Source organism: Melampsora larici-populina, assembly GCF_000204055.1.
Source record: "Melampsora larici-populina 98AG31 unplaced genomic scaffold MELLAscaffold_19, whole genome shotgun sequence".
In the NCBI taxonomy this organism is placed as follows: Eukaryota; Fungi; Basidiomycota; class Pucciniomycetes; order Pucciniales; family Melampsoraceae; genus Melampsora; species Melampsora laricis-populina.
Window position 1 is genome coordinate 1 of NW_006768783.1, and position 140,661 is coordinate 140,661.

General features: G+C 39.5%; 23 protein-coding genes across 23 annotated transcripts; 9 read left to right on the plus strand and 14 right to left on the minus strand.

Moving 5' to 3' along the window:
• Window positions 1-311: 311 nt before the first annotated feature.
• On the plus strand, window positions 312-2,812 carry MELLADRAFT_86522 (uncharacterized protein; the record flags this gene model as incomplete). The annotated part of the gene is made up of 4 exons (XM_007410131.1): window positions 312-372; window positions 447-641; window positions 718-2,294; window positions 2,399-2,812. The coding sequence occupies 4 exons, from the start codon at window positions 312-314 to the stop codon at window positions 2,810-2,812; spliced, it is 2,247 nt and encodes a 748-aa protein (XP_007410193.1).
• An 11,948-nt stretch (window positions 2,813-14,760) lies between these two features.
• Window positions 14,761-15,206, minus strand: MELLADRAFT_124076 (uncharacterized protein; the record flags this gene model as incomplete). Its single annotated transcript, XM_007410310.1, has 2 exons — window positions 14,761-15,099; window positions 15,180-15,206. The coding sequence occupies 2 exons, from the start codon at window positions 15,204-15,206 to the stop codon at window positions 14,761-14,763; spliced, it is 366 nt and encodes a 121-aa protein (XP_007410372.1).
• Window positions 15,207-22,065: 6,859 nt separating this feature from the next.
• On the minus strand, window positions 22,066-24,235 carry MELLADRAFT_86523 (uncharacterized protein; the record flags this gene model as incomplete). Its single annotated transcript, XM_007410309.1, has 5 exons — window positions 22,066-22,607; window positions 22,724-22,979; window positions 23,050-23,432; window positions 23,494-23,573; window positions 23,643-24,235. 5 exons carry the CDS (start codon window positions 24,233-24,235, stop codon window positions 22,066-22,068), a joined length of 1,854 nt encoding a protein of 617 aa, XP_007410371.1.
• Window positions 24,236-26,801: 2,566 nt separating this feature from the next.
• MELLADRAFT_63288 (Hypothetical protein) lies at window positions 26,802-27,362 on the plus strand (the record flags this gene model as incomplete). Its single annotated transcript, XM_007410132.1, has 1 exon — window positions 26,802-27,362. One exon carries the CDS (start codon window positions 26,802-26,804, stop codon window positions 27,360-27,362), a length of 561 nt encoding a protein of 186 aa, XP_007410194.1.
• Window positions 27,363-36,814: 9,452 nt separating this feature from the next.
• Window positions 36,815-39,478, minus strand: MELLADRAFT_48392 (uncharacterized protein; the record flags this gene model as incomplete). The annotated part of the gene is made up of 5 exons (XM_007410308.1): window positions 36,815-37,859; window positions 37,970-38,447; window positions 38,532-38,857; window positions 38,969-39,046; window positions 39,133-39,478. 5 exons carry the CDS (start codon window positions 39,157-39,159, stop codon window positions 37,431-37,433), a joined length of 1,338 nt encoding a protein of 445 aa, XP_007410370.1.
• A 416-nt stretch (window positions 39,479-39,894) lies between these two features.
• MELLADRAFT_56122 (uncharacterized protein) lies at window positions 39,895-40,473 on the minus strand (the record flags this gene model as incomplete). Its single annotated transcript, XM_007410307.1, has 1 exon — window positions 39,895-40,473. One exon carries the CDS (start codon window positions 40,442-40,444, stop codon window positions 39,983-39,985), a length of 462 nt encoding a protein of 153 aa, XP_007410369.1.
• A 1,968-nt stretch (window positions 40,474-42,441) lies between these two features.
• On the minus strand, window positions 42,442-45,268 carry MELLADRAFT_86525 (uncharacterized protein; the record flags this gene model as incomplete). The annotated part of the gene is made up of 5 exons (XM_007410306.1): window positions 42,442-42,914; window positions 43,018-44,092; window positions 44,199-44,360; window positions 44,449-44,935; window positions 45,030-45,268. The coding sequence occupies 5 exons, from the start codon at window positions 45,266-45,268 to the stop codon at window positions 42,442-42,444; spliced, it is 2,436 nt and encodes an 811-aa protein (XP_007410368.1).
• Window positions 45,269-46,933: 1,665 nt separating this feature from the next.
• Window positions 46,934-48,294, minus strand: MELLADRAFT_36193 (uncharacterized protein; the record flags this gene model as incomplete). The annotated part of the gene is made up of 6 exons (XM_007410305.1): window positions 46,934-46,982; window positions 47,080-47,302; window positions 47,378-47,726; window positions 47,822-47,881; window positions 47,978-48,136; window positions 48,241-48,294. Coding segments are annotated over 6 exons (894 nt in total), but the record flags the coding sequence as incomplete, so codon positions are not given.
• An 848-nt stretch (window positions 48,295-49,142) lies between these two features.
• Window positions 49,143-49,301, plus strand: MELLADRAFT_86527 (uncharacterized protein; the record flags this gene model as incomplete). Its single annotated transcript, XM_007410133.1, has 1 exon — window positions 49,143-49,301. One exon carries the CDS (start codon window positions 49,143-49,145, stop codon window positions 49,299-49,301), a length of 159 nt encoding a protein of 52 aa, XP_007410195.1.
• Window positions 49,302-55,040: 5,739 nt separating this feature from the next.
• MELLADRAFT_106629 (uncharacterized protein) lies at window positions 55,041-57,810 on the plus strand (the record flags this gene model as incomplete). Its single annotated transcript, XM_007410134.1, has 5 exons — window positions 55,041-55,229; window positions 55,427-55,459; window positions 55,611-55,670; window positions 55,751-55,922; window positions 56,039-57,810. The coding sequence occupies 5 exons, from the start codon at window positions 55,041-55,043 to the stop codon at window positions 57,808-57,810; spliced, it is 2,226 nt and encodes a 741-aa protein (XP_007410196.1).
• A 663-nt stretch (window positions 57,811-58,473) lies between these two features.
• On the minus strand, window positions 58,474-62,842 carry MELLADRAFT_43471 (LON domain serine protease; the record flags this gene model as incomplete). Its single annotated transcript, XM_007410304.1, has 8 exons — window positions 58,474-58,784; window positions 58,859-58,973; window positions 59,074-59,210; window positions 59,301-59,811; window positions 59,890-60,676; window positions 60,750-60,856; window positions 60,939-61,660; window positions 61,763-62,842. 8 exons carry the CDS (start codon window positions 62,709-62,711, stop codon window positions 58,702-58,704), a joined length of 3,411 nt encoding a protein of 1,136 aa, XP_007410366.1.
• A 1,758-nt stretch (window positions 62,843-64,600) lies between these two features.
• On the plus strand, window positions 64,601-70,396 carry MELLADRAFT_52583 (uncharacterized protein; the record flags this gene model as incomplete). The annotated part of the gene is made up of 15 exons (XM_007410135.1): window positions 64,601-64,614; window positions 64,703-64,746; window positions 64,831-64,909; window positions 64,982-65,282; window positions 65,356-65,418; window positions 65,496-65,769; window position 65,887; window positions 65,908-66,094; window positions 66,165-66,247; window positions 66,313-66,470; window positions 66,533-66,836; window positions 66,872-66,873; window positions 66,898-66,993; window positions 68,072-68,087; window positions 70,357-70,396. The coding sequence occupies 15 exons, from the start codon at window positions 64,601-64,603 to the stop codon at window positions 70,394-70,396; spliced, it is 1,662 nt and encodes a 553-aa protein (XP_007410197.1).
• Window positions 70,397-82,989: 12,593 nt separating this feature from the next.
• MELLADRAFT_106633 (uncharacterized protein) lies at window positions 82,990-85,117 on the plus strand (the record flags this gene model as incomplete). Its single annotated transcript, XM_007410136.1, has 6 exons — window positions 82,990-83,070; window positions 83,547-83,718; window positions 83,801-83,821; window positions 83,944-84,549; window positions 84,652-84,800; window positions 85,043-85,117. 6 exons carry the CDS (start codon window positions 82,990-82,992, stop codon window positions 85,115-85,117), a joined length of 1,104 nt encoding a protein of 367 aa, XP_007410198.1.
• A 2,002-nt stretch (window positions 85,118-87,119) lies between these two features.
• Window positions 87,120-89,485, plus strand: MELLADRAFT_86531 (uncharacterized protein; the record flags this gene model as incomplete). The annotated part of the gene is made up of 10 exons (XM_007410137.1): window positions 87,120-87,170; window positions 87,265-87,396; window positions 87,517-87,523; window positions 87,575-87,668; window positions 87,743-88,039; window positions 88,125-88,200; window positions 88,283-88,619; window positions 88,686-88,804; window positions 88,888-89,148; window positions 89,228-89,485. 10 exons carry the CDS (start codon window positions 87,120-87,122, stop codon window positions 89,483-89,485), a joined length of 1,632 nt encoding a protein of 543 aa, XP_007410199.1.
• A 4,404-nt stretch (window positions 89,486-93,889) lies between these two features.
• Window positions 93,890-97,484, minus strand: MELLADRAFT_116499 (uncharacterized protein; the record flags this gene model as incomplete). The annotated part of the gene is made up of 4 exons (XM_007410303.1): window positions 93,890-95,164; window positions 95,236-95,573; window positions 95,656-96,903; window positions 96,974-97,484. 3 exons carry the CDS (start codon window positions 96,817-96,819, stop codon window positions 94,312-94,314), a joined length of 2,355 nt encoding a protein of 784 aa, XP_007410365.1.
• Window positions 97,485-99,856: 2,372 nt separating this feature from the next.
• Window positions 99,857-101,308, plus strand: MELLADRAFT_71900 (uncharacterized protein; the record flags this gene model as incomplete). The annotated part of the gene is made up of 2 exons (XM_007410138.1): window positions 99,857-100,619; window positions 100,714-101,308. 2 exons carry the CDS (start codon window positions 99,997-99,999, stop codon window positions 101,156-101,158), a joined length of 1,068 nt encoding a protein of 355 aa, XP_007410200.1.
• Window positions 101,309-101,442: 134 nt separating this feature from the next.
• Window positions 101,443-101,987, minus strand: MELLADRAFT_106637 (uncharacterized protein; the record flags this gene model as incomplete). The annotated part of the gene is made up of 3 exons (XM_007410302.1): window positions 101,443-101,562; window positions 101,653-101,705; window positions 101,846-101,987. The coding sequence occupies 3 exons, from the start codon at window positions 101,985-101,987 to the stop codon at window positions 101,443-101,445; spliced, it is 315 nt and encodes a 104-aa protein (XP_007410364.1).
• A 2,126-nt stretch (window positions 101,988-104,113) lies between these two features.
• On the minus strand, window positions 104,114-104,834 carry MELLADRAFT_124163 (uncharacterized protein; the record flags this gene model as incomplete). The annotated part of the gene is made up of 5 exons (XM_007410301.1): window positions 104,114-104,142; window positions 104,204-104,266; window positions 104,350-104,463; window positions 104,556-104,624; window positions 104,720-104,834. 5 exons carry the CDS (start codon window positions 104,832-104,834, stop codon window positions 104,114-104,116), a joined length of 390 nt encoding a protein of 129 aa, XP_007410363.1.
• Window positions 104,835-106,034: 1,200 nt separating this feature from the next.
• Window positions 106,035-109,456, minus strand: MELLADRAFT_106638 (uncharacterized protein; the record flags this gene model as incomplete). The annotated part of the gene is made up of 13 exons (XM_007410300.1): window positions 106,035-106,540; window positions 106,622-106,735; window positions 106,757-107,146; window positions 107,232-107,522; window positions 107,590-107,611; window positions 107,694-107,984; window positions 108,058-108,110; window positions 108,193-108,211; window positions 108,290-108,368; window positions 108,462-108,555; window positions 108,640-108,715; window positions 108,792-108,885; window positions 108,954-109,456. 13 exons carry the CDS (start codon window positions 109,454-109,456, stop codon window positions 106,035-106,037), a joined length of 2,532 nt encoding a protein of 843 aa, XP_007410362.1.
• A 2,674-nt stretch (window positions 109,457-112,130) lies between these two features.
• Window positions 112,131-114,219, minus strand: MELLADRAFT_86535 (uncharacterized protein; the record flags this gene model as incomplete). Its single annotated transcript, XM_007410299.1, has 7 exons — window positions 112,131-112,285; window positions 112,377-112,497; window positions 112,593-112,650; window positions 112,751-112,831; window positions 112,909-113,284; window positions 113,368-113,544; window positions 113,637-114,219. The coding sequence occupies 7 exons, from the start codon at window positions 114,217-114,219 to the stop codon at window positions 112,131-112,133; spliced, it is 1,551 nt and encodes a 516-aa protein (XP_007410361.1).
• A 5,749-nt stretch (window positions 114,220-119,968) lies between these two features.
• On the plus strand, window positions 119,969-121,516 carry MELLADRAFT_71901 (uncharacterized protein; the record flags this gene model as incomplete). Its single annotated transcript, XM_007410139.1, has 3 exons — window positions 119,969-120,338; window positions 120,408-121,077; window positions 121,174-121,516. The coding sequence occupies 3 exons, from the start codon at window positions 119,980-119,982 to the stop codon at window positions 121,213-121,215; spliced, it is 1,071 nt and encodes a 356-aa protein (XP_007410201.1).
• A 48-nt stretch (window positions 121,517-121,564) lies between these two features.
• On the minus strand, window positions 121,565-123,183 carry MELLADRAFT_106641 (uncharacterized protein; the record flags this gene model as incomplete). Its single annotated transcript, XM_007410298.1, has 3 exons — window positions 121,565-121,778; window positions 122,843-122,908; window positions 123,038-123,183. 3 exons carry the CDS (start codon window positions 123,181-123,183, stop codon window positions 121,565-121,567), a joined length of 426 nt encoding a protein of 141 aa, XP_007410360.1.
• Window positions 123,184-129,318: 6,135 nt separating this feature from the next.
• Window positions 129,319-130,892, minus strand: MELLADRAFT_106643 (uncharacterized protein; the record flags this gene model as incomplete). The annotated part of the gene is made up of 2 exons (XM_007410297.1): window positions 129,319-129,679; window positions 130,843-130,892. The coding sequence occupies 2 exons, from the start codon at window positions 130,890-130,892 to the stop codon at window positions 129,319-129,321; spliced, it is 411 nt and encodes a 136-aa protein (XP_007410359.1).
• Window positions 130,893-140,661: the final 9,769 nt, after the last annotated feature.

A 140,661-nucleotide genomic window follows, 5' to 3' on the forward strand; every position in this document is an offset into this window, starting at 1 on the left:
AGAAGATAACTTTGGTAGATTTCGCACCTTTTCTAGTCAAGAAAGATCACAAAAAGTCCATCGATGCTTATGCTGATATGGATATACTGTGGTGTTTTATCACAGCTTCTAACTCGGCGAATTCCAAGTCCGATAGCTTACGCCACCGCAGTGTCTTACACAGCACCCCACACAGAAACATCAACCAACTGAATACCCCGTCAGAGGTCTATCTGCATCCGCCAAAGGGTAGGCCTTGTGTCTTCCTTACATCGAGTTGTTTTTAACAGTGTCAATGTTTTGTTGTCGGTGTTCTATCAATCTTAGAAAATATGCTCGAACGAGAGGGCCAGGAGCTTGTATCAGACCAATCTCAAATGCTGGAGTCTCTAGGTACCCCATTTTGATTCTAATCTACTATAACCAACGTGTTGAACGTTCCTGCACTGATATATCATGATCACCAGGCAAACGAGTCGATCTGAATGTCCAAGTCACATCACCCCAAAATCAAAGTCCTCCAAATACCGAGTGGTCAAATGCGAATAAAACAACGCCACATGACGGCCCAATTGCATTCAAATTTGCAGATGCAGAAGCGGTAGTGAAACTGCTGGTCCCAGTCGCTGAAAAAAGTGGACTTCGAAAGCAAAGTAACTCACGTAGGTATTCACATCATTTTTTTACAAACCATGATGCTGATGTAGGTCTGAAGTTTGGCAAAAAAGAAATCCAAAGTAAAACCTCCTATCATGCACCCTCCTCGTAAACCAAATCATCATGATGATACGTCCTCTGGTAAACAACTCAAGCAACCAGATAAAAGATATGAAACCCTTCCGGCCAAACATCAATCCCAGCAATCACGTACTCTGGCGCCTGCTTTTGGACCTAGCACAATCTCCCAGGCCCGTAGCCTTCGTTTGGAAGCTAAAGTCCCAACATCCAACCAATCTCAATCATCTGCGCTCCCGTCCTACAACAACACACAAGGTCAAAACCCTCTTGCGGCAATTCTCGTTGATCCCCCAGTACCATCCGCTCTTGTTGCTGAGCCATCTTGTATCTCATTAGAAAAAAATCCGGTTTCAAATTACACACCACTCGCTGGACCATCTCATGTTGCCTTGGGAAAACGCCCAGCTTTGAATACTCTGGCCACTATTGATGTTTCAGGACCACATTCGCCCATCGCTGGACCATCCCGCATCCCAGCTTCTCATCTTTCAACCTCCCTATCACCACCTGCGCGTCCCGTCGATCATCAAATCCGAGCCTCCGTTGATTCCACAGGACCACACCCACATACCCATTTGAGATCAAAAACCCCGTCTGGTAGGAGATCATCCAAAGCCTCACGGAATCGTCACTTGAACAGCCCCAGCTCACAATTGAGCCGTTACAAATCACCCATCAGCAACTCTTCATCTTCTGCGTCAGAAGATGAAGATTTGAACTCGGATGATTCGTTCATTGATTTAGAAGAGAACCTGAAGTACAAGCGCAAACGCATAGACCGACGAGACAAGGAAACACGCGACAGGCATGTTCAATCCCGCCTCGAAAAGTTAGCACAGACCCCAGTTAGGCCTTCTCCATACGATGCTTTGTCCAAATCTATTCAATACTACGTAAAATTGTTGCTTGGTATTCAGCGCAAGGTCAAACGTGACCCTTCTATCATATCGAATAGTATTCTTCCGGACCCTCCCTCACTTACTGAATGTGAAGCCTGGGAACAACGCAAACTCGATAAACGAATATGGATCGAAAATTGTGTTGATCAAGCCACTTACCGCTATCGACGAAAGTATCCAAATGCCAAGCCAAGTCAGATACTCGCTGTTCAGGCTGACGCAGCGGAAGAAGCGGTATCAAATATTCAGCCATCTGTTTTTGTCTTGCAGATACCATCAATAAATCCAGGCCTGAAGTATTCTATTCGAGAGCTACGTACGTGTGAAGGCGCGTTGGCTCTGGCTGGGTTCTCAAGATTTACATTTGATTGGAGAAGTTCAATGAAGTCTGCTTGGAACGAAGCTGTTGCGGCAATCGTCCTTCAAGAATGGGCAAAATGTTACGCAAGGGGTGGGGCCGACGCTTATTTGATTAACAGTCGTCAGGCCACAGCAGAAAATCAGTTTCTTGTTCTTGAACGGTGGTACGAATACAAAAAAAGGGATTATTCAAGTGGCTTAACAGAAGACAGCGCAACTACGGATGCAGATGGGCAGCGAGGGGAGGATATCAACCCTTCTATAATCAAAGAGGACTTGAGACGAGAAAAAGTTGCACGGAAAAACTCAAAAAAAAGAGTGGGTCCTCAACTTAGTAACATACATTGGCGAGGTGACTTCACTAATACATGTGTTCATTTTCATGCTAGGTTTTAGCTTTTTGATTGGCAGCGATGCAAAAGTACTTTGCCACAAACTTAAAAATGTACAACATTCTATCAGATACAGCAGTTCATTCAGAAGACGAAGTTGATGACTCTGGCACGCGTCATCGAGTATATATACCCTGGAGATCACGGGCATTAACCCATTTCTTGGGTGAACTTGATAAGCTGTACAAGTTGAGTCAAGCTGGTGCCAGTGCACGCGCTTATGGTCTCGCAATCAAAGTTTTAGACCGTGGCAAATATGTGCAAATGGAAGATGATGTGAAAGATGTTTGTTATCCTCCAAAGGGATTTCCGCGATCATTGACAAGCTCTACATTTTTGAATTCATTATCAAGGGCGGAGATTGCTGCACTTCAGCTCTCTTCCACGGATTATGACATCCAAGGTATGGTTGTCAAAGCACAGGACTGGCGCAGACGCGTCTGAGATCATTGTCTTTCATTACTTATTTTTCTGTTTGTAATTTATCGTCATTGCTTCGTGAAGGGATTTGTCATGCTTTGTTTATGTACCATTAAATACTATTTTTGATAAGATTCAAGTTTTAAGCTTGTCAAATTGGGCAAAGAGGATACGCGCTTTTTGAGAGATAGACTGAGAATTTCTCTTGCAAAAGCTATCAATATTCAGATCTATGATGTCAAGTTTGCATTCTTCTTTGTATGTGTCATCATTATGAGAGTGGCTCATCACACCATGATTGGATAACCGAATGTTTTCATACAGGACGGAACAGCAAGAAATTGATCAAGACAATCGATTTAAATCTAGTTCTAATTTAATTATTACCATCATTCTATCCTTCCTTTTGTTTCAATTTTTTGTTATCTTTCAGTTATGTATTCAATTCTATCATCAAATGGAATTTGTCATTCTTAAAGAGCAATCGTTTGGAGGAGATCTTTCCTGTCATCGAGCTAAAAATGCAAGATCCCTTCATTTGTGTGTGTGCCTTTGTCCGTCTTAGAAGCTAAAACGAGTTCGAGTATCAAAGGACTTTTTGAAAGTAGTTCCAGTAACAAAGGACTTTTTATCCCAAATTCCTTTCAACACTCGACTCTCAACATTGGAGTTCTGGAGTTCTGACCTTTAAATACCATCAGTTTCAAGTCTCCTCCGAATCCCGACAGGTTTGATCAACATCAATTCATCAATCATCCAGGTGCCTTTTGCGCCATCGCCCTTCTTCAAATTCTAGTCGAGCAAGAAATCATGAGTCATCAAGGTCAGCCCATGATATGTCTATCTATCTTTATTTGCTTCTGTTGAAGCAAATTTTATTTCATTTTAAGGCGGTGAGACAATGTTCTGGAAGGATGATGGACCAGCAACCTCAGTGAAAGCTACAAATCGAACAGTAGCTGATTGGCTACCAGATCGCAATTCAGCGTACTATGTGGCAACGACAGATTTTATAAAATTTCTGCTTGGTCGTATTGCATTAGACTCCCCTTATCCAACCGAACCGACCTCCTCAGAAATCACACAGCTTCCAGATCTTACATTTGAACAAATAGTCACCGACCGCTCAATCTTTTCAATACCATTGGAACCTGCCACTTTTAATTTGGAATCACCATGAATCTCTCGTCGACAGGAGGAGTGCTGGGAAACACACAAGCAGCAGTTCCTACTCGACTTGGAACAGGCAGGGATCCCTAGGGCCACGTTTGCTTGGAATCTCTCCGACAAATCAAAGTGGAATCAAGTCATGCTGGCGTTTGTTGTTAAGCACTTCCAGCGAGCTCATGATACAGGCGCATTCGCTAAGTACCCCATCAACGAACAGCATGGGGGTACTAATGTCTGTCTTGGAGTTCTAGAGCGATGGCTTCGCGGACACTGCCAGATTTTCAAGAACAACCGCATAAATCCGAGATTTAGGAAGACAGAGAAGCAGAAGAAGGACAGAGCAAAAGTAGGTGGATTGAATTGCTCTTCATATGGTGATTAGCCAATTTCTTTGACTGATCAAATTCTGACAGCTCAAAAGATATTGTCAGGCAACTATTGAGGAATGTTTACATTCAGATGGAGAACTTCTAGCTCTTCTTGATGTATTAGTTCCTGACTCTACTTGTTGCTCTGACACTGAAGAAGATGAACACCACAACCTTCGAGCGGTTACCTTACACTGGAGGAGCAGCAAGTATAATGAGTTTTTTCGTGTCCTTGATAAGCTGTCTTACAAGTATCAGAAAGACAGCAAAGGTTCTCGTTGGGCAGCCAACAGATTTGATTCAAGAAGAGCGCCTGCAATCGGGATCGATTACTCTCGAAGGGTAAAGAAAAACTTGCCAGAAAATTTCTACTGCCCTACCTTTCTATCCAAGCTTTCAACCACTGAGAGGGCTCTTCTCACTAGCACACCGGCATCTGCTATACTCAGTTTTTTAACTTCTGTAATCAAATCATTGTTACTCTAGAGCCATATGTGCAGCAAGCTAAGTCAATAGTTGTCTATCATGTACATACAGGTCTGCTCAGTTTTTTGCCCATCAGAATAAATAAATCACATGTTATACCACATGTAACTTTTTCAACTTTGAAATTTTTTTCCCAAAAATTCACTACATATAATTCTGTAGCTGCTCAGGCAATATTGTTGAAGCTATGTCTTAGTAACAGAAAGTGTGTTACATGCAGTTGAGTTGATGAGATCACACCAAAACATTGAGTCAGTGTATGTAGTCAATCTTTTGGAAGCTTTTTTCAATCTGAAAGAAGTTACAGCATGTATTACATATGAATAACTTGTCCTGACTGGAGGAGCAGCAAGTATAATGAGTTTTTTCGTGTCCTTGATAAGCTGTCTTACAAGTATCAGAAAGACAGCAAAGGTTCTCGTTGGGCAGCCAACAGATTTGATTCAAGAAGAGCGCCTGCAATCGGGATCGATTACTCTCGAAGGGTAAAGAAAAACTTGCCAGAAAATTTCTACTGCCCTACCTTTCTATCCAAGCTTTCAACCACTGAGAGGGCTCTTCTCACTAGCACACCGGCATCTGCTATACTCAGTTTTTTAACTTCTGTAATCAAATCATTGTTACTCTAGAGCCAAATTTATCATCAATACATCAAATCTCACTAAAAACAACCTATCACCCTTAATACTTTCAAACAAAGTAAAAACGAAGCGGGAGTGAAACTTTGAATGTTTGATTCATTTGAGAGAAAACAAAGATGAAAAACAAAAAACGGATCCTTTTTTTTCAAGAAATCTATATCTGAAGAAGATTATGCTTTCTCGAGTATTATTTATACAAGTATCATAGCTTTCAAAAGAACATGAAATATCAGATATTTTCTTCGAAGTGATGCTACCAATCGCTTTGTATCCATTACCTTTCTGTGCTCCCCCACATCCACGAAAAAAAACCAAACCAAATCAACCCCAAACTTCATTTACAAGTGAAGAAACTAAGAAACTTACCTTAAACCCCACCAACATACTCTCGGGCCCAGTTTGCTAATTTCTCTCAATAATTTCTCAAGAAGAATGTAAATGCTTTAAAGTAGGAAATCTTTGTATGATGAATTTGGCAGCTGTTTCTCCGACTCTTATTAAACATGATGACATTTCATGATATGTATCTTCTAAATCTTTTCCTTTGTTTCCTTTGATTTCTAAATTCAAGTCTCATTTTGATTTTGGTTTTTAGCCCTATCGGGAAAATAACAAAGATCAATCAAAAATCAGCACATGATATATGCAAATTGTAAAGAGGAAAGAGAAGAATACTTGACTTGTGAGGTTTAGTTGCAATTGCATAAGTTGATTCCCGTTACCAATTAAATAATGAATTTGGTGAGTATCGTAAGATCTAGAAACAAAGACTCAAAGAGCAAAAATGCGCACCTCCTCTGCTAATAATCTGAATCGAGAAAAAAAATCAAAATCGTGTGACTTCGATGTTTTGAAAATGAGTGAAAGGGTACGAAACAGGAACTGCATAAGGTCGAGTGAACTGTTTGGCTGGAATTGAGTCGTTGAGTTAATGTCGTTGAGCGGAGCTTGAGGAGCGACCATGAGTTGATGACGGACGACATGAAAGATACCAGCCGTGTCCCTTCGGTGACCGGTCTTTGTCACGCTCACACCCGGTGCTTTTTTCAGGGCCCAGGGCCATGGCGGAGGCCATGGCCTGCACCCGGTATGGCATGCCCTGCTCTAGCCCTTGATAGACAGAGCCTCCACGTGGCGCCATGGTAAAGGCCCTCCTCAGCCGGGGCTATACCATGGCGCCACGTGGAGGCTGGGTTGGATGAAACTCCACACACTGCAACACGTGAAGTTTGAAACACACTGCAGCCTGAAACATACTTCATTTTCATTATGTCACAATTATCTAGAAGCTCTGATCTCCAACTTTCAAGGAGAAACAACCTCAGTTCTCCTTCAATAGCTCAGCACAGAATCTCAAACACTTCACACTCAAATCCCTACAACAAATCTGGCTCACCCAACAGCCTGGCAGCACTCCAAAAACGTTTGGAAGATTTCCAAAAAACAAAGAACAAACGGACTTCCTGGGTGTGGCCATACTTTGAACCTTCTATCATAGATAGGAAGATCAAATTTGTCTGCCAGCTTCCTTCTCAGCATTCAGCCGGTGATTTATGTTTGAGTGAAATAACTGAAGATACAAAAGGTTCAACTAAATCACTCAGTCGTCATCTCGAACAAATTCATAGAATGTCATCAAACAAAAAATTCCGCCAGCAGACTGAGGGAGCATCCAAAGTGGTTTGTTTATAGTTATATTTTGGTGTGGCATTTCATTTTTGGGTGCCACAAGCTGATATCTTGAGTCATTCTTGTTTTAGGAACCTTTGACACCTGATTCTTTCAAGAAAATGCTGGTCAAGATGTGCGTAGAAGATGAGATGCCCTTTCAATTTGTCAGCTCAGATGCATTTCAGAAGCTCTTGTTACTTGTGAATCCAAATATCAAGTCTTTTTTTATATCCCCTACTGCATTGAAAGACGAGATATTTCAAACCTTCAACCTTTATCAAGCACGTCTGGTAAACTACTTCCGTTCATTCAATCATATCAACCTCACTTGCGACTCCTGGACCTCCCCAAATCACAAATCTGTCTTCGGAGTCACTGCACATTGGATTGATGAAAAATTCAAATTGAAGAATGTGGTACTTTCACTTATTGAAATCAATGGGCCACACACAGGTCAAAATTTGTCTAATCATCTACTCCGTGTCCTTGATGAATTTTCGATACGCTCTAAACTTTACTGTATCACCGCCGATAACGCATCCAACAACGGTACCCTAGCTTCCGCTCTTGAAGAAGTCATTCCACAGTTTTCTCGATCTCAAAATCTGAACGGATGTCTAGCTCACGTGATCAATCTTGGAGTTCGTGAATGTCTCAAGTACTTTACCAAAAGTTTAAAGCCAAACTCCATGACTGGACCCGAAGAATTTGAAGAGGTAGCCGATGTAGTCTGTTCTAGAAAGATTGCTTGTCTCCTCCAGAAACTCAATGAGCTCTCAAACAAGTACAAGAACAGCCCTCAGTTTGCAAATCACATCCAAGAATTGGCATCTACAACCCCCGGAATTGGCAAACCGTTAGGTCTTCGTACTGAATGTCTGACTCGCTGGAATTCGCTCTCTCATGTCTGTGCCCGAGCTGTCCGGTTGAAGAATGTGATCAACTTCAAGCTTGATAATGATCCACAATACATCAACATCCGCATCAACGAGTCAGAATGGATATTACTTGAGAATCTTGTTCGGTTCCTCCAGCCTTTTGAAAGGATCACATCCGAACTCTCAGCATTGAACTACCCTACATTCTGTCTGGCAGCTCTAGCATACGGAAAAATGATGAAACGTCTCGAGACGGTAAGGACATATCACCTTGTGAATCTAATGCAAGTTTTGTGCTGATATCACTAACTCACATGACAGGCTATGGAAGCTTCATCCACGATACCTGGCCTCCGAGCTGCTATGAACCCAATGTATGATAAGCTTTGTGATTACAGGAACCAAGCAATCACAAAGCACACATACCTCATCGCTGCTGTACTTGATCCCAGGAACAAACTCGAAGGGATCTGTCCCAACATCTTATCGCGCGAGACTCTAGAAGATCACATACACACGGCGTGTACTCATCTAGGAATCTCTGAAGCACTTGAAGATTTCGAAACTCAAGAATTACATCCAAGCTCCGATTCGGACTTGATTGACAAAACTGTTGAGTCTGACCCTCAGACTGTTCATCACCTTCGAGATGAGATTTCATCGTATCTCAGTCGTCCTGTTGAGCCCCGATCAATGACACCCTTAGGGTATTGGGAGCTCAATTGTTCAGAATATCCTCACCTGACAAAGCTTGCACAAGCCATACTTGCCATTCCGGCAACAAGTGTCCCTTCGGAAAGCTCGTTTTCTTCCGCGGGTCGTGTCATGGACGACTCCAGATGCGCAATGAAAACTTACACCCTCATGGAACAAGTGTGCTTGAAGAGCTGGATGAAAGTGTTTCCATGAATCTTTACGAAATTCATCTTGTCTCAAACTTCTGATTCAAACCTCTGATCGATCTCAAACTTCTGATCGATCGCAAATTCTGATCAATCACAAATTCTGATCGATTGCAAAGTTCTGATCGACTTTCTTTTTTTTGTGTTAACCAAGATCTCTCGATCTGACTCGGTTTCCAAAATCTCTTTCTGTTTGATCAAACTTCTAATGTACATACACCTACTCGAAGTTTTTGTTTCAGTCTCCTTTTGAAATTGAGAGCGTAAGTCTTCACCAAGATTGTTCACTTTCAAGATCAATCCAGATACCTCATATTGTGACTCACTTGCTCAAGAAGATAGAAGATGCTGGTATGAGCAAACAAGAACTTTCAGCAATCTAACTTGATTGCTCAACTTCCTGCTTGATAACTATTGACTGTGGTGTGCTTTTTCTAAGTTTCTTACAGATTTTGATGCTGATAAGCAGCTTTCTAATCCTTTTCTGATTGGTGGACTGATGATTATGATCGAGCAATCGACAGACGCGAATCATGATCATGAGAGCCGATTGCTTTCTCCCAATCGGCGCAAAGTTTACAGGCCCTGAAGTGGCCATGCGGCGCCTTCAGGACATGGCGAGGGCATGGCCTGCGCCCTGGCCCTCGCCCTGCCCGAGAGCATGGCGCCACGTGGCTTCGTGGCTTCGGGTGTGAGCGTGAGGTCTTTGAGACCAAGCTTACTTGACATATACGTACACATATGTATGTACGTATGTATGCAAGTGTAACTTTGGGTTGTATCAGTCTTCGTTTTCAAAGTCTTCCGGAGAGATCTGGAGAGGGTCAGGGGAGAAGACTACCTCAAGCCGCTGTGCTTTGTCTCTGTACAGCTGCTTGAAGCAGGCGGATTTGACTACCTGCGGTGTTGAATGTTGGCAAGTTCTCAGCCTGAACAAATGGCTAAGTCTGCTAAGCCTTTGTCCTCAGTCAACCCTGCTGAACATGGGGATTTTCTCGGACACCATTCAATTATGAGAGAAATTTCAGACAAAGTTGTGACCTTGACGTCGAGGTCGCATCCAACGGGCACTGTGTGAGTAGTTCACCAATGCTGTTACACTCATGATCCCAACCGAAGTGGAGGAACACCATTTCAGTCGTGTTGTAAACTGTCTTATCACTGTCAGTGTCAAGTGGTGTAAAGGAAAGGATACAAGCCATCAAATGATTGCATTCAATTGTATTTGCCAGAGGTTCATGTTTTCACCTTTTGTTACAGCACATTGTTGGAAATTTTACCTGGGACTAGAAGCGTGCTTCTAGAGACGAGAATAGGTCACATGCGCTGAAAACGTGACGTAGCCCCTACGAACGATATGTAAGCAATCACGTCACGTATGATCTGCACCGCTGTGCCCTCCTTCATCCCCGACGTCCTACCAGTGAGCCTAGGAGGACTGATGAGGCATACAAGAGATTAATTTAAAAGGGGTGAGATTCCAATTAAACGATTCGAAACTCATAGCAGATACATAGCTGACGCACTCAATAAACTTGAGAAAGGGCAGGTGGCTGTCATTTTCCAGCTTTGGTGTGGACACTTCCCTTTACAAGCATTTTTATTTAGGATGGGAGCCGAAGATGACGACAAATGTGAAAACTGCAAAGTGAAAGAAACACCGACCCACTTCTTGATATTTTGCAGGAAATTTGATATACAATAACAGGCTATTAGAAAGAAGATCAAGAAAGAAAAGATCAAAGTGGATATCAATTCAGCAATCAAATTACTAGACACACCATGAGTCTTTCCGTACTTAGCAAATTTTATTGAAGACACAGGCAGATTCAGTCATCTTAAGACATACTTAGATAAATGAACTCTCAAAATGGATAAATGACCTTTTATGCCTTATGTTATTCTGATTTTATTTCTATTTTTTGTTTCTCTATTTCACTGTTTCTATGTTTGATAAATAGGGTGCGAAAATTTGTACAAGCAGGATGTTAGGGAGGCTTGTTAGTCCGACTTCAACTGGAAAACACAAAAGCTTTGTACTGTAGTTACACATATCAAAACAATTAGTGCGGAATGTGAAATCGAAAGCACTCAAAAAAAAATCACTCGATTCCTGCTTGATTTTGCTTGCTCGACCCGGCTAGGAAGTTTCATTGCCCTCTATATGTTCTCTGTTTTGTCAACAGTCTTTAGGGGTACACTAGCTCCATAGATCAATAGAAAACAGAGTTCTCAATATTTTCATATGTTAATATTCCATCTGATGGTAGCACCTAGCCAAGCGATATTGAATTGAAAGCTTTCAAGGTGATGTGATGAATGCCCTAGAACCAATCCACGGAAGGAGACTTTTCAAGGGTAAGACATTGACATAGTAGTAGAGCCTACATATAAAAGCTGGTATGGAAGATTTCAATCAGTTAGTTGTCAGCTTCCATTGATTTTGAAAGAATTTGATGTTTACTTAACCAATGCTATGGTTTGGACAAATTCTTGACCGGCAATTTGATCAGAATCATCACACACTTGGTCTCAAGGCAGGTCTCATCATATGCTCACTTTGATTTTTTATTGTGAGTATGGTATTTGATAAGCTATTTGAGAAGCCAGACTCCACTGACGCGACTAGCTAATTGACTCGTTTTCTAACAGGATGAAAAAACATCGGTGTTTAAATCCTGAGTGACTAGGATCAATCTGCTTCACCTATTTCCAGCAGGAATATGAATACGATCCTATTTGATTTATGTCAGTTAAATGCCTAGAGTGGTCAAGGATTGGTTCAGCGCCTGAATATATGAGTGCTGTGAAGTATTAAAGCCAGTTCAGCTTGTAAGTCTTGCTTTTATCTCCCAAATATCGAACCAGATCATCGACTTGTCTCTTGAAATTGATACCGATTGATGGAGCACCTTTTGATCCGAGTGAAGCTGACGTCTTGTTACTCCGGATATCCATCTCTGCTACTCCTTCTGATGACAAGCAAGCCGGAGCCTGTGAACAGGCCTTCCTCGGGCGTATGCTTACTTGTGGTTAGTGGTGAACCACATTCTTTTCTGATCTGCGGAAGCTCAGAGACCTACAAGACTGTGATGATTGTCGTTGGCATCAGGTGCACCTCTTATTAAGAAAGTGAATTAATATCAGGTAAATACAATTTCACAATGTTTGAATCTCTTCATGTGTCCCATGAAAGCTCTCAAGTGTAGACACTGGTTAAGTTGTGCAATCAGAGTGGAGCAACTAAACTGATTCTTACCCCAAGTTCCTTCATCTGTGACAATAAGGGAAGACTCAGGAGATGAGTCTTTTGATTTCACTTACCCAGATCAATTATTACCCTTGGTTTGATAACAGCCGCCATACTCATTCATGGCTTGCAAATAGCTTAGATAGGGTTTTGTGTAAAATCAAAATTTTCTCATGAACCTGCTGACCTCCCGCCTAGAAAGTTCATTTCCCTCTAATTTCTCATTCCTGATGTCAATTTCGTGGTCTCTTCAACATACCCAAAGTCCCGAACCTTGCACTTTCATGCACTAGGCACTTTCTTGTAGCCTGGATCCATGAGAATAGAATACGCACCGGTCAAGCAGCTAAAAAAACTGGCTTTTAAGCACTTCTCTAATAAAGCTTCGGAATGATTTGCAAATTAAGAGAGGTTAATCAATATAACTGCATGATCAAAAACAAACTAAAAGGTTTTTTAACAAAAAGCAGAATTGTTAAACAGTGTCTGACTCTGTGGGAACTTGATCTTGAGTTTATTGTTCTGCTGAGATGACCTTCAAAGATTAGAAAGAAAGTGAATTGTGTGAAATGTATAGCAATAGTTGATCAACAAAGAATTTCTAAGGTGTTCTTTCCCAAAACCTACGCGGACGCTAGCTCAGCGGGCAAGATGATGGCGATGAAATCGTATTTGATTGTGCTTATATAATCTAGTCTAAAGCTATAATATATGCATGAGATAACAAAGCCTTTGAGAAAACTCAAGGTGATACAAAATGTTTTGCTCGTTTGATCACTTTGAAAAAGGTGATACATATATAAATAAAAACCAATGATTTGAGAAAATGAAGATAATTGAAGTAAGGATCCCACTATTTAGCGCCCCCTCGGCTGATATCCGGAGCCCCCCGGGTTTTCACCAAAACCCGTGTGACCCGCTGACACCCGACTATTTTCAGCCTATATTTCGCACAGTCGGACCTTGGGGGCTCCTCAAGGGCTCTCTAAGAGGGCGCAAACTCGCAAATAGAGCCCCTGATTAATTCTTAATTGACCTGTTTGGTGCCCTTCCATCCTTGATGGGGCAACAAAACTTTATTAAAACAAATAAAAGGGCGCCCAAGTTCTTTCGCGCCCGGACCGGCCCCATTACTGCACAGACATTGGCTCCTCAAGTAAGGGACACATACCCATAATAGCAACTTCCGTCTCTGAAGCTCAAAATATCACCCAATTGCTCAATCACCCATATTTCACCTCATTCTTCATTTAATCATCAAATCCCCTTCTCTATGCCTCATTAACAACCGTCGGATACCGGTGAACGCAATCCGAACTCCCCCTCCAAAAAATTGGACCATCCTACGTTGAATGAAACAGATTCTATGATGAGCGAACTAAGGTCCCTATCATTAGGAAGCTCAATCAAATGGTCTAACTCAAATCATGACCAAGATGATGAATGGATTCAACAACAAAATCAAAGAGCTCTACAACCCAATCAAAGAGCTACGGGAAGAAGCATACTTCAATCGGAACGTACGGCTAGTTGGAACCTTTCGGAAAAAGTCACAAGCTTCCAAGTACTGAAATACAATGTGACATTGGACCACCTTCCAGTGGCTGCTCTTCGGGATCTAACCCTCACATCCCATATCCTCCCATGTATCGCTGAAGCTGACAGATATCTTCATCTTTACTTCCTGTGCGTATGTAGTATACCATGAAGGACTATTCAATGAACATCACTCATCAATTGCCTTTTGTCATGCTCATATGGTAGCGTTATCAGCCCCTTTATTGCTTGTGAGACTGGGTCTTGCTCTGTACAAAAAAACTGCTCAAATCATCCGCATTTCATTCCACTTGAATTGAGAGGCTTTAAAACTGATTTGCTGTTTTTTACGCATTTCTAAACCTTCAAGGTGCAATGAGCGAGATCATAGACGAAGAGCTAACAAGCAACGGGGCACAAAGAGTAGGTTAGATAGGAATGGGAGACGATGTCAAGTGCAAGTATCGAGCACAATTGAATTTGTGGCCTCACAGTCACTAGTCTGTCTCTTATGTTGTACACTCTACTCTATACTTGTGTTGCCTTTTGTGTTTGTTTTTGTAGCTCTCCTGTCCTACTCGTTCGTTTCGACTTTCTAGCTCTTTTAGCTTTCTAGTTCTGATTCCTATATCTGATGTTGTATCTCTCCCTCAATTCTTCCTTATGTTGTATGAACCCCCTAAATCTATGTATACCTTCCTTGAGTTTAGGATACATATATGCCATGGTCTTGTGTACTCAAGTGCAATAGTGGCTCGTCGGACGCTATAGTGAACTGAGAAACTCTGCTCTCCCCTCGACATAGTTTCTTAGCTTCTATCCTTATACTTGGACTGTACATATACGTAGCGTGTACAAAACAAAACGGCGAGGTCAATGGACATTGGAGGATGAGTAGGGGGCAATTTTATTTGAGGAGGAAGCCCGATTTTTTCAAACAAGGAGCCCTGTTTGAAAAAAGGGGCAGCTAAATTGTTTGTAGCCTGGTGTCCGACCCGAGAGGGGGCGCCGGATACTGCTCCGAGGGCTCTAAATAGTGGGATCCTTGAAGTAAATCTAAAAACCAAACTTTATTCTTCTTTAGGATGAAATTCAGCTGGATTTAATTCTGATCCAACCGAAAATGAACCTTTAGGAAGTTGTATAGTTTCTAAAGCGCCAGGTGCCAAAGGGATCTTTAAAACACTTTGCTCAGGTTCACTTCCTTTCAACCAGAAATGAACGATTTGCTGAGTCTTTTCTGTATTTCTGACAATCATCGAATGAGTATCCGGTAGAACTTGTTTGATATAAACTCCTGATGATAACTTCAAGTTGGGTGAAGCTGTATACCACCATTTGGCGGCTTGTTGTGGAAGACTAGGACAACCGATTCTTGTGATCAAAACAGTCAAAATGAAAAATGAAATCTTCTAGATGGATTGAAAGATCTCATTAGTGTTCCTGTTCAAAAAGAGCCTTATGGTTTTTTTTGTGAAATTTGACAAACGGGGAAATCAATAGCCTGGAATTGCATCGTAGAGGGTTGGAAAAAACTGAGTCTTGATTCACGTTTTTTTATCGTGAAGGTCTACGCCAATTAAAATTCGATCGCTCGCTCCTGGTCACAATGATGACGAATGCAGATTGGCGTATTGTACGAGAAAACCGAAGAGGTTTGGAATTTTTGGATGACTAAGATTATCTGTGTATGTACTCACAAAATCGAATGAAGTCTACAAGGATAAAGACGCGGCTTATTTTTTTTGGCAAGTTGGAGATTCAGACCAAGAGTTCATTCCTCAGCAACTCTCATATATATGTACATTTAGGTCTCGGAAATTGAGTACAGTGAAACTTGGTCCGCTTGAGTCCTATCTGTTAATTGAAGGCTCCGGAAAAGTGTGCAATTGCTTACCAGACTTGAGACATGATTGACTGAGCAACTGTAGTAGATAACAAAAGAAATATTCCATTTCGAACATCTTACGCGTCTTTTCAAGTCCATAACAAGAATCCTTGAAACCTTTTATCCAATCAGACCAACCTACTACAGCGAACCAGACACGTTACTGGATGATGGCGATTATCGATGTATTTGCTTTCAGTCGGAATTCGTACGAGATATGTTGCAAGAACATGTTTTGATGGTCGAGTTATTAGTCAATGAACGGCTCAAGTTTGTTTCTCATCTCTCTCTTCCCTCTCTTTTGTGTAACTCGCACTGACAGGGATACATACGAAACTCTGATTCGATTCCCGATTTAGATCAGTTTCTAGGGCTGCAACTGGTTTGAATCTGAAATTCAATTAGACCTGATAAGACCTCTTGTAGCCTCTTGTTCTTTTGATTCGACGGTTTCAAATTGGTTTGTACGTACACAATTTTTAGACTTATCGAGAGTAAGGTGGTTCAACCGGAGCGGCGAGCTCGAGGTTCCGCTTGGGTGATGATATGTATAACAGACCATTGAATGATCATGTTCATCGATTTGTCTTTCCCGGTAAAGATGTCACGGTGAAAAACTTGCTTAATCGATCTCTCTGATCCGTTTTCTACTCTTGCTTCGGGCGTTTTCGATTCGATTAACCCGATTGCAGGCTGGTGGGCGTAGCCTCACAGTTGGTCATCATTTTTTTTCGCCAAAAGCGCATAATCGATTTATATTGCATAAAACATTAACGAAACCAAGTGCAGACAAGAGAAGATGATTCAGAAAACAGCCATTTAGAGCGCGTTCACTTCTGATTTTCCACGCTGTCTTGAATGTCAAGAAATCACATTCTGTGAAATGTGTTTGATTTCTTAAATACAAGCATTTTGAAAATGCAGAATGCTTATAAAAAGTGACTTTTTGGGACATTGCAAGAATTCGCCATTAGCACATTCTTGTCTACAAACATTACATTCCTGTGATTTCTTCTTATAACCTTCCTTTTCCCAAATCTCGACAAGTCCCTGTCTACCATACGGACAGTCAATCTACAATACAGAACCTCATCTTTGCTCACCTTCACTCACCTTGACTCCACTTTGCTCAACTCAACCACCCAATATGCCAGATTCAGATGACAGCGGCAACAGAGTCAATGTGAGGGTTGGGTATTCAAAAGGATACTCAATGCCCACCAAAGGTGTTCAAGATAGTTTGCAATCTTAAATAATTATATGTATATTTCAATATAATGTAATTACAATAAGATTATAAGGAAAAAAAAGGGGGAGGGAGAAGGGGACTGGCCTGTTTGGGTAAATCCAGACAGGCTACAGTTAAATGACTCCTGAAGAGGAGATTATAATGATAGAGATTATGAAAGCTGGATCCAGGGCTTTCCTTCAATCTTCAAAGTGACTGATTGAAGGGTGAGGTATAGAGTCACTAGTCTGGTTGTTACAAAGTCTGTGAATATGTTTGGAGTCTTGAACCACGGTCTGATAAAAGTGCAATGTGCACGAGTGAGCTACGGTCCTACAAGTTGTCTATACTAAAAGCTCTGACCTAAGACATTAAACAACAGAAAAGATTAGTCAAACAGAAATAGAGATGAAATCTAATAATATCTAATCTACCTGAAAGGAAGGTACAGATTTCAAGATAGACGTGATTAGTTTTATCTATCGAATGCGATAGGATCTCTGGGTGGCTAAAAGAGCAAAAGTCTAACAGGAATATAACAGTTCAACAACGTGATAACATAGCAAAACAAAAAATGAAAAATGACTTACTTCTCTTTCCAAAGATGGGAAAGAGAAGTAAGATTGGGAAAACAGGAATCATATAAGTATCTCTTGATTCGTCTTCATAATTTTGATTGGGGTAATTGAACTGCACATCTTCTACCAAAAACTAAAACGAGCACTCTTCCTCAAAGCACAACATCACTTTCTCACAACCTTAACAAAACACATTTCCATACTGTATACTGACCCTTTTCATGTTTCGTCGATTGGGAATTTCAACAAAGTCACCAACTTATGGTTATTCAAAAGGTGCACCAACCTGAGAGTTGATATAGGTCACTAACCTACGGTTGTTCAGAAGGTACACCAACCTGTGAGTTGATATAGGTCACTAACCTGCGGTTGTTCAAGAGGTAACTAACCTTGAAGTTAATTGGAAGGTCACTAACCTAGAATTGATCTACTTAGGGAAAGTAGAGGATCCAGAAGAGGAAGAAAGAGATTACTTTATCTTTTAGTCAGGAAGCTGCTTTAAAGATATGAAGTGAATCACTAGTCTTATTATTATAAGACTTTTGATTATGTACTTCAATTGAACTTTAAAGGGTTCTTTAAAAGATGTGTGTAATAAATTGCTTGGGGCTCTCCCTGAAGGCTGAGAGAGGAGGGGTTTATATACTCTCCTCTCCAAACCTAACTGTAGTGATATTTGTTTGTATCACTACTGTGGTTTAGGGTTTAGTGATCACTATTAGTTATCATTATTATTAGTCTTACATAGCTACATATATGTGTTATGTAATTTATGTAGTATAAGCATTTTAACTCTTGACACTGAGTTATGAGGTGTAATTGGTGTTTTATTACATATTACACATGTTTTTAAATGTATATGTATATGCAATTGATGTTTGTATATGTTTTATTATATGTTACACATGTTTTATAAGCTGTATGTACATGTAATTAGGTTTATAAGTGAGAATTATATATTATAAGTTAGTTTTGGGTACATGTATATGTACCCGGGGCTGACAGTCAAAGTAGTCCCATTGAATTCAAAAATGGAATTAAAATCAAACTCAAAATCAAGATTTACATCAAAAGACAAATCAAAAGACAAATCAAAAGTCAAATCACAAGATGAATCACAAGATGAATCAAAAGATGCAGAACCAACCAAGAGGAGTGGAACATGGGAATACAGACATACCTTGTATCTTATTGATGTTATCAAGCAGGAAATGGACCTTGGAAAGGGCGACAATGGCGGCCTCAAGTCCGACACCTGGGGTCAAGTTTGTACCAATTCCAACACAAAATACAAAGTCCAAGCAAGTTTGACCAAATTAAAAAACCACTTTCAAAAGGTCAGTATTGATTATCTTCTTTCATTTTCCCTTTCAGTACAATTGAACAATTTACTGACTTGATGCTTCTATACACAGTTCAAGATCACTCACAAGGCCTTTTATAAGATAATCAACTCATCTGGTGCACCTGGAACTGATAGAGCAACTGGCAAAGTTAAGGCTGACAAGGAGTGGTGGGAACGTTGGATCAAGGTAAGATATTTACCAAATTGAATTCATATATCTTTATCCATTGCATTTCTTTGATTATAGAATGGAAATCCCAATGCAAAGCCAATTCAACATAGGGGTTTTCCAGCATATCAAGCAGTATCAACAGTTACGTGCAAGAAGCACTTACAAGCCATTGGTAAAAAAGTGTTTGGAACTCAGACCAAAAAGAAGAAAATACCCTCACTGAGTGAATCAGACAAGCACAATGAAGGTATGCCTTGTTCATTTCATCTGTGCATACTTGATTACAAAACTAATTACTTTTAATCAATGATCAGCTGATGTAGCATCTAGACACAAGTCCAATGAAGGTGGCTCTCATGTGTCCGACTCTGACAAGGACTCAGAAGGACCCTGGAATGCACCTACAGAGGGTAGTGACAAAGCCCAATTTTCAATTTGTGGGCTCTACACTGCACAACACTCATTCTCCCACAATCCCAAGCACCACAAAAGATGCACAAGGAATGGGGCTATCAGATGATCTTGTTCTGACCCCTGTATCTTGGCCCACTGCGACGTAAATCACAAAGGCACAAAAAGATTTTGGACCCCAAGGCCCAATTCCGACCTTTGATTTTGGCTATTTTTGGGCTTTACACTTGAATATCTCGGGGATTATTGGCGCTATAGGGTTGAAATTTAGTGCATACAACAGCTCTGGTTCTTGCGCTTCTTTTGCGCCCCTGTAGCAAAAGAGAAGTGTGATTTTGTACCCAAGAAACCTGTTACAAAAAGGTTGGAATCTACGTCACTAACCTCCGTAGGTGCATTCCAGGGTGCTGACTCAGCTATTGAGGAAATTGAAAGTAGGAGACCAGCTTCTTCACAAAAGAAGATACACCAGGGGGTAAACTTCCTCGGCCTCCGATGGTTCTGGATAGGTGTCCAGGAATCTTGTTGCCAGAACGAAGACACAGCCGTTCCGGTGACGAAATGAGGATAACCGTGTGAGAATCAGTTGCTTTCACCGGTTTTTGTGGGTTCAAAACGACCAAAAATTGCAGTCAAAGATGGTATGAAGGTTGGTCAAGACTCGCATGAGACAATACCTTGAGCCAAGTGCAACCATCTGGTTGTGATGCGATGTGTTTGACCTCGTCAGTCTTTGCTCGGCTGAGCTGTCAATCAATGGGTCCAGCACTCTTGAATACAGCTTGCTTTTCGGTGACTTCTACGTGATCGCAGCGTTTTTGCTTCGTAAAACCTGGACACCTTCTGGACACGTTCCAAAACAATTGAAATGTCATAACGTGTCTGCAACGCTATTGATTCTGGTTTTGGAACGTGCCACTTACCCCCTGGTGTAACTGCTGAATGTCTCAAAGTTCATTTTCCTCAATCTATATCTTTCAACTCTAATCAATTGACTCAATTCTAATCATTCAAATTAGCATCATCAATCATTGATCCCAATCAATCAATTCAATTATCAATCAACTCAAAATCATCTATTCAATTTCATTATTGTTCAATTTGATCATCATCAAGTCATTTACCAATCAATTTGATTATCATCAGCAATCAATTAAATTATCATTATCAAATCAATAATTATTCTATCCATCAGCATTGACTGCAACTGCCGAATGATCATGTGTCACTGGATCAAAGCTAGTTGGCCATTAAATCAATTCAGCTGTTGATTGAGTAGCAGGAATAGAGGAGCAACACAACAGTGATAAGTTCACCATTGCCAAAATTAAATTAGAACAACATTCAAGGCGACAAGAAGACATGGCACCTGTGGCACTTCTTTCCATCGAGTAAAAACCCGACCACATACTGTGCAATACCGTCGACCGTAGAGCCGATGCTCTCTGCCAGATCACTTAAGATCGCTCAGATCGATTTCCGATGTACTGCAAATCATGAACAAGTCATTTTCCAAGTATATCAAACTTTCAAAAGGGCTTCAAACAATCCCAATCTATGTTCAAAGTCCCAAAAAAGCGACAAAAAAAAAGTCATTTGGGGACTTTCAAAATTTGTAAGTCCCCAGATCAGTCTGAGCGCCTCAGATCAATCTGACCGCTCCTCAGATCAATCTTACAAGACCACAGATCAATCTGAAGCGCTCAGATCAATCTGAAGCGCTCAGATCAATCTGAAGCGCTCAGATCAATATGAAGCGCTCAGATCAATATGAAGCGCTTAGATCAATATGAAGCGCTCAGACTGATCTGATGAGATCTCACTCTGGCAGAACGCTCTAAAGACAGATTGATCTGGATGATTCATCCAGATCAATCTTGCTGAGTCGAGGTACTTGGCCTCACACAGCCTCGATCTGCCTCGATTGTGATTGCAAAGCAAACAAGATCTCACATTGCGTCAGTGTGAGTTGTCAACTCTCGGTTTATAAGATAACCCAAAGAGCACTCTGTAGAACACTCAAGGTATCAACAGGTATCAACTAAGATGTATGTTATGAAAGAAGATGATCAAATTTCCCAAACAACTCTGATCTTGTTAGAATGAGTGATTTCGATGCAGTCAACCAAACTCACCTTGAGATCGTTTTAGCCCCCACACTCATACTTGCCCCTTGAGCTATTCCACAAAACATTCTCATTCCAGTAATATTGAGTTTGTGTCACATCATCTTATTCATCTATGATGTTTGCTCATCAAAATTCGCCTCACCTCAACCTTTGTAGACTATATTGAGTTTGTATCGCATCATCTTATTCGTCTATGATGTTTGCTCATCAAAATGCGCCTCACTTCAACCTTTGTTTTAGACTCTGATGTCACTCACTCTCATTTGCTGATTAAACTCACTGAAAAAAAAACTCATCCATGTACATAGACTATATTGTGTTTGTATTTGTGACTTATTAATTCATATAGAGTAAATTGGTTGCACCGTAAAATATAAAGGAATAAAGGAAGAGACGATTCAATTTCAAAATCACAATTCAATTTAACATCATCAAAGTGAAGGCTCTCCACGGCTTTGAAATACAGGGCAGGCACAAAACTGAGTTGAAAACAATTAAAAAAAACATGGGTTGAATAAAATAAAAGTTTCACCTGATACCTGTTGAGCAAGGAATAACTCAGTTTGAACAAGTTGACCAAAAACCTATAAAGAGCAACAGACTTACATGGGGTTGTTGGTAGTCCTACTCTTCAGCACTGCTATCTTCATCACTACTTGTTCCAGATGTTGACTCGGATGAATCACCTTCTTCCTTGCCTTCTTCATCGGTCTCAGTCTCAGTCTCCATTTCTTCTTCGTCATCAATGTTGTGTTTCCTTTTATTTTTCTTCTGCTGATGTTTCTTCTTCTTGTTGTCTGCTGTTCCAAGGGAAGAAGTAGTATCTTTGTTTAAATTTAAATCAGTGGCAGTTGAATTGAGTGTAGACGAGGTGGATTGTTGTTTGTTGTTTGATTTCTTTGGACGCTTCTTAGATGGCTTCTTAGATTTTGTTGACCGGGGTAACATCTCACTTTCCGGTATCTTTTGAAGTTTGAAATAACCATTATCAATATCGCTTAGCCAACTTTGCTTCATTCGATCATCACATCCTCTAAAACCACGAAGTAGCTGAAATCCCTGGAGGGTTGATTTTGCCTCATCGCGAACAATTTGGACAGGCCAACCTTTTTCCAAAAATTTGCTCGCTGGATCCGGTACTTTTGGAAATTTTTGCCCAGGCATAACTTCATCTATTATATTTTCAGAAACCATAGAATCAAAGCAGTTCGTCAGCTGACATGATACATACAGAAATGAGATTTTTTAGCAAAAGGTCACAAAATTGAAATTGTGTCCATACTCATTAAATTGTTCAGCTTTTGAGTGAGCAGACCCCGTCTTGCATCTGTGGGTTGTGGTTTTTTATTTTCTCTTTCCATGGCGGCTGCTAGACCATGGACGTAGACCTTGAACTTCTCAGGTACCTTCAAGACATCGAGTGCCCAGTCTGCAAACTTTGCATTCGTACATGCCACCTCAGACCATCCATCTTGACTATCGCAACTAGCCGCTGTCAAATAATAGTTGATATGAAACCTTTGACATTCAACTGCAAACTAGAACGATACAAGAAAAACATGTGAAAAAGTACTTGTAGGAAGAATATCAAAAGCATAGCCAACTTACTGAGTGATGCGCTTTACGAAATGCTGCTAATGATTTCAGCTGTAATGTAGAAACTGAGTCGGATGATGTTGGCTCTCCATGAGTCGTGTGAACTTTTTGGACATCAACAAGTTTATCGAAAAGGGGCTGGTATTTCTGTCTCTCGTCTTCTGAAAGTTGGTGAACCTGAGGAGCCAAGACTTGAGCGGCTTGATCTTCTTCGATCTCCTCCTCGCCGTAGCTGTTGGTATCGGCTGGCTGCTTGGACAAATCAGGAAGCTTTTCTAGCGCAAAGAAGTACGGGTCTTCAAATATATTTTTTTCATCTTTGCTCATATCGTCCCATAAATCACTAAGTTTCTGATTACGAGTCTTCCAGCCAGTACGGTCACTGCGTGGTGGGACTGAAATTGAAGAAGACTGTTAAGGTATAATATCCACAATTAAAAAGAATCAATCACTCACGTTTCTCTTTGAGCGCTTCTTTTCCAAATGCTAGAAATCTACTATATCGGTTGGGTCCAACAGTCTTGGGAGCCACATTTCTGTAGGCAAACATCGGGCATCAATTGACATGGATGAGAAGATAAGTTGACAAGTCTGAAAATACATACACTAAGTCCCATATGACAGCCTCTGAAACCCCACCCATTAGCGCAGCCATCAATATCCTCTTTTCATAACCTATTCGGATGATTTTGATGAGGTTCTGAATATCTTGATGAGCTCGAGTTCGATTATGAGATTTGTTCTTTTTTTGATCAGCTATAGCTTGACGGAGGTCAGCAATCGTCCAGTTTTCTAATTGTTGCTCGTATGTGAGAGGGGTGAGGGATGGGAAGCATGAGGTGAAAGCTGATTGGGTTGAGCGGGCTTGGTTTGAAGAAGGATTAGGGCGAGCTTCGGTTCGAGGTTGATTATCTTCGGTTCGAGGTTGATTATCTTCGGTTCGAAGTCGATTCTGTTCATCTTGAATATGATTCAGATCTCTGGTATGATTATTGGCACCTTGTTCGTTCGTGAGGATGGGTGATTCTTCTTCATCTCCCAGTGGGCTAGCTTGATTATCTTGGTTTGATTTAGATTGTTTTGAAGCTGACTGAGTGGTTTTTTTTGATTTGCGGGCTTTTTTAGAAGCACTCTTGACAGTTGTATCAGTGGTTGGTTCGGTGGTTGGGTCGGCAGTGCGTTTCTTACCTGAGCGCATGATGGGATTATAAATGGTTGATGTTGGATGTTTCGAAAGGCCGACAACCTGGATGGGGAGACAAACATCTTCTGAAGAGTACCCGAGCTACTGATGTTCAGGGCCGGTCAGTCTGGCAACAGCATGTATCAATCTGTTCTTACACGCCCTCAATTACGTATCCTGGACGTAAACTGAAACGATTGAACATCGCGAATCTCATTACTTGTACTCGACATATATCTAGAAAAGGGATCTGTATGTTTTGCAATTGTGTTATCAATCATAAGTTCAATCAATTGTAACCTTCAGAATTCCGCAGAATATCATCTCAAATGCCAACATCTCAGTGTGGCATCCTTTGGCATAGGTATGTTCAATTTGGTATCAATTATTTTGAAGTTTTGCAAGCTCACTAGATACAAATTGCATGAAATGTACACCGTGATTGAAATCTATTGAAACAGAGTCCAAATTGAGAAGCTTATGTGGACCTCAATTGATGGCATACTTTCAACTCACTCGGATCAGAATGCTGTTAAATATTTCCGGTGAACAGGTGACGGAGTTATAAGATTGGTCAATCAAATATTTGAAGGGTGTTCAAGTACACACAATCAAGCTTCACAATTGATGTTTCTTTGTTTTGAAGATTGGAATTACCTTCATTTATGATGAGTTGATTGACAAGAACATATCATTGAGAACATAATAAACCCCCTGATTATTTTTGTTAGGTGAAAAATGAGAATTTTCAACATGAATATTGATAAGTTGATGATAGAAATCATGTAATCAATGATACTGATATGAAAATGATGTCAAAGTTGTATAATGCCGTCTTGACATCATTATCCCTGGTTTGAGGATTGTTCATTACATTCAAGAATATATGTTGACCTATGGGCACAACATATCTGACCATAACCTTGCCTACAAAGGTTTTGTGGAGGGTATATTGGTGTTCACGGAATTTTGTTTGCAACATCACAGTCATTACGCACAAGTGAGTTGTTGGTGGTGATTTAAACACAACTTGTTTGACCTTCCTCCGCAAGTAGATTGGGCGGCATATTTCAATTCACAGATTTGTTTTGGGAAACCTTAATTTTGAACATCTTGTTGTTGATGCACAGCAAGTTGATAAAAACTCTTACTTTTAGCCATCATTACGCACATGTGAGTATTTTTCTACAACAACTTTTTCTACACTCCTCCAAGGTTGTTTTGGGTTGTATTTTTGTAATCACAGGACTTTGTTTGGCCTATGACAACCTTATCTTAACATACCTTGTTGTTGATGCACAGCAAGTTGATAAAAACTCTTACTTTTAGCCATCATTACGCACATGTGAGTATTTTTCCACAACAACTTTTTCTACACTCCTCCAAGGTTGTTTTGGGTTGTATTTTTGGAATCACAGGACTTTGTTTGGCCTATGACAACCTTATCTTAACATACCTTGTTGTTGATGCACAGGAAGTTGATAAAAACTCTTACTTTTAGCCATCATTACGCACATGTGAGTATTTTTCCACAACAACTTTTTCTACACTTCTCCAAGGTTGTTTTGGGTTGTATTTTTGAAATCACAGGGCTTTGTTTGGCCCATCACAACCTTACCTTAACATACCTTGTTGTTGATGCACAGCAAGTTGATAAAAACTCTTACTTTTAGCCATCATTACACACATGTGAGTTTTGGGTATTTTTCCACAGCAACTTTTTCTACACTCCTCCAAAAGTGAAATGGTTTGTAGAAGTATGTTTGGGAGATTGTTTTTCCTATGGCAACTTTGCTTTACATCAACTCATTATTGATGTGAAGAAAATGACTTGTGTTCCACTTAACCAATCACCTGAACAAGTATACAACCATTTAAGCAACACGTGTTGTGAAGAATTCCATCTGCAAACAACCCGTCAGAGTCACACGAGTGTGACTGTCTTTCAACTCAACTGTCTCCAATAAACTTGTTCACTATGAGTTCATCAAACAACACTAAACAGATTTCTCAAATTCAAAACAACATTTTTAAATACTGATCTAAGGCCAGATCCATTATTTCAAGAGGGCAATTGTGTCATAACTACACAATTACATCGATGATGATGACTTTCAATGATACACATGATGGTCACAATGCGTGCTTCTTCAATTCCACAAATAGTGAGCTGGTAGGCTTGGAGGTATTGTCCCTTTCAACATCGGTTGCTTGATGTTTTAATCACTGCGGCAAGTTTTATGAACGTGCAGTTGAGTTTATGTATAGTACTATAGTTCTTTGACAGTTTATCATAGTATCTTGACAGGACCCGACCTGCTCTCTGAAAATTCCAAACCACAGTAGAGTAGCTTGACTAGCGTGAAATCACACACCTCCAATACATTCAACGGCGATTTCATCATCGATAGCCAGGGCTGTCATGGTTGTGCTGATCGTCTGAAAGTGTTTGACCTTTGACCAAAGGGGAAGACTTACCCAAAAAGGAAATTGAATTTTAATCACTGAATTTGATCTCACAAAATAGGTGTTCCCCAAAGCGTGTCAAATCAGATACAAGAATTTCATCTCACCTTTCAAGATGGTTATGCCTGCCACAACCATTTGTATGCCATGGAAACGGAAAATCAAGAGAAACCGAAGACCAAACAACGACATAGCTCGCCAACTAGCTGAACTCCAAGCTCGTGAAGCTGCGGCCTCCAGTTCAATCATCAACAATGTCTTAATGCATATGGCGGAACCGGATGATGACGACAAAGATCGCCAAGGTGCCCCTCACGGTCTAGATCCACAAGTCAAATACAACAATCTCAATCGTACAAACTCAGGAAGAAATCCTTTCTCTGATGATGATGAAAGTGACTATGACGGAAACGGAAATCTAAATCAACTTCAGCGCGAGTCGTACCAGGACAGAATCCTTTGGGAAGAAGAACAATGGCGAGAGGTGTTGCCTGCTATGTACATACAATTCATTAAGTGCTCTCGGAAAACTTTCCAGTGGGGGCATCCTCAGTTATGGAATCAAGACTGGAAGGAACCTTGTTGGTGCTCCGGTACGAGGCTAAGACCACCCAAAAAGATTGTCGTATTCGATATTATGTGTACGTTTGTCTTTCGTTACCTGATGAATCGATAAGTGGTGTTGATGATTGGTACAGATCGAAAGGAAATATCTGTAGACTTCTGTTCGTGCCATTCGGATTCGGAGAGACTTGTCATGATGGGCTTAATTGGTGGCACTGCCAAAAATCCATGTACCGCTTTCAGTATTCGGCTCATTCGTCTATACCAAATACTCTGGAAACTCTGCAGTGTAAGGATCAAACCTTTTTGTGAGTCATTGGACGAGTTTCTCGATGCTCATAATGCAATGATACTGGTACCAAATGGAAACAAAGTAAGTTCCGGTTTGAAAGTGCATGATTCTCATCACTAACCGACTTGTTTTTTTGGTATGTAGCCTCGAGAATGGCGGAAGCCTTTCTCTTCGGCTGTGGATGCTTATCGCGATTTCCTACGCCGGGATATGGAGTATGAGAATCTTGCTCTCAAACTTACAGAGGTCGAAAAGCTTGCACTCAACTGCCCGCGCTGCTTTGGACCTACAGTCAAAGGAAAAAGGCCGGCGGAGCCCGATGTAATCGTTTCCTTGGATGGAAACTTTCAACATCGTCGTCATTTGGCAGCAAGTGCCCAATGGCGCAAGGAAAGTGCAGTGAAGCCATCTCTATTTGTACCTGACGATCACATCAAAGAATGGGAAGAACGAATTGGGCAAAAACAGCAGTGTCGAAAAAAAAAGGGAAAAAAGGGTGTGATAAAGGATGACTTGGTGGTATGATCAATTTGTGAATTTCAATTTTCATACATTCTACTTATACTGTTTGACAGGACCCTTGCAGTGCGAGTCATACCACGGCAAACGATGTGAGAGGAAAACAAACCTGGAGTGGATGTGACGAGACCGGCATTTTCGGAATGGCATGCCGGCACGACCACATTTTGAAGTTTATCAACATTGTGCAAAGTGGGGAGCGGTTAGTCAAATCCAACTTACATATGTGTAATCTTGAATAAGCTTGGTGAATTGATTTTTTGGTTTGCTGGGTGATATGCAGAGGGCACTTCCCAGTTGCGATGATCGACTGGATGTTCAAACAACTTGAAGATGCTGATGGAGATCGTAAGAAGCTTGCAGTTCTGTATGACATTGGATGCAATTTAACAAAAGCAATCAAAAAGGTATTGTCATTTTATTACCAAAGGTCTTGTTTATTCATGATCTCAATCTTTCTTTGTTTTGCCTGGTAGAGGAAGCTGTTCCCGGACCAAATGGCTGCTGGTGAACTGAAAATTGGTACAGGGGCGTGGCATTCATATGCTCACATAAGGTCGTGCCAGTTAGAGTATAATCCTCGGTTGAATGATGATTGGGGTATGTCGGATGGCGAAGGTCTAGAGAGAATATGGTCTGCCTTCTCAGATCTAGTGGCTGCTCTACGCTATACTACAAAAGATCATCGGCTTTGTAGCTTAAACCTCAAAGGCCTTTATCATAACGAGTCCTTACGGTTCAACGCTGGTGCGTACTCCAATAACTCAATGTAATTGCACTGCAAGATCTCACAACAGTTTTCCGTACAGTTGATTCCATGATTCGGCGTCTAAATGAAATGGAAAAACTATATGATGACAGCGGGGACAAGCTCACCAGTTTGAGCGTAGATGCTCAATATACCACTGAATATTTCAAATCCCAATGGCGTCGTCAGCGACAGTGTCAGCTGAATGTTATCGTAACAGAAGGAATGGAACACTTGATGAATAAGCTTTCTCACTTGGTTGGGCTAGAGGAAGCTCTCAGTGAAGCCGAGTTAATGATTTTCTGACATTTTCCAATAGTTTTTGTTTCTACTGACTCTATTTCTACTCTAATCAACAGACGCGAGCTAAAAGGGCTTCGAAGGAAGAATAAAAAAAAACGAAACCAAGCTGACGAAGAGCACATTTTAGCACTGCCCGATACACTGGCCACCTTGAACGCAGAAATCTTGGCAGTGGTTGACGAACTGGGAGGAGATGAATTCCGCAACGTACCTGAAGCATCCAGTGAGTAATCCAATTTCTCAGTAAGCAACAAAGTCATTGTCTTACTTGATGATTTCTGCCACGCAAATTTCTTTTGCAGCTGCTGAGGGGAAGAGTTTAGTCTGCTTGCGTGTGGCAAAAGGGAGGCTATACGAGGCGAAGGTTGGAGTGGTGGAGGCAGAAAAACAAGCTAATGAGAGGCATGGTACGTCTTTATTGTACGTACTGTTTTGAAAAAAAGTAATAAATGTCAATTCATCAGGTACACGTGAGCTACAGAGGCACAATAAACTGTTACGAGCTAAAGAGGTCGATCTTGGGAAGAAGTTCAGAACACTTGACAGGCTGGTATTAGCTTTCAATCAGAATTTCCCCCAAAAGGCAATTGATTGGTATACACTTGATGAAGTGAAAAGTATGCCAATCACGCACAATTTTTGGGATGTTGGTCGACTTACCCATCCCGATGAACCATGGGCTTGTGATTTGAAAACTCAACACGGCATCACAGCATTCCTCGAAAGAAGTCATTCTGGGGATGAGCTGCGTAGGATTGCTCGAGAGTGCCGTCAGATGATCAAATGGGCTGTTGTGACAGATCAGAAGGTCACACAACTAGAGATCACAGCTTTTAGTGAAGGTGTGTTCATGCAATACAAACATCACATCAAAACATTTACCTAACTGAACAGCGATTGAGTTGAATAGATGATTCAGTCGACACAGTTGAAAACAAATGGGTGATGTCGATTGTAGGTTCTAAGAAGACACAACTGTCAGAAAACTTGGCCGAGAGCAAAGAAGTCCTGCAATCTCTGGTCTCTAATCTCATTCGAAATTATACACGCTTATGGATGCGGTGGAATTGTCGACTAGAAGAGATTCGTTTTGCCTCAATGCAGTATTCGGACCTACCAATTCTGGAAGAAGCTACACTTCAGACAGCATGGAATGAACTAATTGAAAGGAACAAAGGAAGGTGGGTAAAGATTGTTCAGGCAGATGTCATCCGTGCAGAGGATGACGAGCCTATTGGTGATGATTTCATTCATCATTAGACAGTTTCATCTTTATTCTACCACTGGTCCACCAATCTGATGTGCGCTTCACCAGAAATGCATCCATTCACTTTGATTGATCATGTGGTCAATAACTTTCAATCCCTCGTAATTCATCTCAGATTATTTGAATACTTTGTATCTAATTGTTTCGATGAGTCCTGAAACAAACTTTATAAATTATAATGAAACGCGAGGATTGAGAAAGGGGTGTTCTTTGAAAGACGCGAGATGCTTTGAGATGGTGAAGAAGGACATTGATTGAGCATCAATCAAAGAGAATATTGATCAAACTCTCCACCTCCAGCGTGAGATCTCCACGTATTGATCTTGATCCGAAATCTTGCAAAATTGATCTGTGGTCTTGTAAGATTGATCTGAGGCGCTCAGACTGATCTGGGGACTTACAAATTTTGAAAGTCCCCAAATGACTTTTTTTTGTCGCTTTTTTGGGACTTTGAACATGGATTGGGATTGTTTGAAGCCCTTTTGAAAGCTTGATATACTTGGAAAATGACTTGTTCATGATTTGCAGTACGTCGGAAATCGATCTGAGCGATCTTAAGTGATCTGGCAGAGAGCATCGGCTCTACGGTCGACGGTATTGCACAGTATGTGGTCGGGTTTTTACTCGATGGAAAGAAGTGCCACAGGTGAGACATGGTTATCTTCAATAAAGAATGTGCAAAATAATTAAAACCTCAACATATTATCAAAATAGCTAATGAATTAAAAAAGATGATACTGCTTCATTTTCTATCATATGGATAAAAAATATGGATGGGGCTGGTTGAAGAGTGAAGCTGGCATATTACAAGAGTATCAGGAGGTAGATGAATGATTATTCACTGGTTATGTATCTCATTTTCTATCATCTCCTAATTTGTTTCTCAAAACTCAAACAAAACATTAAACATCCAGATAAATGAAAAAAAATCATTTGCTTGATTTCCTGATTTGTGCCTCAGACTCAGAACTCAAACAAAAAAATAAAACATGTATATTACAGTAATCAAACAGTGCTGTTTTCTCTTTAAAAATGATAAAACTTTGCTTCTAATGATGATACAAATAAGGTAAAGCTTGTGAAGGAGACAGTATTAATGAATACAATGAGATGGTAATTTGTAGTTTAATGATGAATAAAAATGTACAATAACATCTTGAGACTTTCCTACACACCACAGGTGCATGGATATGATCATAAAAAATCCTTTCTGCCAGATGATGTCTTTGTTCAGTTGCTTGAGTATGTGCAGTAGTAGTGGGCTCAACCTGGTCAGGAATTAAATTATCACCTCCCAATCTTGTTTTGAACCGTTGTAGAACTTATAGCCAAACAAGGGTTATAGAGAGCTGGAAGAGGATAATCTACTAGTAAGATAAACTAATAGAAGTTGTCTAAGGACCGCTCTTCTAAAACAAGACAATCAGAAAGGAGAACTTCTGTTGAATTGAGTACTGATAAGGAACAAGACATATCTAACTGATTTTTGATGAAGAAAAAAGCACCTGATCTGATTAATCTCAACACAATTTTTGTGTTATTCCATTCGAGTCAAAATGTAGAAAAAATAAACTCAATATATTTTTGATATCAATCCAGAATGACAATGTCATATAAAGCACATAAAACAAATTTCTCCTCTGACAAAGGGCTGGTTTGAGTGACCTAGTACTGTTATAATAAGTTTATAATGATAAAAATGAACAAATCTCTGTAAGAGATGAAGAAGAAAAGGAAAACAATTTTGCCAAAAGCACACAAATTCATATATATACACATCAATACAAATTGTTAAAGTGGTAAACATCAGGTTGTGGGCGCACTCATATTTTTGTAGGTGCACCAAGGCGTTTTTTTTTGGTTTTTTTGCGCCTAGGTGCCACTTGGTGCGCCGGGCGCATTTTCCTACAAATGAAAATCACCAAAAGCCAAAATATCATTCTTGTATTATTATTTATTCTATGTTTGTATTGTCAGAGCTGTCTACTATGGCAGAATTGACTTTTTAAGGTGAGAAAAGCTAAGAAAAGCTGACATCAAAGCTCACAGCAAGTATCCAAGTCTCCAATATTGGTGACAGGACATAGAATTCCTAAAATTTGGTGTGATTCTTGTGAAGCTTTGCCAACCCTCATCCAACGTGTAGGCGCACCCACAACCTGAGGTAAACAGCACTTAAAAACCCTCTTTACCATATCAAAAATAATAAAATGAAACAAAATAATGATCCTATTAATATTACTAATTCAGTAAGCAATTTGCATATTAACACTCTTCAATTTTGTCTACAACTTGTTTCTAACATATTACTAATGATAATCGATCTTCTTATGATCAATCTTCATATAGATTGGCTTATAAACACCCATTCTGATATTAAATGCGATTTCTTGATTAATAATTGATTTAAAATTGATGTTGCTGTGTAAAATTGATTTTAAACTGTGTAGTTGATCTTCACTGGTTGATCGATTCATCTTATGATTTGATTTCATTACTAGATTTGATTGGTATCATTGGTTTGTAATCTTATTGATTTATAATCCCGTTGACCAAATCCAAAAATCAAAAATCGACTTTTTAAACCTCTCATAAACCATAAATCAAACTGATACAGCTGCTACATACATAACCCATAAGTTTACTCTTCAAAGTTCAAATCCTCTTTGCCCTTTGCACTCAATCATTCTCAATCAATTTTCATTAAATTTTAATAACAGTAAACTTTGATTTGTTATAAATTTTTTCTTTCTCTTTCTCTCTCTCTCTCTGAAATATAAACAACTAAACTTAAACCTATGTGGACTATAACTGTTGTAATAAAAAGTCGGTTTTTGGTTTTTGAAATTGAAATAATAAAAATTGATAACCATAAAATTGGACAATTAATAAGCTTGATTTGATATATGATAGAGTGTGAAAACTATAATGAATTGAATATATAATATAAACCCCTGTTCAAATAATTATTATCAATGATATCAGAATTTTGAATTTTTTTGATTGGTCTGATGAATTGATTACCACACCATTCTTTCAGCAAAGATTCCTCATAGAACCCATCTTTGCCAGATTTGATTTGGATGAGATTGTGTAGTACACAACATGCCATTACAATCATGATTTGTATCTTGTATGGATATGAATTTGAGCCAATATAGGAAACCTCATCTTTGACACACCAAATATCCACTTGATTAGAATTCAAAGAGATGAAAGACAATGATGATATAGCTCCTTTGCTGTTTGTGGTGTTAGACCCAAATTTCTCCACTCCTTGAGGTGGTATTGAATCAACCGATAAGGTGCAAGGAAACCTGGTATGTTGGCCTGCAAGATAGAAATGGTCTACATTGAAATCAATACACTGGAAAATCAATTATCAATACAAAAGGAATCTTGAGGGAAGAAACTTTTGACTTACCCTCAGGTACCTCAAATCTACCTTCCTCAAGAGCTTGGCAAAGGACATGCACGTCTGTGTGTGATCCCTCTAAGCCAGCGTAGACAAATGTAAACAACATATTATAAGAGCAGCCTGCAAGGACATTTTGGGAGAGATCTCCCTTTTCATTGCCATGGACTGGCTGACGGTCAGGAGGAACAAGACAAGGGATGTGGGTGCCATCTATAGCACCCACACACTTCTTGAAATACAGGTAAAAATGAGTGTCCTTTCTTCTTTCTTTCGGACACAGTTCTTGCCCAGTAGGTTGTACTATGTATGGTTGGTAGTGCCAAGAAGCGTCAAAGGTTGGACCAGCAGGTATTACTCTGCCAACTTGAGGCTGAGCAAGAAAAATCACTGAATTTGTGAGCCAAAGATACTGTTGGACTCCTGGCATTGATGGCAATCCAGATATTTTGCTGTGATGAGACATAAGAATGATTTCCAGCTTATTGACCATCTGGAAATCCAAACTACCATCCCCATCATGTCATCCTCTTCAGAGTTGGACTCTGAGGTGTCCTCTGAATCCTCTCAATGATCAAGCTTCTTAAATTTGTCCTACACAAAGTTGTTCTGGAACTTTTCCACAAAGGTTCCAGAACGGTTTTCCACGAAGCCAGAAAAGAAAATTTTGGCTGTGTTCTGGCTTTGTGGCCTCGTGGAAAAAAAACAAATTTGAATGCCCCTTGCCCCTAGGGTCCAAAGGACAGCGCGATCTAACCTGATTCAACCCTGTAGCTACTGATCGAGACCTCTTCATCTTCCCCCTCAACCAATTCTCTTTCTTCACCTCGCTTCCACACCTCTGTCCTCATACACCACACTGTAGCCTGAAAAGGACAAATGAGGTCCATGAATAACATTCTTTTGTGTACGAGAAGATTGATAGAAACACATTGATAGGAAGAGGTTTTGGAAGAGCATCATTGATTTTGAACAAGATCAATGTCTGATCCTTCAACAGACAATAATCTAAATTAGATTGGCTTTTGTTGAAGATTGACAGGAACAAGGTTTATTTGATGATACCAGAACAATTAAAATAAGCTCTTGGATCTTAAACGAGATCGATATCTATTTGAATCAATTTCTGATGTTAATTGCAAACTAAGTCGTAAAACCAAATCAATTAAATTTGCAAGATTGATAGGAACAAGTTCTAATCGATGATACAAAAAAAAGCTCTTGGATCTTGAACAAGAGCAATATCTATCTGAATCAATTTCTGATTTTATTGGTGGACCAAGTTTATGCATTAAATTGATTACATTCAAATTATCATTGGTCAGAATTTGAATGATTTGATGAATAGTGATTTGGTTTTCTCAGATGAATCTTGGGGTTGAATGAAGTAAGTTGAGAAAGGTTGTTGGGTCAATTTGTTGTTGAGAAATTTGATTGAAGCGGTACTTGAAGGGGAATCTCGTCAGGCATGTTGTGATGGGGGATGTCGGACTAGATTGAGGATGTGGTGTTTTGATCGAAGTCCAGAAAGCCATAACGTATTCTGCCTTTCTGGCTTTGTGGAAAATGTGTTCTGGAACCTTTGTGGAAAAGTTCCAGAACAACTTTGTGTAGTATAATTGATCAACAAAGCTGGGAAAGACTACCTAGATTCAATAATTGCCTCAAAGACCAAGATCCCATGTAGAACTTCTAAACTACATGGAAATCAATACCCTCATGAAGAGATTTTGAACACTAGCAATGGTTGATTTCAAGAGCTCTGTTGTACGGACAAGCTTGCTTTCAAAGGGCTTAATCAAAGCCCTTGAAGGTACAGCTGTTTCAACAAAGATTTTTTTTTTGAAAATCTTGTCAATGTGCAAAACCCGGGTTTTGTACCTCAATTGATTTTGTCCCTGCGCTAATTGGAAGAATACAGAAAATAATAAACCTGTATCTAGTTTTTTTCTCTGGTTTTACCTGCTGCAGAGACAACTTTCTCCAAGAATAAGTTGTCAATCTTTTGTGAAACAGCTGTAAAATTATTATTCATCACAAGAGAAGCGTCACTCTACATGGAGCAGGTCATGATATTTTTATACATCATTGGGAATTATGGGTCAAATTGAGTGGCTGGCAATTCAGTGTTCCGGACATACCAATAACAAGTATTTCAACCGGGTTTGCAAGGCTATTGCTTCCCTTGAATCCATCTATGGTTGCTAGTGCCGAGAAGCATCAAATCTCGGACCGGATATTTCTCAAAAACTACACTTCAAGACAAGATTTAGTTATGTTGTAGAAACCAACTAAAACAAGAAGTTCAGATATTAGGGGTTGGGCGATAGTTCGACCAACCGGTTTTGCGCCTCTGAGAAGCCTCCCGAAAGGAGTCGAAGATGGAGGAGGACAAGTATTCTGGGTTTCATAGATCTGTTACGGATCTGAGCCCAGAGTCAAGAGTGTTTAGGCAATACCCAGGCAAGCTTTTGCCAGAAGAGATGGGTTAGGGGATATGTGAAAGGTGCAAAAGGGGTGTTTGCATGGCTTGTACTACGAGCCCAGCGGCACAAATTGCTTTGCCCTGTAAGCCTTTTGAACGGGTGAAGCTTTGGAGTTCTCAAGAAACGCTTTGTACTGGTGTGTATTTTTGCAAAGCAAAAAGATCAATAAAAGTTTTGGTCGGTTAAGGGTGGCTTCGATATTGCTTTCTAGCCATCTCAAAAGCATTCTTAAATCATTGAACTACGACTGAATGGGTTTTGCAAACCGGTTGGTCAAAATTTCGCCCAACCCCTATTGAATTTCCAATGGCTACTTTATACTCTCTCTTTTCACTCTTTTTTCACAAAACATGATTTTCAACATCTTTTCAAAAAAATGATTTTTCAACATGTAAAAAAGTCCTGTCCCATAACACAATTTCTAGAAATCACGATTCACAGCTAAGTGAACACACTCCTTCTGTACATACTGATCTTGTTTTCATCAGAATATGAGCATAAAGTTTTTTTTTCTTTTCATAATTCCATTTTCTTCATATAAATTTTCAAACTTTCCCTTTTTCTTTTTGGAAAAAAAAAACAAAAGAACAATGCATCAAAAAAAAAGAAAAAGGAGAAAAAAAAGATTAAATAGAAAAAAAAGAAAAAGGAAAAAGAAAAAGTAAGAATTCCAAGAAAAAAAAATCAACTTAATCTTAACCAAACAAAACCAAACAAAAAAAAACAAGTCCAAATGAAAAACACTTATTTACACAATCAATGAAACATATATATAAATATATATTCATACACACCATAAAAATTGAAGAAAAATTGAAAAAAAAAGTTCAGGTAAGAAAACAAAAAATGAAAGTGAAGAAAAATTCCAAAATATTTGAATTAATCTTAAAACCGTTTGATTTTTCTTGTAAAGTAAGAAAAAATAAAAAGATCACAAAAACCCCATAACATCCACACACCCACACACACAAACTTACACAAAATCACACAGAATCAAAAAAAAAGTGAGAGACAAAAACAAATCCAAAATAGATTCAACAACTCATCATACCAAAAGAAAAAGAAAAGAAAAAAAAGAGTGAAAGAATAATTAAAGATTTGGTAACCCAACACACACACACACACATCACAAGAACAGTTCAACAAGTTTTCAATTTGAAGAGATCATAGGTTCCGAAAGATTAGGTTGAAGTGAATCCGATTCAATCGGTGCTTGATGATGATGTTGAAGTCTCCAAGCTTCAACCCTAGGAGTATTACATCTCGAAAGACCCTCAACACTCAAATCCACCGTCTTCACTTCTGCCAAAGGTTGTTCTGCCATCAAGATCTTCCCTTCAGGTGTTCCAATCAAATTAGGATTAGGTGAAGGTTTAGCCGATTGATATGGATCTACAAACCATGATTTTCTTGACATCTTACTATGATCATAAACCAAAAAGTTTTCTTCCATCACTCTAAAATCAGCTGCTAGATTATCAATATTCAAATTCGGATTTCGTTTTTTCGCTTTCAATGGATTATCTTCTAATAAAAGTTCTTCAAGTTCATGTGTTGCATCAAAGTTTGCTTTTTTAGGCTATCATCAAAGAGAGAAAAAAAGATTCAATTCGATTTCCTCAAGTTTTGAGTTCAATCACATCATCTTTCGAAAAAAGAAAAAAGAGAAAAATCACTTGAAAAACTCACATCAGGTTCAAAAGGTGGAGTCACTTGAAGTGAATTGATCGCATCCCAATCTAATCCTCTAAACCAATCATGTGATTTAAACTTTTCCATACCTCCATTACTCTTACATCCTAATCGTTTATAAATATCTCGAACCAAGATCTTTTCCAAGAAATTCAAAGCTTCAGGTCCAATCACTTGAGGCAAACTTTCTGGAAATCTAGGTTCTTCTCTTGAAATCGCCGTCGTCAGAGTCGAATTGGTTTTACCTCTGAAAGGTCGTTTACCAAACAAAAGTTCAAAGGTCACCACTCCAAGTGACCACCAATCTATGGTAGAGGTATAACCACGTTTAGCTAAGATTTCAGGTGCCATGTATGCCATTGAACCGGCTACTGAGGTCAGTGGACGTCGTTCAGAGAAATGGACAGCGATATTGAAATCAGTTAGATGTGCATGACCCCGTTCGTCAAGAAGAATGTTATCGGGTTTAAGATCACTAGAATGGAAAAGACCAATAAGGTAAGATTGCTGAACTCGGTCAAGAAAAGCTTCATAGAGATCTGTGTGATAGAAGACTTACCGATGTACGATCCCCTTTGAATGTAAATAATCAAGAGCCAAAGCCATTTCACAAACATAAAACTTCACCACCTCTTCTTTCAAAAAACCAGCACGATCCAAATGAAATCTTAAATCACCACCTAACATAAGATCCAGGACCATAAACAGATTCTCATCATCTTGAAATGCATAACGTAGATTACAAACAAACGGTGAATCGATCTCTTCTAACAATCTACGTTCTTGAATGATATTAGAAACCGCTCGTTGTGAAACGATTCGTTGTTTGTTTATATATTTTAAGGCGTATAATGCTTTGGTTTGTTTATGTTGAACGACTCGAACCTATAAAAAGATGAAAAGATCAAGATCATTAGATAACTTCAACATAATCGATGGTCGATCAAATCCAATCCAATCCAATCCAATCGAAAAACTGATTCAAAGCACACTAACTTTTCCAAATGCACCTTTTCCAACCGACCTTAGAAGGTAAAAATGCCAAAGATCTACCGGACCATCAAAATCGATTTCCTAATAAACCAAAGCAAACCAAAGCAAACCAAAACAAAGGTTAATAAAGTGGGAAAGTTTGAATGATAGTGAATGAATATAATTACCTCCGGTTTACAACAAAATGCACCCATTTCATCTGTTGATTGAATTTGAATGTGAATTTGAAATGATATAAAAAAATGAAAGAAATGATTAATGAGATCTAAAAGAAAGAGAGGATTAAGATATGATGATGATGATGATAAAGAAAAAGAGAAGATGGAATTGATTATGATTGTAGTTGATAAATGATGATTAGCTTTGATGTTAAGAGAAAGAGTTGAGCTTGAGTATAAGTTTGATTAGCAAGTTAAATTAAATTTTCATTAACCAATCAAGTATGTATAATTTGACTGATGATGGATTGAAATTGATTTGTTGTTGTTGTTGTTTCTTGAAATTGAAATTGACTTTGATCTTGTTCTTGTTCTGATTCTGTACTTGAACTTGCTTACTTAAGAACATCGCCACCAAACTCAGACTCAGACTCAGACTCAGACTCAGACTCAGACTGTGTACAACATTCCAAAATACAGCTTGAATTCATCTCGCGTGGGAAAAGATCAGAGACAAAAATACTCTAACTTTCAATTTCACTTTCAATGAGAGAACATCCAATATTCTGATTGCTTGTTCTGTGCTAGCTCACTAGACTTTCCATGAGAATCATTTCACATTTAACTATCGGTAAAGGTCCAACTTAATACATCATCTTACATAACCCAACCTACAAACAATTCTTTTTAAATGTTTTCTTTACATCTTTTCCCTTAAAATCCAATCATGTAGAATAAACAAAAAACAAAGAATTCAATCACAATCACAATTTACAAAAAAAATCAACTTAATTTAAGTGGTTTCCAAAATCAAATCTATCAAATCAAATCTAATTATATCATTTTCTTTATTTGATTTTCAAAAATCAGTAATCCAAAACCCATCACAAATACAAACTTTATGAAACTCAATCAAACTCAAAAGAAAATCAAGTCCAAAATCACAAACCAATCGTTGATCAAATGTTTTATAAACCCTATCAAGTCGATTAAACCGACTTAACCTTTGTTTTTGATCTGGATCTTCATCTTCTTGATCATCTATCAATGATTTTTTAAAAAACCTTAAATTCTCAATCGATCGACGTCCACATTTACTACACTTCCTTATCCTATTCTCTTCTTCATGGTAAGATTTAATCTTAATCAATCTAATCACGTCGGTTTCGGTTTTTTCTTTTAATCGATCATTAACATCTTCATCAATTTGATATTTTATTCTTTCGTATTTGATTAGGTTTGGATACATTTCTTTTAAAGTGCTAATTTTTTTAATCGACTTTTGGATTTGAGATTCATTAATTCCATCTAATGGTACCATGTATCCTTTTGTAAATTTCTTAGTTCCACCTAAAAAAAAAACAAAAACAAAAACAAACCAAAATTAGATCATTCAATAAACCAATCACTATCAAATCTGTCAGTCAAGAATTCATGGATTTCACATACCTTTCCTATCCTCATTTAATGAATCATCTTCCAATTCACTCAATCCGATCTTCCTCATCTCTTTGAATCCTAAAACCAATCTATCAAGATCAATCCTCAATTGATTTTGAAGAAATTCTTGAAAAATCTTTTGTCCTAAATCGATTTCTTCTTGTGAATTCATTTCATAAATCCCTTTAAATCTCGGTAATGATCTATTCACTAAATTGTTCATACAATTCGGATTCTCAATGGTTTTGATGATCGATAAGATCATCATCGAAAGTTGAATTAAATTCTTAAGACTCGATTCTCTTGTAATCAAAATTGATAAATGTCGATTCTTGGAATCTAAAAAAAATCAAATCAATCTTCATCAATCTCTTTGCTTCTTTAACTTCGCCAGAGAATCATAAAAAAAACCCAATACATACCAGGTGAATCTGAATCCAGAATCCTTTCACATAAATTCATAAACCATTTAGTAATACTCAAGAACTGCCAAACCGAACCTACAAAACAAAAACACAACAACCCAAACCCCAATTCAAATCTCAATCTTTCTCAAATTCTCTAATATGTATCTATCACAAAGCAAAAATCTTAAACGAACGTCCAAAGATTTCATCCCTCAAAGTGATTCCAATCTTTAACATCACTTGAATTTGTTTAAGCAGAAATGCAATCTCAGCAACATTTTCATACCCATCAATCGCACTAAAAAAACAGTCAATCCCCCGAGAAAAAAATCAAATATCAATGATCAATTCTTCTTAGGATCTTATAAGAAGATCAAAGTAAAGAAAGCAAAAAATCCGAAACCGAACCTCCAAAGATCTAATCCTAAATTCAACCAATTCGAAAACCTATCATTCCAATCGAAATTCGAATTCTTACTCAACACTTCATCATCATCATCATTCTCAAGCACACCAAGACGAATTTCTTCATCTTCTTCATTCCCTAAACTTTCAAAATTCAAATAATCTTCAATCGATTTAAACATTTCATTTAAACTTCTTTGAAACTTTGGATGATCAGATAAGATCTTGATGATCTCATCAATCCTTTCTTTATTATAAATCGAATTTAAAATCAATTTAATCAAATTCAAACTTTCTTCTTCTCTTACTATTATGTTGTTTTTTTTTTGGCCAAAACAAACAAACAAATCAATCAATCAATTTCATTCATCGTTTCTTTTTTTTTTCAATTCAAAAAAGTCTAAAAGAATCGTTTGAAAATCTTAACGTACTTAATGGTAATGCTCTAACTTTTCCATTTCGATCAATTGAAAATGTTAAAGTACCATGATAAGAAACAATAAGTTGTTTAGCTTCACTTTCCGTCATCCTTAACGATTTCCTTTTCATAACCTCTGAAAGATCTCTCCTACAAAACGTCCCCAAGAAAAACCCTCAATACAATAAAAGTCTTACATGATGAATTAAATTGGAAGAGAAAGAGAAAGAAAAAAAAAACTGACTTATTTAAAATTAAACATTCAAATCGATGATGATCTTCATCAAGCTCACCAACATTAAACCCATCTTGATCATTAAAGTTTCCAATGTTTTCTTCGATTTCAATCACTTCTTGATCTTCTTCTTCTTGATCTTCTTCTGATCCTTCTCCTTTAGAAATTATACATAAAAAACTTTCATTCTCTCCTTTCCAATTCGAAATGATTTGTTTAATCTTTTCTCCAATTTTTAACTCTTTTTTAAAACATCTAATAAAACACTACATATTAATTTTTTTTTGTTTGGTGTATGTGTGCGTGTGTGTATATATATATATATGTGTGTTTTCCTTTAAAATCATCAGTATGTATTGAACAAAATTTCGATTCAAAAAAATCTTTTTCAAATGAAAAAAAAAAAACATAGATCAAAAAAAAATCGAAACACTAACCCATTCCTCTGGTCCACGTAAAGTCGTTTCATGATCGATTTCAATCTTTGGATTTCCATGATTCCCATTCCCATTCCCTCCATTTCCTCCATTCCCATTACTTCCATTTCCAAAACATTCTAAACCTAAAAACCCATTCGAAAGTTCAGATCTACAAAACTTAATCTTCCAAGTTTCCAATCGATCTACCAAACTTGTATCTTCTCTAGAATAACCTACAATCATCACCAATTCAGGTTTCAAATTCATCAATTCTTGTGCTCCTCCTCCTCCTCCTCCTCCTGGTTCCGGTGATGATGATGATGGTGATGATGGGATTCTGGGTGTTGATAAATGATGATGATGATTTAATTCCAAAAATTCCAGAGATTTTAATTTGATTTTGATTTCTTCATTAGATTCTGTTGGATCTAAAATAGGTATACTAGGTAAAGGTTGGATTGAAATGGCTATCCAAAAACGAAAAAAACCAAAACCAAAATCAGTGATTCCTCTTCTTAGAATCTTAATCATCAAGAATTTTAATATAAGAAAACAAACTAAAAACTCAACTTGGTATAATTCCATTTTCAAAATCAATAAACACTTCTACAAATTCAATTAATCCAAATCTCATTTGATTTCCTGCACCAGCTAAATCTTCACTTTCATCAATCCCATACAAGGGTTCAAATCGTTTACGTTTCTTGGTGTTTTGTTTAAAGGTTTTCATCACTTCTAATTTCGATTTTCTTCTTCTTTCTTGATTTTCAATTTCTTCTTCGGTTTCAATTTCCATCCCTAATCCAATTCCCATCCCAAGTCCCATTCCAAGTCCCATTCCAAGTCCTATTCCTAATCCTAATCCTTCATTGGGTGAAGGTCTAGGTTTCAGTTTCTTTTCATCTTCTATAAACGCTTCATCAAGTTCACCTAAACCTGTAATATAATCACCCATCTCATCATCCACTTCAACTTCATGATTAGAAGGATCGGTAGAATGATTCAAATCTTTTCCATGATCGATAGGTAAGATGATTTGTTTCACAGGTGTAGGGATGATCGGTTTCGTCCGACTTTGAAATCCAATCAACATCACCGAATCGATTTGATCTGTGAGACCTTCTTCAGATGATCCCATCGAGCTCGAATTAGGTTGACCTGGAAATCCAATCGAGGCGATCGTGAGTTCTTTTCGATTTGATCTAAAATCATGAATCATCGAATCAAATTGATTAAACCCATTCGGATTGAATTGAACGGTTTTCTCTCCATTCACTTTTTCCGTCATCAATAATGGGATCTCATTAAAAGTTGAAGCATTAAATCTTGATTGAAGAGGTGGTTCTAATGAAGGAAAACTTGATAAATTCAATTGAGAGTTTTGATGGGTTGGAAATGGTGATGAATCAATCATGATACCTAATCCTACATGTTTGGTGACTTTAGGATCAGTTAAAATTATCGGTTCTTCTGATGATCTTAATTCTGGATCATCCGTAATGGTTCGTTTTCGATCTTGTCGGTTCGATCCTGGTGTCGGAATTAAATGTAATGCACCTGAAGTCATTGTTGAACTTCCTAATGGTGCTAAAAGTACATGTGGTGGTAAATTACTTTGTCGGAATGGTAAATGAATCACAAATAACTAGAATTCAAAAAGAAGATCATCCTTCATTTCATTTCGATTCACATTCTTTTGGAGTTTAGAAACCAAAGTTGAAATCAAAACACACACACACACACACACTTACCTCATTTGTATTTAAAACCATCATCACTGTCGTTGCTTTGCCTTGACTAGCATTATCAATTAAACTTCCTGAATTCTTGATTGGTTTACTTAATTTTACATTCTTGGTACCTACTGAAATTCCATCTTGTTCCAAACTTTCATCTAATTTTTCAATTGACCACTAATCCAAATCAAAATCAAAATTCAAATCCAAATTCAAAATTCAAATTCAAATTCAAAAGTTAGAAGAAGAAGAAAAAAGAACCCACTTTTCTAGGCTCACCCAAGAATCTAGCCTTTAAAACTCTTTTGACCATGGGTTCAAGTGCTTGATGATCCAAAACGGAACGAACACTCCAATCACAAACGACTTCATCAAATGATAAAGTCCATTGATCAACCTGAGAATGAGATTGAGACAAGATAGAGATTCGAAGATGAGCCAAATCTTGAAAAGTCGAAGAAGTATGACTACAAATCAAAAGATACATTCCATCATTCGAAAATAACAGGTGATCGACTTCAGATCGGTTTAAAGGTTGTGATGATTTTCGATAAGACGGTCGATTCTTATAGGGTGGAATCGATGGTGATGGTAAGCTGAAATACCATGATGGTGTCTTTCGTTCATTGCTCGGTAAGATTGTAAATCCGATTCGTATGATATTTAAACTTGCTTGAGTTGATAATTCGGGATCTGGTTTGATGGCTCTTGCTAAGATTTGTTGTGAAGAATAAGCTATGGCTGTTGGTGATCTATTCAATTCAAATCAAACATTTCCATTCCCAAAAAGTTTTAGTTTTTAGATTATCTTGTTGGGGGGGTTGCGGTTTTAGATGATCAATTTACCTTGGTGGTAATTCATCATTTAATAAACCTCTTTCGATTCTAGCTGATTGAACATAAGTTTCGGTCACCGTTCTCGTTCTCGTTCGCGTTCTTGTCCGTGTCCTCGTTCTTGAATGGTTTTGATTTTCTTCTGTTTGAATTTGATGTTCTTCTGTTTCTGATTGATTGATGAGATGTTCTTCTAGTTGAAGTTCTATTTGATGATCTTGACTTGATCCGATTTGATGTTGTTCATTCATGATTTCCTAGTTCTGATTCTCGTGGTGAGTGGCCTGCTCATGAATTCTCACTCTCTGCACTTGATACATAATCCTTTAAATCACTTTCGGATCGGATATCAACCTCCAAACCATTTCTCAATAAAAACTCAACAAACATTCTTACTATCAAAATTCTCAAGAAACATCTTATTTTTTTGATCATTATTTTTCATTCATAAACCAGCAAGGTATGTATTCAACACACACAAGAAATAAACCAACACATCTTCTCAATAAAAAAAATTCAATGTAAATCTTTTAAATACTACATTGTACATACTACAAAAAAAAATAATAAACCTCATCATCTCTTTCATCTTCTTCTTCTTCTTTATCTAAAATGAATTTTTTTTTTGTTTTCGTTTTCTTAATAAAAATTCCATACAGAAAACAAAAAAAATAATATATATATGTAAATCATAATAAATGAAATTTAATCCTAGCAAGAAGAAAAGAAAAAGAAAGGAAAGATAAGAAACCATTCATTGATTTGATGTCATCAAGTTTAGATTTCTTTTTTTTCCTCTATAATAAATCCAAAAAAAAAAAGAAAAACCAAGATAAAAAAAACCCCCCAAACCCACCATGATCAATTCATCATCAAGCCAACACATCCGTCACTCCCAATGAACTTCTTCTTCTCCTAACACTTCTTCCACTCCCTCCTCCTGTTGTTCCTGTCGTTCCATTCGTTCCAGAAGTTCGATGATTCTGATGACCACTTCCATTCACACTTAATCCATTCCTACATTCATTTTGATTAGAATTCAAAATCATCGGTAACCGTTTCTTTTGATTTCCCATCACTCTAGTCGGTAATTTACTAGGTGATCCATTCATCCCTCCACCACCACCACCTCCTCTTAAATTGTACCGGGTCACCTTTTCTTTTTCTTTTTCTTTAGCTAATCCTTCAAATAAGGTACCTAAATCTTTCACAGCTTTAGATCTTCTAAAACCTTCGATCCCATTCCCATGAGTTTCTTCACCATTCGCTTTATTGCTATGATGGCTTCCTGTAGGATTCGTTCTAGAATGACATGATAAGGCTGATGCAGGTCTAGGTTTCGGTCGAGTCCTCATGCCTTCATGATTAGGTAATTTCATCCCTTTGAGATTCGGATGAGCTGTATTGGAATTCGTATTATTCGTTGAGGTTTTCACAGGTGAGCTGATCGTAGTGGTATTAGTAACAGGTATCGAATCTGAATTGGAATCAGCTTTAGATATTTGTGATCTTGGAATCAGTTTAGGTTGTGGTGGTGGTGGTGCTGGTATCGAACTCATTTCACAATCTTCATCTTCATTTTCCTGTGATGATGATTCGGTTTCAATCAGATTTTTACCTGCTTCATGACTCGAACTTCCTTTAGGTGATTGAACGGATTGATCGATTTCATGATTCATTCCAATCGAATTTCGGCTTTCAGGTGCAGCGACCATATGTCGACCTTTGGCTCCTGGTGTTTTTCTAGGTTGACCCGGTACAGTAAGTGGTCTAGTGGGTGATGTTTGATCTGTAGGTGTAGGTGTTTGAGCAGGTAAGATCAATGGGTTATGTTCAGGTGGTGGGGTGATCGGTCTCTCGGTTTTACTTGGACTGATTTGAGTTTCTTGTTCTGATAATAATTCATCCCTTGCTGCCCATTTGATCCATGTCATTTGATTTTCATACAAGAAATGTTGTTGAGGTCTAAATTCGAAAACCAAAATCAAATATCAAACGAATGAAACACATCAAACACAATCCATCCAAAGAAGTTCAAATCGATCTTGGTTTAGAAACTTACCCTACACATGTTCCAGGTCTCATGATTCTCATAAATCCAATCACTTCTTCAGCCGTAAAGGAATACTTATAAATTAGATAAGCTCCAATCAAAGTACCTGTTCTACCTAATCCTGCTTTACAATGCACTGCAACTACACCACCCTCTTCAATGATTCGATCACACATTGTAATAAACTCTCTAACCATTTCCATTGTAGGATTTGTACCATCATCAAAATACACTGTAGAAAGAAAAAATCGATCGATTAGCGATTTGAATCGAAAATCTTTTTAAAAAAAACACATTGGATCCTTACTTTCTTTATGAGCCATTCCTCTTTCTAAAAACCGATTTTCATCATACAATTTTTTATTTAATCTGACCACTAATCTAACTCCAACTTTTTCAAATTGATCTAAAATCATTTTAAATGATTTACCAATCCTACCACCTTGTGGTTCAACCGGTGAAGCAAATGCAATGAAATGAGGTGATAACCAATTATAATCTCCATTCTCTACCTTTTCAAAACATTCATATTCTTTTAAATCAAATTCATCTAATTTCAATAATCTTAAATCGATCGCTCGTTTCACTCCATATAATACATTTTGAATTGATAATTGAAAATCGGCTCTTGAGTATCCTGCGTCTCTAAATGGTTGCTAGAAAGTTTTTTCAGGAAAAATCATCATCAAAGATTAGGATTGAAGTTGATAAGGTTCAAGACAAAGAGGTGAAAAAGTCAAATTTGACAAACGATTTGTAATTGAGAGATCGGATGAAGTGAATCAGCAGGACTCCACCTCAGAACGATCATCTAAAGCAAAAAGGAAAACATATATCCAAATCCATCAGTCAAGATCGCAAGACGCGATTTAAATTAGAATTTGTGTTTTGCCCCCGAAAGACTTACACAATACAAAGAGATCAATAAAGCCGAATTAGCACGTTTATCAGGATCTTGAGAAGAATACATAATGATTCGTCTGCCTTCTAATACATGATCTTCTAATAAACCATGTAAATGTAAACAAAATCGATAAAGACAAGCACAATTTAATGGACCGGTATCCTAGAAAAGAAATCAAACATGAAGAAAGGATGAGTGTGTGAGTGTGAGTGAGTGGGTTTTGTGAGGAAACCTTTTGGCCGAAAATCAAATCACACAGAACCTACTTGAAAAAAAGATAAATAAACCAATAGATTATCAATCGTAAACCAATAGGTATCAGAATTAGGTAATGAATTTAATTTGTTGGGATCTGGAATCGGATTTGAAAAATAAGTGAAGGCTAGACGTGGTCCGAAATTACAGATTGGACCGATTGGATTAGGTAATAGATTCGATTTTGAAGTGGATTGGATTGGGAATTGAGATTGTGAGGTTTGAGTGATTGGAAGATTTGTGGTTGTGCTTGTTGATGATGATGATTGGTTTTGATTGATTTCTGACTATATGCATTCGAGTCAAAGTTGAAGATGGTAATGTGATGAGTTTTGATTTTGATTTTGATTTTGATGTTGGTTTGAAAGAGACTTACCATTTGAATGTCAGTTTGAAGTGAGTTTGAGTTGATAGTTTGTTGTTGTTGAGAAGTGGATGGTGAGTTGTTCATGGTTGATTTCTTTAAAACTGAAGTGAGTGAGTCTACTTTACTCTGATGGCTGATTAACAAAACTGAACTCAACTCAGTCTTACCAATTCCGACTTAAGCTTATGTCTCATTTCAAGTAGATTTCTCTCTCAATATAATTAAGTCTCACTTAAACACTTAACATTCTCTAAAGACTAAGACTACACTTAAAACCATAATGATACCTTCACCAGCTCTGTTCTCATTTTCTCCTCAACATCGAATCAATGATTGAAATAAGTGTATCCAATCCATTTTTTAAAACTCTTCCACTTCATCATCATCATCACCATCAGAAGATCAATGATGTAGATTCAAAAAAAAAAAGATTCCAAAGCGATATATTACAATCAAAAGAAAAAGAATCAAAGTATAATAAAGAAATGATCTAGATTGAAATAGTTTATTTATGATTTACTAATGTGTTCAAGGGATTCATGATAAATGAATAAAAAAAACGATATTTTGGAAAAGAAAAAGTTTGGAATACAATACACATACAGTCTATCTGATCAAAAAAAGAAATATAGAAACAGACCAAAACATATCGCAATCCATGACCATCAAATCAAATTAACCAAAACTAAGGTCAACTTGGATTGATTTTATAAAGTATCAAATTTAGTAGAAGAAGAAGTGAATGAATTGAATTGATTAGGATTCATAAATCGATTTTTTGAATTTAAATTTGATAAACTTGAAGTTGAAGGTGATTGTAAATTAGAACTTGTAGAACTTGAATAAGATTCTGAATCAAGTTGATGTTTAAGATTTGAAAAGATCTTTCTTAGAATTAAATTCATGATTGCAAAACTTATAAAATAAATCAAAAGTGTTAAGGGATCTAATTCATTGATTGAGGTCATCTTTTGTTTTTGAATTTCTTCGATTTGATTGGTTTTTGTTTTGGCGAAAGGTTGAGGAATCAAGAATGAATGAATGGTTGGATTTAGGTGGTCAAGAATGAAATACGGTGACATACGATTAATAGAGTTTGGGTCTTTTGAAGTGTCGTATGGAGTAAGTATTTAATCAAGATCAAGATGAAAAGATTCTTGAAAACAGTTTTTGATGAAGATGAAGATGAAAAGAATTAAAGCAAATAGGAGACTTGGGTTTGTTTGAAAGAAAACAAATCAAAACTTTAATCTTTCAGGGAAATTCAAATTGTAATCAGATGAAAGATCGATTTGAGTGATTTCATTCTCCTATCTCTTGGCATTCGCTTTCTTTCTCAATTCAGCTCAATTCGCTCTTGATCTTTGGCAATAATAATTTCGAAGAATTTCATTTGGTTATTCAAAGTTTTTTCACGTGCTACTACACAAAGTCTAATAAAACAGTACAAAGTTATCAAACTGGATGTGAAAAGTTAAAACTTTGAAAGAGAATCAGGTATGTATGTATGGAATCTGGATTACAACAACAAACTTTGTCAGTTGCAGATGTTAAAATTTTTGTACACTCAAAAGCCATTAGAAGCTTGACTTCACAATTGGGAATTCTCATCAAGATCGAGATACACAGCAGTTTACATTTATTTACACAGCGTCTTTCATTTAAAACATCTATCTATATCTATGGTCATAGGATCTTGTAAATCTAGATCTAGCCACACCTCAGCACAGCCTTCTTTCTCATACTTCTGCATTCGATTCATCAAAACGTTTCAAACCCACGTGAGAATTGAGCAAAGGTGTCAAGGTTGAAAGAAAGTGTAATCGGCCGGTGCGCCAGGGGATGAAAACAAGCTCTGGCACAAGCAAACACGGTATGTAAATATTTACATAGTAGCAAATCAAAGCTAATGCTGATGTTGAGAGATCATAACCTGGTGTCACTGGTTTAAGCTTGACTAAGCCCCTCTTCCAACACGGCCATGTTGACTCTTGAAGAAGGTTTTATGGCTTATACCTGACTTCGAGGAGCCTGAGACCAGCAAAATTTCCAAGCAATTTGGCTTGAAATCCTTTCTTGATGACTCTAAAACATTGTACAACCTCACCAAAAGATTAAGAAGAACATCTTATAAGCCTTGTAGTAGAACACACAGGCTTGTGCCACATACATAGCACCATTTTACAGTTACTCAATCAAAGTGACAAGTTTGAGATCTGGTGTTCTTGTGATTCTGGGTCATACTCAGTGTGTAGGCCTACAAGCATGCTGAACTCATCAAATTTGATCACTTGGTATTGGAATCAATTCTTCCCCACAATCTAGGTGTGGTGACACTGACAGGATAAAAATAATATGAGAAGAAGAAGAAGAAGAGCTTGGCTCTGCTGAATTTATTGCAAGGTTTCATAACATTTAGAGCCCTCAAAAAGGGATTTCAAACAAAACTGTATGAAATTCTTACTGGTCTGAAGCCAACACTGTAACTTTACTCCAACATGATCTAAACTTTGACAAACAAAATATAAAATATGATCACTATGACTCCTGACCAGAAAACATCATAACATATTGTGGTATATTTTATTTTCAAACTCAGCTCAACCCTAGTTATCATGATTTGGGCTTAACAAATAGTTTGACCTTAACCTTAATGTTCTACCCAACTGTCACACCATTTGCTTGTAGATTTCAGTGTAATGGAGGTAGCTGGCTTTTGGCTGTGGGCTATCAAATTTGAGACAAGACCCCAGGTGTCTGAGGGGCTTAGTTGAGCTTATTACTGGTTTGGGCACATGAGACATTCTAGCCCAGCCTCTGTGCAATGTGACTGAAAGAGAAAGAGCATAAGCAAAATAATAAAAGACAGGGAAAAATTAAATGACATAAGCAGCAGTTGTTGCACAGAGGAAGTGCTAAGCAATATAAGCTTGTACAAGGTTGAGGCTTAGAAAAAGGCTCCTGATGTCCCTGTTGGTCATTGATAGCCCACTTCCTCAAGTCTTTGCCTGCATTCTTTGCCCTTCCTGGTTTGAAAGTAAGCACAGCATAGCCCATAGCCAAGATTTATTTTCAAAAATCAACCAGGGTCTGTGTCACACCTCAGGCTTGACACAGCGGCATTGATTGTGGTCTTGGCTGCTACAATCATCTCAGCTGCATTGGTGGTGCAGTGAGGATCTATATCCTAGAGTCCAAACAATGCCAAAAGAGGGTTTCATTGTCCCTGCAATTGATTCCTACATACTAGCTTAATGAAGGCCTGGAGTTAACAAAGTCCCTTGCTCATTGCAAGGTTTCAAGAAAGTTCCACATAGATAAGTTCAATGTGCCCACCTCCAAGCTAGGGCTTGGAGGGACGCTGCTGCTCAAGGGACTTGCGGTCAAGACAGACAAGGATATTGTCAGATGAGAATTCTATGAAATAAAACTTAAGAGGTTATGTGATTTGTATCTCATTAGTCAAAGACCAGTTATACTACACAAAGTTGCTTCTGGAACTGTTCCACACATTTTCCAGAAAATCTTCCAGAAAGCCAGAAAGCTTCTGAGCCCTGGCCAACAAGGAATTCAAACATGTTAATTTCTTTCCAAGATTCCAGGAATCCAGAGAACACAGCCATACTTTTGTCCTGGAAATGTTCTGGAAAGTTACTGGAATGGTCTCAGAATCATATTTATGTAGGACATTTGAAGGGAACTGGGGGATGATGATGTCATAGACTAAATAATGTGCAAAGATCACATGGGAACAAGTATGATTCAGAAAGCATCAAACCATATATGACCACAGAAAAATCATTTGAACTCAAAACCCAGCCAACAAAGTATTCTTCAACAAGAACAGTCCATCTATTTAGTTTCTCTTTCTCTTCTGTATAGCATTTCAAAAAAATACTATATTGTCAGTTATTAATTCATCTGTCTAATTATACAGAGACTTCTATTCACAAATCACTTCAAGACCCAACCCATACATCAATACTCAATGATCTGAATGAAATTCATGACTTGCCTATATGGCTATCACTCAATACAAAAGAGTATGGAATGATGGCTATGTCAGATCTCAATGATTTACATTGGAAGAGAGGAATGTATTGTTGATAACATGGACCTATTGTATCATAGTAAGCAAATGTAATCCAAATGTTCTATCCCCAATTGAACACACACGCCGCCAGATGATTGATGCTCTGGAAGACCATGAATAAAATAGGCTCCCATTTTCATGGCTTTGAAGCAGAGAATCTTTGGCCAATGAGCCCTGGTGACAGTGTGAGCCATCATACCACTTTCACCCAAAACACAGATGTTTTTCCATTGCACAAGGATCAGAAATCAGACTGGGATATCAATATTGTCAAACTTTGAAGATTCAATGGAATTATGGGATCCCCTATTTGCCTGCACTGCCAACATAGATGCCTGGGGTTTGAGAAATTTGAGGCATCATTGGAGGCAAATCCTTGGACAGACCTTGGCCGGGGGTTCTATCATACGTATTCTCTTGCGCTGAGAATTACCTCAGATCAAGCCCTTGGAAGCTTCTACCAAGGTTTGGCATCCAAGGATACCTCGGAGAAAAATCTGAGGTAAATATGTTGGTGGTGCTGTGAGTGATAGGAGAAACATGAAGCAAGTTAGCCAGAATTCATTATGGTTTACAATACCAGATTGAGAGCTTCAATAGCCACAACAGAAGGCCTTTTGAAATCTCCATTTTGAATGATGTTTTGGTGTATTATCAGAAATTTGCAGGTGATCTGCCCTATTCTCCAGGACCACATGAAAGTTTTTTTTATCTCCACACTTGACAGTGGGAATCTCACCAGCAGATTCAATTTCTGGGGAGCAGCTCCTGGAACACCCTGAAAGACAGATGAAAGTCCTTTGCACTAAAGTGGGGGAAGCATCCTTTTGTAAAAAGGAACACCAGCGCGCCTTGTTTTGCTTCAGGACCGTGCCTAGGTGCCATCAGGTCTGTTAGGCGTGCTTTTTTGGCAAAGAAAAATTTTTTTCCCGCAAGGGTTGTCTTTTGGGATCTTGATGGCAAAATTCATTCAACAACTCCCTGATTCCACTTCTCCCAGATCTTAACTTGGTTTTATGCTTGATTTTGGTGTCCCCAATCCAATACTGGTGCAATTTATAGCCATACTAATCACAACCAAGCAATATTTGTAAGCAGGAAACCATCAAACCCACTATCAGTGACAGAATTAAAGAGGTTCCCAGATGGGAATATGGGTTGTAGGGATCAGACCACATCTGGGAACCTCTTTAATGCTGGCAGTGTATGGTGCTCTTGGGCGCGCCTGCCTGTTTCAGGAGGTTCCTGTTGTGCCTTTTGGTGTGTTTTTTCAGACACACCGCCAGCCTGACTTCATACTAAAGGAAACTTTGAAGTTCCAAATATGAGGCATGTTTCTTGGAAGTGGATCTGTAAGGTTGAAACAGATCCATTCACAAGATCCCTGTGGCAAATCAGAAATTTATTGAGTTGTAACAAAGACCCAAGATGATATCGACATTGGAAAATTTCATCATGTGATCTTCAAGATGCAGATACATCTTGAATGACAGATTTATTAGTATTTAGTTCAATGAGTATGGCTGAATTGCACTGTGATATGTTGCTGTCATAGACCAAAACCTGTAGAAAATAATAACAATACCACATATGAGCACTCATGCAAATGAAACTAAGCAGAATCTTTAAAAACTGTAAGAGATTGTTTGATTGTGTTCATTCCAATAACTTGAGGACTTAGGACACAAGACTTGATGGGATAGTGAGATGACATTCAAAGTTTCTATGACATGGCCTGCATGACTGACATCAACTATATTGTCCTGTGTGACGCCCAGAGTTCTGATGTGTGCTTGACAACATGTATGTCATGTGATAGATCCACTAGTAGTCTCAGTATATAAACCTGCTGGAGCAGCATATGAAAGGTACCTTTTTGTTCACCTTTACCTTGTCTCTTTTCTGGCTGCTCCTCAAGAAGACTTACATCATAAGATATTAGCATCAAAGTGATTACTCTTTTGATTTGATATGAATTTTAAAATTATTGCACTAGGCTATCTGATGATTTGTCTTTCCCACTGTGTGGATCATCAAATTGACAAGATACTTCATGAAGACCCTACCTATCCAGCATTCTGCAATGATATAGATGAAATTCATGAATCACTTGCAAATATTCACTCCATGATAGACAACATGGAAGATTGGCTATGTCCGATAGGGATTATCTACAACAGAAAAACTGGATGGATTTCCATCATTTTAACTCAGATGTGTATACAAAACACACAATTTTCAACAATGACACAGACTTATTGTACCAATATAAGCAGTTGGAATCTATGTCTTCTGCCCACCACATCAGTGACAGAGGGCTAAATGATGATTGGGAAGCCTACAAAAAATCCATGGGTCCTCATATTAATGGTTTCAGCACAGAGAATTTGTGCTCAAGGGGCCCTGGTCTGAATGATTATATCAATCCTACTAATCTTATGGACAGATTTCCCATCAATCAAGGATCAGAAACCTCACAAGTGTATCAGAGCCTCCAAGACATGGAGACCCACAAAGATTCTTTGGTAACCTACTCCACTGTAAGTAAAAAAATAATCAACATAGATTGGGGCAATGGACATTGATTGGAGTTTGTAATGCCAGGATGGGGTGTATGGTATGCATCTCAGAGGGCCTCTTGAAAAATTATCTTCACATGATTTCCAGAGCCCTTGTCAATCAAATGTTGGATATGATCTAACTTACACTCAATCTCAATGCCCTTTTGATCACCTAGATCACCAATGGAAAACTGCAACAACAAAAAATGGTGAGCATCTCTTCAAAGGCACATCACATTTTTCCTTGCTAATGGCTGTAGCACAGGGAAAGTCTGGTCAACAAACCCTGGTTCAAATCATCATACCAGCTTGGCCCCAAACACAGATATTACTCATCTGTATCATGGACTGGATTTACAGGGTAATCAATACCATCAATGTACAAATCACCACAATCTTGATGCTATCATCTTTTTGTCTGTAAGTACTAAGTCTTGAAAATGTGCATCAAGCCAATTGAAATGTGGTATGCTTGCTGATTACTTTTTTGCTGAAACCAGGCTAAGAGTGTTGAATGCCACCCCAGTGAACCCTTGGACAAAGTATCTCCTCATGAATTTCAGACCATTTATGATCAAGAGAAATTTCCAGGCCAAGTTCCTGATGTCCCATACCAAGATCTAGGCAATTCCCTAGATGAGCAGTGGAAATGTGTACCAGGGAATACTAGGGGTGAGAATTCCTTCTAGACACTTCATCCAAGATATATATACCTCAATGTTATTTCTGGCCCTTGATGACTAACACAAATGTCCTGATCAACTTTCAATACTTCATGATGGCTGCAGAACCTACAGAGCATATGTTAGACAACCTTTTTGATTTCACCCAAGATCTTTGGTCAATGCAACATGATCACTCACAAGAAACTCACCAAAAACATACCACTTTTACCAATGTTGAAAGCTCTGTCAAAACCTGTGAAGTTGTACAAAAGACAGGTGGAGGAGAAATGAATGAAGTATTATCTTCAAGATCCCTGGCAAAAACCTTGTCATCATGGCCTGTTGTACAAATCAACAAAGATGTAGGGATATCAACACAGAGTACCCAAAGTCAAGATGCCAGCTTCAGTTTTATCAATCAACATGATGGTATGGACCATGGTCAAGTTCATGAACCCAGATCAACCAGTTCAGTTCAAAGATATAAAAAGAGAAAATTGCATGAAATTCACAAAGCAAGTGATGATGTTTCTCAAGGAAGCTTCAGTAAAGAGCATGTGGCACTTGCAAGTCCCCAAAATGAACCAGAACCTTCAGGTAAAATACAGAATTTTAACACCTTATATCAGCAACATAGAAGTGCCTTGCAACAAGGTGTGCGTACCAGGAAAATAATCCAAGAGATTCAAGGAATAGGAGCCCATTACCTTACAATGTATGGTATCTTGGCTATGAAAAATGATGACTGGTTCCTTGGTTTTGTGAAGAAGTTTTATTTGATAATCAATGATAGAAGTTTTACTGGAATTGAAGGAGACATAATCAAGCAGAAATTGATAGGTGCTTTAGGGAAGGTCAAATCTGGCATTGTGACTGGATTCCTTGGCTTACATTATTATATGAATGAATACACCCAGGGGCCATCACTTCAAACTCATGAAATCCTATCACACTATTTATGTTTTATACATAGATATATTGATGAGATGGCAGGGATTGGGTCACAAACAATCAAAGCATTAGATATGTCCATCAAGCCCCCATGGAAGGCTGTGGATGGACCATTGGATGTCCTACAGCACCTCATCACCATCAAAGAGAAAAGACATTTGAGACTTTATTTATATTACCATCTATGGACAAGATTTACCGAGAACAATAAGGAATTGGGGTGTATGATGAGCTATGATGACTTCATTACAAAACTTTATGGGAAGACTTCTCCACATCACAGCTATCCAGAATTCTCAAAACAGAAGGTCCACTCAACAACAACACTTCCCAATATCATCAATGATAATACCTGCACAAAATATATAAAAGACTTTGGAAACAGCTGCCTTGAATCAATGCTGCACAAGGCTGAAGATTTGAAAGATTTCTTTGACAGCTTGACATACAATCTTTATGAGAAAATCAGAAATGAAAGTTCAAACCTCAGGGAAGGAGTATCCTACACAGCTGACTTAAAGAGAGCCATCTATTCTGCAAGCCATAAAATAGTACCCTGTTTCCTTGCAATCATCCAGATAACTTTGAACGAACATCCAGGAGTGTGCCAAATTCAGGACCTAGAAGAAATATTAAATGATGGACTGAATTTCCTGAAAACCCAATTTTCTTTATGGAGAGGTCTTGATCTGGAGCAACTATTTCCATTGTCTCCTGATAAAACTGAACTTTCAATTGAAGATCTCAATCAAGACAGTCAGATAATGGCACATGTGTTCCAGAAGATGGCTAAACCAGCTCCCATATCAGTGTTTAAGAAAATACAATGGAATTTGGTGACAAGGTGGCCAAAGCCTGAGAAAGCAAGACACTTGCAAAGGATACTTGCAAATCATAAGGCACAGAACCTTTCAGGATGGCTTAAAGAAATGGTGTCCTATTGAAAGAGAACATGCATACCACTTTCAATTAATCCCCAAGAATCCCACATCTTCTTTGGATTTGTATGAAACAAATTCTGTTTTGAAGAAATTCTGTCCTGCCTGTTTCTGGAGCTATCCTTCATTTTCAGATTTTTCATTCTGTACCCAAATCTCCATTCTCATCAACCTTACATAAACCTTTCCCCCAATATCTAGAATCAGAATTTGGAAATATCAGAACATTTGATTCCACTTTTTGAGAAGATATACCTGTAATTGTGATTGTACCCTTGAACATTTCTTTACAACTTATAACCCAAAAAATATTGGCTCCTGTTCTAACTCTTGATCTAGTCAGACACTTTTTCCTTGCAAGCTTGGATGTCAGGGCACCAAGCTTGGAAAGCTTAAAAGAGCCCTGCAAGGCTGGGACTTTTGTGGGACAAGTCAGGTTCCTTTGATGGTAAAAGGACATCATTAATTTTGTTTGTGTCCCTTGAATGTGGATAAGACAATGAGTATCACACTTCACATAGTGGACTTCCTGCATAATTTTGGAGGTCAATTTTTCATTGATTTTGTGCAATCTTGGTTCTCAACCCCTCATATTATACTCATCTTTCTCATCTCTCTTCCTCCACTCCATTTCACCTTAGTTAATTAAGAAACTCACCACTACAACAAAACACAAATCAAATCTATTATGTATGCATTATACTATTTCTTTATTCCTTCTTTTAAAACCTCTATGCTTTTTCTTGCTCAAAAACGAACAAAAGCCACATAGAAATTATAACTCCTCCATACATACATAACAAAACTTAAACCAGAAAAAAATAGTTAGGGGATTTCAAAATTGATAGAGACGAGCTGAAAAAAAACATGATGATCAGTCATTTGCACAGGTTCCATTCACTGATGAGTAGTAGCATTAATAGTAGTATCAGTAGTAGTAGTTATTGTTGTTGTTTGACTTCCTCTATCTCCCAGATGTTCTAAACCCCCCAAAAAAGCAAGTCAGACACCTGAAAGTTGATAAGTCTTGAATAGCAAAAAAAGAAAAACGAACCTAATTTATCTAATTTACTTATAATCTTTTCCTCTCCCATAAATGCTTCTCTTAAAACATCTCTTAAATCTTCAACATAAACAATTTCAATACCTTCTTTAACCGAATCAGGTACCTAAAAGAAACAAATCAAACATTAATTTTTTGAATCAATTTGTGGTTGATTTGACCTTGACTAAAGTTAAATCAATCAGACCCCAAATAAAAAAACTCACGTTAAATTCAATATCTGCTTGATTTCCAATCGGTGCTAAAATCTTTTTAATTCCAGACCTATGTGCCGCTAAAATCTTTTCCTTTAATCCACCCACAGGTAAAACCTGTCCAGCCAAAGTCATTTCACCTGTCATAGCTAAATTGGCCATCCCCCCAAAAAAATCACACAATCATCAATCAACCAACCCTAGTGATAGAAGACTCAAAGCAGGTAAATCAAACAAACCGAGATCAGAACGAAGTCTAAGACCAGAAAACAATCCAATAAACCCAACAAAGATAGCAATCCCAGCCGAAGGTCCATCTTTACCGATCCCACCTTCAGGTAAATGTAGATGAATCGATCTATTCTCCAACAAATCTTTTTTAGCATCGTCAACTAAACCTAATGAAAATGCATTAGATTTAACAAAACTCAAAGCAATCATTGCAGATTCCTTGATAACTTCTCCTAATTTTCCAGTTAATGTTAAGGTTCCATTTGATGAACTTGTTGGAATCAATCGATTTTCAATTGATAAAACTGATCCTGATCCATTTCCTGTATAACCCAATCCTTGTGAAACTCCTAATGGTGCAAAACCATGATAAAATCGTTCTTTTTGATAAATTGGTGGTCCTAGATAATCTTTCAAAGTGTTGGATGTAATTCGTACGGTTAAATCCTTGGGAAGCTTCAATGGTTCTCGAATTGTTGTGGTCGTCTTTCTTGAATGATCCGTTTGAGGATTCGTTGTCTCTTTAGAATCAGTTGGAATAGGTTCAGTAGTTGTAGAATCAACAGTAGCAGTAGCATCTCCATCATATCTAATCACATTCTCAGCAGCTTCATCCTTCACCCTTCCTTCGTCACCTTGAACCTTTTCTTCGCTCTTAACCTTCTCTTCGACTTCTCCTAAATCTTGTACAATCTTCAAAGCAGCTTTCCTAAAAACTTTATCAATATTTTGTTTTAATTTCCTTACTCCACTCTCACGACAATATGATTTAATTAATGATGCAATCGCTTCTTCTTCAATCATAACATCTGAGTTTTCCAATCCACATGATTTTTTAGCTTGAGGTGCAAGATATCTAGTAGCGATGTTAATTTTTTCATCTGTAACATATCCACTTACTTCCATGACTTCCATTCGATCTAGTAGTGGTGCTGGAATCGTATCTAAATTATTAGCAGTACAAACAAATAATACTCTAGAAAGGTCTACTGGAATATCAATATAATGATCTAAGAAAGATGAATTTTGCTCTGGATCTAACATTTCTAATAAAGCAGAAGCTGGATCTCCATTATGACCTTTTCCTACTTTATCTATTTCATCTATCAATACTAATGGATTCTCCGTTTGAACCTTCTTTAATGCTTGAATTAATTTCCCTGGCATCGCTCCTACATATGTTCTACGATGTCCTTTGATTTCGGCTACATCTGTTAAGCCTCCAACTGAGAATCGGAAAAATTGCCGATCTAATGCCCTTGCTATCGATTTTCCTATTGATGTCTTACCTACTCCTGGTGGTCCTACTAAACATAAAATCTTGCCTTCAACTGTTCCTCTTAGTTTTCCTACTGCGAGGAATTCTAGAATTCGATCTTTGACACTGATTTTTTTGTAGAGTTGTCAGTTAGCCTGTGTAAGATGATCCGAATATGTAAAAAAACGAAGTCACTGACTCTTTGAGTCCATAATGATCTTCATCTAAGACTTGAATCGCATTTTTCAAACCAAAGTTTTCTTCAGAATGTCTTCCCCATGGGATTTGTGTAAGCCAATCTAGGTACTATACAGCAACACCGCGACCAGAGCATGAAGAGATGGTCAGTTTTGCAAACAAAACAGAAAAATGGTAAAAGACGACTAACATTTCGCGTCACGTTGAATTCACTAGCTTGTGGCTCTAAGGTCTGTAACTTATTAATTTCCTCTTCAAATACCGTTCTAGCATACTCAGGCATTTTCAATCCCAAAGCTTTCTCCCTAAACTTTTCCAGCAATTTCTCTTTGCCATCACCTTCGATACCTAATTCTTTTTTGATTCCTTTGAGTTGTTCTAATAAATAAAATTCTCTTTGCCTTTTAGTAATTCTAGATTCAACTTCTCTTGCAATCTTCGTTTGTAATTCTGCATTTTTTAATTCTTGTTTTAAAACCAATAGTGCTTTTTGTAATCTATCTTCTAAGATTACTGATTCTAAAACTTCTTGTAATTGATTCGTACCTGCTTCTGAATCTATTGAAGGTCCTGTTGTACTAACTGCAGCTGCAAAGTCAGCTAATTTGTCGGCATCTTCGAATACATTTCCAGCACCTTGAGAAACACTAAAATTAGCAACTTGATCTCTAAATAATGGATTTAGTGTTGCAATCTCTTTTAAAACACTTATGATCTCTGCTCCAATAGCTCTGACTAATTGAGAATGAGGATCAGATGGTTGAAGAGTCAGGTTTTCTACATTCACAAGTGAGACTGGATGTTCTTTTAAGAATGCGGTTTGCAAGACTTGAGTCGATTGGAGGTTAGGATCATCTGACTTCGTTGAACCTTCTTCTCCTTCCTCTTCTTCGATCAATTTCGAAGCCTCTTCTTCTTTTTCAAAACTTGTTTTGATAGGAGTATCAATATTAGAAAGATCGCTAGGAAGAGGTGTAGGACTTCGAGCAGGTAAGACAGGTAAAGTCTGATGACTAAATTTAGCAACATCATTTGGATCAATGATAGGTGCTAAAACTTCGTTAATTCGAATCCTTCGATGAGGATAAAGAACAGCTGTAAGACCTTCTGCAAATTCATCTTCATCTTTTTTTAAAGTTGGATCACGTCTGTTTTGATTTTGATGATTTGGATTTGGATGAGTAGGAAAGATACTAGTGATTTGAGCAAAGACTCCAACTTCATGTACACTTTTTGGATCGCTTATAATATCTGTTTCTAGATCATTATCACGTAATAAGAATGCACCTAAATAAGGTTGACCACGTCTCATCATCTCTTGAATCACTTTGATCACTGCTGGATTTTTGACAATCACAGCTTTATAGAATCCTGGAAAGAGTGGTCTACGAGTGATTGGAAGTGCTAATAATTGAGGATAGAGTTCTGGAACGGCTTGTTTGGAGAGTGAGGTGGTTAGAGTCGGTTTCTGAGATGAACGATTTGAAGGAGGATCATCAGATGATGAAGCACCATTGGGTGGGAGTGATCCATTGGTTGCTGATGAAGTTGAAGAAGTTGAGGCTTGATTTGATCGGTTTGAATTGGATTTGTTGATATCAGATTCGTGGGCAGGAGATTGAGGTTTCGGAATTCTAGTTGGATCATCATCGTTTTCTTCATTTTGATCTGATGGTTTAGGTTGAGATTTATCATCTGATGTATGCTTTGATCGATGATTAATCCATTTTGGATTAAGTCTTGGATAAAGGATTGAATCAGATTGAGTGAATTGATGATTAGATGAGATTGAAAATTGTCGATGAGGTGATGGTGATGACGAGGAAGATGAAGAAGCTCCTGAGTTGAGTTGGATTGGTCGTAGTTGTTGAGAATGTTTATTCAGATAAGTTGATGGTAATCGATTGATTTTTGATTTCTTGAAATGAAGTTGTTCTCTTAATCTTAAACTTGTGCTCAACATCCTTTAACGTTCAACTTGTGAATGAGCTCCTTCAGTTAATCTTCTTGATTGAAACTCTTTCCTTCGACTTTCTGATTGTGATGACTTAGTATGGTGATGGTTAGTGATGGTGATGTTGATGGCGATGGTTGATGGTAAAATGAAAGAAAGTTCCGCGAGAAAACGATCGGATTCGATTATTGAAAACTACAGTTCCATTTGATATATGTAGTTCTGCCTTCTCAACTTCATTTCATCAATTTGCAGTCTCGAAGTTGCAGTCTCTAATCTCGACCGCAACAATCTCAAATGAGTCTCAATAGTTCTCTAAAGACTGGTGTGAAAAACAGCTATTTTCCTGTTGATTCCACTGTTAATTCAAACCCACTCATCCTTTGTGTGATGGACGCTTTATGGGTTGATGACATGTCACGTGGAAACTGAAAGACTCCCCCAGCTTCTCCTCTTACGTCGAGTCAGAGAACAGCGTATGGGGTAGTGGCGAAGCCTACCGCCCGGGATGGCTCTCGTGTACGACCACAAGTCGGCTGGTCTTCACCAGTGGGTTTGGGTCTTCCAGACGTCTCGTTCTCCTCTCTTCCATTCTCCTCTACAAGGTGGGTGAGGTGGCATTTAAAAACTTTCAAAGATGAGTTTGAGAGAGAGAAACATGATTGAGCTTGAGATTGGTGTCGGTTGTAGTGGCGATACGAAAAGATTTCCCTGTGTTCGGGATTTCCTTCCTTGGAAATTCACCGCTACCCTGTCCCCTAGACCTGAAGGTGCCTCCTACTATCTCAACTCCGTGACCGTAATCTGGTATACAAGGGAAAGTCCATATATTCCAACAAGAAAAAACGCCAAGCTGTCTCAGAGCTCCTGAAAAACAAGCAAGAGTCTTGTCAAAATAGGCGTTTCAGTGTGCTAGGGCAGGTACTGCCTCAGTACTGCCTGCTTCTCGTAAAGCATCAGGTAGAGTTGGCTGGTGCATTTGTGGCTGGCAATGACACTTTGTTACAATAGGTTCTCCTCATCCTCCTATCACCATTCCATTGTATCTTGGACATGAAAAAAAAATTCCAAGGTCAGTTTTTAACTTGATTTGACATAGCAAGAATTACATTTTTTGGTTTTTAGTGGTGAATTCTGAAGTTTGATCTTCTTTGAGGCAGTAAATACTTTATCATTTTTCTGAATGTCCCACATATGATGGAATGATAGTGCACAATTGTGTGGAGCATGGATACTCAGGCTGTATAGATCATCACAAGTCAGAAATCTTAGCTTGGAAAACAACCTCAAGAGCTGAGTTATAGAGCACTGTTTCATCTTGATAGAGGGGAAGCCCCATGTAGAAAGTTATTGGGGAAAACATTGATAGGGACAAGTCAACTTCGTTATTGAGAAAAATGGGACAATTGGAATAAATCTGCAAGAGCACCCAACCATACCGTCTCCATCATCAGAATATTTCTCGTGGTTCCTTTCTGCATATCCCAACTCTGCCCATCCAAATGTGGATGCCACAAATGTGATTGCATTTTTCACAATAAATTTTGCTAGATCCACATTAAGATATGCAATTCAAATTGCCTTCCAAAGGAGTTGGATTCAAGGAGCAAGGTTTTCACAAAGGTATGTGTCTAGAGGGGTTTACCAAGCCTCAAAGCCATACACACCAAATTACACTTCAAACCATCGCGGATTCGTGTGACACCCTAGTGTCCGCCCCGGTACTCTAAATATGAGTTTTGAAATTTTTTGAGTCACACAAGAAACAAAAATTCTGCAATCCGCATACATTCACATTCTTTCTTTGCTATCGCTTGTTCCCCAGTGCAAACCTCATTCAACTCGCAGCTTTACCTCTGGAATACGAATCGATAATAAACCAGACAAGTCTCTCCAATATGAAGTATATTGTGTACGTCGTGAATAAATCAAAACAAGAAAATGACATGTTCCATTGACTGATTGAAATTGACTTCAAAAACTCAACTTCGTTCACACAGAGTTTCTGGTGGTGTGATATCTGGTATCGGAAAGGGGACGCTGGGTGGGTGACTGTTGTTTAGGGAGATTCAAGATCACTCCCAAAAGCTTTTTACTCAAAGTGATTTCTTCTGCTTTCGACTTCTAGCTTCATCTACTGGTTTACTTCTTAAGATGTTAGGATTACGCGTGACAGCAATCAAGATTGATCCATATATGAATATCGAGTAAGTTTCAGGACTTATCTCAACGTTTTCAGGCTTAGCTAGTTAACTTTGAGATTTTCCCATTTGTTTCAGTGCTGGGACCATGTCACCTACTGAGCATGGAGAAGTCTATGTACTAGATGATGGTGGTGAAGCTGATCTCGACCTTGGCAATTACGAAAGATATCTAGACGTGACTTTAACCCGGGAGCATAATATTACAACTGGAAAGATCTATAGTGAAGTGATCTCTAAAGAAAGGAAGGGTGATTATTTAGGAAAAACTGTTCAAGTCATTCCACATGTTACCGATGCGATCCAAGATTGGGTTGAACGTGTCAGTCGAATTCCTGTGGATGAAGATGGAGAAATACCGGATGTTTGCATTGTAGAGGTAAACACATTCAACTTTTTGTTGCTAAGTATATTCAAATTTGATTAACAGGTTGGATTTATCTTTCGATTAGTTGGGTGGTACCGTTGGTGATATTGAAAGTGCTCCATTTGTGGAGGCGATGCGTCAATTTCAGGTTAGTCTAAAGATATCAACAATCATCAAACAGAATCTATCTCTGGATATGGGATACTCATCTCAAGCTCACCTCAGTTTCGCGTCGGTCCAGAAAACTTTGCACTCATGCACGTCTCACTAGTCCCCATTGTCAATGGCGAACAGAAAACCAAGCCTACCCAATCCTCTGTTCGCGACCTTCGTGGACTCGGTTTGACCCCTGATCTAATTGCAGCGCGTTGTTCAGCACCATTGGAAAGATCAGTTGCTGCAAAGATTAGCATGTTTTGTCATGTTGGACCCGAACAAGTTTTAGCATGTCATGACGTTGCAAGCGTCTATCACGTGCCACTCTTTCTCAAGGATCAAGGTTTGATGAAATTTTTATCTCGACGACTCAGATTAGGAGAAATCAGTGTAGACGAAGGAGGTCCTAGGCAACGTCGAGGTAATGAACTACATGATCATTGGATGAAGCTTACTAAAGCGTAAGCTTATTCATCTTAAGGCTTGAAAACAGATTATCTTTGAAAATCGACTTTTTTTTATCTTCTTACTCCAGACATGATCATACTTTTGGAACGGCCAATATTGTCTTAGTTGGTAAATACGTATCACTGAAAGACTCTTACATGTCGGTCATCAAATCTCTGGAGCACGCTTCTCTTCGGTGTGGTAAGAAGCTAAACCTTGTGGTAAGCATATCTATATCTCAAGGCTCTTACTTTGAAATCACGATCGTTTTTGATATTGTATAACCCGTAGTGGATTGATTCTGAACATTTGGAAAAACGTGGATCAGAGACCAAGGAGTATCATGCTGCTTGGGTGGCCCTATACTCTGCTGAGTCAGTTGATTTAAATATCCTATCTTATCAAATCACTTATGTTTTCATCTTATATGATCACATAGCGGTGTACTCATACCAGGTGGGTTTGGTATTCGAGGTACTGAAGGTATGATGGCAGCAGCGAAATGGGCACGAGAGAAAAAAGTACCGTTTCTTGGTATTTGTTTAGGTTTTCAAATTGCCGTTTTAGAATGGGCTAGGAATGTTTGTAATTTACCAAGTAAGCCTTTAAATCTCATCTTCAATCTTTGTTTGTTCTATCCTAACCTAGATCGTATCCAGCCGCTCAATCTAGTGAATTGCAAGAAGATACCAAAGAGCCGGTGATTATGTATATGCCGGAGATCTCAAAGACTCAGATGGGTGGGACCATGAGATTGGGGCTTCGTGCTACCCTATTTCAGCCTGATACCGAATGGTCGGCCATCAAAGCAATCTATGGAGGACGAGAAACGATATGGGAAAGACATCGTCATCGCTACGAAGTCAATCCTGACTACATCGACCGATTGGAGCGAGATGGGTGGAGATTCACCGGAAAAGATGCTAAAGGACTACGGATGCAAGTGGCAGAGTTGAAGGGCAAGTTGCATTACTTTCTGAGCGTTCTCTGGGAAACAGTCGTAATTGACGTTTGAATTATCTAGATCATCCATTCTATTGTGGTATGCAAGCTCACCCTGAGTTTTGCACGAGGCCTCTAAACCCTTCACCGCCTTATTTGGGATTTGTCGCTGCTGCATGTGGTCAAGAAGTCTTAAAACAACAAATTGAAAGTCAAAAACAAACGTATAGTCCACCACATCCAGCTGCAAGATTGGTAATCACACCTTGCTCACCAGAATTTTCAAGACAATTGAAAGATGAAACGGAAACGGATCAAAATTTGTTGGCTACTGCTGTCTCCAATTTAACAACTTCATGAGAATCGTTTTTTTTTGATCGGAAAAAATGAAAATAGAAGTGTTTGTTAATCTTTTGAGGTCCATAACCAACAGATAACAAACATCATATGTTGTGTACATTATAGGATCATGATTTGTAACCATTTAATCTCATCTGATTTTCTAGTCAACCTTTTACAGAAGACACCAGTTTCAGCGCTTTTTCATCACGGCAATATAGAGATACCCATCAATATCACTGTTTAACCACGTTCATGACCCTCAAGATGATATGGACAAACATTTGCATACCCTCCGTCTCTGATGAAAATTTTCCGCAGTGACTTTGGTCATAGGCTGTCACACTCAGACGCGAGGTTTAAATCACACATCCACTTTGAGAACAACCATTCCCCAATGTAAATATTTCTATCTCTTGACTTGTCTAATTTTCAATTCCAAGCACGCTGTATGCAGCAGTTCAATTGATCTACAAGTACAGTATCTCTGGAGATAACTCGACATCACTTTTAGCCTTGATGTCTTGATCTCACAATATCTTACGTGTTTTCGTACCGATTGATATTTTATCAAGTCATCAGCCATCTCTTAGGATTGAAGAGCCAAACTTACATAAAGCTGTGATCAACTTTTCACTCTCATATTTACGCGCTTAAGAACTTGACAATGCACATCACCCCTGAGATTTGACACATTCATCTGGGTAACGGCTTTGAAATCAGATCCTGTGAATTTATATTGTGTTGATAGAAGTAAGTCGGTCATTCAATTTGGATAGGTACAGAAAAGTTCAAGAAGAGTATTGGATGCTTGTGCGATCAAGACAAAAGGAAAGATGCAGATCATGACAAATGACAATATATACAAAAGTTTTGAACACTAATCTAATTACTGAATTGACTCATTGACAATAGAGTCAGTAGGACAATCAGGTCGAAGTTTTACATTTCGTTGCATCATTGAGTTTTTTTTCTTTCGTTTGTCTGCTTTGAATGCTTTACGTTCCAGGTCCAACTTCACTCTTGCTGCGTGTACTTCACACTCTTCTTGATTGCCCTTCTCAGCAATCTCCTCGGTGTTAGATCCTACCTCAGTCCTCTTCGCACAACAAGTTTTGCATAAACCCCATCGACATTTAGCTGCACCTGAATTCGTACACTCTGGATGATTGGTGCATTGAACTGGTCCATAGAAGACGTCGGGGCCATCGACAGTCACAGATTTTGTATCCTTCATAGAAGTAGTATTTGGTATACAAGAGTTAACTGATGGTACGGCAGTGATCTGCAGAGGTCGGATGTAGGGCTGGCATCGCGAATAAGGAATATTCAGTCGTCGTAGATATTCATCTGATTTTTCATGGGGTCGAATATGAAAGTCGTCATCAACTATTGTCTCATTGAGCAGCCCAGTTTCCCGGTCCACCTAAATTCGTAAGCAGAGAAGCAATTTTTAGAGATTAGATACCAAGATTATTAGACAACCATTAAAAACTTTTACAGACCTGTAATCTATCACGTATTGCATCCGTCACTTCCTGGAATCTCGCCAAAACCTCATGATAAGTCTTCTTATCTCTTGCCTTTGAGCTAGTTTGAGATGATGGTACAGATCCGGTTGATTTGATGGAAGTCCAAGATATGCCCGCAAGTTTTTCACGTATGTCATTATAACGACCCGTGTCGAATACGGCTCGGAAAAGTTTATACAAATGACCTTTGATGGCAGAAAGTGCTGTTCGAGTTTCTAATGTTGCACAAATAGCTAAGTATTGATGGGCTACCTTTGTACAATTAGGGTAATGTTCAAGTGATTCTGAACTGCCTAGAACTCTATCGGGATCTTCATACTTTTCGTCGATCAACTTCAAGACATCTTTGAACTTTTGAGGTAAACCTTCTCGGTAAGTTTTCATACCTTGAAGGTTAAGTGGTGCAAAGATTGCTGGATTATATAAGTTCCCTTCAGCGCTCATAACTCCATTTACGTTTGTTTGAGTCATCAAATCCAAAGTATCTTTTGCTATTAAAATGTTTCCATTTCCAACGATTGGGATCTTCTCCTGATGACTGATTTCTGCAACAGATTTGATTTGATTCCAATCTGCTAAACCAGTATATTGACCTTTTTGTTCTCGTGTTCTTCCATGTATAGTTAAAATTTGAGCACCAGATCGAATTAATCGTTTTGTATAATTAGCTGTTTCTTCTGGATCTTCAAAACATCGATATTTGGCTGTTATAGGAATTGATGAATTTTGATGCATATGTGAGACTGAATGAGATCAATTGAATATATATATCTTCCGTCAGCTGGGGTTTTTTTCGATAGATTCTGATTAAGATTCCTGACAAAATCGTCAAGTGTTCAGTGTCATCCTTGTCAAAGCAAGAAGATCCGGACGAAAGAGAAAACAAAAGGAAGAAGAAAAGAAATAGTTCAATTAAAATCAATTGAACGAACCCATTTTCTCAATTAAATCAAGATGATCCATTAAAAATGCTCCATATTTTCCTTTTCTTGCAATTCCTTGTGGACAACCTAAATTTAAATCGATTGCATCAATTTTGTTGGAAGGTGATTCAGCTGAACCACTGATAAGTTTCGATGCTTCCAAAAATGTTTGAGGGTCATTCGAACAGAATTGAGCAATCAATGGTCTATCTAAATCTGGTGATCCTTCTTCATTGGATTCCAAGTCGAATTGCTCAAGTCGATATTTTGCATTTTTAGGATCCGCAAACAAAGCTGAATGAATCATTGGGGTATAACAAAGTTGTGCACCGTAATATCTTGACAAGATTCTCCAGGCAAGTTCTGATGCATCCACCATAGGAGCCACGATAAATTTAGGGCTCTTGAGAATGGTATGATAGAGTTCATGTCCTTTTGCCTTTGGAGGATGATTCGAAGCTGAATTCATTGTGGCAGGCCGAACAGTAGAGGAGGGAGGACCTGAAGAAGTTGACATGCTCGATTTAAATGAGAGTGTGACGTTCGGAGGATGTCGACTGAAGAAGCGAAAAAGCAATAAAGACGAGCGCATGCAAATTCCTACACAAACTTGAGCTGTTGGCCGTTCGGGGGAAATATTTCAGAAATCGCCGAGTTGAGAGCGGAAGATCACAGGCGGGGTGCGGCGCGGCCCTGGGGGATCAGGGCCGGCCCCGGAGCGCAGCCCGTTCAAGATGAAACCCGAAGGTCTTTCAAATGGTTCAGGGCCAGGCAGGGCGTGCCCTGAACTTGAGGCCTCGGAGCCAGGCTTAGGTTTTAGGCACAAAAACCACATGATGGGCAATTCAACAGCTCATACCGAACTTAACTAAGTCCCTCTCGGACGAACAAGTAGTCGAGAGAGGGACTTATACAGTTGTTATCACCAAAGCTCTCTGACTGGTTTGGCCGGGGCCGGCCCCGGTCCGACTGGTCAGGGGGTTCCAATGACACCCAGGGATGCAGCAGTGAGTGTACTCCGACTCAGTCGCTCGGATATCAGCTATCGGTACTCAATTTGAGTACCAATACATGTGAGTTACAGTCACAGTACAAGACTCAAACCATTTTGAGCATCAAGAAGTGTTTGATTTCGGGACTCATAATGGGCCCGCCCGTAAGTACCGCGCGCTGTATAATACTCACCGAGTGAGTAGACTCACGCAGACACTCAGAGTAAACTCATGAGTACTCTCACTGACAACTTTTGGTAGAGAAGACAAGTTGAATGAAATCAACTTGTCTTCTAGGATCATGAGTGGGGATATATATATATAATTGGTAAACAACGGACTTCTTTTTGTCATGAACCTCTTGTAAAGAAGAACAATAGGGTACAATTCGAGATGAAATACAAATGAAATATTATAATATCTCAAGCAAATTCCACCACATTAAGAGTAGCATCCTGGTTTGTGAGCCAGTGTCGGACCAGAACAAGGTGGCAAATGACCTCTGTGTCTAGGCGGCCTTGTGACGGGACAGCAATGTTTCCCGATATTGAGAAACCCTCTCGACCGAGGCTCCAGCAGCCGCAATCGTGAGGTGTTGGAGGGAAATCTGGGCCAAGATTGGAAGGCCACCGGGTTTCGAACATGCGCTGAAAAAGAAAGAGACCTCAGTAAGAAGGTAGAGTGGATCGGCGGCAAGGGAACAAGGAAATACGTACCGTCCAGTATTGCCCAATGGTCTTGTAGGGGAGGGTGGGTTCTTTACCTCGTAGGTATTGGGTGACTTCGTCCATCTCATAACTGGGGATGGAGGAAACGGTTGACAAGGTCCCTAACTCCGAGTAAACCTGTGCAAGCTTCTTGTTTACAGGGGGGTTTGAAGTAGCAGGAGCAGACGTGGGAGATCCTTTGCCAGATTCAGGCTTCCAGAGGTCGTATTCTTCTTGCAGGAGGTGCTTGGCGCGGCCTTGAAGTTCTTCACGATTTTGAAAAACTTCGTCGAATTTGAAAGGGTCAAGAAGGGCGGAGATCAAGGTCTGCTGATTGACCTCTTCGCGGTCCATATACTTGACGAGTTTGTCTTCAGCACGTTTGCAAGCCTGACCCCAAACTCCCGGAACCACCTGATGACGCTTCAAGACCTTTTGAATTGCCCAAAGTACCGGTAGAACTAGATGCTTAGTCGGTTCGTTGGACTGAAAAAGCTGGGTCAAAGTTTCAAACCACTCCAGAATGGGCATCATATACCACTGCAGACATTATTCGGGTTCCCCAAGTGGGCAGGGAAAAATGATTGGGAGTATGATTTGTCATAAAATGGTCTATCACTCCACACCTGAGCCATAACACCCACACTACATATATGTAGCAGGCTCAGTGAATATGTGGTTATCATGTACATACAGTTCTGCTCAGTTATCTGCTCATCAGGACAAGTTATTCATATGTAATACATGCTGTAACTTCTTTCAGATTGAAAAAAGCTTCCAAAAGATTGACTACATACACTGACTCAATGTTTTGGTGTGATCTCATCAACTCAACTGCATGTAACACACTTTCTGTTACTAAGACATAGCTTCAACAATATTGCCTGAGCAGCTACAGAATTATATGTAGTGAATTTTTGGGAAAAAAATTTCAAAGTCAAAAAAGTTACATGTGGTATAACATGTGATTTATTTATTCTGATGGGCAAAAAACTGAGCAGACCTGTATGTACATGATAGACAACTATTGACTTAGCTTGCTGCACATATGTAGTGTGGGTGAAATGGCCCAGGTGTGCAGTATTAGATTCTTTTATGAAAAACTGTACTATTAATCATTTTCCTCTGCCAAATTGGGGAAGTTGAATGATGTTTACAGTGTACTCGATGGTGGCCCAGTCCGCCTCTGAAATCTTCAGTTTGCTTCGTTTGGGATCAGCAGTGTAGGCTTCTAGAGACTTCCTGAGAGCTAGGGATCGTTTGCACTGAAAATCTGGTCAGTGACAACAATCAAATGGTTGCAAATAAGAAACATGGTTACTTACTACATAATAAAAATAATTCCATCTAGTGGGAGGGCAACTCAGAGGAAGAAGTTGCAGATCTCCCACACTGTTACGGACCTTGATAAAAGCTTTGAGCTCTTGTGGGCTCTTTCAGATATGAGTATCCAACGCACGGATTTGGCTGACAACGGTTGGTTTTTTTTGAGAGGTGATTTGAACTGTGGGTGATTCTTCTTCATTAATTGTTTCCTCATAAGTTCCTTGAGATTGATCGTAATGGTCTTGACTGAGGCCGTGGGCTTCAAGAGAGACTTGGTCAAGGTCGAGATTTGTTTCAGTAGGACATTGAGGGATGGTTGAAGAGTCAGCTTGTTCTTCCTCATCGGTACTTGGAAGTTTGTCAAGTTCAAAGGTTGAACGGGGTTCGGCCATCCCACTAGTTTCAAAAGCGGCAAGATCCGCTTCCAAAAGCTCTCCCATACCATCCAGAAAGTCCTTAGCCACCAGGTTAATGACATGGCACATACAGCCATGAAACCTAGACGCAAATGGCCAGTTAATTCCGATCTTCAAGTATCACTCGCTCAAGATTTTCGCCATTGCTCGGTTTGAAGATGCATTATCACCAGTCACCAAAAAGTGATCACGTAAGGCACCCACATGGTCCAGGGCGTCCCAGTAGACTTGGGCCAGATTCTTGCCTGTGTGTTTGCCTTCCAGGGTCTAATGCAGACAAGATAAAAAGTATTTCATCAGCAAATGAAATACCCAAACATTCAAAATAGATAAACAAGTCTAAAAGAAACAGACTAACCTTGTAACAATAATGCAATATGTAGAGAAGTGAGGTGGAAAATGGAAGATCAGCACGATTAAATATCTGGCCAAAAGCTAACTGATATACTGACTTTGAAGGCTAGTAGGCGACGGCAGAACTGCCCTTCAGCATTGAAAAAAAAAACCATTTATAGCCATGTAAGTGTGAGAGAAATCTGCACTCGTCCAGCAGTCGGTTGCGTTGGAGATTGAACCAGGAACGCGTTTGATTTCATCAAGGAGCTTCTTCTCCAGATCCAGGAACAGCGCCTCGCTTTGACTGCCATCCGACCAGGCCAGTAGAAAGATGGGCAGATGGCACGTAACGCCTTCTGCATCAACTCGCCCTCGAATATCAAGAACAGGAAATTTTTGCTGATGATTGCGCCGGTGAGGAGCGTTCGCAGCTGTTTCCTTCGATCAGCAGAAGCAATCGGATCTTCTTTGGGAGCTATACTTCCAGGGGTATGATGAAACCAGGCTAGAGGTAAACCCGGAAACTTGTGACGGTGCTTGTGCAAGTTTGAGTTGGGGCGACCGGTGATCTGCAGAATCGTCCTGTCAAACAATTCAAATGATTTTCTAATTAGCAAAGGTGAAGGATTAATAAATAAAAAAACTCACGGGCAGTGGAGACAGGGGTAACAAGCTGTATCCTCCCCTTTTGTTGGGTCAAGCGAGGGCTGAGGGTCCTATTGAATGATTGCCGAATCAATAACAAGATTAAAAATCAGTTTGTGAGCTTTGATTGAATTGATTATAAAAATAAAGCTGACATCATAATACATGTATACATCAGAACGGTTCTTATTGGATCTGTTGGTGGTGTCTTCACCATCCTCCATGTCTTTGTTGCGGAACGCGACAAGCCTGGGTGCATTAGAGGGCGTTGCAAATCCCTGTTTGGGAACTGAGGTTCCAAAACAAAGGTCTGATGGTTGTCCACGAGACAGAGCAGTGTTCTGAGGAGCTGAGGCTACACGAGATAAAGATGATACACAAGAACCCGTGGTGGCCAGAGGGGTCGAAGGCGCTGAGGTAACCCGACGGTAGGGAGTTAGCGATGGAGCAGGCTTTTGTTGAGGATAACGAGGCATGGTGAGACAAAGGTAATGGAAAGGGCTAGCGAAACAATAGAAAATAAGAAAGAGAAAATCAGAATCACAGAACAAGTGGAAAACAGGTATAGAGAGAAAATGACTCAAGGAGGTACTTACCGGATGTCAAAAGACCATTCCTGATGCCCAATTACCTCCACGTCCAAATTTGAGTTAACGCACGCCAACGCCGGTATCAAAAACTCGATGTGGCGACCTGAAGATTCTTGAGTCATGAGCTAATTTGAGATTTGTACGATGGGCGAATGAATGCTGCTGGATGCTGATTGAGGTAAGGATGAGGGGGCTTGATATCGAATCTGTTCGGTGGCGGTGTCCTAATTGGTATTTGGGAGAGATCCTAGATTGTGGGACCAGTCAATATCCTAGATCGTGGGTAGTCGATAATAGATATCCTAGATCGCCGTGTGGTTGCAAAGGAAGTCTTGTTTGGCTGAGTTTGCGGTGAGTGTACTCATCGAGATAAGAGGCGTGGCGAAATAGGGTAAGTGAGTATTAGGTGCGGAGAAGGGGCGCATGTGTGGGTACGGGTATTCAATTTACAACTACATGTGAGTACTCCGATATGGAGGTCAACTCATACAGTTGGCATCTCGAGTACATGTACTCGGGTATGGGCCAAATGCTGTGTGTAGTGGGTAGGAGTAGAGTATACTCTAATGGGCCTCAGGGCGTCCTGAAATGGTCTTACCCCGTCTCAAAATGGTCTGCAAAAACCCCGACCTTTTTGAGACCGCATTAGACCATTCTGTGACACCCTGTGGTCCAGCTACAGACGGCCTTCGCGGCAGGCGGTCTGCGACACAGAACCCCCCCCCCGTGGTGTACTTTCACCAAAACAATCAAAAATTTGGGGGTTTTCACCAATTTTGATCAAACTTTTGTATTTTTTGTGGGTTTTTCTGCTATAAATCTGACTTAACTATGATGTTAAGTACATAGCTAGTTATGTAAAGCCATGAAATCTGCCTGTATTAGGCTTGCATCAGGCTCAAATCAGCCTGCGGTCCAACTGGTCAGGGTTTTAGATCAATTTCTTTTTGCAAAAGTGGCGGTACAGGTTCATGAGTACCATTTCTTGGTTCCTCTACACCTGAACAGTCCAAAAATTGGCTTTTCAAGAAATATCATGGCATAAACAATACCAAAGTACCGGGTCAACTGCCCCAATTCTTCTTGCAGGGAGCCAGTCAGAGGGCTTTGGTGATAACAACTGTACCTTATACCACATCTTTGGCGGATGAGCCAGAAAAGGTTTGGTGGGCACGGTTTCAATCCTTCATATCTCCGTCACCTGTAAACAAATGTCCTCTGGACCAAAGAGAAGTCATCTGCGCCTGGTTAATCTACACACCTATGTGTAGCCTGCTTTGAATTTGATTCAAACCCCACAGAGCAATGCAAGTGTGAAGTTTGCAAAAAATACAAAAATCAGGCCAAAAGCTGACAACCTGTCAAAAGCTCACACCAAACATGCTGAAATGTTACACAAATACCAATTCTTCAAGTCTGGTTTTAAGGGCTTTCCTGGCGGCAAGAGAGGGATTTGAAAATACCTGTGTGTGTAGGATGATCAGGCGCAGAGGATCTTTCTTTGGTCCAGAAGATATTTGTATACAGGCTACAAAGATATGGAGGATTAAAAATGTGCCCAGCCAAACTTTTCTGGCTCATACGCCAAAGAGGTGGTATAAGGTCTAAGTCCCTCTCTTGACTACTTGTTTGTCCAATAGGGACTTGGTTAAGTTGGGTATGAGATGTTGAATTGTCCATCATGTGGGAACTTTGGAAGTATGACTCACCATGTGAGTTTTCAGAGGAGTGAGAGTCAGCAGCCCCAGCTATTCCCATGGCTTGAAGGTGAAGGACAAATGTCTGTGATGCAACAGGCCGGTCCGGGCACAAAAGAAATAAGGTGCCCTTTTGCTTCTTTTAATGATGTTCAGGGATGTTTGCTGCCCCATCAAAGAAGAAAAGGCACCAAATAAGTTATTTAACATCCCAAAGGGGGCTCATTTGCAAGAAGATCTTTGTTTGTCATTGGGCTGATGATCTAATAACAACTTGTGCAGGGTCACAGTCACAAGCCAAGACCTGCAAGAAATCCCACATAGTTTGCAACCGGTGGCCCCAGGGCGCGGGCCGTGAGCTCTACAGAGGTTGTTGGGCAGGCTTGGCCTCATGGGGCCAAGTCCGGGTCACAGCCCTAGATCAGAGTTTCTACATATAAGCATACCAGCAGATATGTATGACTATAACAGGGGACTTGTCATTTCTCTAGACTTGGAAGTCAAAGCCATCTTGAGAAAGCAATTGTTCAAGTTGTACCATAGCTGACCCATGTTGATAAAATTCCTCCAGAAGGGGAGGCACTTGGCAAATCTGCTGTGGTGGGGCTTATCTGTAGACAGCCTAACATTTATGGAAGACGTCTGACAGGGAGCCTGAGGTCAAGCAGGGCTCCGGAACTGGTTTTTGGTTGGTCATCCGACAGGTGCTCCAATCCTGATGTCAGACAGGCCCTTGGAACCATCCGGTAGCCGGATACTCCGGCTGGTCCGGTCATTGAATGGAGAGGGCAAAAAACCAATGTCCACCAGATGTCCAGCAGATATCTTATAGTTTCATGTATTCATAATTGCAATTAAAAACATTGAGAATGATAAAAAAGGAGAATAAAAAAATAAAAAGCAGGGAAATACTAGTCACTATCCTCCTCAGCATGGTTACTAAGTTTCAACACACCAAACAGACTAGTACACTGAGGCCACAATATTCATTTGGTTTTGTTCAAAACTCCCTCCAACAGACAGCTAGTTGCCGGAATTGCTAGGAAATTCATTTCCATACTTGCCAATCCAGGAGATGTGTTGTCTCTCCTTTCCCAAAACTCTAGGACCTGAGTGTCATGACTTTCAAACTCATTGTTGAGGGATTGAGTTATCTTGTTGCAAATTGAAAGGTCCTGTGGAGCATCTTTGAACTATTGGGAAGTAGTTGTGATGGAAGCAGTTGGTTTTCTGGTGATAGTTGGAGTGGGGATAGGTAGGTCAACAGTGTATTTTATGGCCTCTTGCTCAAATGTAACCTTTATGTCTGGAACAAAGAGGTCATACTTGGAGAAACTTGTTGCTCAATCATTTTTGTAAATGATAAATGATCAGTAGAGCTTCCAAGTAAAAAGAGCATAAAGAAACTCACTTGGAAAAAGTTCAACTTGAGGCATAATTCCATGATGATGGCACAAACTGTTGCTGGTTTGGAAAGGACTTTCTTGGAATAGTCTTTGAGTTTGGATATCATACTTTTCAATGCAAGGATTAGATCATATTTTTGAGCTACCTATATGCATGTTAAGTAACATTAGCAAATTGTAACTCATATGCAATAGGATTATTAAAATTGCTTACTGATTTTACTCCTTGTAAGACCACAACATACATTGGGACCACTTGATGCATTGGGTACTTTGACTTGAAAAGGATCTCAGTTTCTTTGCTGAGGGGTTCCAAAAAATCACACATTTGCTGGACATAATCCCACTTGTGCGGTAAGATTGAATACTTAAGTCTGTTTCCTTTTGGAAGTTGTTGCAAGCTCCTTGGAGACGCAAAAGCCATTGGAACACATGATATGAAGAGTTCCATCTTGTTGGAACATCAACAATCAGCCAAGTTGCAGTTTGTTCAGGTTTTTTTGCTGAAGTGGATCAGAGATGACCAGGAGCCAAGCCTACAGTTGCTAAAGTGTTCATCCAGCTACCCTTTGGGAAGACCTGTTCAGCATTAGTGCACTGAAATGTGTTACAAAAACTCCACTTGGACACAAGCAGAAACCTATTTTTTGTTACGGTGTGGGCTGGCTGGGCATTGGAGATGACCAGGTGCCAAGCCTACAGTTGCTAAAGGCTGAATCCAGCTACCCTTTGGACCCAGTGCTGGTCCCAATTTTAGGGGTTTGAATTTTTAAAAAATATTTTTTAGCTTCCTCAAATCTTCAAGAGCCCATCAAATTATACCAGAATTTGCTTCAGTAAAGCCTCCAGAGCTTAGAGGAGATTCTTCAAGGCCAAACAGACTTCCAACCAGTCAAAAGCAGTTTGAGACGGTAAATGAACCAATTTGATGGTCAAATTTTGTTACAGCTAGAGCGGTCAATCAGGTTGTGGGCGCGCTCATATTTTTATAGGCGCACCAAGGCGTGTTTTTTTGGTTTTTCCGCGCCTAGGTGCCACTTGGCCCACCAGGTGTGTTTTCTTGCAAAAAAATTGCCAAAAGCCAAGATGATGTTTTTGTATTTTTATTTCCTCTATGTTTGTATTGCTAGAGCTATCTACTGCGGCAGAATTGCCTTTTAAAGGTGGGAAAAGCTAAAAAGATATATCATCAAAGCTCACAGCAAGTATCCAAGTCTCCAATATTGGTGACAGGACTTAAGACTCTTACGATTTGGTGTGATTCTTGAAAAGGTGTGCCAATCCCGATTTTGTCAATTGTTACAACACCTAGACATTCCAAAAGCATGTTTTTTGTGCCACACCCACAACCAGAGTGGTTAAGCACTTAAGTAAGTGGGCCTAAGGTACTACATCTAATAGCAGTATACAGCCTAAATATATGCTTAGGTCCCAAAATGTGGGAATTTTAGTAAAAAAAAAGGATCCCACTATTTCTTGCCCCCTTCTCAAGTACCCGTTGCCCCCTTGGTTTGGGGTATTACCCGTGATCCCCGATGCAACCCAAGCATCTCCAGCCAAATTTTTGGTGACTCGGACCGCAAGGGCGATTAGGGGCTACCACTTCTGGCAGGTTCTCACGGTAAACCATACCTAACTGCCCCTATTCTTCTACTTTGCGCCCCTTTTTGTCAATGTGGCGCAAAAGACAACTTCGCCTCATCCGTTTTGATCAGACGAGAATTATGCCTTCATGATAGACCAGAACAAAGAGATAGATTGGTGACAGATTGGATTAAATATATTAAAAATATCACTTACTGAAGATCATCATCCACTCAAATCTTGATTGATACCGGAAACGATTCTCCACACTTTGTCTTGATTCCACGTACAAGATCACCTACAAGATCAGGCTAATCGGAGCAAAACATGCCAATTTAATCTATGTTTTTATGCCATTGCTTGTTCCTTTTGGTCTCGTTCTGATGAGAACATCTTTCTCTTGTTCTGATGAGAAGCTTCTGTATTTTGATCGATGGGCAGGCCATGATCCAACTAGATCCTGGCCCCAGTGATTGTATTTACAAAGGTAGCTAGCTAATACAAATACAGTCGCCATCCATCCACTAGAGGGAGGATGGGAGCAAAAAATGATATTAAATCAGTAGCCCCTTTTTAGTCGCCCCTTTCATAAAAGGGGGCAACTGAATGTTTGTCGCCCCATCTCCGGTCTGACAAGGGGCGACGGATACTTGAGAAGGGGGCGAGAAATAGTGGGATCCAAAAAAAATTGATCTGTTCAAAGTTTTCCAAAAAATCACATTTTCTTAACAAGCTCATTTGACTGGTTTGATAAATGTCCTTGTGTGTAGTGTGGTGTAAATCTGAGTTAGGGTAACATTGAGTAAATACCAGAACCGCTTCAAGATATATAGCGGTTTTGAAGCAGTTTTGCAGCAATTCAGACGTCTGCTGCAACCTCTGATTTACATAGCGCAGGATGTGCACCATTGGACCCAAGTAGCAGTAGTAGTACTTATTGGTATACTGCATTGAAAGAGCTCTATTTTTCTCCACTGGGCAAGCCACAAAAACATTTTGTTTTGGCAGCTCAGAATGGACAGAGTATGCACAATCTTGAATTAGTGTAGCTATTCAAGAATTGTGGATTAATATCCAGTGTCACTTTCAATCTGGATAAGATCACACCAAAGTATTGCTAAGTATGGTAAATTGATCTCATATCCATATTAGCAAGCTATACCACAGCATCTATGCTCCATTTGACAGGAGGCTGCTATCAAACACAACAACACCCCAATCAAATCACAAGAGGGGTGCTCTGTTTAACTCTTGTGACATACACCTCAGTTATGGATCCAGTGTGACCAAAATAGCTACTTAGTTTGGAAAAACAATATACTCAGGCTGGCATTGTGTTGCCCATAATATATAAAGTTATCTCAATCAAGTTATCAAATAGATTCTACTTTGGTTTAAGGCACAATGTCAGCCAGGGCATAAGTAGCCTAAGTAACTTATCTCCTGGATAACATACAAAGACCTTAATACCACATGCAAACACATAAGAACTACACAAGAATGCTCATACTCGAGTAAGATTCTTCCTTTCTCATAATATTTCATAATTATTCTTTGCTCTTTTCAATTCATACATTGTTTAAGTTCTATACATTCTTTTTTAATCTTAATTAATAATCAGGAGTCATGTGAAAGTGGTACTGAATTAATTAAGGAAGTTTGAGTTTCCAGTTCTGATTGTTGATTTGGAGTGATGACCCAACTCAAGTCTCAATACATCTAAAACCTTCCAGATAACAACATAAGGGGATTGTTGTCTGATGGTCTGGGAATTTGTATAACTGGATTGGGTGAATGACTGACTTATTTATTGGATGACACTTGAGAGGAGGAATTATTGCATTCAAGGAAAAGCTTGATTTGAATTACACAAATCAGTCATGACAGCGGAATTCCTAAAAGGTGTGTCATACCTATGTAAAACAATCAATAATATTACAAACATCTGTGTGCACTTCTGGAGTTGGCATAGGCATAAAACCCTTGTTGTTTTTCTACTTTCTTTTTGATCTTTATCTTTTAATCAATCAATTTAATCAAACATTAGTTTACAAACTGCTTTCAAGCTACCACCACATCCATATTACTCCAACTACCTTTTGAATTAATCTTTAAAACCTCTTTGGTTAGTAATAGTCACGCTCTGCGCTTCCGCCTTTGTTACTCTCTTGTTTGATTATAAGTTTTTAGATCAACTTTCATACCTTTCTGAACATTTTATTGTTCCACTTACTAGTTCAATAAGTGTGCTTATTGACACACAATCTCCCCCAAATAACCTTTCCTCCTTGAGTGATATATGATCCAGCATATGATCCAGTATTCTATGTGAATTGCACCAAACCAAGCCCTTTTTGTGAGTGCGGCGCCCACCTCCCAATATGGCTAGTCATCATATATAGATAACAGGGAATTGACCTCCTGCCCATGATGAAATACTTTTCAAGAACTTGCATGTATCAGTCTTCTGGAATATTAAATAACCTAACCTGGAAGATGAATCCAATGTTGCATATAGGAATACTTCACTCATGAAATCCTAAATCATCACTTGATCAGATCTACCTGGGAAAGCATTGAATCAATACTGATTTCAGATAAGCTAGAAAGTGTACTGTCCCACAAAGGATATAGTCTGGTGTTGGCACTTGGTTTCTGGTAACATTTATGCTTGTGAGTCATACCTTTGACAAAGTTGTGAGCCTGTAACTTACCAAGTAGATGTCATATATGGGGCTCAGATTCTACCACAGTTTTGTTGAGTACAAATTCTCCTTTGTTATAATTTGATACTACCAAATTACTTCTGACAGGGAGCAAGTTTGAATTTCAGTGGAACTGGCACCAAAGGAGAACACAGAAGCTCTTAGAACCACACTTTCCACATTTGGTTTTTTCCCTTCGATCACAAGTGATAAGGATTTCACAGATGATCACCAATAAGTAGTAAGCAATAGCAGATTCAGTATGGACTCTGAGGAGAATATTTAGAGGGTCAGTGTGAAGTCTATTTAGAATATCAAGAGAGGATGGTGTCTATTAGCTTCCATACCAAGTATGATACATTACTACAAGTATTGATAGAAATTAACACATCTTGAAACCATTTCAAATATTGAACACATATGCTGGCCCTGGGTGGGCTGCACCCCAACACTTGAAATCAGGGGGGACACCAGGTTTTGAGTTGACTCCGGTTCAGCTTACTGGGAAACTTTCAAACTTGATGGCACCTTTTTCACTCCAAAACAGCCTGAAGATATGCACAAAGGACATATCTCAACTCTCTTATAACTTCTGTGTTAAACATTAAATGTGAACAATAATTGTGTTGAACTTGTGCTCATTTTCAATCATCTTCAACAATTCTTTTTCCTACTCATTGTTCAAATTTTGCATAATTCACAGGTGAATCATCTCTCTTTCCTTCTGCTATTTGATAGTATGAAAGATTAGCAATAAGTGTATCTGCACCATTTGTCAACATTTTTTGTCTTCTTTTTCTTGTTTATCAAACTTTCTATACCCAAGATGTGTGTCCTTGGGGTACTGTGATAGGATCATCTCCACAATGTCCAGTGGATACCCCTAAAATTTGTGTCAACAAGGACATACAAGCATTGTGCATTGTCCCACACAGCTGGGTGTAGTTGAGATTTTTTTGAATTCATTTTTGAAAACATGCTTCAGAGGTATGCATCTGTTGCATATTACTATGAAGTATTTTTCAACATGATTAACCTTATTATGAGTTTTATCAATGTGTGTCTTGGATATACACCTCTTCTGTTCTGTTTCTTTGTTCCTTTCAAACTTACCCTTTTACTATGAAAATCAGGGAATACTCACTCTATCTTTCTTTCAAATTTCTCATCCTCTGCTTCTCTGTTTCATGTCCAATTACTCCCCACTTCAAATTTGACCAGGAATCCAGAGGCTATAAGCTGACAAGGAAGATTGAAATTTTCAAACCATTTAATATTCAACCCAAACCAAAGTCAGCACTGGGTTCACACTCTCAAAACGCCAGATCAATCACAAAGAATCCCCCATTGTCCAGGAATGATGAATTCAGAAGGATCCTCTGCTTGAACAAAAAAACTCCAAGATATTGGTCTCTATGTCTGGGCTTAGATTGTCTAGCCTCATATTGGAAAAGACCCTGCCCATGGGGGAAAGAGAGATTCTCCCCACAGGTTTTCATAAAGGGTAAACCATTTGAAAAATCTGTTGAAAAGTTGATTGGAATACTAGAAGATTACAACTTACATCCAAGGGAAAGGATTTGGGCACTTGCAGTCTTAAAACATCTTCAAGGCTATCTACCAAATGGTGACTTGATTCCCATATGTATTGATATGTCTGAGGGGCCCATATGTCATGCTGCCCTGCAGCTTTATCTTACCAAGGGTATGCAATTATTAAATATCTCAAGTCCTTAGTTTTTATCAGCATGAATTCATAACTCTTAATGTTTACTTTATATATATAGGATTAAATCTTCTAAGTGCTAGTGAGTCTCTGTGGGAGTCTGAGAGGGAGCCTGAGCTGGTGGAGATTGAATCATGCAAGTGTCTTCTTTATTTTTTATGATTGTGTTCCCCAAGCTAATTTCATGTATGATCAATTATAAAGCCATAGCAGAAGCCGTTATCAGATTGAAATTCATTGACTGGCTCATGTTCCAATTTAACAACTATGAAGCCACCAAATCATCTAAATTTATGGTTGAAATCTATGATGATTTTTTACAGGAGGGCTGCCCAATGCAGGCTGGAACTTTTCAGAGCTTCTTGTTACGGTGTGCAGCACATGTAGGGCACAAGCATGTGGTAGATGTAGAGAAGGGACTGGCATATATGATACTTCATGACTATGCAGAGATCTACCCAACAGTTAGAGAATTTATGGTGGTTCAAAAATCACAAGATGCTTCCTTCAAGGAGAGATGTGAATTTGAAGACCTATTCCAGGATATTAGGCTGGTGCTAAAACAAGCCACTATTGGGCCCTTTGACAAGCTTATCACCCCATTCCTAAAATCTGAAAATATGAATATATGCAATATCAAAAAGGCAATTGATACAATGATCCACGCTAAAAAGGACCATCAAAGATGGGATATCTCACAATCTGAAGAGACTGCCACTGCAGAAGCAGTGTTACTCCAGCTACTCTCACGCATCTCAGTTTACATTGATGGTGCAGAATCATATCTCAATGGCAAAGTGGAGCGGAACAGTAAGTCATACTGGGTGTTTAATCTTGTTGTCAGCTTCACTAGAAGAATTTAAATCTCAAGCTTTCAAAATGAAGAGTCCCATTGACATTTCCCTGTTCTAGGTCACTCCTGTATGCTCACTGTCAAGATGCCTGAATCAAAAGGAACTAGTCAACAATGTGTTATCTGCATGAAGCCTATCTATCATAAAAACAATGTTGTCAAGCTGAGACATGGTATAAATTCCAAGGTTCATAAGAAATGTCTTCATGTAAGCTCATTGACTTCATGGAAATGTTTGCCCTGACACAGGGAACAAAGGGCTGTCTTCTTGTGGGACAACTGATTACATGTAATGCAGATACTGTGTCAAAACATATCGTTTTTGCATTTTTTCTGCATTTTGACTCAGTAACTGCATTAGATGTAATCAGACTTCCAGGGGGGATGGCTCTTTGTTCCCTGTGTGAATATAGCCTTATTTATAATCTGACTCTGTACTTCACATCACAGGACATGTCTCTGCATAACTGTATTTGTCACTCAAGCTTCAAATCATCTACATGCCCACTTTGTACCAAGAGATAAAAATGGTCTCAACCTCGATTCCTAATGAAATATTGTTCTTTGATCCAAAGTTTAATTGAGGTATGGTGGAGCTTGGAATTTTGAAATCTCAGAAATTAAATGGTTTTGCATAGAAAATTATCACAGTAGAAAGCTCAGTAGAGCTCAATTGTTTTTGGACCATAGATTTCCTTTGGTATTCAAAAACTCTGCTTCTGAACCACAAAATGACCACATGTTTTTCCTGCTTGAACTTCAATCTTTCATCTTGCACAAGATTTGAAGTACATGAATTACACTAGTTCAGATACCACTATCTTTGTGAAGTCCCTATAATCTAAATGTAAAAGTTGCAGACCTTGCATATGTAGTGTGAACTCTATGTACCTTTATGACACTATTTACCCAAAATATTAACCCAAGTTCTGTTGAAAATTTCTGTACCAGAACTGAGCTTGTATAGGTCTGGGGGTTAGCCAATCTTTGGCTGAGATACTCATCATGAAATCAATTTGGCCAATTTTGTGCTCTTAGATTCAAAAGAGAGAGTTGGATATGGGGCAATGATCTAGAGGATGCCAATTGGCTGAGTTCCCTTTTTCTTCTATATGAAGGTTCTACTGCCTGGTATCAAATAATTGAGTCCTGGAAAGACCTACAGAAAGGTATTTGCCTTTACAAGAATGAGGAATACAAATCATTAGTGTAAGCTATCTGATCACTCTGATTCTATCTCCACTTCCTGTTTGACCAATTTTTCTTGAGAAGGTGTTTTCATATCCCTTGAGGAATTACCTTTGTTATACATACAATGTTACTCATCTTCCCTGGTGGGGTGACCGTGTACTATTGAAGGTTTGGTCTGCCTTTTACATGATAATAATGAACAGTACAACTTTGGGCGAGAGAGTAAGGCTTTACTTCCTCTGGAATTCATGAGTGGTTGATTGGCATCCTACTATGATGAGAAACTCACTCGTGGATTGATAGGCTCGACAAAGTAGCAGTTCGAGAAGATCGGTAACGCCTCTCACCTTGAAGCTTGGAAGTGATTATTTCTTCCGTACGCTCAGTCACTGAAAGTGAAGAGGACAATGTAAGTAGCCAGATCGGTGACCGAGGCAGCTTCACTTCATCTCTAGAAGCGATACTACTGGATTCTTTCACTTTAGGGAAGGAGGTATCGTAAGCTAAACAACGTGCCCTATGGCACCCCAATTAGATGCCCGTTTTCCAACTCTATGACATCGTTCCCGTTGCTAGATCGTCGGGTGAACCCTTTTAACTTCATGTACATACATACACTCCTGCGTGTGCATTGGTGCTGTCCGACGTGGGGCATCACAATAATGGCTCAAATCTAATGAGCTCGAACGAGAACAAAGTAGACAGGAGAGTTGCTTCGCGCGTAGAACTTCTGATGTCGGTCGAAGAAGTCAAGGTTTACAACGGAAGCTCGTTTAGGGACCGAAATTGAGTAACTCAGCTGTGCTTGCCCACATTCCGTCGTTGATCGTTCTTTAAGCTACACCTCCACAGCAGGTTACATATATCATCTTGATGTTGTCGTAGGAATTGATGTGAATGAATTTCCTCAACGTAATCCTTGAAGGCCTCCACGAGCTATAACTCTTAGCTTCAAAATCAGTCCCGTCGTCGCATATAAGTTTGGTCAGCTAATTCAAGTCAAGCTTGGCAAACGGATTGATTAGTAGAAATGCTATCTACTCATCGAGCTGCTGGTGCCGATCGCACACTTTCAACCGCATCGCAACTTTGGTGTTTTCAAAAATATTAGAGGGTCCGGCTTCACAGTGAGGTTAACATATAAGACGGCTCGATGACCTGGAAGTAATGATCGTCCGTTTTGTGAGCTGTTAGACTTTCGGTCATCCTTCATCTGCTTTTACCGTTCTTTCTTCTTTTCACGATTCATACGACCTATGACCCGGGTGAATGATTATTCCGAAGAACTTACTCGACGGCTTATCTGTGATCAAGGTTTCACCCACCTAATCGCATCATGAAGTTCATTTCCATACCCCTTACTATCTTTTGCAGGGCTTTGCTTAAAGTGCGTGTTTTGATTCCGGATAGGTATCACTTTTGTACACTTATCTAATCAGTATGTGGGTGTTTTGTAATTATTTTGTTTCTCATCCATTCAGTTTATACGCGAAGATGGTCCTGCTTTAGCTATCACATACATCACCATCATATGTGGTGTCCTTTTCTTGCTACTATTTGCATTTCTCATAGAACTCTGCCTTGAACCACTTCCAATTCAATTCCCAGCAACTGTTAGTCTTTTTAACTAATGCAAATCTGAAAGAGATGATCTCGTAATTTCTTCAACATCTCTGCCCGTGTTAGAGCTCTCTGATAGGAAAAACATTCTTAATCTCTCATCTTCTCAACAGGCTATCGGTATGATTATTCTATATATAATCCTTGTTATAACCCATCGATTCTCTCCAGACCGTGCTTTTCGGTTCATAAACGCAAGCTTGCGCCCAGCTGCGGATTGGACTATAGGTAATATGGGAGTATTCTTTACCCCATCATTCATATTGTGAGTGATCATCCAGTTAAATTGTTGAAAGACTCAGAATGATCTCACACTTTTTTCTTCTTCATACTTTCAAGAATTCCAACGAGACCCGCGATTTCAGCTGGGGAAATTGGGCTCTTGTGTGCCATGTTTCTACCTGCTTTTTTAATCACTTGGATTGGTACGGTACTTTTATGCAAATTGGTAACCTTTCTTACAAAGGAAGATCAAAACAAAAATCTTGTCACTACCGATGTGCGAGAATCGGATGCAAAGAAGAGCTCATCTGGTGCGGCCGATGCTGTTTGCATCAATGTGATGACACTATCTCAAGCATCTGATCACGAAGCCGATAGGAATGTCATATCGTCACAAGCTTATACATCTCAGAGGTCAGATTTTCATGTTCTTGATGCGGGGGTTTAAACATAAGCACAGGAAATTGACCTCTCATCTGGCTTAAGATAGTCATATCAGCCATGGCTCGTCGGGCTCTACTTCGTCAGATCACTCTAATCGAGGCCCAAATTGTTTTGAACCAGAAAAGGGAGATGTGTGTATATTTCTTATCTCCATATGAAAAAGAGGCTACTATGACATGAAATCGTGGTTTACCGACTGTTTCCTTCTTCAAGGGTGATGCAGGATCAGCCAAGTCGATCAAGACTACCAAAAACGATCCTGATTTTAGTTCTACAGAAGAAGAGTTCACCACCAAGATCAAGCTCTGGTTCAATCCACTCGTATACTTCTGTGTCTTTCTGGTTGGGCTTCCGCTCTATTTTACCCCTGGTGGGAATCCTCGAAGTCTTCCATTGTTTCTTTCAACACTTTCTCTATCATGGCAATTCAGTAGAAGGGTTGTCCCGAAACTTTGGCAGACAGCTTTGCATCCGATTTTAGTCACCAGTATCATCACCGTCTTGTGCATTTGGGGTTTTGGTGCGATGAAAGGAATCGGTTTGGTTGAAAGTGGGTATGAATCCTTACGTCTTTTAAATACGAAAGAACTGATTGTATCTGACTTGATCTTCATAGATTTATCACACTTTACATCCGGGACCACCTATCTTCTGATCCTTCGACATAGTCGTGGTGTTGCCATAGACGCACCTGGGGCAGGTGACGTGCTGAAGAGCATCCTTGTTGCTGGAATCGTGAGTGGAAAGAGACATTCTTTACGAATTTCAATCGGGAAGCTTAAACTCAAATTCTCGTCATCTTACACATTTATTCTCAGATAAGCTTGGCATTTCCTTTATTCAAGTATCGTCAAGGCTTATATGATAATATGTTCAAGATCATCTTTGTCACTCTGCCAAATTGTGCTGTATCATTATTGTTATGGCCATACATGTCCCATCGAATGGGTATTGCCCCCGATAGAGGTGTTTCGTTTGCTGGCCGTTTCTTGTCAACTCCGTTTGGAATCCAGATGTTAAGCGCTGTTCGTGGTGATCAAAGCTTAGTGGTTGTGCTTATCTGTGTCACAGGAATACTGGTTAGTTGATTGTTTATTGACCTTCTCCTTTTTGAAGCTCAAGTCTTGATGACTGAAGATTTTTTTTAATTGTCCTCAGGCTGTCTTGACCAAAGATCTACTCTTTGCTCTACTTCGCGTCCGTACCAAAGCTGGTTCAGATGATTCTTTCACTATTGGTGCTACACTTGGAGTCATCGGTGGTGCCATTGGAACTGCCACACTGATGGATAACCACCCACAAGCAGCTGCGATCGCAACAGTGACTTTTGTTCTATACGGTGTGGCTATGCTCAGCCTTGTAGCAATACCACAGGTTGCGAACTATGTGGGATTTCTTGCAGGTCTTGGCTTGTAACTGTGTCCCTGCAGTGTGCACTTTCGTCACGATACATATGTACAGTTGACTCCCTCAAAATCCATATCCCTCTAATCCCATACTTCCAGCTAACCCATAGAAATTTGGGTCCATAAAATTTATGGGCAGGGAAAAGTGGCCCAAAACCCATACCTCGCACTATTCCCATGACCCATAGGTTTTTTGCAGTAAACCTAGGTCAAAAGCCATAACCAAAATTTGCCACAGCTTGAAAAAAACCTGCATCCTTGTGTATTTTTCAGCATAGCCAGTATTAAAATGCTTCCAAAAGACCTTTTGCAATTCAGCATGTCAGATATCAAAACAGGTTTCAATGCCCTACAAAAAGAGAATAACAAAAGATTCAAGCCTCTCAAGCAACCTATCAGTGGAGGGAAGAAATTGTTGTAGACAGATACAAGGCTCATAGACTGTGCTGGAAAGGTAAAGAGTTGTTTTGGGGAAGATCATAGCATAATAAAATGCGGCTAAGGCTGCCAGTCAACTCAACATTGATGAGCTGAAGAGACTTGAACTTTTGGTTGGGAAATTCAAGTACAGTCCCCTCCAAGTGGTTTACGTAATTGTTCAGGTTCTGCAGCGGCGGGGCCAGGGCTTGTTGCAAACCCGATGATTACAAATCCTAGGTGTGGGACGTGTACAAACGGAATGGTTGCAATCATCTAAGACTGTGTGCCACTTTGCTGCAATCTATTCCAAGTTGAATATGAAAAAATGATTTTTTTGATTGGCTTGTTGATTTTTTTATCTCCCTCTTCACCCATACTTTGCCTGCCAAACCTTAATCTATGGGTTATGAGGGAGATCCTCCAAAACCATACACCCATAAAACCCATAGTTTTAGGCTTCCATAGAATGGTATGGGTTTGGAGGGAGTTGACTGTAACTTGAAGCTTCATAATACAGCCGTTCCAAGAAAGGTTGACAACTTTTTTTTGGAGAAAGTTGTCTCCGCAGCGGCTAAAACCAAAGACAAAACTTGATTACAGGTTTATTATTTCCTGTATTCTTCCAATTAGCGGAGAGACAAAATCAAGTGAGGGACAAAACCCGGGTTTTGCACATTGGCGAGATTCCCAAAAAAATCAATCTTTGTTGGAACAGCTGTATATCAAACATAATCCTGATGCCCTACCCCACACGCTTCTTTACCCATCAAGCATGATGATGCCAAAACTCAAAAAAAAACATACAATCCAGGAGAAATGTGTATACAGTCGACTCTAGGGCTGCGACCCGGACCCGGCCCCGCCCGGCCGAGTCTGCCCGGCGACCTCTGGAGAGCTTGCGGTCCGCGCCCCAGGGCCGCAGAACGTCACGTGTTTTACTTACAAAGGCGCCCTGAGAGCGCTTGGGCGGGTCGGGCACCGGGGCTGCCGATCATCCCAAGCTGTACAACTCATGATTTTTGTGCCCAAAACCTAAGCCTGACTCTGCCTGGCCCCTAGGCCTCAAGTTCAGGGCGCGCCCTGCCTGGCCCTGAACCATTTTTGAAGGCCCTCGGGTTTCCTCGCGGCCGGGCCGCGCCCCGGGGCCGGGTCACAGCCCTAGTCGACTCCCTCAAAACCCATATCCCTGTAAACCCATACTTCCTGATAATCCATAGAAAATTGAGTCCATAAAATTTATGGGCGGGGAAAAGTGGCCTAAAACCCATACCTCACACTATTCCCATAACCCATAGGTCTTTTCAGGGAGACCAGGTTCAAAAGCCATAACCAGAAAGTGCAAAATTTGTTTTTTTTGTAAAAACCACCTGGTCAATCATTTCTCAGCAGAAAGTGTCTCAAAATGCTTCCAAAAGACCTCCCAAACTTCAGCGTATCAGATATTGAAACAGAGAACAACAAAAGGCTTAAGCCACTACGCCAACTGCTCAGCACAGGGAAGGAATTATCAGAGGCGGATGAAAGGTTCATGGACTCGGCAGGCAACTTGATAGACAAAGTTATGGTGTTGAGGAAGATAAACGCAGAAGGCAATGTTTCTAAGGCTGCAATTCAATTCAAGAAGAGCTCAAGAGACTTGAACTTTTGATTTTGAAATTCAATCAAACAAAGCAATCAGTGGTACCCAAAGAAGCCAGTAAGTTGTAACCTCAAGGGCCCTGTTGAACTGTTCACTTGCTGAAAACATGAGTTGTTGTATATTATAGGTTCTAAGAAATGGGCTGCTGAGAAAAGCAACGGACAACACAGGTATCTACGGAAGCCGTGACGTGAAGTGACCGCCACCGTTTTTTCAAAACTTCGGTTTTCGGTTTTCGGTTTTTGGAATTTGGGCATTTCCTTCAATTTTTTTGAAAAGCAACCATGCCTCCCTCTCAATTTACAGTGAGTCGGTCAAACTGCTCGACCGATTCAACTCTTGTGCCTTCAAATATCCAGACTTTGACTCAATCAAACCACATCTCAAATCTTATCAACTTCAATCGTATCAATCAATACCAAAGTATTGTAGTTCAAATTAAACTAATAGATCCTACTACACATCACAGTCGAATTGGCGAGCTCTTATCTCAACACCTGTTGTGTTAACCTTTTAAATTTCTTCGTCAACTTCATATCGAACCACTAATGTTTAAACTACCCATTGCATCAAAAAGCTCCATCGGCTTGCTCTTATCTCAACAAAAAATTGATCCACTCGATCCTACTACACATCACAACTAACTCTGAAAGCTCTTATCTCAACACTCATTGTGTTCACCTTTGAAGTTTCTTCTTTAACTTCTTATTGATCCATTAATTCTTACACTAACTACACATCAAAATGCTGAATTGGCTGGCCCTCATCTGAACAAAAAATTTACATAAGTATCTTCGAATTGCAAAGAGTATAATCACAAATCATGGTGATTACAATCTGGAACCTGATCATTTCACAGAGTTTGTATCACTTACTTATTGATTGTTTTACACAACTTACAACATTTCAATCATGAGGCTGTTTTAAAAAATGTATGCCAAGTATTTTTGATTATTCTGAGTTCTCAAACAATTGAGGTTGATCTTGACAATCACCTCCTCAAAATTCAACCTATTTGGAAAACCAACAGTTTCTTTGATCAGAAAGGTTGTTGATTGATTGAGGGGTAAGGTGATTTGTGACTGTAAATGATACCAAGTTGATTACAAGTTTATTGACTGTGAATGATACCAAGTTGATTACAAGTTCATTGACTGTGAATGATACCAAGTTGATTACAAGTTTATTGAAACAAGTCTGGACTTTGATAAAAGATACTCAAGCTGGGTGGTGGTGGTGATAGCTAGATTGGTGAAAAGACAAGTGTGAAAAGATAGCTCGGTGGTGGGTGGTGATGTTCGTACATAGCTAGCTGGTGGTGAAAAGACAGATGTGGAAAAAATGCTCGGTGGTGGGTGCTGAGTGAAAATACGAGTGTGGAATAAACCCTTGGTGGTGGTGATGGTGTCAGTTGGTGTTCTCGGTGATGGTAGCCCGTGGTGTGTATCAAAAATTGAAGGACATGCCCAAATTCCAAAAACCAAAAACCGAAAACCGAAAACCGAAGTTTTGAAAAAACGGTGGCGGTCACTTCACGTCACGGCTTCCGTAGGTATCACACAGCAATATGGAAATTGATTTTTTGAACAACTCTTTGAAAAAAAATCTCCCTCTTGACCCATACTTTACCTGCTAAACCTTAATCTATGGGTTATGAGGGAGATCCTCCAAAACCATACACCCATAAAACCCATAGTTTTGGGTTTCCATAAAGAGGTATGGGTTTTGAGGGAGTCGACTGTATCATTATGAGGATGTTGTGCACACATCTTCCTGGCATACTAAGATATAAAAAAAGAAGATATGGATTACGTCAAATGAGGATGAATGAATCAAGATAAATCTGACAAAAAACAAATCATCAATGAAAGATTATGCGTAGTTAAAGATGAAGAATATATATCAAGATAAGATTGACAAATCACTCAAAAAAATCATTATAATCAACTTTCAGATCTTCTCATATAAATACATACATATGCACCAAAAACTGATCAATTAAATCGATCCAGACCTTTTTCTCTCAAATAACAACTTCACTCATTTCTTTTTGATCAAGACAAGTGAGAATTCTAAACACATATCTCTTTTACATATGTCTTGGAATAAGATATGTATGTATATATATGTATCTATATCCATCAAAAACACATCACTTCATGTACTTACCTATGTTATATATATTACAAAGAAACCTTATTTCCTTTTTTTCAATCCAAAAACATCAACCAACTATACTTATACACTCTTTTTCAAAATCCAACCAAACCAATCATTCAAAAGACAAAAATTCTAAATTCATAAAAAATATTACATATCATAATAATAATTTAATAAAAAAGCCAAAAAAAACATCATCATCATCATCATGATCATGGAAAAAAAAAATTCACTAAAAATATAAGTATATATCAATATATATATATTATATCTTGCTCAAGTTTTTTTTTTCTTAATTAAAAAAAAATTAAAATCAAATTGTCTTTTTTTCTATTTTGTTTTATGAAACCAAAAGATAAGTAAAAAAAAAAGGGGAAAAATCAAACAAACAAAAAAAACTTGTTAAAACATACTATAAGAAGAAGAAAAAAACCCACTAATTCATCGAGTTAGAAACATTCAAAAACAGAGAGAGAGAGAGAAAAAAAAAGAGAGAGAGAGAGAAACAAAAGAAAGACACAAAGAGAAAAAAAAGTAACGGTAAAAGAAAGAAGAGGATCAAAAAGAAACCGAAAAAGAAAAAGATTGAATTTGAATTTGGATTTGAATTTTGATTTTCAACAAAGATACCTTTGATTTAACAAAGAGATTTCTAAAGCAAGTGAACTCCAAGTCCAAGCAGCCGATCCAACTCTTCTCTTAAGTTTCTTCAAGTTTCCTTCTTGATCTGAATCAAAACAAATCCCACAATCACATCCCATCGCGGCTCCTTGAATGATATCTTGATTAGTTTTGCTCAATTCAAAATAAGTTAATTGTGATTCCCATCTTCTCAAGGCCCACATAAACACTAGATTAGGTTGGATTAAAATGTTCAATCGTCTTGATCTAACCAAGAGATAAGCACTGGCTAAATCAATATCACAATGTGCCATCACATATCCAATCACCACTGTAGCTGATCTACTAACACCTACTCTACAATGTACCAAGACTTTACCACCTGCACGTCGAGTACGTTCAATAAACTCCATCGCCGCTGGCATATGAGCAGAGATCCGATCAAGTCCATCATCAGCAACTGCCTTGACGTCCAAAACCTCCAAGCCACGTTCAGCCAACGATGATCGCGCACTTTCACCCATGGAGACCACCGCAGTAATACCCAATGCACGAAGCATCGAAGGGTTATTGGCGTGTGATAAATTACCAAGATACAGAAAAGGTAAGATACGTGAAGGAAAGTGTCCTTCAAACCCATCCTCTAACCAACGTGCACCTCTTGGGATCGGGCTCAAAGCTGGATCTGAAGTTGAACATCGTCTTTCAAAGTATCGTAGAACAGTAAGATCCGATGGGTAGAGGAAGAATGAACGACCAGCATGAAGTTGAAGATGTAGATAAGCATCAGATAACGGAATACGTTGACGATAGATGGTATAGGCAAGCCCGAACAAGCTCGTCTCGGTACTAATCAAACAAAAGGATTTGGTTTAGATATTGGTTTTAGCAAAAGAAAGTCAAGATAAAAAGAGACTGACTATCCGTCATGACAATGGACGAGGATCTGGTGACCATCACGCGTCACTCTAGACACCCAAGCACAAAACTCTTGAAGAGATCGTACGAGTTGTTCCATAGACATTGAACCAGAGGCTGAACCGGTACTAGGCACTTCCAAGTGCAATGGAGGTCTTGTGATTGCAGGGGATGAAACAGATGACTGCGAAGAAGTTGAAGAGTTGAGAGAGGTTGGAAATAAGCTCTCGAGTTCCGATGAGCTTAAGATCCTAGCCGAATCATGAGCTTCAATCATAATAGAGAACCGAGGAGGACTGAGTTCCTCTTCATCTCTCATCGCATCAGCCGTATTGCCAAGCTATTGATACGTAGAAAAAGAAATCAATCGGTCAACCAACTCATACAAACTCTTCAAGACAGATCTTATAGAAAAGACATACCCAAATATTTTCTTCGATTCGTGATGCACGCGTTAAAGACTCCATCTCTAACCGTTCTCTTTCAAAAAAATCCACCTTTGAACGCCTAAAGCCCCAACCATCAACAGCCACCAATTCACCATATTCCTTTTCGAATCCTTCAAATCTTTCATTAACAATAAACACATGATAATCTGGAAAATCATCTACCAAATGTTGTTCTTGTTGAAATTTTCGAAACTGAGCTTGGGCTTCTACTACCAATCGCGCCAATTCAATCACCGTCTCATTCACTCCTGATTCAGAGTAAATCACAATATCCGAAACCGTTGCATATTGACCTGGTTGATGTCCAAACAACCTCAAGTTGACTGAGCTCGAAGGCATAGGTCGTCTTATAAATCTTGGCATCAGATCTCCTGTTCTTGCACTACGTTCGAGTATCTCGTCTGGCGCAAGGGCTGAGACAAGAAGAGAAGCGCGTGGTTCAGGTCCTTCAACTGAGGTAGCCGGAGAGCTTGCAGATGAGAGAGGAGCCGAAGAGGAGACAGATGATGCAGAGGCAGTAGAAGTCGATCCAAGAGAACGCGTACGGTGACGAGCCGTAGGATTACGTGGTCCGGCAACTGAGTCGGCAGTGATGACGGTAAGTCCACGATACGAAGGCGGTCTTCGAGTAGGACCAACAGAGTGAGGATGATGATGATGAGCTTGTGAAAAGTACGTAGACTGTGAGGTTCCTGCTCGATCTGGACAATGTAGGTAAGGAAACACTTTTGATTCGTCTACATTGGCGGTGGAACGAAGATAGGCATGATAGAGGTTGGCATAATCAGAACACGTAAGAAGCTTGATCGAATTGGCATGAGGAGCAGATGGATCAATAGTCGAGAGAAGCGGATAAACAGAATGGTCAATAGGTAATCCAGAGATCCCATCCTTTGGTCCTGAAACAAACGATAATGAAGAAGAAGATGATGATGAAGGAGTTGAAGGAGTAGGTTGAGTTGAAGTTGAAGAATGATCGGAAATCGAATTAGAAGCTCTAAGTTGAGCTTCTGCTAATTGAGAGACTGCAGCTGTTTGAGGATTAGAAGCATGAGCAGTAGATCGAAGTGCTACAGGGTGGAGGTGAGAGGGGATAGCTGCATTAGCATCGACCAAGGATCGATTGAACATGATCATCTTTTTAGTACACTTCCTTCGAAGTTTGATGTCTCGGTTTAGGTGTATGTATGATTTTTTTTCGTCTTTTGGTGAGAAACGCGTCTACAAAAAAACTGCCTATTTTAGTTTGAGTGACGTGATCGAAATCCGGATGATTGGATGAAACACTCACAAGTGATAAATCTTGATGAAGAAGTTTTACAGAACTCAGCTAAATCAAATTATAAAAAGGTAAACCTCAAAGTCGTTTTAATGGACTATAAAGAGATAAGGTAGTTGGCGAATTTGAAAGGATGAAAGTTGACGGGTGAATGATTATTAATATGTGATAGGATTTGATTGGGATTGTTGTTAGATGGTAAGTAGAAGTGTCTAGACAGTTTTACAGTTTAAAGTTAATTTTCAGGTAAACTTGAAAATCCAGCAGACTTTATATAGTTCTACAGAGGAAAACCCAAAACACTTGATCGTTGTAAAAAAAAAGGGAGAAATCGTTAAAGAACTAAAAAAGACCTTTGATGATCACTTCTTGAATTTGTGTATGTAGACAAAGGTTCAGAAGGTCAAGTCAACAAATCAAAGGTCAAGGGAAGGAAAGGTACCAAATTTGATTTTTTAAAGAACTAGACTAAAGATTTGTAAACTTTTGAACAATCTGTATTTTATTTTGGATCTGAATGGATGAATTTGAAAAAAAAAAAGAAGATGAATATCAAATGAACCACTTGAAGAAGGAACAGGATGAGAAGGAGAAGCTTCGATAGAAAGACAGAGGAAAGAAGAAGGACCGAAAAAAAAAGTTTAGATGAAGATTGACCAAAAAAAGGCCCCAACTCGTTTTTCTATTTGATTTGAATTAAATTATTGTACCAAAATGAAGGTCTAAACACCACTCTTTTAAAACAAAACACACAGAGAGAGAGAGAGAGAAATCAATCTGAGAGTGAAGATTGACAACCAATTCGATAGATTGAGCTGTTCTTTTTTTTTTGGTCAGAAAGAAGTGGAAATCACAACTGAGTATTTGGTCAAAAAAAACCTTCTAAATACAAGAAGGTGCAAAGAAACCCACCGCACAGATGAATAAAGAAGAGCATTGATCATGAAAAAAGTAAAGTACAAAGTGGCTCAAAACAAAACACAAGATCATGAATGTTCTCAATGGCTTTTGGATCGAATTGATTTTGTAAATTCTGATGTTGGTTTGGTCATGGAGTCAAGTTGAATCGAATTGAATTGGATTTGGGTGACTTGAGAATTTAGGATTCGGTAAACTGCTTTCATTCATGTCATCATCCTGATTCCTAGCGGTGGACAGTGGCGGGGACTGATCTTAAGAAATTCCCTCTGCTGTTTGTCCTACGTAGATCTTGATCCAAAAATAAACCATCCAAAGCCTTGAAGTTTTCATCCAACTTGATCTCTATCATGATCTCGCTCTCCTCATCCTCTGACTTTAAGGATTAATTCTATCAATCTGCTTTTCTCCGCTCATAGATCATCATCATCATCATCATCATCACAGTCCCCCACAGTCACAACCAACAAATTGAAACACGCTTGTTACTTTTTCATTTTCAAGAGTTTTTTTTCTTTGACTACAGATCTATCCGAGAGCCACAAGCCAGAAGAACCTCAAATATACACAAGATATTTTTCTTTCCGTGCTGTTTCCCTTAAAATCTTCAAAATCTCGCTCTACAAGCGGAGATCATCTTCAATCCTTCATCCATTCATGTTCCTCATTCCTTATTCCTCATGGGGATATGACTTTTTTCAATTTAATATCCCGGATTTCCGATCAAAATTCAATCATGCTTTAATCTCTTTTCAGATACACACATATCTACTTGATTTATCACACAGGTGATCTAAGATATGTAATGGCGTGATGGTACATACATGATTTCTAAACTTTTACTTATCTCAACTCTCGATTTCTTTTGCATCTTGTACAGTCAAACCAGAAAAGCTTGACCGATTTTGCCCGCAAAACTCGAGCAAATTGGCGGGGAATTGGTGGCAAGTTTTTCCGGTTTGACTGTATGTTTACTAGAAAAACATTCGGTCTTCAAAAAAAGCTGAATTGAATCAAAAAAAAAGCTGATTTGAACGATTTGTATGAAAAAAATCATTTGAAAAGTTGATCATCTTTTGTACAAAAACTTGTTCACCAATCTGATTAAAACTGATCAATTGTGGTTTTTGGGTCATCAATTTTCTTGGTATACATATGTACAACAAAATGGATCTGAAGGTTATAAAATGGTGATATAAAGTGAAACTTGACAAGCGCTTTTGAAACCAACTTCCATCTCATCATATATTTTTTCTGCAACACTTGCAAGGTGCATGGATTGGCAAGCCATAAATTTCACTTCCGGCTCTCATGACTAGTTGCCATAACTTGTGCAGGACTAAAACTACATCAAGCCAAACCTCTTATCAAAACCACTGAGCTTGATACCAAATGGCTTACTTGTACGCTCAGAGACTACTATCAAAATCCATGTTGCAGATGCTCATGTCTGTTCAGTGTCTTTGACTTATTACCATCTCTTGCGAGGACACATTCATGGATTCATTGTTCAAAGCAGTTTGCTATAAAAACACAATTGGTATCAAGCAAAACTTATTTGTGAAAGAGATCAATTAGGATGAATTGGCACTGGGCAGTCTATAGTACATAGCTAAAGGGGAGATCTTTTACCTGGAGCATGAACAGGTCAGAGCTATATAAAAGTTAAAACCAAAGCCAAAGATGTATCCCAAGAAGAAATGATCAAAAACCAGATCATGATATTAATGATTATTATGATGGAGTATGTAGTATTTTTTGATCATCAGACATCCAAGATTTATTTAAAAAATGATCCAGTTTATACCCGGGAGTCGGACTATCCATCGGGGCCTAATACTAATAGGGCCTTAATTGAAATAGGGTTGTGTGTGTGAAAAACTCAGTTGTTAAAAACAACATTCTTTAAAACCTCATTTGGATGATTCAACTCAATCGAAACTGGATCGTTCATCCTGAAGTTATGAACCATCGACTGCCAGTGTTTGGGTAAGCTCAACTGGATACATACCGAAACTAAATATCAACTATTCAATAACAACCACTTATATCTTGACAAGAACACTATCATCAATCATCATCATCAAATTATAAACCCAACAAAACCAAAAAAACAAATGCAAAATTATGAAACTCATCATTCAATGGAATCCAACCAATCAAGTCATTTAAATTATAGATTTTCAAACCATACTTATCCACAAGCAGAAGTTCAAGATCAAATAGATCCAGAAGAATCCATTAGATCATCAAACCAAAGCAAAAGTAATTTAACATCATCATCAGCATCATCATCTGAAATCAAAAGAAACGAATCACAATCTGATTTGATTGAAGGCGAATTTAATGAAGAAAGTTTTGAGCTTGATGATTCGAGTAAACTTGAGAAATTAGTTTCTGAGATTTTATGTTTAGATTCGAATGGTCAACTTTTACCTTATAACTCAAATCAAATCAAATCACTTCAATCAGTTTGGAATTCCGCTAATTCTAATCATACTATCACTCATCCTTCATCAGATTCGGTTCAAGATCGCGAATGGTTTAATGATCAAACTCAAAGGATCGAACCGATCTGGTTAAAGAATTTAAGAGAATCAGTCTTGTTTGATGGTAGTAAATCTAATGAAACTCAAAACTTTCAAACTTATCAAAAGATTAATTCGATTCAAGAAGACGAATTGGTTTTTGAAATTCAACAAAACTTGAGATCTTTAGTCAACGGATTGAATCAAGATCAGTTGAGTTTCTTTTTCCTAATCATTTCTTTCAATCTGATTTGATCAACCTTGATTTTAACTTGATTTCTCCTTTTCTTTTCGAATCCTATCTAGATGGTTATATCCATCACCTACAGCTTTTTCTCCTTCTTTATCAATTCAATCGAATTCATTAAATTTAGGACTTGAAGGAACTTCAAGTGAAATCATCAACCATGAAAAATATTTAGAAACTGATTTCAATTTACACTCATTACCCTCATCATCATCATCAGAAGAAGCATCGAATTTGTTATTACCACCAAGACAACTTTGGTTAGGTGAAGAAGAAGATAAAGGTTTAGAATCTGAAGTTAGTTTAATTGATCTTTTAAATACGACTCCGACTACTACTACTACCACTACTACTCATCATCATCATCATCAAGTCAATCTTGGAAGATCAGGTGAGCTTAGTCAACGGAATGTTCATCAGTCTAGACGGAATATGTTTCAACAGAGACATGCTCAAGGTAGTGCATTAGCAAGACAAGTTAGTAGATTAGGAATGTCGGAATGATCTTTTGGGTTCACCTTTTTTCTTCTGTTGATTTCTCATTTGTAAGTTTGTATAACCTAATGTTAATCTTAATGATCTTGTACACCATGATTTTGGTCATGAAACATCTGATAATCAACTGGTGTAAGTGAAAATCAACAATTGAGAACTAAAACTTGAATTGATCTAAATATATCACTCATACATTTAAACATAAGATTGTTCTCAGAGTTCAAAAATCAAATACAGAGTAGAAAATCGATTTTGAAAGGGAAAAAAATCACAATTGTAAGAAAGATTTAAGATCAAGTTTTGTTCTTGGTATGATGAGTTTCGTGAACTTCTTTGATGGTTTCTTTTTGTAAAGTTTTAGTTGATCGATCATCTTTTTCTGCTCTAACATGTTCTTCTGAATCAGTTGGTACCTTTATTTCAAAAAACACACCAAAACACACACACACAAAAGATTAGTGATGATTTAGAAAAAGGAACGAAAGTGTTTTTAAAATCTTTACCTTTTTTGAATTTGGATCAGGTTTAGTAAATTGTTGAGTATCTTTATGAGGTTCTAAAATAAACCAAACACAAAAAAAACAACAGAAAATCAAAAATCAAAACCAAGAAACGAAAGATATTAAAGGATAAAAAGAAGAAATGGATTGAAGGCAAATAAATTGCATTTGATTTGAATCGTTTTTTTTTCATTACCTTTTGTATTTTGATTTAAATGATGAATGATAAGAAAGCTTCGATTGAAATTCTTGTATAAGATTGGATTTAAATTTTGATGATGAAGTCTTAAAGTAAATTGATTTTTAAATAAACTTGAACTTGTTTGAATTAATTTCATTTTAGTTTTGTTTTTGTAAGTAAATGGATTGATTGATGAGATTTTGTTAAATAGAAAAGTGAGGTTAAGAAGTTTCGAATGATTTGGTTTTTTGAATCGAGATGGAAATGAGAAATGAGAAATGGTAATTATATAGAAACTTGATGACCATTCTGACGTCATCTTACACTCTGACGTCATCTTCGATGATTCTGGGATCACACCACAAAACTCAAATTGTGCCAGTCCTTACACAGGTTTTCCACTTACCGCCTTTGAGGAACTTTCTTGAGCTCAGATAAGTAGAGTCCTGGAATGCAACTCTAGAGGTATTGATCAAGAATCCCAAACTTTTGTTGGAGAGAGTTTTGGGCACATCACCGCACTTTGACAGCACCAAACAAAAAGTTTCATCAAAACTAGTCTCAAGTCTCATAGCACCCATACTTCTCAGGATAATTGGATGTACTTAAGAGCTGAAAACAGGCATAAAATCACATGCTTGGATCAGGCCTTGGAGGCCCCAAAAAAATATGCCAATCCCTTTTACCCTTTTACCCCAAAGTGGGAAAAGTGAAGGGCCTTGAAGCAGGTTCATTTGATAGACCTATCACAGACACATCTTTTGAAGCATTTGGCAACTTGAGACAAGAATTGATGTGTAGTGTAGAGCCCAAAAACCAAAACCCAAGTTTTGATACATACCTCTATAGGTGCATTCCTGGGTCCTACTTGTATTTGCAGTAAGCTTAGGCAAGCCCCTCTTCTGATGTGGTCATATCCACTCTTATGACTGAAGCCGGGGGTGACCTGAGCCCAGCAGGATCTTCAAGCATTTTTGCTTGGAATCCCATTTTTAGGGCTCCAAATATTATGAAACCTCCCAACAAATTGAAAAGAGCTCCTTCAAGGTCTTCTGTTTCTCCTTGTATCACTTTTATCATCTTGACAGCTTTTGATTGCAAGGAACTTGGCCTACAGAATCAAGTGACTATGAACAGTCCAAGCGTGCATGTAGGCCTTGTGTATTGAATAAGACCCAGATTTACAAGAACTGAAAGAACTCAACTGTGTAACTTTGCTCAAATAATGTGGTGCTAAAAGTGGCACAAGAATGTGTACAAGGCTTGTAAGAATATCTGTTCAATTTTTTTGTGAGGCTGCAAAATGTTTAAAACCAAAACACTGTTACACCATACAAACATATATGCACTCATAAGCATACAAAACATATTAGTCTTATTATATCTTTTCACATTTAACACAAACACAACTGGCTCCTTAGGGAATCTTTGACTGACTTAGATTCATTATCCTTTGAAGCCAGGTTCCAAATAATATATTTCATTGGTTCATAGAAAGTCAATTGGATTCACTTTGTGGCATCCTGATCCCTCAGTTTGCATCTCTGAACTCCTGTAAGAAATATTAGTGGAGGACTTTCAGAGGTCCTTTACACAATTGATACAAGTTTCAAAACCTTGGTCATTTATGATTTCAATTCTGCTTTGGGGAGTGGTTTGTCTGGCTTTTGGGATTGGTATTTTTTTGATTTGAGCTTGAGGGATGGTTTGACTTGCAATATCATCTTTGAGTGAGTTTGAGTCATTTAGCTGTGAGACTTGGTTGCACACAGGGGGACTTTTGAACCCCAGCATGGGGTACCCGCTTGTGCAGCTTGATGGCAATAAAATAGATCTGGTTTGTAGTTTGTATTCTGTTAAGGTATAGTTCATATGAAGTCTAGGTGGATTGCCATCCATGAATAACTTGTAGTTAGTACACTGTGCAAGTTGGAAAGCTTGTACAAAGTTGTGTATTGCCAACATCAAGAGTCCTGTCCAGCAAAGCAAACATGTGTGTATCAGTCAAGACCCATTGATTGGAGTTGGCTTTAGATTCAGATAACTTCTGTTGTTCTTTTGTCACAGAATTCTGGAGGTGAGTGTGTGTTTGTGACCTCAAGATTTAAGTTCTCCTGCTATCTACAGAAGAGCTTATATAGTATCAGGGGCACACACATGCTTATTTTGGAATTTTGAGGCGCGACGTGTTTTGAACTGCGCCCACAATATGACTCAGGATATTGAAGTAGATTTGCTTGTGCGGGTGACCGATGCAAGCAAGACTCGGGATTTGGTCAATTCTTAGGGTACGGTGAAGCAATCGGTGCACGCTAAAAGAAAAATTCTCTCATCAACCATGTTGGCCTCATACAGAGTTGCGGTTGGACTGACTCATGAATCCACCTGTTGGGTTTGAGGAGCAGATATAGTTATGGCCCGCTGGGTTCTTACAATCTAAGAAATTTGATCCAGATATCAAATTTGTCAATAGGCTGAAGTAAGCTACGGGATTTTTTTGTTGAAAAACGACTACACACCGTATGTCTTGTCACTAGTAACATAAGTATACTGGGCACATTGCTGCTTGCTTAGGCCAGGGACGTCGTATCGGTCATTCCATACACAGTTCGACATTGGAACCCATTTCTTACCTAGATTTTCATTCATAAGATTGAATGGTCTGTCAGTTTTCTTGTGAGAATCAGCCATCAAACAGCGATTTGGTTTGATTAAAAATCCCTACCCCCGTTGGAACAGCTCTCCGGGTGGCAATTTATGTTGGTGGTGCCATCGTCCTTGTTTTGGTCACAAACTTGGGAGAAGAAAAGAGATAGATTCAGCCAATCCGTGTGGTGGATCCCGTTCGAGGCGTGAGGAACAGATAAAGGAACAACGTACCAACATCACCACCCTGGATCGTATATTGGCCTGGGCAATTCCACACCATTGAAGATACACGGAGTGCGTTGAGACATAAGGTGGCGACTAGCACACTGATCTTAAGAAAAGACTGGTTCAACATTTGCTCTTGTGAGAAGATCCAGAGAGAAGAAAAGTTATTTATATAAGTAACGAAAAATTCGATCGATTGAGCAGCGTGAAGCAGGATATATTGCCCGTGAGGAAGCTATGCAGTGAGAGCTGGGAGGTTCCATCTTCGTGGTTAGGTATGAATGAGGCTATCCTCCAAATTCCAATATATTCCAAAAGGAGCGTGTGGTTGGGCGTGGACCTTGACTAATGAAGGTAAGTTCCTTTATTTGTTACAGAGGGGTAAAATGTACTTTTTTGTGAAGACACCTATACGCAAGGGTGCACAACTATGTATGCATCCTAGAAATCCGATGTCTGACAGTCTGCGCCACCAGTCAAATATAGAAAAAAGAATTTACCTGAAGGCTGAAGTAGGGTTCTCCATTCAGGAAGATTCAAGATGTCACAAATTCACCATTGATCGTGGGCTGGCCAACCCAATCATACGGCGTGCCGGGACTCTAGATAACATCCGGGCCGGCAAATTGGATGACTTCAAGTTCCAGCGTCCGAATACAAAATTTATTTAAGAAGACAGGACCCCTATGATATTCGGATCTGAAATTTTTACTAAAATAACTTCGTTAAGCTATGGGATGTGCTTTTCCCAAAAGTAACAAATGATGATGATGGTCTAAGATTATGAGAAACACAATAACAAGGGAAAGTAATCAAATACAAAGAATAAACGAATAGGTCGTCTAAAACAGTTAAGAATAAAATGATGACCCAATCTTGCAAACAAAACAAAAGATTATGACGTCATGACACAAAATGAAACGCTGAGAAAAAGATAGTACCCTTGTTCTTCACGAGAGTTCCTTTGAGATTCTGCTTTGCAATTGTTTTCTCTTCTAAATTTTAAATTTCAAATTTCAAGTATCTAATTATTATTTTATTTTGTTTAAAATAAAGCAAGAAAAAATGTCCAAGAAGATAATCATTAAAAAAAAGAAATCAAACACACACACTCAATCACAGTCACAGTCACACATATGACCTCTATATTACAAAATCTACTATTTTTTTTAAAACACAAAAAGAATTATTCTCAATTTTTTTTGGTCCTTGAATTATCTATATATAGTTTATATTGTACAAAAAAAAATTGAATAAGCAAAAGAAATTTTTCTATAAATAATAAAGAAGAAGGAAAAATTAATCAATTTGATTGTTTTGGTTTTTGTTTTTAATTTTGACGATTACGTTTCTTTTTAGGTAAATCTTCAGTTGTTTCTAATTCCTTTCCATTTCCATTTCCAATACCAGTGCCTTTAGGTTTAAAAACCATTGGATTCTCTTGAAGATGATAAGAAGGTTTAGTGACCAAAAGGTTTTTATTAGAAGTGATTCGATTTAAAGGTTTCAAAACCTTTTCAATCCCTTTGACTTTCATCAAATCGGTTTCTTTGGTTTGATGGATCTCTTCTTTTTTCGATTCTTTGCTAACTTCTTTAAATAATTTCATTTTAGCCGGTATTTGATCATCTTTTGCAATTGGCTTGGATATCAATCTGGGTGAAGTAGACCATTGTCTTAATTTTCGTTTGGAACTTGTAAATCCTTTTGGATTAAAGTGTGAATGGATTTGATGTAATTGTTTATCAATCAGGGATTCATTTGGTGAGACTGGAATTGAAACATTTGATTCTGATCTCGTATTACTACAAGAAGGTGGTGCGGAAGTTGGAACAACTGTAATAAAAAAAATTAATTAGTCACTTTGATTTCTAAGATTTGGTTGTTAAGAAATTTTCGATGGATCAAAAGATTAACCTGGAAGATCTTCTGTACTATTCTTCTCAGAAGAACATTGAGTTTCTAATCTCATTTTACCTAACCAAAACCAATCATTAGACCAATTCCACATAGATCTCTCTTTCAACAAATCTTTTGAAAAAAAGAACACACCAAGTTTTTGAGAACACATCTCATTAATCACATCAACCTTTTGATCTTCATGAGTTTGAACCGAGTTATATGGAGAAATACTAGTAGGGCTTCTTCTTTTAGATATTCCATCTATAAGATCAAGTTGATTTGGCCAATCGAAATCAGATGTAACTCCTTCTTGCCATTCACTTAATCTAGGATAATCATAATTTTCAGTTGGATCATTGGCTTGATATTCAAAACTTTCATCTTCGTTGATCTTTTGTCGAACCGGTTTAGTAGACTTGGCTAAAATCGTTTCTTCTTCAGGTGGTGAAGAACTTAATGTAGGATTGGATGGTAATTGACAAGCTTTCTGTGGCCATTCTATGACTGATTCTCTAATCCATCTATGTTCTAAAGCTTCGTCTACAAAAACCGTACCCACACAATCTCATCAATCATAAATTCATTTTCAAGAAAAAAAACTATCACCAAACACAAAATCACTTACTTGCACTCATCCTTTCTTCTGCAATAGGTATCGTAAGTCGTGTAATGAATTCAAGTGCAGCTTCACTAATGTTGGGTTTCAATTCAGATAAAACAGATGTATCTACTTTTCTTTCTTTACAGATTTGCCTTATATCGCCTCTTTGTTCTTGTCCTTCGAAAGGTGAACAGTTTCCTAAAGCAGCATAAACAATCACTCCTAAAGAATACATATCAACTGCCACTGTATAACCTTTCTTTTTATTATTCAAAGCTGGGACTACGATCTCTGGAGCTAAATATGCAGGGGTTCCTGTTTGAAGTGAAAGATTGATATCAGCCTCAAGCAGGACCAGATATGATAATATGAAAGCTCTTACCACACTGAGTCTTAAATCTGGCCTATGGTCAAGATGACCATGTAGAAGAATGTAGTCAGTATACTAGGAAACATGCTCTAGAGTAAAATAGATCATCAACTTACATTAGGTTTAGTTAATTGTTTAGCTAACCCGAAATCAGCAATCTTCGGCCTTGGATTAGCACCAGAAGTCATCAAGATGTTTTCAGGTTTAAGATCACGATGTGCAATATTCAATGCAGCAAGATAAGCTAATGCTTGTAGTAACATAGCTGTGATAATTCGACATGATTCTTCATCCAATCCATTTGAATTACAAACATAATCCAAGTATTCACCACCGTCTACTAATTCTAAGACGATCCATATGAATTCTTCATCTTCAAAGGATTCGAAAAATTTCACTATGTTTGGCTGTATAAGAAGAAATCGATGGTTAGATTTGGAATGATTGAGAATTTGAGAATTTGAACTTGATTTAACTGACATGGTCTACTTTTTCTAATATTTCGATTTCTCTTTGAAAATTTACAAGGTTTTCTATAGATTGAATCAAAACGTACAGAATAGATCAGCCTTTAAAGTTTTAAAGTGACAGATAAGGTTAATCAAATTTAATTACGTGTGTTGTGTTCATGATCCTGTGTGTGATAAGTACCAACGTCAATGAACATTCAAGAAAACTTTAAGATGAAGAAGAACAAGAAAATCCAACTTACTTTCTTCTGAATAACTTTAATGGCTCTAAATTCACCACTCTCACGATCGAATGCTTTCCAAGTTGTAGCAAAAGCTCCACTACGAAGATGAGGAAAATAAAGAGGAGTCAGTTTTGAGAGCAGAGTCGATAAACAAGGATAAGAATAGATGTCCAAAAGAATAACAACTGACTGGCCCAAAGGTGAAATGAGATCATATCGGTCGTATACCTTTTGCCCGATGAGACTGTGGGCAGCAGGTTTTTTATTCATAGGAAATTTACGCTCTGGATTCCAGTCACGTCAAAGAAGAAAATGTTAGAGTTTGAATTGTTAAAGAAATATAAGGTTAGTAAGAATAGTTGACTGACGAGATGGAATGGAAATCATCCATTCAAATGTTCTACTTGGTTTATCATTCTGACCCGTGATTGAGCCCAGTGCGATCTAAATCCATCAAATTGAAGATCAACTAAATCAAAGATGATACACGTTGACTTGAGGATGTGAATTGAAGACTTACATGATCACCATGGTCTAGCTTAGTCCATTTATTGGGTTCACATTTCTTACCATTGATAAAAGTACCGTTCGAGCTCAAATCTCGTATGGATATACTGAAGTGGAGTCAACAGATTAGAAATGATGACCGATTCAAGAGTGAGTCGAGTCAAAGGAGACTTACACCTCACTAGTATTTTGTCCATTATGAGGCATCTTGGCTTTTTTCGTCATTTGTCGTATAAAGTCTTCACCTCCATGCTTGGTTTGGGAATCTAAATCTTCATCGTTCACACCTTTTCTTTGAATGATACAATGTTTTCTCGAAAGTTGACATGCGTTTTGATGATCAGTTTTAATGACCAAATCCTGTTTACAACGACTTTTAGGTAAATCACGATTCTTCTCTCTTCCGATACACAATAAGTTAACACCAGGCATAAGAGCTTTCTTAGGTACATGTCGAGTTAAATCGTGTAAAGTGGCCCATGGAGTTTCTTCTTCTTCTTCTGGTATAGGTTCTGCTTGTGATGGACTCGGTAACCAGATTTGATCATCGGTGTTGATTTGAGTGGGAGGTTGTTCTTGGGTGGCTTGTGAGTAAACAAATTGATCATTTTCGTACTCTGTGTTATCACGATTGAAGTATCCATTAAGATATCGATGATTACGATCTGGGAAAGCCATTGAGTTAGATCAAGTTTTGAAAAATGAGATTAAAGATGGATTAAAGTGATAGTAAGAATGACTGTTTTGATTGGAGGAGATTGAGGTTGGTCAAATGAAAGTTAAGTCGTTTTTGTCTGTTTGATGAACCCCAAAGGAAGTTGTCATTGAATTTGTCCAGAAGTCGACGGGGTGATGTCAAGCTCAAAGGAGGCTGAAATCAAGCTGAGTGATTCTTGTAGAAATGGATGAACGGGTTTTCTGAATGATGCTGAGGATGCTGAGTCTTGCTGAGGAGACTTAAAGATGTGTAAGCTCAAGATTGATGATCTAGGATTGAGTGTTTCTTTGTTTGTGTTTGTTTGTTTGTTTTGATTGATCAACTCAGCTCAGAGTACAGATCTTCTTCTAATCATTAAACTTTCTTTTCTTCTTCTTCTTTTTACTGACGCGTTCAATCTTACATACATACGCAGAGCGCGACGACTGGCTGACTTGATGACTTTCACACAGACAAAATTAAAAATATGTATGAAAAAAGATCTGCTTCTTCATATGTAAATTAAAACTTCATGTAACAGCTACATACAACTAAGTCCATAGTACATACACACATACGTATGATCACGTGATACTCATCTTGACTTGCTTAAACCAATGGTTTATATAGCATATGGGTTATCATCGAGCACTCAAGTCTCAACCTCAAAAAATTGAAGATCAAGAATCAAAGGAGGTGATTTGGCAGTGCAAGATGGAATAAACTCGGCGTAATCGATCAAAGGCTCTTGGTCATCATGGTAAGTCCCATGTTATTTTTGCATTTGAAAAAAATTCAAAAGATCTCAATTTTGAGATCACCTTCAAAAGGATCTTGTCAATATACATATTTCATGGGCAACCTTTTTTCTTCTTCAGTATGTATCATTCAACTTTATTTGTCTCTTTTCATTTTCGTGTTGATGAGTTAATGATTTGATGATCATGACAGTTCTGACTACTTAACTTGATGTTCAAGCATTCTACATTCTGTGCAGAAACATTCAAACATCTTATTTGCCTTTTCTCATTCAATCATTTTACATCAGCCAATCACTATTATCTTTTCCTTGTATATATCCTGATTTCAGAAAAAGTATTCATACTTCTAGACAACTGCATTCACTATGGACAACTAATTCAAGAAAACAAGCTGGTCTTGTGAAAGGATTCTTGACTGTAGTTTTCTCTTTAGATATTAGTTGCAAGATCATGTGAATCTTTATCTAGCTGTTTTTTTACCACATATATATCTGACTTCATTTCAAAAAAAAATCTATATGTGGCTTATCAGAAAGTATTGGCATTTACCACATTGTTTGTCCATTTTTTGTTTCATAGGTTTTATTTCATTTCACATAAATACATTCTCCTCTGTTCAATAAATAAACAAATACACATCTGAATGAGTGCCTAGAATATATGCCATCTGTTCATCTTTATAAAATAAGTTCTTCAGGTCATAGCCAGATGACTTCCAACAAAAAATCACATGCTCCTTTCTTCACACAGTGATATGATACCATACAGTCTTGAAGTCAACCTTGCACCTTGCATATCTAATGTAGCGTAATCAACTAGCCTTTGATCCACTTTTCCTCGTTACTTTATCCTAATGATGTTTTTTTGAAATACTACAGACGGTGGATTCCATAGATGATGAGCTTGATGTATTTGATGATTTTTTTAATGTCAAATCCATAGGTCAAATTGATTAGATAAGTCACTCGTTATACACATTCAAGAAGATAAATCAGCTCCCTCAGGAGGAAGTCCCTTGTTCCTTTCCTCATCTTTGTTGCTTTCCTTCTCTTTCTCTTTCTCTTTCTCACTTTCATCCTCCTTCTCGCTTTTGCTCTCACTGATTTTTTGCTTTCGGGGTTTTAGTCTTTGGATTCACACATCTTTTTGGCGGTTTCGCCAGTAAAACTTTCAACTTCTATGGTATCACCCACAATGTCCGTGGAGCTGGCCCCTGACGTTGGGGGGCCTACAGTCTTTGCAAGTTTGTCACGATTGTGTGATCTTGGTGTCACAAATGTCTACAAACATACACTAAGGGACAAGATCAGATGAGTATTGCCTAGGCTGAACTTCATCAGTCTGAGTTGAGGCTCAGGCAGACGAGGAGACAAGTGGTCCTGAACGCTCAGTGTTCCTCACTGGACTGAAAGCTCATTATGAACCATCATTCCCCCGAGAAAAGCTAGTGAAAGGAGCTCAAAGGGCAACAAATAGATCACGATCAGGGTAATCAATAGAATGCTTCAACAATTACAAAATTCCTCCTCAAAAAAAGAACCGTCTGATGGTAGGAATGGTTTATAAAATACATTAGTGATACCCTGGAATGCTCTGCTGAGAGGCATCCTAACAAAGGTGTAAAGACTTCAAACAACAAAATTAAATTCAAACATCATCATCTGTCCTCACTGATCCTCTATTGAAAACAAACACACTTCACATTCAGATACAACATGAGAATCTAGAATATCCATAAACCTTGAAGAATGAAAGATTAATCCATATTCATTACGTAGAATCATTTCAAATCCACATCCATTGAGTTCATCAAATTCATGCCAATAATTCCTGAGATCATTATATCTTGTAAAACCATTATATCCTATGAAATAATTACGCCATTTGAGATCGTTCATGGATGAAACTTAACCCATAATCCATCTTGGAAGCTCAAAGTCACAGAGTGGACTTCTTTAATATTTTCCCTAACGGCTGATTTACCTACTAACTCAACTCTAGAGAATCGATTAAGTAATCTAATCAATGCGATAGACAATTCAGTATAAGCTAAAGAAACAAAAACGTTCCAGGTGAGTTTGATTTTCGAGTTAAAGAGGTTATTTTTTCTTCTGGAAGTAAGAAGAAAAAAAAAACTTACCGAATTGTTGACCAAGACAAAGTCTCGGCCCTGCACTAAATGGTTGGAAACTAAATGGATCTTTACTTTGTAAGACTTGTCTACCATCTAACCAACGATCCGGTATGAATTCTTCTGCATCCTATTCGTATTTCAAAACATCATCAAATCAAAAAAAAACTTGATTAGTTTCCAAAAATGTATCAATAGATTGTATGTTTGTTTCATTTTACTGACCATACCCCATACTTCCGGATCTCGTTGGAATTCTCGGATACTAAATCGACAATCGGTTCTAGATATTTGAGTAAGCCGTTGATCAGAAGAAATCGATTTTAAAAGATACATAGATCAAATTAAAATGTGGAATCACTGAAATTGCGATCAAGACTAACCCTGCTGAAACAAATATACCCGATGGTAATACATCATCTTCGAATGCAGCACGTAGGTTTGCCCAAACAGGTGGATGAAGTCTAAGAACCAGAGAAAAAATATCAATGATGTCAACAAGGACCAAATGTAAAAGATTGGAAGAGCTGGAACCACTAACCTAAGAGTTTCATTAATCACTGCTCTAAGTAATTTACATTGATGGATTTGATTCATGGAAATGATAGAGATTTGGCCAAGATGGCTAGATTCCGATTGAAGTTGATTCCAAAGCTCATCCCGTCCAGCTAATTCATAAATGCAACTAGTAAGTAAAGAAGAAAGTGAATCTCGTGCGGCGATTAATAGATTGAGAAGTTCATGACGAAGAAGGTGGGTTGAGCAACCTGATCGATGTATGCTATTGAATAGGGTTTCAGGGTCTTGTTGATCAACTGATAAACTACGCTCTTTGGCTATATTCTCTATCAACACATCTACGGCTGCCGAGACTCTCTTGATTGATGGATCAGGTGATACTTTTTGAAATAATCTGACTATGAAAGCTAGGTGAAAATTAAAGGACGGGGATTGATTAACGTTGAAAGCATACTTCATAAATTTAAAACAAGGTGCTTACATGGTAGAAAGAGATATGATAGACAATGTGATTGAGCGTCAGCAAAGTCGTTGGAGAAAGCTGTTGCATCTATAGCACCTTTTTGTATAGGTCTATCAAGTAAGAGATCATTGAGCGTGTCCAAACAATGTCCAAAGAAATGCTGGGTAGCGACAGTGAGGGTCAACCGTGAAAAGACTAAAAAAAACCAACAAAAAAACATCAAAACAGTAAATTAGAAGGTCATCGATAGTCAGGAGAAAAATTAAACAAGTGAAATCGAATCGTACGATCTTGAATATCAACAGAATGATCCGATATATTTTGAAATTCAATCCAACTAATCAATCTAGAAACATGTTCTTCACAAGCTTCCACATCCGAAATTCTTTTTTTTGTAAAATGAGGTCTAGTTAATGTTCTATGCCAAGACCAAAGTGATCTTTGGTCAGAATTAAAGATACCATCACCTAACAATGGATACAAAGCCTCTACGAAACTATTTGATTTACCCCAATTTTGAAAGTTTTTAGATAAAATATATTTAACATCTAAATGGGAAAAGGTATGAATGATTTCGGTTCCCAAGATATTGATTCTGATAGCTTTAGTTAATTTTGAATAAGAATTAAGGTAATCTAATGAACTTGATGGATCACCTTTCAAAAGTGAGACAATTTTATAATATAAGAATTTTGAATCGAATGGAATTGTACAAGTCACTAAAGGTGCTATTTTACTATTTGATGATTTCGCTTTTGTTTTATTTGAGTATTCTTTAACTTTCCATCTGATCCGATTAATCAAATAAACTATTAATATCAATAATATCAATTGATCCAGAACACTGTTAACGTTAGGATTCGGAATCATTGATGATAAGCCGATTTGATCCATTATCATTAACTTCATGATGTAGGTCGTAAGAAGTCGTCAGCTGGGGTTTTATTATTAATATGTATGATTTATAATTTCAGATGGACATGGATGTTGGGTGCTTTATAGCTACAGAAGACAAAAGGAAAAGAGGAAGAAGTGTTCAGGGGTGTATAACAGTCAGCTTGACCAAAGTTGCCCGCAAAATTCCTGCGAATTGGTGTGGAATTTGTGACAAGCTTTCCTGAATGGACTGAAGTTGCAAAAATTCCATGAAGGTTGAACCAAATCCCTCATCCATCTGCTCGGGGTGGAGGCCGACACGAGTCTTGGCAAACTGAACGAGAATTAGGTTGCAATTGATTCGATAGCTTCAATCACAGTCCCTATTACATAGATGTGGTGGGATTTGTCATGGTGAATGTGATGTTGTCGGGATTTCCGGTGATGATCATATGCGCTTTTCCTCAAGACTTTTATGTGACGTCTTTACGTTTTCAAAAAGCTTGTCCAAATTGACCCGCAAAACATGAGCAATTTAGCAGAATTTAGCAGTGAATGTGTGGCAAGCTTGTTGAAAACGACTGAAATAGGGGGCGTGATGTAAGGTTCGTGAGATTCAGAACCTTCACTGTTTGTGAGATTCAGAACCTTCACTGGGATCCGGAACAGTCTCCGGCACGACCCCTCGAGAGAGGACAAGTACGAATTACAAACTCTTACAAACTTCGTCATATTGAGACTGAAGACTCACCTAGCTCTGGAAAGTCACGTAGAAGCTTAGCTTAACTAAGCCCCTCACACAGCCTTGTCCGCACCCTCAAAAGAGGGGTTCATGACTCAAACGGGTTTATTGGCTGTGTGACTCTAGAAATTGAGTCCCCTTATGGTGTTTTTCTGGTCTCCTCTCTTCCCACTTTCTTAAAATTTTCAGCCATTATTGTTCCTCATTGAGTTACCATTTACTTTTGGTTCAGATGAAGCAGAAGCACTTTGAAATTGTGATGTAAGAGGACAATTCAGGCACTTTCAAATTCCATTTGATCTCTTAGGCCATTTACAACACGGCGTAAGGCCTGGTTTTTGCATCCTCAGCACAGCTCTCAAGCCATGCAGGGATGTCTGTTGCTCATGAAAAGTATATCACAATATGTACAATCTCACAAATAATAACATACTAGAATGGCTGAAAAATTTAAGAAACTGGTTAGAGAGGAGACCAGAAAAACACCATAAGAAACAGCGCTGCACCCAGTCCATGGCCACTTGCATCTGTAAACAACCACAGTGGTTCCTTTGAATCAATAAGATCAAGCTCTTCCAACAGGAAATCAAATTCCTTTGATCTATATTGGCTTTGAGTCTGTCAAATTCTTCCTGCGTCCAAGTGCTGCTCAACCAATTTATGCCAAGATGCCAAATGCCCATGAGGGTAACCAAATTGTTTACCATTGATTACTACATTGGGATTGGTGAGAACAATCTTGTGTCTTGCTTCTTGTTTCACATACAGCAGGCCTTCTGGGAATATTTCATATGGTGAGTCACCCTCTTCCACAGGGTGAAGTTCTGCCAGGGACAGGTCCTCGAACTCTTTCAACACTGGTGACTCTCACTCACTCAAGTTCTGAGCTTGACTAATTGTATCAATATTATCAATTGCACATAAAACATGATCCAATTCTTCTTGCATTGTTGTCTAATATAAAACTATCCTGTTGGTGAATGTACTACACAACAATGGTGGTGAGAAACATCTAATTTAAATTTTGACAAGAATGGAGAACCCAGTATCATGTCATATGACAAGCTCAACAGCGCCTACTTGAAGAATAATGCTCCAAAATACATACTGGGATATTCAGACTTCAGATCAGCCACTGCAAACTCCTTTAAAGCTAAGGGAGTTCCTTCAGTTGGGACAGCAAGGTGTACCTCAACAGGCAATATCAAAAGTCTCTGTGGGATTCTTAAATCACTCACCATTTGGTTGGATAGGAGATTTGTTCCTGCCCCTGAGTCAATTAATGCCCATATGGATTTGTTGTTGCATGTCAGCTCCAGGATGATTGGTGCCACAGATGATGAAGGTACACACCTTAATTCACCATGTGACAGGCCTTTGACTTGAGCTGCTTGAAATTGATCAGCTTCCTTGTAAGAAGTCATGTCCTCTTTCAGCATGTCCGGAAAACTTTCTACAGCTGCTACACAAGTCATAGTTTCTTGAACCGGAGGACATCCTGCTGCTTGTTGGGCTGCAGCTCCTGGAGCTGGAGTAGTGTTTGAAAAGTTTGCCACATGTTGAGGTCTGGGGCCCAAATTTTCAGCTGGCACAGACAAGAACCATGTGCTCCTTCTAGTGCGACCGGGATTGTTACATGTATCCTTGCACATTGCACAGATTACAGATTGTCTGAGGTATCCATGATCCCTCTAAGCGTCGACAGCCCTCTCTTCTGAGCATTTTCTAGAAGGTGGTGCTGACTGGTTGCTGGTGAGTGTTGCAGATGCAACAGCTGGTACTGAAGGGGTGTGTTTTGATTCACTGGAAGGGTCTGGTATTAAACAAGGGTTGACAACAGATGCCATCTGCCACATCTTTGAACACTGGGAAGGAAAAAGGTGAGGCAAGGAAGTGATTTTCTCATTTGATCATATCCTGGACTAGAGGTTGAGCTCCCCACATAATGAACTGGGTGAGTTGGGGATCACTCAATTAACCAAAGTGTTGAACAAGGCAATGTGATGTTTGAGCGTGGGTGACATAATGCTTGAAAGATTTGCCTGGTTTGATTTCCAACCTCCAAAGTGGGGATTCTGTAAACTTAACAAAGTCCCACTCTTGCCTCAAGCAAGGCTGAAGCAAGTGAGGGACTTACACCAAACCTGTACAAAATTTCTTCAAAGTTTTAGCTTCAATAGCAACTGTACATGTATACCACAAATGTAACTGCTGCAAATAGGAAGTGTTGATGAAAATGGTCAGTTTTGCTCTAACATTATCTACATAACAAGAGCATTTTCCTTGGTAAAAGATATGTACAATATGTGCCTTACTTGGGCGCATAATTCTTTTCTTTGGACCATGCCCAAATCATTGGTGTGGAAAAAAATCCAGGGGATTGAAGGAAGCTCCCTGCAAGGTCCTCTACCTCACGCTCACACCCGGCGCCTTTTTCGTGGCCCAGGGCATGGCCGTGGCCATGGCCTGCCACAGTCAGGCCCTTTCTAGCCAGGGCCTTACGGTGGCGCCACAATGGCGCCATGATCTGGGGCGCAGATTTGAAAAAACACAACACGCTATCAAGCGTTCACTGATTTCTCAATCTCCCTTGATCCAAATCTCTGTCTATGGAACAGATGCAACTCATCCACTAGCATTTCTTGTTTATGTTTACATCGATCTCTCCATTTCTCATTCTTACGCTTACTGACTTTGTTACCCTTTCTTTGTGATGATCAATCGTGGATAATTGATTTTTATTTGAGTGTAGTGAATTGTAAGTTTTTCTATTGTTGATATCTTTTATTTGGCTTGCTTTACTATCATCTCTTGAGTCTTTGTAATCAACTTATTGAGCAGAGAATCAAAAGAAAGCAACTTTATATTGTGAATGGTATCATGAAATGAGAACGTTCGATGATCGCCGAGCTCAATTTTGGTCACTGCCCCACCCTTAAGCCTCTCCTTAGGGGGCTTAGCTGGACTTGATGCCCTGCTAAGGCCACGGAGGGCCCAGGGCCATGGCCTATGCCACGGCCATGGCCCTGAGCCCTACCGTGGCGCCACGAGGCTTTGGGGCTTCGGGTGCGAGCATGACCTCTACTGCAAGGTTATGGAGTGTACAAGTTTGGTGTAAGTCCCTCAGTTGCCTCAGCATTGCCAGACAGGTGTGGGACTTTGTTGAGTTTAAGGATTCTGTGTCTTGTAGCCCTGCATGAGGTAGAGTCTGAGTTCCCATGGCCATCAATTTCATTGCACCATTGCAAGATGGTTGTTTCAATTCTTCTTCTTTTGATTGATTCCATGAAAATACTTCTTCATTGATCAATAAGGATCCTGAGATCTTGAGCTTCTCAATGTTGTTCTCTAAGTTCTTGATCTCAAAGGTCTCTTCAATGAGAGTCAGACTTCGCCAGCAAAAAATTCAAAGGGTTTACCAATTAAACACAATCAAGGTCAGTACTTTGATAACATGCTAATGATGATTTCTGTCATCTTCTATTTCTGTCATCTTCTTGACAAAGATCTAGAATCAGTTGGTATGTAGTTTCTCAAAATACATAAATTGAGATTGAATAAGTGAGTTTGATTCAATTTTAGATTCAAAGAGCAAACACAACTATACTCAGACAGTGTATAGAGCCACATCAATTGATCCTGTTTTTGCTCAGAAACCTCACAATCCAGGAGAAAGCTAGAGACCCAAGTAGCTGGTCTTGTTGGGGGCCATGATTCCAGATCAAGAAGGTAGTCCTTGTATCAACACACAAGGACATGATAATTTAGTTGATTAGGCAATCAAAGACCTTGCAACTGCCTGACAACCCAAATATGAGCTTTTTTCTTTATTCTCAGAAGAAGAGCAGGTTGAACTGTCCAAGCTTCACATGAGATATCAATGTCTGAAATTTGAGGCCGCTGAAACAGAGGTGAAACATGCAAGGAAAATTATGAACTTAAATTTGCTGTTGCAAGAGGTAAATCCAGTGCTCAGCTCATGGAGGATAATTACTTGCCTTTAAAAAAGCAAGAGAAGTAGCAGAAGAGGCCTTCATGGTGCCTGATAAATAGTAAGTATGTATTCTCAAAAATGATGCATTACTAAACTATTCACTTTTGGTGATCTTGTTTGTTCAGACATGAAGTTCACTATCTTACAACACACCAATTTAAGATGAAACAGGAAGGACCTTGGCCTCAGATTCAAGTTAGAAGACTTGGACAAAATAGCTGGTTGTTTTCCTTTTTCTATCTTGAATAACACTGGAACCAACAACATGCGGTGAATAAACTTGACAAAGTTCCACACTTCTCTCTCACGGGCTGTTGAGTGAGGGAATCATGTCAAACCCATACAAATGCCTTTGTTCCAGAACATAATATTTGGTAGGGGTGCTAAAAGGTTTGGTGGTTTGGCACACATGTAGTAGAATATAACCTATAGGATCTCTTCTAGCACCCTGATCCTGTCTAGCAAAATGGTTTCTTCATGACACATTAATTTCACCTTTTGAGGTCTCTGCACGTCATCACAGGACTTGAGGGTTCTCCTAATATAAGTAATAACTTACTACATGCTGACATTGCTCCTTTGTGCCATCAAAGACCAAAGTTGCAAACATCTCCCATGATTTGACCAGTGCTATTCAGAGCACGTTTCGAGTGATTTTGCATACTCAATTGATCAATTCAAGTCTACAAGGGTCTACATATGTGCCTGCTTCATTCCCATCCGAGCATCCATGTTGAAAGTCTTCACTAGATCCATCGAGATAAGCCATATGATTTCTTGCGAGTCCGGGACTCAGACTTGAGCAGATCATACGGGACCGGATCTTGATGAGTCAAACCACATTTCAGCCATTGAAATGATGGGTTTAGAGAGTTGTAAACCTAACCCCAATCCTGCCCGGTTGATTCCATTTCCACCTGTATGGTTTTGTGCTGCTGTTGACCAAAATTGTTGAAGTATTTCTGAACTGAAGCTCAAGCCAACTTGACTATCCAACATTCTATACCGAGAAATCAAAATGATATCAAAGCAATTCATCCGATCAAGCCTTCGTGCTATCAAAACTCAATCCTCAACTGTTTCTACTCGAGTTCCTGTTCTAGCAGCTATCCGACCAATTCAATCCACTCGATTTGATGCCACACCTATTCGTTGGATCACATCCTCTTCATTACTGGCTGATGAATCGCCTGCTTCATCTCAACCAATTCAAGAATCTCAAACTTCTCAATCTCAACCAACAGAAGAACTCTTTTCAGTTTATCTTAGCAATCTATCATTCTCTGTAACCGAAGAACTCTTGAGTGAATTTATCTCTCAATATGCACCTGTCAAAAAGGTTGACGTGGTCAGGACTAGTGATGGAGCTGCTCGAGGGTAAGAGGTTTTGCCTTTCTATGTTATCGTGCCTACTGAGTTCCACTTACCATTCGGGCTCTTTTGTAGATTTGCTTTTGCAAAATTCCCTACACAAGCGGATGCCGATGCTGCCGTCAGCGCTATTAACGGACTAGATTTCCTCGGTCGACAAGTTGTAGCAGCCATCTCTCTCAAACGACCTGTCATCTCTGCTGCCACCAACCAACTTTTCATGTCAGGTTTTCCAACTGATGGTGAATCGGACGAGAGTGCCTTGAGAAGTGCTCTCCATGAAGCTCTCGGCATGCAGCCTAAGCTGATCCGATTCCACAAATTTCCGGGTGGCTTCCTCAAGGGCACTGGTCACATTGAATTTGCTGATGAATCTATGGTGGACGCTGCCCTCGTCAAGCTCCAGGAGCGGAGTGCAAACAACCAGCCTATTCTCGTCAATGGTCATCCGTTAACTCTTGTCAAAGCTAGGCCACTTCTTCAGCCTCGAAATCGCGCTCGTGGTGGTTTCGGTGGTGGACGAGGAGGATTTGGAGGATCCGGCGGGTACGGATACGGTGCAGCAGGAGGGTATGGTGGTGTCCAAGGAGGATATGGTGGTCCATCAGGTGGATATGGCGGTGCACCAGGAGGATATGGTGGTGCACCAGGCGGATACGCTGGCGCACAGGGTGGATATGGTGGCGGATACAATGCAAGTTATCCGGGCACTCCCGCTGCTGGTGGCTATGGTCAATATGGTAGAGTACGTATCACATTCTGGTCTTTTCTGCTAGTGCCTCATCTCGGGTTGAAATTATCTAATGACTTATCCTGTCTCATTGTTTTTTTTGCTCAACAGGGAAATGGAAATGAGGATGGTGGAAATACACCTGCTTACTAATCTTTATCGACATTCAACAATCCTTGAGGCTCTAAGAACTCGCTACCCCCCTCTATCCCTTTATTTTTGCTCACATATTATATTGAAAAGGCTATCAGATGTATCTTGGAATCTTTAGTCAATACATATATCCTCTTTCCTGTTTATCTCCTAAAATCAATTTATAACTTCAAAGTAAGAAAGAGGACTACCTGATAAAACCTTGCGAGATGCAAGGATCATAAAAAATCACCTTATCATCCGATGTTCAACTTCGTCTTGACTACCATGCTATGTATCAGGAGCCCAAGTTGATTCAACTTATCTGAAGCCTGTCCAAAAGTTCAACCCCTAGCCAAGCTAGAGACTACTACCCGACAAGCACTTCCATGATCGTTAATGCAAAGGCTTCCTCCCTGAGTAATTGTGCAATTAGATACAGAGCTGTCCGATTGATTGGCTGCGGATATTCTTCGGGGCTACGCAATCTCCCTGAAAGCAAAAATTCCTCTTCCCAGCCATTTGGGGTGCCGTACTGTCCGCGCCCTTCCCCTGCGCACAGAGGTTTCGGCTTAGGCTTAGGGCTGAGGATTTTTGATGCATATGGTTGAGAATAGTAGCAGAGGATGATCATGCGTTTTCAAACCCAATCATTCCCTGCGGAACAGATTCCTAGAAACAGCAACGGGATACAAGGGGTACTCAGGCTCACAATTCATTGGTCAAGGAATCAGCTGGAGGGCTGTGGGCAACGGTCACTTGATTTACGCATGGTGGCCCGGGACCTGAATTGCATGGTTGGCCCGGGGTTGAGATGATTGGGAGCACTGTGGGTGGCCGTATCTGGCGCTGAGACATCCCACTGGGATTCTCCCCGCTCCGTCGAGAGAAATGAGATAACTGCTTAAACAATGTTGCACCACTTGGAACTTTAACCCTCTGTCTGACAGGACGGGTGGTGGGCGGGAAATAAAAAATAATTCAAAACTGAGAGACTAAAGGAAATTAACACGCTATAACTTGATAATAATGAGTAAGTGAAATATTGGTAAGGGTTATGATGATGTTATTCTATTGAACTTTTGAATACAACTGGGTTGGGTACAATGGTTGGAGCAGAGGATGGAGCAGTCGACTAGGCCTGGTGCCTCGATGTTAGCAGAGGTTCGACATACTCCTTGGGGTGATCTGTCGAGGGGCCACTTAGCTGCTCATCCTCACAGATTGTATTTCTCTTGTGACACCTGTTGCTTGTGTGACACTTCCCTCCTAGCATATTCCACTTGGTTAACACCCTGTGCCAACTTCGAGGAATCAGCTGGAGGGCTGTGGGCAACGGTCACTTGATTTACGCATGGTGGCCCGGGACCTGAATTGCATGGTTGGCCCGGGGTTGAGATGATCGGGAGCACATCCACCCTCGTAGTAGTGGAGAGTCGTTGATGGGTAGAAGATAAGAGCTTGATGTTCGGCTGTGCCGATGGATGTGCGACTCGTAAGCGTGTTTTACGCGCGTGATTGCTCAATTCTTGTGGGTGAGAGTCACTCCGCGTTTGGAACTGGCCTGTTGGACGTCGACTCTGTGCGAATGGGACGTTTTTAATGAGTGCCAGACAGGGAGCTCGAGCGTCAGTGGCTGGGAGCTGACCTGCTTGGTAGACCATCCTTTCCAATGATTGACTTTCTCGTCCGGAGGAGGGAGGTGTCATCGTTTCTGCTTGCAGAAAGGAGAAAGGTTAGCGTCGTACAGTGAAGTCTGAAGACGAATCACTAACAAGAGCCACTCGCGTAATTATCATACGCGAGCCTTCGAAACCGCGAACTGTGACTTTCACGCACTGACTGTGTGAAGGAGAACCAGGTCAGGTTGAGCAAAGGGTTTTTTGGTAGAGCGCCGTGTTCATTACACACGGGAGCTTTAGTTGGGAAGTGGATATGTTCCCCCACGGTGAGTCCAGTTTGTGGCATGTGCTCGGTTGCTTTTCGCATGTTCAGGACGGGGTGGTTTCTGACGTAGAGGGCGTAGGATTTGCCCGACCATCTGCCGATCGCCTGGATGCTTTTCATGGGCATGCCGGCTTGAGCGAGGGCCGTTGCGCCTCCTGCCCTGAGGGAGTGCCCGGTCCTGTTGCTGCCGAAGATCAACGTTAATCGTTCCATAAACCAGGCTCTGGTTGGCAGTTGGCCATCTTCTTTGATGAGGAGGAGAAGTTGGCCTGGGAAGCGTTTGTCACGCAGGTTGATGTAGCGGACCAAAGTTCTGACAGGACACAGGTGGCAGTTTGCCCGCTGTACGATTGCTACCGGGGTGCCGACAAACTTTCTGTCGGCCTTGTGGTATGGTAAGGTGTAGGTGGCTGCTTCTCCATTGAGAGCAATGAGGATTGAAGACCTTCGTATGGATTTTCGGGAGTTGCGAAAAGCGATGATGTCAGGCGTGACTAGCTCGCCCAAGCGATGCAGCGCCGCAAACCCGAGGCCCAGAATTAAGTTGAACAGGAGATCGTCGAAGGTTTGGTTGAACCGGTTTGAAGCGATTTCGAGGTCGAGAAGTGTGAAAGGGGGTGCTTGCTTTGCGGGTGTTGAGAATTGTTTTTCACACCCGGTCAGCGAATTTTTTATCTTGTCACCGTTTCTGATGGTTGTGACTTCTGGGAATTTTTCTTTGTAGTGGCGGACGATTCCTGTAAGGTACATTTTCATCGTGCCCGGTTTCACTTCTCTGCCGACTACCGAGATGAAATGTGCCAGGTTGATTTCTGAAGGAACCACGTCTTGAATGTTTTGGGACTTGCAGAAAGCGACGAATCGTCGGACCCCGCAGGCGTATTTGGCTTGCGATGACGGCTCGAGGCAGTGGTTCTGGTCTGACACGTTCATTGCTTCGCGTTCTGAGAAGCTGTACTCTTGTGTCACGAAAGTTTTGGCAGGCATGTTGCACACGGAGATTTCTTAAATTTGAGAATAACAGAAATTTTTTTTTGTAAAAGTGTTTAGTAAATTTTTGTTGAAGAGAATAGATCGGTCGCGTAAATTGAAGATACGAAGTTGAGAAGAAAAAATGAGGAAACGAAAAACGGAGATGACTATTTTGAGCGTTTGAAACCGCCATCTAGACTTTTAGGGATGGTTGGGAGGGTGATATGTCTTCGAGATGGGGGTGCTCCTTGGTCGGATATGATTTTTCGTCGTGATAGCTGATCCGCGATGACGTTTCGTTCTCCTGAGACGTGCCTGACTACCACGTTGAGTGACTTTTCCAACATCCTTGTTACCGCGTTCCTGAACAAAATGCAAGTGAGATCCGTTGGTGAGTGAGACCCAAACAGATAGCATACCGATTCATTATCGGAGAAGATGAGGATTTTCTTTGCGTCTGTAGAGACGGCCAATTCGATGGCTAGTACTACCGCTAATAGCTCTGACCAGTAGTTATCCCTCGCCGGAGGCGGGAAGTACAAGTCCCAGGTTTTGTTGGAATCTGGGTTCCAGATGCCTACGCCTGTTGGGTATGCGTCACAGAAAAATACGATGTCCGTGTCTTGTAGTTCCCAATGATACGATTCCATGATTTGCCGACCGTCCCAGTTTTCTAGAGCGTCTGCCAGCCAGCATAGGTCCTCTTTTGTCGCCTTGTTGAGAGGAACGTGAGCGTTGCGCATATTTTTCCCGGCGATCTTGTCCCAGGAGGACTGGAGAGACCACCGTCCTAATGGGAAGATATTGAGTGCCCAGTTCGCCCAACCCGTCAGACGTTGCCATTCGACCAAAGGTTGTGACACCGAATTGGCGAATAGGCGCAGTTGAGAGATGAGTGCGACTCGTTTTTCTTCCGTCAGAGAGATGACCATGGTGTCCGTGTCGATTAGATGGCCGATGACTTCTAGCTTCGATCCCCAGATCTGCTTTTCCCAGGCCCATGGAATTCCTAGATAATCGAAAAGGGTAAGGAATTTGGCTTGGTTTAGAGGGATTACATGGGCTTTAAACGAGACCATCTCTTCTGAGTAGCTGCATCCCCAGGAGTCGTCCATATACGCGTTGATGCCTTGTATGCCTAACTCGAAATAAGCAATCCATAAGATTAACGAAAAGAAGCTGCACCAAATTTTGGGTGAGCTAGCACATCCAAAATTGACGCAGCGGTCAATGTGGTTCAGACCATCAATTCGGATGGCTTGTCTTAATTGCCATTGACGATGCATGCCCAGGATACGGAAAGCTGCGTCGACGTCCGATTTCCAGATGGTAGTCTTCCTTGGGCCCGGTTTCCTTTGGCGTGACCAGAAAAACTTAGAATTGTTAATGGACGCAAGAGCTCTAGGGGTTCGAAGGTGAATGATTGACAGGATGAATGAGGCAATAGAGTCTAGCTTTATACGGATTTGATTTCTGTCAATTAAGTCATTTGGGGATGGGTTACCGTAACTCATATTTGTGCACATGCGTGTCTTCCCTGAATTTTTATTCGTCGCCAGGCACAGAGGAGCAGTCTTCATTCCTCGAAATGGGGAATGGAAGCCTTCAGAGAATCTACCTAATTTCACCTCCTTGTCTCGTGTCTTGCGGATGATGTCGAGACCTTCACTAGTGTGAACATGATTATTGTGTTGAACAGTTTCGTCTGATGGGAGTGGGCACATGGGCCAGAACCCGAGTTCTAGTCCTTCGACGATAGACTTGACGAAAGGCTGATTTGGGTGGGAGGCGGTCATAAGTTTGATTTGTGAGGCGTTAACGGGACACACAATCCGGAAAATATCCGGGCTGTTGCGTATGGCGTATGCTGCTAGTGGGTCGTCGGAAAGAGGAGGAGCTGCAGGCATGGGTTCAGTGGAGATAGAGAAATTGACAGAGGCAGAGAAATGCTGGGCTTCATCTTCGATTTCCAAGCCTCGAAGGAATTTACGTGAGTTCGGTTTATAAGTGAGCGATGATTCCTCTATGATTGGCATTGCATCCCATTTTGTTACATATGTGATGTCTTCTGCTGCATTCGTCGTCTGGCTTCGCGCAAATGTTATAATTCCAGTTATTACAAGGCTGATCAGAAATTTTCCAACTCCCAGCTTGTTTGATCTCGTATGGGAAGTTGAGTCTGGACTTTGCTCGTTTTGGCTCTGGTCTTGGTTTGGATTTTGGTTTTGACCAGGATTTCGACGAGCTCTTAGGAGTTGAGCTGGTGTTGTTATCGCTTCTTGGTTTTGCGATATTGGCCCCTTCGCCGAGACGGCTAGTTTTGCTGTAGAGGATCTTTGCTTCCAAGTACTTGAGTTTTGGGTTAGTCCAATTGCCGAAGGCGATCCAGGATTGACGAGAGAATTGAAGGCGCATCGCCGAATCAAAATCTCGAACGTCCTTCCAGTGGATGCCGGTCAAAGGGTCACTTGCCAATTCGTTAATGTACTCGAAATAATTTTTGATGTTGTCCTTGGCAGGGGGAAATGCTGCTTGATAAGTGTAATCCAAGATGGCGATGAGGTGTTGCCAATGGGTTTTGTCTTCGATAGGGATGCCCTTGATTTTTTCGTCAAACTCCAAATCTCTGGATTCGTTGATTTTGAGAGTTTTGATTGCCCCTGGCTTTCCGTAAATTTCGACATAAACCTTCTCCAAGTCAACAAATTTGTATTCAAGTAGATCTTTTGATTGAGATGAAGGCCATTGGTCAGGCTTAGCCGAACAGGCTTCGAAAAGCTCGACCGATCTCTTAATATCTTCTTTATATTCGAATTTGATATGTTTGATCTTGCGGGCGATAGGATCTTTGATTTTATCGTCAGTATCCTGCTCCGCTGACTGGAAGGCGAGTTTTTTCGTTGACTTTCCAGCCGAGTTGACGAATTTTTGAAAGGCTTTTTCGAAGAGGGAGTTAGAACTGGGTTCAGGTGATGAAGATACCCTACGTCGTTTCTCAGGGACGCGAACTGGTGGTGGCTGTTTGTTGACCCGATGAAAAATCGAGGAATCAATGCGTTCAAGGAGAGAAGAGTTCCCGTGCCTGTCGTGCGGGGGCTCAAAACGCGTTCGTCTACTAGACGACGTGGGTGGTTCTTCTTCACGGCGCGTTGGCGAGGGTTGACGTCCACTTCCCGAGGCTCAAGGGCTGAAGTCTCGGCGACTTTGCCGTCTAGGACTTGGGGAGCGTCTGGAGGATCTTTGTGGGCTTCGTTGACGCCGACGAGAGCGGTCCGGCGAGTTGGGAGACAATCTGTACTGGTTGATAGACGCGAAGCGTCGGCGGGGAGGGCTCCTGGAAGTACGACGACGTGGATCTGGGCTTCTTTTTCGATGATAGTCTGGGCTAGTTCTACGCGAGTGCCGTCTAGGGCTCCTTGAGCGACGGGGGCTTTTGGATTTACGACCTTTCCCTTTATGTTGATAAGAGGAAGGTCCTGATGCTCCTGAGTGTCTAGCCGCCGAACTGGCTTTCGTAATATCGGAAAGCCTGGATTCCGGGATGGAAAACCAAGGTTGGTTTGCGTCTGGCCGATTAAAGGCACATTTGGACATAAGCACTGCCGGCTCTGCATCCAAAAGGGCTTTGGCTGTGGATGGCCATGCGAAGTTCTCTCCAACCATTTTATAGATTGGTCTACCTGCCCTAGTATCGAGCTCGATGGCAGCTCTGGCAAACATCGAAAAGTTGAAAATGAAGTTTTCCAAATTTTCGTCGGTAGGAGAGAACACTTCCGAGAATAACGCTCGTAAGACGCGCATTGGGATAACTCGGCTTCCGCCGGATTTGTCGTAATCGAAAAGGATAGTTTCGATTCTTTGAAAAGAATCTGTCGCATCGTTTGCGGTATTAATTTCTTGATGTGAAAGTGGTTGATCATTTTGCATGATTTAAAAATAAAAAATAATTCAAAACTGAGAGACTAAAGGAAATTAACACGCTATAACTTGATAATAATGAGTAAGTGAAATATTGGTAAGGGTTATGATGATGTTATTCTATTGAACTTTTGAATACAACTGGGTTGGGTACAATGGTTGGAGCAGAGGATGGAGCAGTCGACTAGGCCTGGTGCCTCGATGTTAGCAGAGGTTCGACATACTCCTTGGGGTGATCTGTCGAGGGGCCACTTAGCTGCTCATCCTCACAGATTGTATTTCTCTCGTGACACCTGTTGCTTGTGTGACACTTCCCTCCTAGCATATTCCACTTGGTTAACACCCTGTGCCAACTTCGAGGAAGCGGGAAAGCGCGCGAGCGAGCGCATGTATCATTTAGTAAGTACTTTGGTCACGCACTTTCCGATGTAATCATGATGACTCACTGCCAAGTTGAGCAGGTTTGGCATACCATTACATTTCAGGCGAAAGTGCTCGGGCAAGGATTTGCGGATCCCCCCAACATTCAATTAACATCAAAATCATTTCCTCAAATATGTACGGTTTTGATGGTACTCCAGGTACTAGGGCGTCAAAGGGATGGAAAGAGAGCTTACCTGATGTGGATGGAAAGAAAGTAACCCTTCAAGCCAGACCACTGCTTAATCTTCTCGTTTTAGTTTGCATCCCAGACCCTTACAACAGGTCGTCCAAGAACGCATTTGCGTGTGATTGACGCATAAAAAGCCATACATAGAGAACAAAAATTGGTATATACTCCTCTTTTTCAAATGAACATGATGTTTGGCTGAAGCATGAGCGCATATAGTTCAAAGAAGGCTATCACATTTGAAACAAGGCGATGCAGTTGGACTTATCAGCCAAGTATGAAGCGCGCTTTGGACGTCAACTGAATGAATGCCCATCACGAGTCTGGCTACTCATCTCGTACAAGAATAAAGAGCTTTCAGATCTTGGTGAAGGGGGAAGCTCAGGCGTACAAAGTAGGCGATGGAGCGTATCACTCTCTTCTTGAAGGAATGTGTTTATATATTTCGGTCTGTGAAATATCGTTCATTTTCTTATTCAAAAGTCTCTAGCTAGCTACATCCCTCAACGACATAATTCACTTCGACAACAAGCCTCATCAAGAGCGTATACAAATGAAAGAGAAAATATGAAATTCGTAATCAGTATCACCTGAAAGCGAAAAAGGTAAAGTCTGATTGGTATGAGTGACTTCTGCTTTCCGAAAAGTTCATTGACGGTTTAATGAATACCACTCACTTATGTGTGAATGGATGGAGATTTTGAGTCCTTTGATCTCTTTTTGGTAGGCTTAGATCTTTTCGATTTAGACTTGGTCTCCTCAGTGGCTTCATCGCTTTCAGAGGAAGAACCTGTTTCTTCGGTAGAAGTCGTAGAATTCTCGGTGGACGGATCAGTTAGATCGGTGGAAGTATCGGATTTGTCGGTAGAAGACTTGGATTTGTCGGTTTTCGATTTATCCTTTGATTCCGTGTCGGATGAGGTTGAACTGTCGTCGGAGGCGGATGGAACAGTAGAAGAGCTATTCGATGGAACAGTAGAGGAGCTATTCGATGGCATAGTTGAATCATTGGAAGAGCTTGATCCGCCTATCGTACAACTGGAGAGATGCAACATCGTACAAATCAATATCATCTTCCATTTGATATCACGAGGGAGCATCACACTCACCCTGGTGGAACACTATCCCCGCTCGTGCTAGCTGCTTTGTCTTGACACATTGCCTTGGCGGGCTGTCCACTATAACTTCGAATATCTACGGTATCACCGTCTGCATGATTGAATCCAGCCAAGGTAGTAACTCCTTTGAGCTCAACGTTATTGAATATCACAGCTCGCTTAGCACTAGAGCGGCAACCAGAGCCACAGGAGCTAAGGTGAGAAAATAGGGGAAACAGGTGTTAGCTGAGCGAGTCATGGATGAAGTATATTTTGAGACTTACCGATAAGCAATGTCCACATTGTAAAAACACACATCATCCACGTTGACTGTTCCTCCACTAAGCACCACAATGATAAATGGACAAAATAAGATCAGGATCAAGATGTTTTTCAATTGACAAGTCAAAAAAAGACAATCACCCGTTAAATTGTAAAGCCTGAATAAAGGGCAGTTTCGAAGTTCGTCAACTCACTGTGTATCACATGGGGAATCCACTCTTAAAAAAATATAAGATGGATAACTCACTTTGTTGCCAGCATTCGAAAACGAACAGCCAGTGACTGTTGCTTCACCGCTATCCATATGGAACATGATTCCATCATCACAAAGTTCTAACCAATGGCAGTTTTCAACGGTGCAACTGCCTTTACAATGAACACCTAAGAAATGAAAGGTTTTTATAGTTATCAATAAGAAATTGGAATCAATAAGAATTTGGTATCGAGATTTTCGAGAAACATATCGACTTACTTTCTTGAGAGTATCCTAAGAAACAATTTTTTAAAGTAGCTCCCTCTTCAAGTAAAAAAACTGCATAAGCATTTCCCTTTTCTGATTCTAAATCACAACTAGTATCAGTGTGTTGATATTTAGCAAGTTGACAATCAAATGTTTCTCCAGCTGCTACGGTAGTAGGACTAGAAACAGTTATAGTCTTAGATATTGATGGTACACTACATTCAGTTGTGAGACTTTCATCATAGTGGGTTGTATCTAAACCATCTGGAGCGTATGGTAAGACTTTACGACGATTTAATGAATGTATACGTTTTTTATGAGAAAGCTTGTGTGCCGTAACGCCTGCGTTTAAAAAATCTGACAAATTGAAAGACAAGACTTGAATGATAAATATACGGATTTTGAAAGTCATGTTGGTTCCTATTGCGCTCGAATAGAAATTCAATCGAAGAAATCCTCAAGATCAGGCAAATCAAGCAAATCAAGAAGTCAAAGAAAGGAAATGACAAAACTAATGAACTGGGTGCAAACAACCGCCCCCTCTTCATCAACAGCTAGACTATTTATACTCTTTCCCTGTTTGCAAATTCAGGCCTGTGGGGTTTCGACACTCGTGTTGACCACCATCACCCTCAACTTCGTCTCAAAAGTCGACTGCGTTAATGAGATAGACGAAATTCCTGAAGTCAAACTCTAAATATACACAAGGGCTTGTCGGGGTATGGTGAGATCACGCATCATCTGCGGAGTGATATCCACTTTCCAATGAACGTGCTCAGTACATCTGCGGAGCGATCTTTACTGATCTGAGTGAACGCGCATGGTGAAATCGGTATAGGCATATCAAGTTATAGGGACTGATCTGATGGGATTGAGACCTGCACAGAGCTGGATTCTCATTTATCTCATCAAGACACGCCAGATGTATACGATTGATGATTAGGTTTTCTGACTTTACCTGCACTCTAGAACAAGGACATATGGTCGCTCGATCGATTCGATCGTCAACGAGATCACCTATAGGTGTAGTGAGCAGTAGAGAAACAACGACGTATAGGCAAAGAAACATAAAAATGATGTGGAATCTGAGAGTGAGTCTGGTTTGGGTATTGTTGACTGCTGCACGCGATGTCTGTGCCGCAGTCGTGCTCTGGATCACTGGAATTGTTCATCGTAGGGTATTGGATCTTGAGCTTTTCTAAGCAACATAATCCAACACGGTGTCTGAGAGCATCTAATCAGCTAATGTGTCCTACTTTGACTTGGTCTACTCACCCATACCATCATGAAGCTCGCTCCCTCACCAGAAGATTGAATTTGAAGATGTAATTTTCCCTCAATGACAAGATTAAAGCCAATTCCAAACAATTATACAACATCATGACACTATGAAGCCCTTTGAAAAAAACTTTGGATGGCCGAAAGGATCAATAGAGTTGTATTGAATTGTGCAGGAAAGCAGCAACATCGCACAGCGATGACTTATACTAAATCACCAAAGAGAGAGACTCATCGGAATCATGAGTAAGGTTAGAAAAATAATGATAAAAAGTTGGCGACATCCTGTTCGACCGTTTTATTGTAGACCGCCTTTCGATGAGATCATCGATTGATTTAATATCCGACTTTGCTGTCAGATGCTATGAAATTTTACATCTAAAGGATAGCAAATGAACAAATTAGCACTTAAACCTCAAGTTTACTCTGTTTTTTTTTATTGCGACTGAACAACTGACCCTGGTGGAAGGCCCCCCTGCCCTTTCTCTTTTTTGCTACCCTTGCCCCTCTTGCCTTTCTTGCTCCCCTTGCCTTTCTTGCTCCCCTTGCCTTTCTTGCTATCCTTGCCCCCCTTCCCATTCTTTGCATCCTTGCCCCCCTTCCCATTCTTTGCATCCTTGGCTTCACACATTGTCTGGGCAGGCTTACCAGTATAACTTTGAATATCCACAGTATCACCATGTTTATGATTATAACCAGCAAAGGTTTTTACACCTTTTAGGTCGACATTCTTAAATACTGCCGCTCTTTTGGAAGTATTCTTACAGTTACCACATGAACTATTTATGCATAATAAATTAATCAAATGAACTTGCATAAATTGAAAAACAACGCAACTCACCGATAACCAATATCAACGTTGTAAAAACAAGAATTTTGAACAAATAGTGTTCCTCCACTAACATGTTACATTTGTAGAAAAGTAAATTCAGCTCAAAAACAACATCACCGACTACAAAAGATGACCTTACCCATTGAACTGCAGAGCCTGGATCGAAACAATTAGGCGCAGAATGAACACTTTTATCAATATTTCATCTTATCATGAAGCTTTCGAGGCAGAGGTCTATATGAGATGGATTTACCTTATTACCTGCGTTCGAAAATGAACAACCGCTAACAGTTGCTGAACCACTTTTCATATGAAAACTGATCGCTTCATCACAAATTTGTAACCAATGTGAATTTTCGACTCTACAACGACCTTTGCAATGCACACCTGACATAGATGAACAATTAAAATTGTCAGTCCTCTAATTTCAATTCTGTACACCAAACTTACTTGAGGGGACTTACTTTCTTGCGAGTAACCAAGTATACAATTCTTCAAAGTCGCCCCGTGTTGTAGAATGAAGACGGCAGCTTCGTCACCTCTTTCATGATCCAGGTTGCAATGAGTATCAGTACGTTGATATTTCGTAAATTCACAATCGAACGTCTTTCCAGCGGCGACAATAGTAGGCTTCGAAACACGAATCGTTTTTTTTATTGAAGGCATTTTGCATTGACTAGTAAGTTTGGGATTGAACTTTGAAGCATCTAGACCATTTGGCGCTTTTGGATTGACTTTTTCCTTCCTTCTAGTCAAGAAACCATGATCAGTAAGATTTGAGTGATGATGATTTCGAAGTCCTGCTTCTGAGTAACCCAACATCGAAAATAAATAGATCAAATAGATCACAGTCTGATTCATTTTTAGAGGATTTGGAAGTGGGACTGTTTCAATCAATATCAATTTCAGTCGCAATTGAAGATAGTTGACTGAAATAGTTTTAGGCAATAAGGATAGCTGAAAGTGCGGTGAGCTGAAGTGATAGCTTCCACCCTGAACCGATCGCTTCTTGATACCTGTTTGTTCTACCTCTTCCGTCTGGTTATCTACTTCAGCTGATGAAAGATGCTACTCTACTCAAATTGAACTTTAACCCTTCCACGAGGATACATTAATGAACGTTCCCTATCATCAGCATCGTCGTCGCCGAAGTCCTTCTCAGATAAATGTACGGTATCCCTTTAAATGCCAGATAGTCGAGGTAAATGTTCGGTTGAAGGAAGGTTATGACGAATGTGGGTGAAGGTCAAACAAGCGATCGTATTTTCGTAAACTTGCAAGTCGTGATTGATTACCGCTTTTTTTTGCGACTTTGAACTAATTTGTGCATGATATAATGACAAACTGCACCTCAACTCCTTGATTGCTACTTCCCACCAAAGGCACGACGTGGTAAGGTACTTCCATCGTTGTAATGGTGGAAGGGGGAACTACATGGACATGTAATTTACGGGATGGGAGAAATTCAGAGTACCCGCAATCGTGGGTTGAAAATTAATCGAGGGACTATCTAAAATTAACTGACTGCTCAAAATTCACAACATAACACCGCACCCATCCACGCACATCATATCACAACACAACACCCCATTTAAATCACTCTCACCACACCCTCCTCACATATCGCACTTTCACTCGAGTCTTAACTTAAACTTAGCAAAAGTCTGATGCTCGCGCATACTCGCGAGGCGTCGAGCAAGGGACTTATGACAAACTTGTACGCTCCATAGCCTGAGAAATGCCCCCTTTGCAGGAAGCGATCTTGCAAGCTCTCTACACTTTTCCCTACCCAAGATTTGGGTCTGGACCAAAGACAAAAGGTGTTCTCATCCTACTTGCGCACAATACACAATAATTTTTTTCCCGAGGAACAAAAACATTTCATCTTTTAAACAAGTGCCAAAGTTTCTTTTCTCACTTTACTTGTAATATTTACTAGCACAATTAGGCAGCGGGCGTTGCACTGGCATTCCCGTCACAACCTGAAGAATAACTGGGGGACACCCACAATATTTTGAGGATGTGGCACGCTTACAGCGACACCCATGCTTAAGCACAACTTTTTTTGTCCCTTTTGCACTGCACACTGAATGACTGCATTGTGAAACTTGTGTGAATTGAAGTGTATCCTGCCCTAAGCCTAAGCCTGACCCCTAACCCAACACACCCTGATGGTTCCTAACCAATCCTTTCTTCTCCAGTTTAACCAGAGGCTCAGTGTTTAGATTCTGAACAGATGTCCTAGTCTATGGAAATTACAAATTTCCAATTCATGATGCCAAATGATAGTCCTTTCAATGAGTTTTCTTAGAGTTTATACTTGATTTTTACTTACATGATCTGGTGTAATACAGCTATCTTACAATGTTTTGCTCAACTAGAGAACATGCGGGCACTCTCGCCACAGTATCACCAATTTCAAAGATTTACAGAGAATGCTCAAATTTTGAGCCAATTTTGTACGCTTATGTTTGTGCTTCAGTTGTTGTATAAATCACTACATTTTGAGCAACTTGTGTTAACTACCATTATCCACATCATAGAAGGACATGGTGAGGAAGGAAGGTATTACCAGCAATTTTACAAGTTTAGAAGAGCCATAGATATGAAATCCTCCTACCAATCTCCTTTGTTAACCAAATGAAATAGAGCTGGAAAGCCAAACATCCCTCCTTCTAAGTGTGTAAAAAAAGATACCACTTCTACAAAATTGTCCTGGTTGTTTTCCTTCAGTATCATGCACTTCAATTCTTGAGTGTAGTAGGGGATGTAGTAACAAGCATCACATGATCAGCTTCATAGTACAGCAATGGAATACTATCTTCTAGATTTGGTGCAATCATTGTGGACTTCATGACATAGGCCCCATTGGTTTGAAGCAGGCTTGCTTTATTGGCATAGGCGGATAGTATGACTTGATACTCATAGTCATTGGTACCGTTGAGACCTTTACAAAATATGGAAGCATGAGCATCACACAAAGGGTACGTAGAGGTACTATTTATAGGTAACTGAAGGATAAAAAGTTGATGTGATTGGATAAGAGGAACAGAGTAGGATTGAAATACTTATAACCACCTTTTGCACGTCCATCAGACCTGAGACGTTCAAAGTGTGAGTCTTGGCTTTTGTGGAGGTGACAGTACCACTTTCCATGAGTGACAAGAAACAGAGTGGGGCAAGGAGCACACAGACAAATGTCAAGGGTTCAAAGTGTAACACAGTGCCCGTTGGATGCGACCTTGACGTCAAGGTCACAACTTTGTCTGAAATTTCTCTCATAATTGAATGGTGTCCGAGAAAATCCCCATGTTCAGCAGGGTTGACTGAGGACAAAGGCTTAGCAGACTTAGCCATTTGTTCAGGCTGAGAACTTGCCAACATTCAACACCGCAGGTAGTCAAATCCGCCTGCTTCAAGCAGCTGTGCAGAGACAAAGCACAGCGGCTTGAGGTAGTCTTCTCCCCTGACCCTCTCCAGATCTCTCCGGAAGACTTTGAAAACGAAGACTGATACAACCCAAAGTTACACTTGCATACATACGTACATACATATGTGTACGTATATGTCAAGTAAGCTTGGTCTCAAAGACCGGTCACCAAAGGGACACGGCTGGTATCTTTCATGTCGTCCGTCATCAACTCATGGTCGCTCCTCAAGCTCCGCTCAACGACATTAACTCAACGACTCAATTCCAGCCAAACAGTTCACTTGACCTTATGCAGTTCCTGTTTTGTACCCTTTCACTCATTTTCAAAACATCGAAGTCACACGATTTTGATTTTTTTTCTCGATTCAGATTATTAGCAGAGGAGGTGCGCATTTTTGCTCTTTGAGTCTTTGTTTCTAGATCTTACGATACTCACCAAATTCATTATTTAATTGGTAACGGGAATCAACTTATGCAATTGCAACTAAACCTCACAAGTCAAGTATTCTTCTCTTTCCTCTTTACAATTTGCATATATCATGTGCTGATTTTTGATTGATCTTTGTTATTTTCCCGATAGGGCTAAAAACCAAAATCAAAATGAGACTTGAATTTAGAAATCAAAGGAAACAAAGGAAAAGATTTAGAAGATACATATCATGAAATGTCATCATGTTTAATAAGAGTCGGAGAAACAGCTGCCAAATTCATCATACAAAGATTTCCTACTTTAAAGCATTTACATTCTTCTTGAGAAATTATTGAGAGAAATTAGCAAACTGGGCCCGAGAGTATGTTGGTGGGGTTTAAGGTAAGTTTCTTAGTTTCTTCACTTGTAAATGAAGTTTGGGGTTGATTTGGTTTGGTTTTTTTTCGTGGATGTGGGGGAGCACAGAAAGGTAATGGATACAAAGCGATTGGTAGCATCACTTCGAAGAAAATATCTGATATTTCATGTTCTTTTGAAAGCTATGATACTTGTATAAATAATACTCGAGAAAGCATAATCTTCTTCAGATATAGATTTCTTGAAAAAAAAGGATCCGTTTTTTGTTTTTCATCTTTGTTTTCTCTCAAATGAATCAAACATTCAAAGTTTCACTCCCGCTTCGTTTTTACTTTGTTTGAAAGTATTAAGGGTGATAGGTTGTTTTTAGTGAGATTTGATGTATTGATGATAAATTTGGCTCTAGAGTAACAATGATTTGATTACAGAAGTTAAAAAACTGAGTATAGCAGATGCCGGTGTGCTAGTGAGAAGAGCCCTCTCAGTGGTTGAAAGCTTGGATAGAAAGGTAGGGCAGTAGAAATTTTCTGGCAAGTTTTTCTTTACCCTTCGAGAGTAATCGATCCCGATTGCAGGCGCTCTTCTTGAATCAAATCTGTTGGCTGCCCAACGAGAACCTTTGCTGTCTTTCTGATACTTGTAAGACAGCTTATCAAGGACACGAAAAAACTCATTATACTTGCTGCTCCTCCAGTGTAAGGTAACCGCTCGAAGGTTGTGGTGTTCATCTTCTTCAGTGTCAGAGCAACAAGTAGAGTCAGGAACTAATACATCAAGAAGAGCTAGAAGTTCTCCATCTGAATGTAAACATTCCTCAATAGTTGCCTGACAATATCTTTTGAGCTGTCAGAATTTGATCAGTCAAAGAAATTGGCTAATCACCATATGAAGAGCAATTCAATCCACCTACTTTTGCTCTGTCCTTCTTCTGCTTCTCTGTCTTCCTAAATCTCGGATTTATGCGGTTGTTCTTGAAAATCTGGCAGTGTCCGCGAAGCCATCGCTCTAGAACTCCAAGACAGACATTAGTACCCCCATGCTGTTCGTTGATGGGGTACTTAGCGAATGCGCCTGTATCATGAGCTCGCTGGAAGTGCTTAACAACAAACGCCAGCATGACTTGATTCCACTTTGATTTGTCGGAGAGATTCCAAGCAAACGTGGCCCTAGGGATCCCTGCCTGTTCCAAGTCGAGTAGGAACTGCTGCTTGTGTGTTTCCCAGCACTCCTCCTGTCGACGAGAGATTCATGGTGATTCCAAATTAAAAGTGGCAGGTTCCAATGGTATTGAAAAGATTGAGCGGTCGGTGACTATTTGTTCAAATGTAAGATCTGGAAGCTGTGTGATTTTTGAGGAGGTCCGTTCGGTTGGATAAGGGGAGTCTAATGCAATACGACCAAGCAGAAATTTTATAAAATCGGTCGTTGCCACATAGTACGCTGAATTGCGATCTGGTAGCCAATCAGCTACTGTTCGATTTGTAGCTTTCACTGAGGTTGCTGGTCCATCATCCTTCCAGAACATTGTCTCACCGCCTTAAAATGAAATAAAATTGGCTTCAACAGAAGCAAATAAAGATAGATAGACATATCATGGGCTGACCTTGATGACTCATGATTTCTTGCTCGACTAGAATTTGAAGAAGGGCGATGGCACAAAAGGCACCTGGATGATTGATGAATTGATGTTGATCAAACCTGTCGGGATTCGGAGGAGACTTGAAACTGATGGTATTTAAAGGTCAGAACTCCAGAACTCCAATGTTGAGAGTCGAGTGTTGAAAGGAATTTGGGATAAAAAGTCCTTTGTTACTGGAACTACTTTCAAAAAGTCCTTTGATACTCAAACTCTTTTTAGCTTCTAAGACGGACAAAGGCACACACACAAATGAAGGGATCTTGCATTTTTAGCTCGATGACAGGAAAGATCTCCTCCAAACGATTGCTCTTTAAGAATGACAAATTCCATTTGATGATAGAATTGAATACATAACTGAAAGATAACAAAAAATTGAAACAAAAGGAAGGATAGAATGATGGTAATAATTAAATTAGAACTAGATTTAAATCGATTGTCTTGATCAATTTCTTGCTGTTCCGTCCTGTATGAAAACATTCGGTTATCCAATCATGGTGTGATGAGCCACTCTCATAATGATGACACATACAAAGAAGAATGCAAACTTGACATCATAGATCTGAATATTGATAGCTTTTGCAAGAGAAATTCTCAGTCTATCTCTCAAAAAGCGCGTATCCTCTTTGCCCAATTTGACAAGCTTAAAACTTGAATCTTATCAAAAATAGTATTTAATGGTACATAAACAAAGCATGACAAATCCCTTCACGAAGCAATGACGATAAATTACAAACAGAAAAATAAGTAATGAAAGACAATGATCTCAGACGCGTCTGCGCCAGTCCTGTGCTTTGACAACCATACCTTGGATGTCATAATCCGTGGAAGAGAGCTGAAGTGCAGCAATCTCCGCCCTTGATAATGAATTCAAAAATGTAGAGCTTGTCAATGATCGCGGAAATCCCTTTGGAGGATAACAAACATCTTTCACATCATCTTCTATTTGCACATATTTGCCACGGTCTAAAACTTTGATTGCGAGACCATAAGCGCGTGCACTGGCACCAGCTTGACTCAACTTGTACAGCTTATCAAGTTCACCCAAGAAATGGGTTAATGCCCGTGATCTCCAGGGTATATATACTCAATGACGCGTGCCAGAGTCATCAACTTCGTCTTCTGAATGAACTGCTGTATCTGATAGAATGTTGTACATTTTTAAGTTTGTGGCAAAGTACTTTTGCATCGCTGCCAATCAAAAAGCTAAAACCTAGCATGAAAATGAACACATGTATTAGTGAAGTCACCTCGCCAATGTATGCTACTAAGTTGAGGACCCACTCTTTTTTTGAGTTTTTCCGTGCAACTTTTTCTCGTCTCAAGTCCTCTTTGATTATAGAAGGGTTGATATCCTCCCCTCGCTGCCCATCTGCATCCGTAGTTGCGCTGTCTTCTGTTAAGCCACTTGAATAATCCCTTTTTTTGTATTCGTACCACCGTTCAAGAACAAGAAACTGATTTTCTGCTGTGGCCTGACGACTGTTAATCAAATAAGCGTCGGCCCCACCCCTTGCGTAACATTTTGCCCATTCTTGAAGGACGATTGCCGCAACAGCTTCGTTCCAAGCAGACTTCATTGAACTTCTCCAATCAAATGTAAATCTTGAGAACCCAGCCAGAGCCAACGCGCCTTCACACGTACGTAGCTCTCGAATAGAATACTTCAGGCCTGGATTTATTGATGGTATCTGCGAGACAAAAACAGATGGCTGAATATTTGATACCGCTTCTTCCGCTGCGTCAGCCTGAACAGCGAGTATCTGACTTGGCTTGGCATTTGGATACTTTCGTCGATAGCGGTAAGTGGCTTGATCGACACAATTTTCGATCCATATTCGTTTATCGAGTTTGCGTTGTTCCCAGGCTTCACATTCAGTAAGTGAGGGAGGGTCCGGAAGAATACTATTCGATATGATAGAAGGGTCACGTTTGACCTTGCGCTGAATACCAAGCAACAATTTTACGTAGTCTTGAATAGATTTGGACAAAGCATCGTATGGAGAAGGCCTAACTGGGGTCTGTGCTAACTTTTCGAGGCGGGATTGAACATGCCTGTCACGTGTTTCCTTGTCTCGTCGGTCTATGCGTTTGCGCTTGTACTTCAGGTTCTCTTCTAAATCAATGAACGAATCATCCGAGTTCAAATCTTCATCTTCTGACGCAGAAGATGAAGAGTTGCTGATGGGTGATTTGTAACGGCTCAATTGTGAGCTGG